The sequence below is a fragment of the Akebia trifoliata genome, chromosome 1, assembly GCF_017979445.1.
Source record: "Akebia trifoliata isolate Shusen 1 chromosome 1, ASM1797944v1, whole genome shotgun sequence".
In the NCBI taxonomy this organism is placed as follows: domain Eukaryota; kingdom Viridiplantae; phylum Streptophyta; class Magnoliopsida; order Ranunculales; family Lardizabalaceae; genus Akebia; species Akebia trifoliata.
The window spans coordinates 12,958,952-13,103,130 of record NC_141375.1 but is presented as its reverse complement, the minus strand read 5'-3'; the positions used below and the strand labels follow the sequence as shown (position 1 = coordinate 13,103,130).

The following is a 144,179-nucleotide window of genomic DNA, read 5'->3' as shown; positions in this document are numbered from 1 at the left end:
ATATCAATATCCCATTCCTAGATGCCATTAAGCAGATACCTTCTTATGCGAAATTCTTAAAGGATTTGACCACAGCTAAAAGGAAAACACCATTTCCTCGGGAAGCTATTATGGCAGCCCAAGCTTCGTCACTCATCCAACAAACGATTGCACCAAAATTTAAGGATCCTGGATGTCCGACAATTTCTATTCATATTGGAAATCAAGTGGTCGAAAAATGTCTCTTAGACTTAGGGGCCAGTGTGAACCTTTTACCCTATTCGGTTTATAAACAATTAGGTTTGGGGGTTTTGAAACCCACAGATATCACGTTGAGTCTAGCCGATAGGTCCATAAAAATTCCAAAGGGTATAGTTGAGGACGTGATAGTTAAAGTCAAAGATTTCTATTTTCCTGTTGACTTTGTTGTCTTAGACACAGAGCCAGTCATCAATTCGAACAGTCATATTCCTATCATCTTAGGACGTCCATTCTTAGCCACGTCTGACGCAGTCATTCGTTGTAGAAACGGAATTATGACTTTAGCATTTGGGGATATGAAAGTGAAACTGAACGTCTTCCACAATTTCCAAGGAATTGATGTAGATGATGGTATGGAGGAAGTGAACATGATAGATACGCTAGTCAATCAAACGTATCAAGAATTAGGGTACTCTGATCCCCTAACGAAATGTTTGGCTCATTTGGCCTTGACTTGGACGTAGAAGAGTCTATAAGCGAAGTCAATGCTTTGCTTGAATCCGTTCCACTCTTAGATTCTGTGCGGTGGCACGCAAAAGCTGAAAGTCTTCCTGTACGCACATCCAATCTTGTTCCTTCTCATGTCGAGCCTCCAAAATTGGAACTCAAGTCTCTTCCAGAGACCTTGAGATATGCATTTCTTGGCAAGAATCAAACCTTGCCTGTGATCATTTCCTCTCACCTCAATGAAGTCCAAGAGGGAAAGTTGTTAGGAGTATTAAGGGAACATCAAGAAGCTATTGGTTGGAGCATAGCTGACATCAAGGGAATTAGTCCATCTGTGGTGATGCACCACATTCGTTTAGAGGATTTTGCTAAACCTTCCTTAGAACCTCAGAGACGACTAAATCCTATCATGAAAGACGTGGTTCGGATGGAAGTGATGAAATTGCTAGATGCGGGTATTATCTATCCTATCTCTGACAGTCGTTGGGTGAGTCCTATACAAGTAGTTCCTAAGAAATCTGGTATCACTGTGGTAGTGAACCAAGACGACGAATTAATCCCCACTCGAGTCCAAAATGGATGGAGAGTGTGTATCGATTATAGGAAACTCAACTCGATGACTCCTAAGGATCATTTCCCCTTACCTTTCATTGATCAAATGTTAGAGCGTCTAGCAGGACATTCTTATTATTGCTTCTTAGATGGTTATTCCGGGTACAACCAGATACCTGTTGCTCCAATCGATCAAGAGAAAACAACATTCACCTGTCCCTTTGGAACTTTCGCGTATCGTCGCATGCCTTTTGGATTATGCAATGCACCCGCTACTTTTCAACGGTGCATGATGAGTATATTTTCCGACATGCTAGAAAGATATCTCGAAGTGTTCATGGATGATTTTTCAATTTTCGGACCAAGTTTTGAGGAATGTCTCCATCACTTGACTTTGGTCCTTGTACGTTGCAAAGAGGTCAATCTAGTCCTCAATTGGGAAAAATGCCATTTCATGGTAACATCGGGGATTGTGCTAGGGCACATTGTTTCTGCTAAGGGGATTGAGGTAGATAAGGCAAAGGTAGGTCTAATTGAAAAATTACCACCTCATAGAACGGTCAAAGAAATTAGGTCATTCCTAGGCCATGCGGGTTTTTATCGTAGATTCATTAAAGATTTTGGGAAAATCTCGAAGCCTTTATGTGAGCTATTGGGAAAGGATGTTCCTTTCGACTTTTCAGAGTCATGTCTCTCTGCGTTCAACAAGCTCAAGTCCGAGTTAACCTCGGCACCCATTATTCAACCTCCAAACTGGAGCATTCCATTCGAAGTTATGTGCGACGCTTCAGATTATGCAATAGGCGCTGTTTTGGGTCAGCGAATTGAAAAACAACCTCATGTTATCCAATATGCTAGTAAAACCCTAAACGATGCTCAGCTTAATTACTCTACAACAGAGAAGGAAATGCTAGCAGTGGTCTATGCCATTGAAAAATTCCGCCCCTACCTCATAGGATCTAAAGTCGTGATCTACACAGACCACGCAGCATTGAAGTACCTTCTATCAAAGAAAGATGCTAAAGCAAGGTTAATCCGTTGGATTTACTTCTACAAGAGTTTGATCTCGAGATCCGAGATAAAAAAAGGGGCAGAAAATGTCGTAGCTGATCACTTGTCTAGGATAGTTAACAAGCCATCCGAGGAATCCTTACCCATCTCTGAATCCTTTCCCGATGAGCAACTTATGCAAATCTCTCAAGCCAATGTTCCATGGTATGCGGACATTGTCAACTACCTAGTTACAGGTCAATTCCCAGTCGAAATGACTAGTCAAGAGAAACTCCGTCTTCTGTCAAAAACAAAATGGTATTTCTGGGATGAGCCATACTTATTTAAGTATTGTCCTGATCAAATCATTAGACGTTGTATTCCAACCTGTGAGCAAGTCAGTATCCTAGAGTTTTGCCATAATCATGCCTGCGGAGGGCACTTCAGTGGTAAGAAGACCGCCATGAAAATCCTACAATGCGGTTTTTTTGGCCTAGTATTTTTCGTGATGCCCACGAGTTTAGCAAATCTTGTGATAGATGTCAAAGATTAGGAAAAATCTCTAAGAGAAATGAAATGCCTCAAAATCCTATACTGATCATCGAAATTTTTGACGTGTGGGGTATAGACTTCATGGGACCTTTTCCTATCTCCCAGGGTTATCAATACATCCTAGTTGCCGTTGACTATGTGTCAAAATGGGTCGAAGCTGTGGCATGTAGAACTAACGATCACAAGGTTGTGATAAAATTCATCAAGGAGACGATTTTTTCAAGATTTGGTACTCCGCGAGCTATCATAAGTGATGGTGGCTCGCATTTTTGCAACAAGATCTTTGCTGCGTTGATGAAGAAATACCTCATAACGCATAAGGTTGCCACACCTTACCACCCACAAACAAGTGGACAAGTGGAGATTTCTAACAGGGAAATAAAGACTATCTTAGAAAAAACAGTCAATCCTTCAAGGAAAGATTGGTCTTTGAGATTGAGTGATTCACTCTGGGCCTATAGGACTGCATTCAAGACACCCATAGGGATGTCTCCCTACCGGTTAGTTTTTGGCAAGGCCTGCCATCTCCCTGTAGAACTAGAACATCGTGCATATTGGGCGATCAAACGCCTCAACTTTGATTTTGATAAAGCCGGTGAGAAGCGAAAGTTACAACTAGACGAGTTAGAAGAGATTAGAAATGACTCGTATGATTGTGCCAAAAGGTACAAAGAGCGTACCAAATTCTTTCACGATAGGCACATTCTTAGGAGGAATTTCATTCCTAATCAAAAAGTTTTGTTGTATGATAATAGACTCCACCTTTTTCCTGGAAAACTTAAGTCTCGATGGACTGGCCCATATATTATCCAAACAGTTTACCCCCATGGTGCTGTTGAAGTCCTTAATCCTAAGGACGGATCCACTTTCAAAGTGAATGGCCAACGTCTCAAACCGTTTCTCGAGTATGTTCCGCAGGAGGAAGTTCTTTTTCTCGATGATCCCGTCTATCAAAATTAACTATGTTTTCGTCTAGCTAAAGACGTTAAACTTAGCGCTTCTGGGAGGCAATCCATGCACTTCAAGGGACATTGTGTTAAATATCAACAGGACTATAAGGTCTTTCTCAGGTGCTATCTAACCCACTTCATTTCATTTTGTCAATTTCAATTTTACCTTTGCATGTATATGTTGAAATATTGAGGACAATATAATGTTTAAGTTTGGGGGTGTATGGGTTGGATTTCCACATATTATTTTCTTCTTTTATACAAAAAAAAAATTGAAAAATATTTGGTTGGCAACTTTGTTGTATTTTTCTCAAAGTCTTAGCTTGTATCTTTTAAGCACTTAGTGAAAATATTTAATCAGTCTTTCATTGGAAGCTATGATCTGGAGTCCCCATTTATGTTTCTCTTAGGCAAAAATTAGAGCAAAGTTATCTTTTGGTTTATAGTCACTTCTAATAAGGTTACCAAGAGTCTAGATTGTATTAAAAGAGCTTGTTACCTTCTTTCTACCTAGAGTTTAAGGAAAAACTAGGTTTGATGAACTTTGACTTCCTTGTTCAATTGGTTGGTTGATTAGAAGAAAAACAGAACTGGATTGTATACACCTTGTACAGCAACCATTGAATTAGACTGGGTACCTTGAAAAGGGCTGCCTACTTTTCTTAGAAAAAGAGTGAAGAAGTAATATAAAAAAAAAAAAAAACCTTTCAAAAAAAAAAAGTCAAACATCAAAAGTTTTAGTAGGGTGAAAGCCATCAAGTGTAAAAATGTGAGTATACTGGAATATCACAGATAAAGTCCCTTAGAGGTATTAAAGTGAATATCCACACTTCTCACTACCCCAGACGGGATGCTAAGTTTAGAATTAAACCCTAAGTTACTCTAGTTATTCTTGAGTAGTTAGAAGGTTGAAACTCATTTTAAGAAATCGAATTTCTTAAATTTTTGAGTTAGAATCACTATCACTCAAAGGTCAATTTAAGTCTAAGTTTTGTCGTAAAGAAATAAGGGTTGGGACTCTATACCAAGCAATACTTCTAATCGATTGACAAAACCAAAACCAAAAAAAAAAAAAGACTTGTGCTTTTCAATATAAGTTTTGATTTTGACTATTTTTACTTCAAAGTTGTTTTCAAATTTTGTGGGTATATTTTCTGCAAACCCTCACGAGTCAAACTCGTCCACTAGGGGTAACCTAACGGTTCAAGGGCTTGCTGCATTCGCTAAATGCAGTCGAGGTGCCTGCGAAAGTGGCAGTTTTATTTTCTAGGGACTAGAAAAAGGTAAGTTTGGGGGTGTGATGAGTGTCTCCAAACACTCAATTATACGCACATTTTCTGGATATTTATCTTGATTTTTGTACCTATTTCTCTATATTAAGATAATAATCATGATAAGCCTCAAACCACCACGTTGCATATTAATTAGGCTTAATTATATATAAATAAATTCATTTACTAGATAAATCTAATTATGTGTGTTTCTTGTGCAGAAAATCAACAATTTGGAATCAAAATCTCAACGCAAAAGCATTTGGGCCCACTTTGGAATGCCCTAATACTTTGGAATGCCCTAATCCTTAACTCATATTCTCCTCTTTTGTCTTTTTGTGCAAAGAAAAGTGGAGGCTACTTTTAGACTCTTCTACACACATTTTTCTCTATAAATAGAGCCTTCATTTCTAAAGAAAGGGTCCCATCTTGGTTCTCTTATCCAAGACTCCTTTAATCTAAGGCTCTTTGCCTATTCTCTTATTTTTTGTATTTTCATTTTCTAGTTATTTTTTTTGGTTAACTAGTCTTGTAAGAAGTAGAAGAAGAAGAAGTTGTAATTTTCTCCATGAAATGAAGAAAAGTTCTTTCATCTCTTGTCTTCCCTCTCTTGCAATGACATTAGGCTAAGTTCCCCTCCATTGGAGAGTGGAAAAGCCTAGAGCAAGTTCTTGTGTTATTTCTAATTTTATGCCTTTCTTTTATTTAAAATGCTTATGAATTCTCTTTAAGTTTCTTGCACATTTTATTCTTAATATAGATACTTTATGCTTAGATTAGATCAAGATAAAGTATGCTTAAATTAGATAATTTGTAGTAAGAAGTTCTCAAGAAATTCTACTTTGTTTTTGTTTTTATTTCATTTTAATTGCAAAACTTTCCGATCTAAGGAGCTAACACCAAGCCCTTATGATTGAGTTATAAAAAGGCTAGAGACTAGAAATTGCTCATTAACATGTTTTAGGTAGATCCACCTCCAATGGTGTTTTAATTCATAAGTTTACTTGCTTTTAATTTCATTTACTTTAGTTTATTTTCTAGCAATTTTACATCTTCTTATAAGTTCAAAAATACAAAGAAAAACAGTTTTAATTCCTTTTAGTTAATTTGAATTTTATCTTCTTAGCTTAGCTCTATTCCTCCTTTCTCTTGGGTTCGATCCCCTACTTGCCCCACAAGTAAGGTAAAACTAAGATTATTATTAACTCCGGTGAGAAGAACAACGATAGTCTCATCAATGCTCGGGGTGAAAGAGTAATGAACTATTTGAGTAAAATCTGAGCAAATTCTGATAAAACCCTCGGCGGTATCTGACTAAGCATAATCCGAGAAAGCCCTCTGTGGTAACTAGCTGAGTATAATCCGAGAAAACCCTCGACGGCATCTAGCTGAGCATAATTCGAGTAAACCCTCAGCGAAAATTGAGCAAAATTCAAGATAACCCTTGGCGGTAACTGAGCAAAATCCAAGTTAACCCTTGGCGGCAACTGAGCAAAATTGGTTGAGGAATGAATGAATTTTGGGAAAACATGAATGAATCTAGAGAAGAATGATTAAAATGAATATTGATGAGATTGAAAATGAATCTGAAGAAGAACGATTGAATCGGGGAACGAATGAATAAATTTAGAAGATAATGAATCTGGAAGAGAATGATCGAATCTAGGAATGAATGGAGCTGGAAATGAAAGAATGCCCTATCTCCTTTTCTAAGTAAATGAGTTATTCTCTGGGCAAAAATCAAAATGAGATCAGGAAAGCTTTTGTTTGAAGCTCAAGGTTTTTTTTTATAAGTTTTATGAATTTAAAACCTGAGTTTTTATTTCTTTTGAACCTCAAGGGTTTTTCAAAAAACTATTATCAAGAGGGTAACCTTAAGTTTGGGGTTCCTCTTATCTTTTACGATTAACATTGCTCAAAAATAAAATGCCCCTAGTTTGACAATAAACATGGCATTGGAGATAATTGAACACAACTCGAAAAATAAATGCCCCTAGTATAAGGGGGGAAATTGTACTCTTTAAAAAAAAAGTGTCCTTATTATGAAAGTTTGAAATTCTTGATTACTGCAAGCGCAATAAAGATTTAACTTTTAATTTTGACTTTTTATATTGAAGATTTTGAGTTAGGTTCAAAGAAATTGGAACAAAATATTTTTTTCTGAAATTCATCATAGAATTTGTTCTTTCTCCCCGTCGGTTCGCTTAGGGACATGAAACTCTTCAGATCAATCATAGACTACATACCTGTGTCCACTGAGTCTATATTTGGTTCAAACTGGGTATTGAAACTTGATCATTCAGACTTCTGATGTTTTGGCTTTGACCGCCTTTTTAGCTTCTCAACTCAACGGAGATTTTTTTTATTTTTGGTTACTCTAAATTTTGCCTAAATTGCCTTTTCAGGTTTTCAATCTAGCGAGCATGCTCTAGCTTTTGCCTAGATCATCTTTTTAGGTTTTCGATCTAGCGAGCATACAATTTTTTCTCTTTTCTATTCTCTGATTGTTGCCAAGGTCGTCCTTTCAGATTTTCAACCTTGCGAGCTTGCCCTAATTTTTGCCTAAGTTGCTCTTTTGGGTTTTTAACCTAGCAGGCTTCATTTTTTTTTTCATTTTAAACTTCTGGACTTACTGTCTGATCATGTTTTGCTATCTTCCTTGACTTATTCGCACAGTACTTAGGAGGACCTTTATGGGTAGGCTTAGGACTAGGTACAAAAAGAAAGGAATTTTGAGGCTCAAAAACCTAAATGCCCCTTGTGTGGCATTTCCTTTTAAATTGTTTTCTTTTTCCTTGAATTTTCTTCCCCATTTTGGATAATATTTCTTTTTCTTTTGAATTTTTTTTCTTTTTAGATTTTTCTTTGTTAGGGAATCTATTTTTTTTTATTGTGATGTGGTCGGGCCTGAAGTAACTTCTCAGGTTACCTACGTACCCCAAACCAAAAACGTAGTTCGAATTTTTCCCTCCCCTGGGTTAGGTGATCAGGCTGAGAAAGAAAAATGTAAATTTTTTATTTATTTTTTTAAATGGTTGCAAAGGGCTAAAAAAAGAGATATTGAACTGGGTAGCAGAAAAATTGATTCGACCAAAGATGACCTCCTTAAATATAGTACTGCTTGATCTGGTCAAGGATGATTGGTTCTAGTAGTTCAATTATATCATGATCTTGAAGTCTAACAGCTTTTCCAAGAATATTTTCTTTAATGATGAACGGACCTTCCCAATTAGGTTTGAACTTCCCTCTAGGGTTAAAGATAAAAGATAGGCGCTCGATTCTCTTTGAGTACCAAATCCCAGACTTGTAAGTAACGAGCCCTAACCTTCTTATCAAACGTGAGAGTGACTCTTCTTTAATAAGTTTGCACGTGGCACAGAACTCTAAGTTATTTTCTTCAATTAAATTTAGTTCTTCGTATCCACGGACCCAATCTACCTCTGACAACTGACTTTCCAACAAGATCTTAAAAGACAGGATTTCCATTTTAACTGACAAGACTACTTCCATATCATATATTAGAGAGTAGAGAATAACTCCAGTGGAAGACTGCATTGATGTATGATGTGCTCCTAGTGTGAATGAAAGCTTCTCTAACCATTTCCGGTGCAATCGACACATTTTCACGATAATTATTTTGAGACTCTTATTAGCTATTTGCTTCAACCAATCCATTAATCTGAGGACGGTAGGGAGATGATGTCGGATCTTGAACTTTGAATACAAAATAATCCTTGACTTTGAAGTGTGACCCGTTATTAGATATCAATCCCAAAGGTACCCTGTATTGACTTATGATAGCTGCAGTGATGACCATATTGAAATATTTTATAACATCTTCTTTGATCTCGTTGGTGTTTTCATTTTATCAAGCGAGTATCTATTCCATGTCAGACAACACCCAAGCTTGCACTTAACATATTATCACCAGACCACGTGAACAAGTCTTTTGAAAATTCTGAGTAAATTCATTATCCCTTCATGTTCTTCTAGGGATAAGATGGTTTCTACTTGAATCTCTTTAGGAATTATTTTATGTTCCAAGGTTAATGACCTTTGCTTTCTTGATTGAAAGTTGTTGAGTCCGACCCTTATTTTCTTGTTCAAAAGAAAAATATATCCTTAAAACCAGATTATTAGTTAATTCGTTAATGCGCTCGAGGTATTCAAAAATTTTCTTTATCTAATCAATTTCAGAAGGGGCGATAGACACCTATATGACTCGACAAACTAACTCGACTCAACAGAAAAAAGAGTGACTCAATCTAAAGAAAACATGACCCTGTTGGATTGATAAAAAAATGGACTCGAACTAATCCAAATGACTCATGAAAACTCAAGACAAGTAACAACAACGGGCTAGATTATGGACTGAGGACTCAAGACATTGCTTACAACAGGCAAGATTGAAACACTATAATCTTCAGGGAATAACTGTGTAATTTTAAAAAATTTGAGATCATTTTTGACTGTTGACTTAATATTGACGTTTGTTCTAACTGACTGGATTTACAATCCTAGCTAGACCATAGACGATTGAGTTTAGGTACAATGATAACCCTGGAATCTAATCGAATGTGGATTTAATCAACTTTAGTGTTACCCCTTTAATAACATTTTAAATGAACCCTAAGGTTTTATCGAATTCTGTGCACCAATCCATTAAATAATTCATTCATGTAATGATTACTCAGAAGGAAAATAATTTTATTGCCCAAATCTGATTATTTTTTGCAATCATTTTTTAGGAAAACATATTTTAGTAATTTTTCAAGGTCCATGCAAAAAAATAGATTTTTTTGTAAATCATTTTTCCCTGAAAAAAATCGATCTTTTGTAAATCATTTTTCCTTCATTTTCTTTTTCTTTTGGAAAATATTCTCTTCTGAAAAATCATTTTTTCTCTGAAAAATCATTTTTTCTCTGAAAAATATTTTTCATTTGGAAAACATTTTTCTTTTTGGAGAACATTTTTTAAAAAATGGATGGAAGCCCGAATTCAACAAAAAGTTTGAATACCATTTTGATTTGAATGGTCCGACTCATCATGATTGTTGGATCGAGATGGACTGGGTCATTATGAATTATTACAAAAAATGGATTCTTTATTGGGTCGGTGCACCCATTTTAATTAGGTAAAAGAAAACTTTAATCATTGAGGACAACAAAATATTTTAATCTCATACGTACATTTTGATCTCATCATTCACATCATCACATACATTCACATACATTTATCAATCACAAGGTCCAATAAACAACCCGGGAACACCCAATAAGTTCGAGTCGTGACCTATAGGGGAGGTTTCTAGACTCTAAGCTTACTACGTGCAATGCATTTTTATCTGGCCACCCTTGCCCAAGCACACATATATATTTCTCAAGCGTACTCAATCAGATGGTACGTGGTGACTTAGTTTGATATACTGTGTAAGTAATAATCTAAAACTTCAACTCACTTCTCTGAAGCCAAAAATAGCCAGTTTGATCCCCAGTTGAGAGGTGGCGCACGATGCTGAGCAAGGGCCCACTTAAATACCTCTCGTCTAGAATAGACGTAGTCTATCCCCCTCGTACAGTAGGGTACATCGAGGCAGGATCTCGCTTAGGTACCGGTTTTGACTAAGAAATGCAATCGATGTACTTGGATTATCTTTTATATACCTACGGGTATGAGTCAAGAGTTGTAACTTTCATAAATGGTTTGGCATCCCACAAGGGGACCGACCAAGTGCTAGTACTACATTGGCAAACGGGACATGTGACTGTGTGGCTCACAATAGGTCAAAAGCTCAGGTCGTTCCAGCCTGGGTGCATCGATATACCTTTCAGAGTCACCTGATCAGACGGTACTGATGCCTTAGTTTGATATACCCTAAGGTACGTGACTGGAGTTGTGGTTTTCATGAATGACGTCGCATCTCCGAAGAGACCAGGCCACCCACTAGTGCCACGTTGGCTATATAGGACATGCAAGTGTGCAAAACAGTAAACGTGCATGTGGTATATCCAAAATAGAGTGGGGTGTGCCCGGGGCCTTTTCCAAACACTAGACCCATGGGCCTGATCATACCATTATAACATTGATACCACATAAACATGAATCAAAATAAACATTTTTTCAATCACATTATTAAAGATACGCACATCAAACCTATCAAGATCATGGCACCGTTAGATAGGCAATTGAGACAACGAATAATAATTAGATCTAATCGTTAGCACAAGTTCATTATTTTTAGTCCAAACCAAGGAGATTCTTTTTATGGTCCAATCAAGGGTGGTTTTGGGTGACCCGAAATAAATCGAGACTTCAATGAATATTAAATTGAAGATAGCATGATAGTTGTTGTGATTTGGAGTGATGAATCCCTTTTTTTTATTTTTTTAAAAAAATTTTAAAAAAAAACTAATTGATTTTAAAGAAAAGAAATTATTTTTTGTTCTTTTTTGTTGCCAACATACAATTTTTTATTGTTGCCAAAACATCCAACATGCCGTCAGCACATACACCACTCATTTTTTCGTATATATTACTGTCTAGCAACACACCACAACAACAACACAACAGCAACACACAACACGCAACAGCAATACCCACCAGCAATAACAACACATAACAGCAACACCCAACAACAACAATAACACAACAGCAACACCCAACAGCAACATCAACACACAACAGCAACACCCAACAGCACCAGCACATTTTTTTTTTTTTGTTATTGTTGCTGCCAACAACACACAACAATACCTTTTTTTTTTTCAAGAAAGGAAAAATAATAATATGTTGTCAAAGGTCAAATTGACACGTACCTAATGAACAACCAATAAAATTTTCTTCTCTTATACATATCATCAAGGAAGAAATCGGCACACACCCAAAACTTTTTTTTTATTTTTAAAAAATGACAGATCTAGATAAAAAAATAAAAAATAAAAATAATAAATAATAAATAATAAAAAAATAAAAATCTGATCTGATAATCATTATTCCACCATCAACAAAATCACCTTTTTGCAATCTTGCATTATTTTGGGTCATCTTAAATGACCCTCAATTGAATCACATAAATAATACTTGATTAAACCAAAATAATATGCTAAAAAAAATGCCGAGAGAATATAATACAAACCTAAAAAATAAACGAGTCAAATACATAAATAAAAAATTTAGGTCTAAATGGCAATGTTCCCATACTTGGGCTTTTCAAGTTTGATCCTCAAAAGTCCCCAGCGGAGTCGTCACTGAAAGCGCCCTCGATCTACGGGGTGTGCGGATCCGCTTTTAACCTTTGAGGTTTGGGAGTTGACACCTAGTTATTACGGTCTAGGAACCGAATATAGACTCTAAACGGATAAATCAACTAATCTACTACAAAAATATGGGTCCGGGGATCACGTTACGGGGTTGGAAGGTGTTAGGCACCAACCCCGCCCGACCAATACCAGTCTCTACTTATCCTAAATAAAACTACATTGCTAACAAAAAGATCTAGATAAAAAAATAAAAGAATTTTACCATCGAACACAACGATTCTAATCCCTCAAATCTGATAAAATCACTCATTGTACAATACTCCTCGCTTTGTTCTGTCTCCGGATATGATTTCTGATTTCCAAGGCAAGGTATCCCTTTCTTAGATCTAGATTTTTTTACAAATTTCTGGGTGTTTTTGAAGGGTTTCTAGGTATTTTTCAAAGTAAAATCGAAGCATGGGTGTTAGGTAAGGAGTTGGGACTTCAAAATTAGGGTTTATGGAAGGCTAAGGAAGCTTTTTGACCTACTTCTCTTAGGTTTTATTATTTGATACGAAAATAGGGTGTGGAGGCTCCTATTTATAAAGTTTTTTAGAAGAATTAAGGTTTCATTAGGGTTTCTTTTAGGATTTTAATTAGGATTTTGACATTAGTCTTATGAGATTGTCTTAGTTTTTAGGGTTTTAATTTAGGATTTTGACTTTAGTCTTATGAGATTGACTTGATTAGTTTAGATTAGGATTTTGACTTTAGTCTTATGAGATTGACTTGATTAGTTTAGATTAGGGTTTTGACTTTAGTCTTATGAGATTGACTTGATTAGTTTATATTAGGGTTTTGACTTTAGTCGTATGAGATTAACTTTAATACTTTGACTTTAGTCTTTCTTGGTTAACTTTTAGTCTTACTTGATTGACTTTAAGATTGAATTTAGTCTTACTTTATTGACTTTAAGATTGAATTTAGTCTTACTTGATTGACTTTAATTTTTGGAGAGCCCCCTTTTATTATATCTTTAATTATTTGGGCCCCCAGATGGAGGGGTCCTTGAATAAATATTCTGGCAACCATCAACAATTTTGCCTGAAAGCCTGATTGATCGATTTTTTTATTTAAATTTTTAAATTAATTTTATTAATGTTTCACTTTACATTATTTAATGTTTCATTTATTAATTTTAAAATTTTTAATTATTAAAATTATAAAATTACTGTTTTGCCCTCGGAGAGGACTTTTTGCGTTTTAAGTCATTTTTCAATGTTCCAAGATGTTTTAGAATCGATTTTTTATAAGGAATTCAATGAAGATATTGATTGTGTCATTGATGAAAATTTTTTGTGGAATGGTCTTGAACTTTATGAGAGGTATTTTTGTAATTTTGTAATTGGCGAAATGATTTATTTAGTTTCGATTTATTATTTTATGTGTTTGAATGAGTTTTCCTAAGTGTAGCATGGGCTCTAAGGATGTTTTAAAATTAGGGGTATTTTAGTAATTTGATCGTTTTTTAGTGATTTTTATCGTGAAACTTCTTTTTGTCTGAAAATGATGATTTCTAAGCTTTTGGGGTTATATTTTCCTAACGTAGTGTGATTTCTACAGTTTTGTCAGTTCGAGATACCTCATCCAAATTTCTGAAACACATTTGGTAACAAAATAAAGCAATGGAATAAACATCCATCATTGGGAATCCTTGCGATCGGGTTGACGAGTTGATTAATCACGCGAATGCAAAAATGGGGTGTCTACAGTTATTTATCTCCGTCAAGCTCAAAGATCTCATGTCCACGTCTCGCTGCATTTTCTTTTAACCTTTTTCCTTTTGCATCATCAAGGGGATTGCCCGTTGATTCTAAAATCTGTTCTAAAACTTTCACTTTGCCTTTTATACTGTTGATATCATTGGCAAATGCTGCCAAAATCTTACGATCTCTGTAAGCTCAGACTCTGAAGTCATTTCTGCCTGTTGACTTGGTATTGACGTTCGCTCTAACCGACTGGACTTACGATTCCAACTAGGAGGTGGACGCTTGAGTTTGGGTGTAATGATAATCCTAGACACCCCATTAAAGATAAATTTAATCAATTTCAGTATTACCCCCTTGATACCATTTTAATGAGTCATTTTATTGAAGTTTGTGTACCGATCTATTAAATAATCCATTCACACAATGATCATTCAAAAGAGAAATAAATATTTATTCAAAAGAAAAATAGCTTTATTAAAAATGATTGACAAAGAAACGTTCTTATTACAATATCTTTCAACAAATCTGACTTAAACTATTTTTTTACATGGACGCTTGGCTTTGTCTTGATGGTCAACAAGATTACTATCAAACTTGATCCTTTTGGCTTTAACGACTAGCTCTTTGAATTTTGCTGGTCCGTCTGGATACCCTAAGGTGCGTTTGCTCCAAGCCTTCTCAATGAGATGTACTAACTTTTCAATCAATGGCTCGGGAGGTAAGAAAGCTTTGTGCTGAAGTAAAGATAACTCTATGGGTACGTCGTACTGTTCTGGGATCAATACAGGTTGGTAGAAAGACGTTTCTTCTAAATCGATCAAACGGACATGGTAGGATCCTTTGGTTCCTAGAACAGGAGGATTCGTCATCCACCAAGGACATCTTAAACTGATATGTCGGGCAAGGCAAGAGTCTAACCATTTGCTCCAAGCCTTGACTGAGTTGTGATGCACTAGCAGGTTTCTTTTGAAAAAGTGTTCAGGCTGAAACTCGAGGTTTGAAGGGACATCTACGATTTTGAGATGATTACACAGCCATACATAGAGTAAGTGGGGGCTTCCTTTGAAGTTTTCCCTCTTATCATTCTTTATGGCATTTAGACTTGAGAAAGTTTCAGCTAGGATAAGAGGTACAGGGTTAACTTTCCTTGAGAGTTGAGAGGCTATCTATGAAGGACTCAGGGATAGTTTGGCCATCACTTTTGGAGGTCAGCATGTACTAGGCTAGGATTCCTAGGCACAATTGATAGTCTCTAGTGGCTCGTTAGGTTTCGGGTTTTACATTGACGGGATGACTACGAGAACGATACGGACCCAGTAAAGGTACTAAGTCCAATCTCCCGTTATGAACTAGGGCCTTGGCTTCTTCTTTTGAAATGTTCAGTCTTGTGGCGAGATCACCAGAATATCTTGTCTTCAATGAGGGCCTGACTAGTGGTCCTGAAGTGGATATCCCCATAATGTCACAATAATCCTCATGAGTGGGGCATAAGTGCATATGTCCAATATGAAATATGTGAAAGTAGGGGTTCCAACGGTTTGCCATAACACGTAAGAGGTTCCAGTCTATTTCAAACTCGTGGAAGTAAAGAGTACTCCTCAATATGAATCTGCCAAAATTGATCTTCTCTATAGGATGCATCCCTATGATGGTTGTTTTAGCTAACTGGTTGATCGGGTTATTGCCTGTGGCTAGCATCCTGGTTTGACACAAAATCGAAGACTCACTTCGAGACCTTCGACTACAGAAACCCAGATGAACCTCACCTCTACAGCTCGTCCTTTTCACATGCTCGTGTTTTAAAAGGCAATGCAGATTTTTCTTTCTTTCTTCTGTGAGAGAACGAAAGCTTATCTCAACTCAAGTGGAAACATGATTATGGGAAAAAACGAGGTTGTAACTCAGTTGTTTTTGAGTTTCAAGATAAGTCGTAGGAGGTGAGGCCGATAGTGGCCGATAATGGTGAGATAGGGCTGTTATTGACGATAATTCCAACATCACACAGTAAAGAAAAATTGCCTTTCTTCTCCTGCCCTGGATTTTCTGATTAAGAAAGGTCGAAATAGAGAGATAGAGAGAGAGAGAGAGAGGGGAGGGAGGGAGGCGTTTCCTCTTGCTGTCATCTTCTTTCTAATTGAAGAAGAAGATAGAAAAAAGAAATATTTAAAAAACTCTAACGGCACCCCACATTAAGAGTTTAAGCATTAAAAACATTTTTTTCTAATAACACACCACCCTTAAAAAAAATTTAAACGATGTTCTACTGCCAACAGAACCTTAAAAAACACCAAACACATTTTTTAATTTATTTATTATTTTGATTACTTTCTTTCTTGCTGTCAATGGGCAGCACTACTTCCTTAATAAAAAAATTATTTTATTTATTAAAAAAAAAACTAATCATACACTTTTTTTTTAATTTTAAAAAACTAAGAAAAGAACATGTTGTCTAAGGATCAATCGCACGGACCCTAAAAAAAAAAAAATTTAAAAGATCTACACGCGTAACAAAAAAATCAAACGTCATGGTCCTACAATCATCATACTATCTTCAATAAAACCAACCATTCTGAAACCCTGAATTATTTAGGATCACCTTAGATGACCCTTGATTAACTCACAAGAATAAATATGCCGAAGCCAAATATTTAAAGTCAAAACACATGCTCGATAATTAAACCAGAAATAATAAAAAAACAAAGATGCAAATATAATAAATAAACAAATAAACAAAATAATAATAATAATAAAATAATAATAAAATATAAAAAATATTCTAGGTCATTTTAGCAGTGCTCCTATACTTGGGATTTTTCAAGTTTGATCCTCAATGTCCCCAGTGGAGTCGCCACTGAAAGCGCCCTCGATCCGCGGAGTGCGCGGATCCGCTTTTGACACTTGAGGTTTGGGAGTCGCCACCTAGTTATTACGGTCTAGGAACCGATCAATGACTCTAAATAGATAAATGACTAAAGGTGACTTTTTCTACCTATCAGGATTTTATTTCTTATTAGTTTAGATTTTGTATTAAGAGAGCGTCTAGAATTTTTTATTTATTTTTCTCTTGGTAAAAAAAAAAAGAAAAAAAGAGTGTGAGTAGTGTGTGCTGTTGTGTGTGGGCAGCATCATACAAACATCAAAAATAAAATAAACAATAGCTGAGTGTTTTGTGGGTGCAGCAGCAACATAAAAAGAGAAAAAATGATTGTGGTGACAGCATCATATTAAAAAGTATACATATATATATATATACGAATTATATATTTAAGTTTTGTGTGTGCTACCAGTTTTTTTTTATATAAAAAAATTGATCTTGTGTAGTGATGATAGCAAATACAATAAAAGAAAAATATTTTATAAAGTTTTTTGTTTTGCAAATCATGAATGGTCCCACCTAATTTTCCTTAGGAAATCAATTTTCCTTTCTTGCCTCCAAAAAAAAATCTAGAGAGTGGGATTGGCCTTACCAACTTAGTTTAAAAAAAAAATTTGTTAAGAGTTGTTGAACTCATTATGTACCACTGGAAATCACGATTCAATATCATAGGCTTACAGGGAACAAAATGCGGTTTTTTAATATTCATAATTCCCTATCTCAATAATTATCATTACGTTCTCAATTTAATATTCTTTGAAGTTCCGAATCATTTTGGGTCATCCAAAGCGACCTTGATTGGACCATAACAAAAAAAAAATCCTTTTGGTTTTTGTGGATGTTTCAATATTAGATCTAATCGATTATTCTATGTTTTATTCATTGATTATACGCTATGATCTTGATTTGAATATACGTTTGATGTGCTTATGTTGATCTTGATATTATGGGTTTGTATTATCTTGATTAATATTTCTATGATACCTATGTTGATGATTGATCTGGCCCACGGGCCCATTTATATGAAAAAGTCCCGGGCACACCCCACCCTGCTTTGCACACACCACATGCACGTTTACTGTTTTACACACTTACACGTCCCATATAGCCAACGTGGCACTAGTGCGTGGCCCGATCTCTTCGGAGATGCGACGTCATTTATGAAAACCACAACTCCAGTCACGTACCTTAGGGTATATCAAACTGGGGCATCAATACCGTCTGATTAGGTGATTCTGAGAGATATATTGATGCACCTAGGCTGGAGCGACCTGAGCCTTTGACCTATTGTGAGCCACACAATCACATGTCCCGATTACCAACGTAGTACTAGTACGTGGTCGGTCCCCTCGTGGGATGCCAAACCATTTATGAAAGCTACAACTCTTGACTCGTACCCGTAGGTATGTAAAAGATAATCTAAGTATATCAATTGCACTTCTTGGTCAAAATCGGTGCCTAAGCGAGATCTTGCCCCGCTGTACCCTACTGTACGAGGGGGATAGACTATGTCTATTCTAGACGAGAGGTATTTAAGTGGGTCATTGCTCAGCATTGTGCGCCACCTCTCAACTGGATATCAAACTAGCTATTTTTGGCTTCAGAGAAGTGAGTTGAGGTTTTAGATTATCACCTATACGGTATATCAAACTAAGTCACCACATATCGAGAGGTATATAGGTGTACTTGGGAAAGGGTGGCCAGATAAAAATGCATTGCACGTAGTAAGCTTAGAGTCTAGAAACCTTTCCTGTAGGTCACGACTCGAATTTATCGTGGGTGTTCCCGGGTTGTTCATTGAATCAGACTTTGTGATTGATGAATGATGTGGATGTTGAGATTAGAATGTTTGGCTGTCGTCAAGGATTAAAAATGTTGTTTTTAGAAATGGAAATGGGTGCACCAACCCAACAAAGAATCTATTCTTTTGCAATAATGACCCAATTCATCTCGATCCAACGATCATGATAGGCCGGGTCATTTAAATCAAAATGGAAATCAAATTATTTACTAAATTCAGGTTTCAACCCATTTTTCAAAGAAGAAAAATGATTTACAAAAGGAAAGTATTTTCCAGAAAAAGTGTTTTCCAAAATAAGTATTCTCTAGAAAAAATGTTTTCCAAGAAAAAATATTTTTCATAAGAACAAGATTTTTCGAAAGAAAAATATTTTCTAAAGGAAAATAAAAAGAATAGTAATTGATATTTTACATGAACCTTGGAAACGTACTAAAATACCTATGGATATAGTTAGTTCGTAGTTAATCGATTAACCTATTTGGAATAAGCTTTTTGATCAACTTTTACATGATCAAATAGATCAATTGATTACAAGCAAAGAAAAGTCTAATTTAGTCCATTCGGTTAGATCGATCTAAATAGAACTAACAACTTTATCGGACGCGTGATTTCATTCATGGAACCAGTCAAATCAACGGGTTCCTATTATTTCATTATGCTTGCATATGATCAAATGAATTAAATTGGTCACATCACTTTGTCCATCGGACTGTAGGTCATTATATTAATTTCTTATTTTGGTAAACCTGGTAATGATAAAGGATGCATCCGGATTTAATAAAAAATGAAATATTTTATTTGTTCAAAATTGCTCTAAGACATTCTACATCATCCTATTTTGTGTCTTTACTCCAGTCATTCTGTCAAGTCATCTAACTTACTACCTAAGCGTAGTCTCTATTGTTTGGTCAAATCCTCTGCCCTTGTTGATCGTGATCTCTAATTTATTTTCGAAGGATTATCAATCTTCAACACGGTTAATCTACGTCAAATCATACAAGATTCTATGAACCAGATGAATCATGATTGCCAATGCCACCCGATGGGGGCATGCCAAGATAACGAAGACAGACATAGAAGGGATTCGACGACTAGAATCAATATTTCAAAAAAAATATGAATTACTAAGCATGCCTAAATACGATGGAACTTCCTGTCCAAGAACTCACATATGCTCATATGTTGGGGACATGCATCTTCGAGGTTTAGGAAATGAACAAATGGCACAATTATTTTGCACTACTCTCAAAGGACCCGCTCTTGAATGGCTTATATTTTAATACAGTCTCGACTTCATACTTGGGAAGAAATCATGGAGGAGTTTATGAAGCATTTTAGTCCGAAGGTCGCTAACTCAAATCCAACACAACCGACAATTAATGTTATTAAACAATCCAATCCTAGAAGAAAGTTTGATAATCTCAGGATGACTTTGAGTATCGCCTTGAGGATGTTAATAAAGAAAGGATTATTACAGCCTAAATTCGTACCCAATGCCTCTCAAAGTAATGATGAAAGTCACCAGTTCTGCGAGTTTCACCAAGTTACAAGTCATTACACCCGACAAATGTATATCTCTCCGCCATGCTATTCAAGACCTGATCGACGCAGGGAAGATAACCTTTAAGTGAAATGTTGAGTCTGCTGGATAAAATACCATTTAGTTTTCCTAGTTTTTCCATTATTTCTTATCTCGTTAATTTCCAAGTAGTGTCAAGTTTCAAAGAATATTTCTTTTAATAAGAGTTATTGTTCTAGGTTAATAATGGAATCCTTCCATTCCAATGAAATAAAAAGATTCTTTCGATTATCATGTGTGCAACAAGTCTTCAAATGTTGAAAATAAATTTGATTAAAAATTGAATCTAAGGATAATTCTTGAGAAGTGCGAATCAAAAATGTCCAATCCCTAGAAGAACATGAGAAAATAATGGACTTACTTAAGGAGTTCAGAGATATTTTCGCATGATCCTATGAGGATACGCCTAATGTGAACATTAATATTTTTCAACAATGAATCTTTAGTCTAATGATATGGGTACGACATATATATCTAGAATCAGAGGTTATTCTGACAGTTCGAAGACACATCACATCGCAAGGGAGTCATGTCAAGAGAGAGAAAATTTGGAGCGTGAATTACACTCAGAAGAATCAAATATCACCAATGAGTTCAAATACTCAAAGTAATCCATCAAATTGGATTAAACACTTCAAGATCACAGCGTTCAGAATTTACCATCCCGGGTGTTAAGGAAATGAACATTATATAATGGATGCCAAAAAGTGGACATCAAGTAAGGGGCAAAAATTTTTCCTTTAGAAAAAATACTATCTCTAAGAGCCAGAATCAACACTATAAGAGAAGACCAGCTCAAGTACTCAATAAAATCACTCGTTCAGAAATTGGAGCCCAACTAGAGCAGATCAGTTATCATCAAAGAGACCGTATAAGGCAAAGCATTAACTAACCTCAATCAAATTATGTGATACCCCATTTAAGGAGGCCTTTCTTTGATCGATGCACTTTTCCCAATCTCACCCATTTTCAAAAAAAAAAAATATATATATATATATATATATATATATACCTTCGCTAGCCCCTCTATCCAATATGAAAAGATAACCTTTTTTTTTTCTATACCACACCAACCAACCAACCTAGGGGAGGGTATTTCGAACTACGTTTAGACCTGATCCCAAACTAAATTGGAGTACGTAGACAACTTGAGAAGTTACTTCAATCCCGGTTCAAAAAAAAAAGATTTCTACTCCTAGAAAAAAAATGAATAAAGAATGGAGTATTTTTCTTTCATCATCCGAAGTATAGAAGAAAGAAAATCAAGAATGCCAAACTAGGGGCATTTTTTTCAAATAAAAAAAATCAAAGAAAAAAAGATACATAGAAATGGAGAGTACATTAGACTAGGGGCATTTTTTTGGGATTTTGAACCATATATCCTTTCTTTCTAAACCCTCCTAAGCCCACCTAAAAAGTCCTCCTGGGTATTACGTAAAATGGTCAAGGGAAGTTCGTGCTATCGCTAATAAGGATCTCTTAATGAAGAAAAGTAAAAGCCAACTAAGTTGAAAATCCGAAAAGGGCGACTTAGGCAAAAACTAAGGCGAGCTCGCAAGGTTGAAAATATGAAAAGACAACTTTGGCAACAATCAGAGCCAAGAAAAAAAAAAGAAGCTCACTAGATCGAAAACCTGAAAAGGCGATCTGGACAAAAACCAGAGCAAGCTCGTTAGATTGAAAATCCGAAAGGACGGTCTAAGCAAAAAGAAAAGCATATAAAAAATAAATTTCCTAACCTATTAGATTGAAAACCCAGAAGGGCAATTCTGACAAAAGTTAAGACACCATCAAAGAAGAATCCGAGAGGAGAATCTACGAAACTTCTTTCAAGGTTCATGTCGCAGTAGAAAGATCAGACGAAGGACAAAAACTTAGAAGACATCAAAATCATCTTTGATTTTTGAAGGACTGTTCATTAGATTAAATGATCTGAAAGGGAGAAAGACAGATTAATTTCAGACTTCGAAAGAAAAATCCAAACTTTCAATGTTTATCTATTCAAAGTTGCACATATGATGCTCTTAAGAGTCTCAGAATTTCAAAGGATGAGGTCACTTGAGTCAAGCATGTTCGTCTATTCTTTGTCATCTTTAAATAAAGGCGTTTTTTTATCTCAGTCGTAGAAGTTCTTGTTGTGTTTCATGTGTTCAAATTGTCTGTTGAGCAATCTTGACCTAATAAAAATTAACCATCTCAATAAATCCAGATATTGTCAAACCAGGTTTGTCAAGAAGAAAGTAATTCTGATTTAAGGATCATTTTGGAACATGTGCCTAAAGAGAATGAGATGCCTAATATGTTTTGAACATAAGTTTTCAAGGTTTTTCTTTTTAAACTTTCTTTCCATTAGTGTTTATTCAATTTTTTTTTTGTTTTTTTTGGGATAAAAGTATCGCAAAACTTGTTGATAACTCAGATCTTTTCCCAGAGATTTTCTCAACCTTTAAGTTTTATTCTACTCAGAATTTATTTTCCAGATTTATTCCCAGATTCATTCATTATTTCCATGATTCTTTCCAAATTCACTAATGATTTATCAGATTTATTCATTTCTAGATTCAATCATTCCTTTCCAAATTCATCATTATTTCCCAGATCTGTTCATTCCCAGATTCAATCTTTCTTTTCCTTACTTTCTCTTTCCCAAGTTATTCATTCTTTCTTAGATTCATCCACTATTTCCTAGATTTATTCATTTTGCTCATATGCCGCCAAGGGTTAACTTGGATTTTGCTCAGTTGTCGCCAAGGGTTAACTTGGATTTTGCTCAGCCAGTTGTCGTCGAGGGTTTGCTCAGATTATGCTCAGCCAGTTGCCGTCGAAGGTTATCTCGGATTTTGCTCAGTTGCTGCCAACGATTTGCTCAGATTATGCTCAACCAGTTGCCGACGAGGGTTTGCTCGGATTATGCTCAGCCAGTTGCCGCCGAGGGTTTGCTCAGATTATGCTCAGCCAGTTGTCGTCGAGGGTTTGCTCGGATTATGCTCAGCCAGTTGCCGTCGAGGGTTTGCTCGAATTATGCTCAGCCAGTCGCCGCCGAGGGTTATCTCGGATTTTGCTCAGTTGCCGCCAAGGGTTATCTTGGATTTTGCTCAACCAGTTGTCACAGAGGGTTATCTCGGATTTTGCTCAGTTGCCGCCAAGGGTTATCTTGGATTTTGCTCAGCCAATTGCCGCCGAATGCTCAGCCAGATGCCACCGAGGGTTTGCTTGGATTATGCTCAGCCAGTTGCCGCCGAGGGTTATCTCGGATTTTTTGCTCAGTTGCCACCAAGGGTTATCTTGGATTTTGCTCAGTTGCCGCCAAGGGTTAACTTTGATTTTGCTCAGTTATCACTGAGGGTTTGCTCAGTCTATGCTCAGTTTATGCTCAAATTATGCTTAGATTTTGCTTAGTTCCAACTTAAACTCTTTGAAATTTATCACAGATTTTAAATCACACACTTGCACAGTTGTTACATCAGTCAAGGTGAATTTTCTAAAATTCAAGGATCTAACACTGTCAGTGAAAGTTTGTGCTCAAGGACCTGACAACCTTTTAATTCGGGGAGAGCTTTACCCTCAAGGATCCGAACACCCTGACGAATTGCTAAATTAGACAGCAAAATGAACTGTCACTAGCTTTGGCATTCGGATATCGCACTATCTACCAAAATAGATTTGCTATCTAGTTTGCTTCTACCTCTGCCAAAGAGGGGCATCTGTAGACACCCCATTTTTGCATCCGCCTGATTAATCAACTCGTCAACCCGATCGCAATGATTCCCAATGATGGATGTTTATTCCAATGCTTTATTTTGTTACCAGATATGTTTCAGAAATCAAGATGAGGTATCTCGAATTGACAAAACCTTAGAAATCACGCTACGCTAGGAAAATACGACTCCAGAAACATAGAAATCATCATCTTACAGACCTAAAAAGAAGCTTCACGATAAAAATCACTAAAAATTAATCAAATTACCAAAATACCCCTAACCTCAAAACAATCCTAGAGCCTACGTTACGCTTAGGAAAACTCTCTCAAATACATAAAACAACAAATCGAAACCAAATAAATCATTTTACCAATTTTAACAGAATTTGACAAAATTACGAAAATGCCCCTCATAAAGTTCATGACCATTTCACACACAAAATTTCATAAATGACACAAACCAATATTTCCATTGAATTCCTTACGAAAAATCGATTCTAAAACATCCTGGAACATAAAAAACTGACTTAAAACGTGAAAAGTCATCTTCGGGGGTAAAATGGTAATTTCATAATTTTCATAATTAAAAATTTTGAAATTAATAAATAAAATATTAAATAATTAAAGTGAAACATTAATGAAATTAATTTTAAAATTTGAACCAAAGAAATCGATCAATCAGGCTTTCAAGTAAAATTGTTGAGGGTTCGTGAGATATTTCTTTAAGGACCCCTCCATTTGGGGGTCCAAAGAATTAAAGATATAATAGAGGGGGGTCCTCCAAAATTTAAAGTCAATCAAGCAAGACTAAGGTCAACGTATTAAAGTCAATCAAGTGAGACTAAAGTCAAAATTAAAGTCAATTAAGCAAGACTAAAGTAAAGATATTAAAAGTCAATCAATTAAGACTAAAGTCAAAATATTAAAAGTCAATCAAATAAGACCAAAAGTCAAAATCATAATAGAGATCTAATTAAATAATAACTTTATTTAATAGAGTTATAACTAAAACACAACTCTACCTGAAAGCGCCCTCGATCCGCGGGGTTCGCGGATCTGCTTTTGACCCTTGAGGTTTGGGAGTCGCCACCTAGTTATTGTGGTCTAGGAACCAAACTGACTATAAAATGGATAAACACTAATCTACTACAGAAAATCTGAATCCGGGGATCATGTTACGGGGTTGGAAGGTGTTAGGCACCAACCCCGCCCGGCCATTGCCGGTCTCTACTTATCCCAAATAAATCTACATCGCTAATGACAAACCTAGATTAAAAAATAATAAAAAAAAAACTTACCTTCGATCTGCAACGGTGCTATTCCCTCAGATCTGGTGAAAACAGCTCCTTGTACCGTATTCCTTACTTCGTTCTATCTCCGGATCTGATTTCTGATCTCCGAGGTAAGGTATCTCCTTCTTGAATCTGGGTGCTTCGAATTTGTTGTGGATTTTTGGGATGTTTTTTAGAGGTTTTTGGGTGTTTTTTAGGCTAAAATCAGAGCAGGGGTGTTAGGTAAGGAGTTGAGGCTCCAAAATTAGGGTTTTGGAGAGCTTGTGGGGGTTTCTTCACCTACTTTTCCTAAGGGTTTTTTTTATACGAAAATAGGGTGTGGAGGCTCCTATTTATAAAGTTTTTAGAAGCATTAGGGTTTGATTAGGGTTTCAATTAGGGTTTTGACTTAGACTTTAGGGTTTTAGGATTTTGACTTTAGTCTTATGAGATTGACTTGATTAGTTTAGATTAGGGTTTTGACCTTAGTCTTATGAGATTGACTTGATTAGTTTAGATTAGGGTTTTGATTTAGCTTTTTGACCTTAGTCTTATGAGATTGACTCGATTAGTTTAGATTAGGGTTTTGATTTAGGATTTTGACTTTAGTCTTATGAGATTGACTTTAATACTTGACTCTAGTCTTACTTAATTGACTTTAATTTTGACTTTAGTCTTATTTGATTGACTTTAATATCTTGACTTTAGTCTTGCTTGATTGACTTTAAATTTTTGGAGAACCCCCCTCTATTATATCTTTGATTCATTGGACCCCCAAATGGATGGGTCCTTAAAGAAATATCTTTCGAACCATCAACAATTTTTCTTGAAAGCCTGATTGATCAATTTTTTGGTTTAAATTTTATAATTAATTTTATTAATGTTTCACTTTACATTATTTAATGATTTATTTATTAATTTCAAAATTTTTAATTATTAAAATTGTGAAATTACCATTTTGCCCTCGGAGAGGATTTTTTACGTTTTAAGTCGTTTTTCAATGTTCCAGGATGTTTTGGAATCAGTTTTTCGTAAGGAATTCAATGTGAATGTTGGTTTTTTGTAATTTATAAAGTTTTTGTATGAAATGGTCGTGAACTTTATGAGGGGTATTTTCGTAATTTTATCAAATTTTGTGAAAATTGGCGAAGTCGTTTACTTGGTTTCGATTTGTTGTTTTATGTGTTTGAGTGGATTTTCCTTAGCGTAATGCAGGCTTTAGGGTTGTTTTGATGTTAGGGGTATTTTGGTAATTTAGTTATTTTTAGTGATTTTTATCGTGAAGCTTCTTTTTGGTTTGCAAGATGATGATTTCTATGTTTCTGGGGTCATCTTTTCCTAGTGTAGCGTGGTTTCTAAGTTTTGTCAATTCGAGATACCTCATCCAAATTTCTGAAACATATTTGGTAATAAAATAAAGCATTAGAATAGACATCCATCATTGGGAACCTTTAGGATCAGGTTGACGACTTGATTAATCAGGCGGATGCAAAAATGGGGTGTCTATAGATGCCTCTCTTTGGCAGAGGGTTGAAGCAAACTAGATAACAAATCTATTTTGGTAGATAGTGCGATATCCGAATGCCAAAGCTAGTGACAGTTCATTTTGCAGCTTGATTTAACAATTCGTCGGGATATTCGGATCATTGAGCGTAAAACTCTCCCCGAACTAGAAAAATGTCAGGTCCTTGAGCGCGAGCTCTCACTGGCAATGTCAGATCCTTGAATTTTAGAAAATTCTCCTTGACTGATGTAACAACTGTGCAAGTGTGTGGGCTCAAAATCTGAGATAGATTTCAAAGAGTTTGAGTTGGAAATGAGTCAAATCTGAGCATGAAGTAAATATAAACTGAGCATAATTCCAAGAAAACCCTTGGCGGCATCTGAGCATAATTTCGAGAAAACCCTCGGCAGTACCTGAGCATAGTTCCGAGAAAACCCTCGGCGGCATCTGAGCATAATTTCAAGAAAACCCTTGGCGGCATCTGAGCATAGTTCCAAGAAAACCCTCGGCGGCATCTGAACATAATTCCGAGAAAAACCTTGGCGGCATCTGAACATAGTTCCAAGAAAACCCTCGGCGGCATCTGAGCATAATTCCAAGAAAACCCTTGGCGGCATCTGAGCATAGTTCCGAGAAAACCCTCGGCGGTATCTGAGCATAATTCCAAGAAAACCCTTAGCGGCATCTGAGCATAGTTCCAAAAAAACCCTTGGCGGCATCTGAGTATAGTTCCGAGAAAACCCTCGGCGGTATCTGACCATAATTCCAAGAAAACCCTTGGCGGCATCTGAGAATAGTTCTAAGAAAACCCTTGGCGGCATCTGAGCATAATTCCGAGAAAACCCTCGGCGGCATCTGAGCATAATTCCAAGAAAACCCTTGGCGGCATCTGAGCATAGTTCCGAGAAAACCCTCGGCGGTATCTGAGCATAGTTCCAAGAAAACCCTTGGCGGCATCTGAGCATAATTCCAAGAAAATCCTTGGCGGCACCTTGGCCGCATTTGAGCATAGTTCCAAGAAAACCCTTGGCGGCATCTGAGCATAGTTCCGAGAAAACCCTCGGCGGTATCTGAGCATAATGCCAAGAAAACCCTTGGCGGCATCTGAGCATAATTCCGAGAAAACCCTCGGCGGCATCTGAGCATAATTCAAAGAAAACCCTTGGCGGCATCTGAGCATAGTTCCGAGAAAACCCTCGGCGGTATCTGAGCATAATTCTAAGAAAACCCTTGGCGGCATCTGAGCATAATTCCGAGAAAACCCTCGGCGGCATCTGAGCATAATTCCAAGAAAACCCTTGTCGGCACCTTGGTGGCATCTGAGCATAGTTCTGAGAAAACCCTCGACGGTATCTGAGCATAGTTCCAAGAAAACCCTTAGCGGCATCTGAGCATAGTTCCGAGAAAACCCTCAGTGGCATCTAAGCATAATTCCGAGAAAATCCTTAGCGGCATCTGAGCATAATTCCAAGAAAACCCTTGGCGGCATCTGAGCATAGTTCTGAGAAAATCCTCGGCGGTATCTGAGCATAATTCCAAGAAAACCCTTGACGGCATCTGAGCATAGTTCCAAGAAAACCCTTGGCGGCATCTGAGCATAGTTGCGAGAAAACCCTCGGCGGTATTTGAGAAAAATTCCAAGAAAACCCTTGGCGGCATCTGAGCATAGTTCTAAGAAAACCCTTGGCGGCATCTGAGCATAATTCCGAGAAAACCCTCGGCGGCATCTGAGAATAATTCCAAGAAAACCCTTGGCGGCATCTGAGCATAGTTCCGAGAAAATCCTCGACGGTATCTGAGCATAGTTCAAAGAAAACCCTTGGCGGCATCTGAGCATAATTCCAAGAAAACCCTTGGCGGCATCTGAGCATAGTTCCAAGAAAACCCTTGGCGGCATCTGAGCATAGTTCCGAGAAAACCCTCGGCGGTATCTGAGCATAATGCCAAGAAAACTCTTGGCGGCATCTGAACATAATTCCGAGAAAACCCTCGGCGGCATCTGAGCATAATTCCAAGAAAACCCTTGGCGGCATCTGAGCATAGTTCCGAGAAAATCCTCGACGGTATCTGAGCATAGTTCAAAGAAAACCCTTGGCGGCATCTGAGCATAATTCCAAGAAAACCCTTGGCGGCATCTGAGCATAGTTCCAAGAAAACCCTTGGCGGCATCTGAGCATAGTTCCGAGAAAACCCTCGGCGGTATCTGAGCATAATGCCAAGAAAACCCTTGGCGGCATCTGAACATAATTCCGAGAAAACCCTCGGCGGCATCTGAGCATAATTCCAAGAAAACCCTTGGCGGCATCTGAGCATAGTTCCGAGAAAATCCTCGACGGTATCTGAGCATAATTCTAAGAAAACCCTTGGCGGCATCTGAGCATAATTCCGAGAAAACCCTCGGCGGCATCTGAGCATAATTCCAAGAAAACCCTTGCTGGCATCTGAGCATAGTTCTGATAAAACCCTCGACGGTATCTAAGCATAGTTCCAAAAAAACCCTTGGCGGCATCTGAGGATAATTCCAAGAAAACCCTTGGCGGCATCTGGTTGAGTAAAACTGAGAATGAAAGAATAAATCTGGGAAAGAATGATTGAAAATGAAATCTGGAAAAGAGGGGTTGAATCCGGGAATGAATAGATCTAGGACAGAATAGATACCCTATCTCCTATGTGAGATCTAAAATGCATGTGTTTGAACTTCAAGGTTTTATCCAAAAGTTTTATAGATTTAAAACCTGAGTTTGATCTCAAGAGTTTTTCAAAAAACTGCTATCAAGAGGGTAACATAAAGTTTGGAGTTCTCATTATCTTTTAGGATTAACATTGCTCAAAAACAAAATGTCCCTAGTTTGACAATAAACATAGCATTGAACACATCATTAAAAAATGCTCCTAGTATAAGGGGGGGAATTACATATTTAGAGGAAAAAGAAAAATGCCCCTTGTATGAAGGTTTTAAATATTTGATTACCACAAGCGCAATAAAGATCCAACTTTTAATTTTGATTAATTTTATTGAAGATTTTGAGTCAGGTTCAAGAAAAAAAAATATTTCCTTTTGAGACTCATCATAGAATTCACCATTCTCTCCATTGGTTCACTTGGGGAAGTAAGAATTTTTAGATCGATCATAGACAAGATACTTGTGGCTTCTGAATCTATGCCTGGTTTAAGCTGAGTATTGAACTTGATGATTCGGACTTCTGATGTTTCAGCTCGGGCCGCTTTCAGCTTGGGATTTTCTTCTGTTTTTCTTTATTGCTCTAACTTTTGCCTAGATCGCCTTTTCAGGTTTTCAATCTAGCGAGCTTGTTCTAGCTTTTGCCTAGATCACCTTTTCAGATTTTCAATCTAGCGAGCTCTTTCTTTTTTCTTTGCTCTGATTGTTTCCAAAGTTGTCCTTTCAGATTTTCAACCTTGCGAGCTTGCCTTAATTTTTTCCTAAGTCGCCCTTTCCGGGTTTTCAACTTAGCAGGCTTCTTCATTTTTTTTTTCAATCTTTTTCTTCTCCTCTGAAGTTCTAGAATTATTGTCTGGTCATGCTTTGCTACCCTCCTTGACTTTTTAACACGGTACTTAGGAGGACTTTTATAGGTAGGCTTGGGACTAGGCATAAAAAGAAAGGAATTTTGAAGCTCAAAAACCCAAATACCACTTGTGTGGCATTTCATTTAAAATTTTTTCTTGAACTTTCTTCCCCATTTTGGATTATATTTCTTTTTCTTTTGAATTTTTTTCTTTTAGATTTTTCCTTTGTCGGGGAATCTATATATATATTTTTATTTTGATGTGGTCGGGCCTGAAGTAACTTCTCAGGTTGCTTACGTACCCCAAATTTTTGGGATCAGACCAAAACGTAGTTCAGATTTTCCCTCCCCTAGGTTAGGTGATCGGGCTGAGAAAGAAAAAGGCATTATTTTTTTTTTTTGAAAAAGCTGCAAAGGGCTGAGAAAGGACATAATGAACTGTGTAGCAGGAAAATTGATTCGGCCAAAGATGGCCTCCTTAAATGTAGTACCATTTGATCCGGTCAAGGTTGGTTGACTCTGGTAGTTCACTTCCATCATGATCTTGAAGTCTGACGACTTTTCCAGACAGTATTTCCTTAATGAATGAATTTCTCCAATTGGGTTCAGACTTTCTCCTATAGTCGAAGAGGAGTGTTCAATTTTCTTTGAAGTCTGATACTTAAATCCTTGACTTGTAAATGATGAGCTTTGACCTTTTTGTCAAATGCACGGGTGACTCTTCTTAAATAAGCTTGCACATGTGAAAGCGCCCTCGATCCGCGAGGTGCGCAGATCCGCTTTTGACCCTTGAGGTTTGGGAGTCGCCACCTAGTTATTATGGTCTAGGAACCAAACTGACTCTAAAACGGATAAACACTAATCTACCACAGAAAATCTGAATCCGGGGATCATGTTACGGGGTTGGAAGGTGTTAGGCATCAACCCCGCCCGGCCAATGCCGGTCTCTACTTATTCCAAATATAACTACATCGCTAATGACAAAACCTAGATTAAAAAATAATGAAAAACCTTACCTTCGATCTGCAAAAGTATTATTCCCTCAGATCTGGTGAAAACAGCTCCTTGTACCGTACTCCTTACTTTGTTCTGTCTCCGGATCTGATTTCTGATCTCCGAGGCAAGGTATCTCCTTCTTGGATCTGGATGTTTTGAATTTGTTGTGGATTTTTGGGGTGTTTTTGAAAGGTTTCTAGGTATTTTTTAGGCTAAAATTGGAGTAGAGGTGTTAGGGAAGGAGTTGGGGTACCAAAATTAGGGTTTTGGGGAGGTTGTGGAGGCTTCTTCACCTACTTTTTCTAAGGTTTTTTCTTTGATACGAAAATAGGGTGTGGAGGCTCTTATTTATAAAGTTTTTTAGAAGCATTAGGGTTTGATTAGGGTTTCTTTAGGGTTTCAATTAGGGTTTTGACTTAGTCTTTAGGGTTTTAATTTAGGGTTTTGACTTTAGTCTTATGAGATTGATTTTATTAGTTTAGATTATGGTTTTGATTTAGGGTTTTGACCTTGGTCTTATGAGATTGACTTTATTAGATTAGGGTTTTGATTTAGGGTTTTGACCTTAGTCTTATGAGATTGACTCGATTAGTTTAGATTAGGGTTTTGATTTAGGGTTTTAACTTTAGTCTTATGAGATTGACTTTAATACTTGACTCTAGTCTTACTTAATTGACTTTAATTTTGACTTTGGTCTTATTTGATTGACTTTAGTATCTTGACTTTAGTCTTGCTTGGTTGACTTTAAATTTTTGGAGAACCCCCCTCTATTATATCTTTGATTTTTTGGACCCCCAAATGGAGGGGTCCTTGCGAACCATCAACAATTTTTCTTGAAAGCCTGATTGATGATTTTTTGATTTCAATTTTATAATTAATTTTATTAATATTTCACTTTACATTATTTAATGATTTATTTATTAATTTCAAAATTTTTAATTACTAAAATTGTGAAATTACCATTTTGCCCTCGGAGAGGATTTTTTACGTTTTAAGTCGTTTTTCAATGTTCAAGGATGTTTTGGAATCAGTTTTTCGTAATGAATTCAATGGGAATGTTGGTTTTTGTCATTTATGAAGTTTTGTTTTGTATGAAATGGTCATGAACTTTATGAGGGGTATTTTTGTAATTTTATCAAATTTTGTGAAAATTGGCGAAGTCGTTTACTTGGTTTCGATTTGTTGTTTTATGTGTTTGAGTGGGTTTTCCTAAGCGTAATGTAGGCTCTAGGGCTGTTTTGATGTTAGGGGTATTTTGGTAATTTAGTTATTTTTAGTGATTTTTATCATGAAACTTCTTTTTGGTTTGCAAGATGATGATTTCTATGTTTCTGGGGTCATATTTACCTAGCGTAGCGTGGTTTCTAAGTTTTGTCAGTTCGAGATACCTCATCCGGATTTCTGAAACATATCTGGTAACAAAATAAAGCATTGGAATAGACATCCATCATTGGGAACCTTTGCGATCGGGTTGACAACTTGATTAATCAGGCGGATGCAAAAATGGGGTGTCTACAGATGCCCCTCTTTGGTAGAGGATTGAATCAAACTAGATAGCAAATCTATTTTGGTAGATAGTGCGATATCCGAATGCCAAAGCTAGTGACAGTTCATTTTGCAGCCTAATTTAACAATTCGTCGGGGCGTTGGGATCCTTGAGCGTAAAACTCTCCCCGAACTAGAAAAATGTCAGGTCCTTGAGCGCGAGCTCTCACTGGCAGTGTCAGATCCTTGAATTTTAGAAAATTCTCCTTGACTGATGTAACAACTGTGCAAGTGTGTGGGCTCAAAATCTGAGATAGATTTCAAAGAGTTTGAATTGGAAATGAGTCAAAAATGAAGTAAATATAAACTGAGCATAAATCCAAGAAAACCCTTGGCGGCATCTGAGCATAATTTCGAGAAAACCCTCGGCGGTAACTGTGCATAGTTCCGAGAAAACCCCCGGCGGCATCTGGACATAATTCCAAGAAAATCCTTGGCGGCATCTGAGCATAGTTCCAAGAAAACCCTTGGCGGCATCTGAGCATAGTTCCGAGAAAACCCTCGACGGCATCTGAGCATAATTCCAAGAAATCCTTGGCGGCATCTGAGCATAGTTCCGAGAAAACAATCGGCGGCATCTGAGCATAGTTTCAAGAAAACCCTTGGCGGCATCTGAGCATAGTTCCGAGAAAACCCTCGGCGGCATCTGAGCATAATTCTAAGAAAACCCTTGGCGGCATCTGAGCATAGTTCCGAGAAAACCCTCGACGGCATCTGAGCATAATTCCAAGAAAACCCTTGGGGGCATCTGAGCATAGTTCCGAGAAAACCCTCGGCGGCATCTGGCTGAGTAAAACTGAGAACAAAGAAATAAATCTGGGAGAGAAACGATTGAAAATGAATCTGGAAAAAAGTGGTAAAATCTGGGAATGAATAGATTTGGGACAGAATAGATGTCCTATCTCCTATGTGAGATTCAGAATGCATTTGTTTGAACCTCAAGGTTTTATCAACAAAGTTTTGTAAATTTAAAACCTGAGTTTGACTCTCAAGAGTTTTTTCGAAAAACTGCTATCAAGAGGGTAACCTTAAATTTGAAGTTCTCATTATTTTTTTTAGGATTAACATTGCTAAAAATAATTGAACACATCATTAAAAATGCCCCTTGTATAAGGGGGAAAATTACATATCTAGAGGAAAAAGAAAAAATGCCCCTTGTATGAAGGTTTGAAATATTTGATTACCACAAGCGCAATAAAGATCCAACTTTTAATTTTGATTAATTTTATTAAAGATTTTGAGTCAGGCTCAAGAGAACAAAATATTTTCTTTTGAGACTCATCATAGAATTCACCATTCTCTCCATTGGTTCACTTGGGGAAGTAAGAATTTTCAGATCGATCGTAGACAAGATACTTGTGACTTCTGAATCTATGCCTGGTTTAAGCTGAGTATTCAACTTGATTATTCAGATTTCTGATGTTTCAGCTCGACTTGCTCTCAGCTTTGGATTTTATTCTGTTTTTTTTTTGTATTGCTCTAAATTTTGCCTAGATCGCCTTTTCAGGTTTTCAATCTATCGAGCTTGCTCTAACTTTTGCCTAGATCGCCTTTTCAGGTTTTCGATTTAGCGAGTTTTTTCTTTTTTCTTTGCTCTGATTGTTGTCAAAGTTGTCCTTTCAGATTTTCAACTTTGCGAGCTTGCCTTAATTTTTGCCTAAGTCGCCCTTTTTGGGTTTTCAACTTAGCAGGCTTCATCATTTTTTTTTTATCTTTTTCTTCTCTTCTGAAGTTCTAGAATTACTGTCTGATCATGCTTTGCTACCCTCCTTGACTTTTTCATACGGTACTTAGAAGGACTTTTATAGGTAGGCTTGGGACTAGGCATAAAAAGAAAGGAATTTTGAGGCTCAAAAACCCAAATGCCTCTTGTGTGGCATTTCATTTAAAATTTTTTTCTTGAACTTTCTTCCCCATTTTGGATGATATTTCTTTTTCTTTTGAATTTTTTTCTTTTTAGATTTTTCCTTTGTCGGGGAATCTATATATATTTTTTTATTTTGATGTGGTCGGGCCTGAAGTAACTTCTCAGGTTGCCTACGTACCCCAAATTTTTGGGATCAGACCAAAACGTAGTTCAGATATTCCCTCCCCTAGGTTAGGTGATCGGGCTAAGAAATAAAAGGCACAATTTTTCTCTTTTTGAACAGGCTGCAAAAGGGGTTGAGAAAGGAGAATAAAGAACTAGGTAATAGAAAAATTGATTCGGCCAAAAATGGCCTCCTTAAATGTAGTGTTGTTTGATTTGGTCAAGGTTAGTTGGTTCTGGTAACTCGATTCCATCATGATCTTGAAGTCTGACAGCTTTTCCTGACAATATTTCCTTAATGAATTAATTTCTCCAATTGGGTTCAGACTTTCTCCTATAGTCGAGGAGGAGTGTTCAATTTTCTTTGAAGTCTAATAGTTAAATCCTTGACTTGTAAAGGATGAGCTTTGACCTTTTTGTCAAATGCACAGGTGACTCTTCTTAGATAAGCTTGCACATGGTACAGGGATTTAACTCGTTTTCTTCGATCAAGTTTAATTCTTCACACTGCTGTCGAACCCAATCTGTTTCTAACAAATGATTTTCCAACAAGACCTTGAGAGACGAAATTTCCATTTCAACTGGCAAGACTACTTCCATGCCATACACTAAGGAGTAGGGAGTAGCTCCAGTAAAGGATCGAATTGAAGTTCGATATGTCCATAGCGTGAATGATAATTTTTCTAACCAATCTCGATGTGATTGACATATTTTACTGTTGATAGTCTTAAGACTCTTAATAACTGCTTCAACCATTCCATTGATCTGAGGATGGTAGGGGGATGATTTGTGCTTCCGGATCTTCAACTTTAAACATAAAGTAATGATTTATGCTTTGAAGTACGACCCATTATCAGAGATCAGTTCAAAAGGTACCCCTATATCGACTGATAATATGTGATTTGAAACTCGAGATGTAGTAAGGATAGTGTTGATACATTTTATAACATCTTCTTTGATTCCATCGATATAGACGAGTATCTATTCCGTGTTGAACAACACCCAAGCTTGTACCTAACATACCCTCATATGATCACACGAACAAGTCTTTTGAAATTTCTGAGTAAATTCATTATCCCCTCGTGTTCCTTTAGGGATAAGATGGTTTCTATTTGAATCTCTTTAGGAATTATTTTTTGTTTCGAGGTCAAAGATCTTCCTTTCTCGATTAAAGGTTGAGCCCGACTCTTATCTTCTTGTTTAGAAACGAAATCTATTAAATTATTAGTTAATTCGTTAATGCGCTCGAGGTATTCAAAAATTTCCTTTATCCGATCAATTTCAGATGGGGCAACAGACACCTATAGACTCAATGAACTAACCTGACTCAATAGGAAAGAGTAGACTCAATCTAAGGAAGACATGACCTTGCTGGAAAAAAAGACTCGAGCTAACCCAATGACTCATGAAAACTCAAGACAAGTATCCACACGAGTTTGATTAGACTGAGGACTAGATATTACTTACAACCGGTAGGATTGAAGCACTATAATCTTCAAAGAATAACTGAACGATGTTGAGAAATTTTGAGGTCATTTCTAACTGTTGACTTGATATTGACGTATACTCTAACTGACCGGATTTACAACCCTAGCTAGACGATAGACGATTGAGCTTAGATACAATGATAATCCTTAAAACCTCTTTGAAGGTGAATTTAACCAATTTCAGTGTCACCCCCTTGATAACATTTTTAATGAACCTTGAGATTTTATAGAATTTTGTACACCAATCCGTTAAACAATTCATCCATTCAATGATTATTCAGAAGAAAAATAATTTTATTGCACTCTTGAAAATAATGTTTTTATTGAATAACAATTTTCACAATACTGATTATTTTTTGCAATCATTTTCTTTTTAGAAAAACATATTTTGATAATTTTATAAGGTTCATGCAAAAAATAGATTTTTGGTAAAAAACATATCTCAAAAAAATTTCATGCAAACATAGATCTTTTGTAAATCATTTTCTTTTCTTTTGGAAAATATTTTCTTCTGAAAAATATTTTTTCTGAAAAATAGTTTTTTATTTGGAAATCATTTTCTCTTGGAAAATCTTGTTCTTATGAAAAATATTTTTTGGAAAACGTTTTTTCTTAGAAAATATTTTTTCTAGAGAATAACATTTTTTTCTGGAAAACACTTCTTTTGGAAAACATTTTTTTTCTTGGAAATATTTTGCCTTTGTAAACTATTTTTCTTCTTTGAAAATTTGATTTCTATTTCGATTTAAATGGCCCGGTCCATCAGGACTGTTGGATCGGGATGGACTGGGTCATTATTATAAAAGAATAGATTCTTTATTGGGTCGGTGCACCCATTTTGATTTTCAAAAACAATATTTTTGATCCTTGAGGACAATCATACACTCTGATCTCACCCTTCACATCACTCACATACATTCATCAATCAACGGATTCCATTCAATAAACAACCCGGGAACATCCACGATAAGTTCGAGTTGTGACCTATTGGGAAGGTTTTTAGACTCTAAGCTTAGTACGTGCAATGCATTTTCATCTAGCCACCCTTGCCCAAGCACACCTATATACCTTTCAATACGTGGTGACTTTGTTTGATATACCTTATAGGTGATAATCTAAAACCTCAATTCACTTCTCTGAAGCCAAAAACAACCAGTTTGATCTCCAGTTGAGAGGTGGCGCACAATGCTGAGCAAGGGCTCACTTAAATACCTCTCGTCTAGAATAGACGTAGTCTATCCCCCTCGTACAGTAGGGTACAGCGGGGCAAGATCTGCTTAGGCACCGGTTTTGACCAAGAAGTGCAATTGATACACTTAGATTATCTTTTATACCTACGGGTACGAATCAAGGGTTGTAGCTTTCATAAATGGTTTGGCATCCCACGAGGGGACCGACCACGTACTAGTACTACGTTGGCAATCGGGATATGTGACTGTGTGGCTCACAATAGGTCAAAGGCTCAGGTCGCTCCAGCCTGGGTGCATCAATATACCTCTCAGAATCACCTGATCAAACGGTATTGATGCCCCCAGTTTGATATACCCTAAGGTACGTGACTGGAGTTGTGGTTTCATGAATGACGTCGCATCTCCGAAGAGACCGGGCCACGCACTAGTGCCACGTTGGCTATATGGGACGTGTAAGTGGGTAAAACAGTAAACGTGCTTGTGGTGTGTGCAAAATAGGGTGGGGTGTGCCCGGGGCCTTTTTCAAACACATGGGCCCATGGGCCAATTATGTCATCACATATGGATATCAAATGAATATTGATCAAGAAAATAATCCAAAACCCATCACATCGAAATTAAGATGAAATCAAACCCATCACAAATATATCTGTCAAGATCATGGCAAATCAATTAATGAGCATGACATATAATAATTGATCAAACAAACATTGCAATAGGCATAATTTTTAAGGTCCAATCAATGATCACTTTTGGGTGATCCAAAATAAATCGAGATTCCAATAGGTATTACATTGATGATAGAATGACAATGGTTGAGATGAGCTCACTCTCAAGAACATTAATTGTGCCAACATTAGATAAATTCAGATTTTCTGTGAATTAGGAAAATACAATCTGAACTTGCATCGATAATATCTAAAGCTCCCGATAACGAAATCGAGTGAACTCAAGTTCTAAATTAATCTACTCGATGAGATCTACATTTTATTAATAGGTGTCCAGACTTAGTTCTCACCATAATGTTCTGTAAAAACGTTTTAACGTTGCTGTCCCAACCTTCATTCAGAAACAATTCCAGATTTACAGATTGAACTTGCATCGATGATATCTAAGGCTTCTGATAACGAAATTGAGTGAACTCAAGCTCTAAATTAATCTACTCGATGAGATCTACGTTTTATTAAGAGGTTCCCAGACTTAATTCTCACTAGAATATTCTCTAAAAATATTTTAACGTTGCTGTCCCAACTTTTATTCAGAAATAATTTCAGATTTACAGATTGAACTTGCATCAATGATATCTAAGGCTTCCGATAACGAAATTGAGTGAACTCAGATTCTAAATTAATCTACTCGACGAGATCTATGTTTTATTAAAAGGCTCCCAGACTTAATTCTCACTAGAATATTCTCTAAAAATGTTTTAATATTTCTGTCCAACCTTCATTATTCCATCATTTTCATAGGTCAATTTGAATCTTTCATTATTTAGGGGTCATCAAAAAGTGATCCTTAATTGGAGAAAAAAAAATGCAATACCCAAAATCATCTACAATCAAGATAAAAAATAAATAAACAGAAAAAATAAATAAAATAAATCCAACTAAATAATATAAAAAAACTAGGTCATCTTGGCAATGCTCCCATACTTGGGATTTTTCAAGTTTGATCCTCAATAGTCCCCAGCAGAGTCGCCACTGAAAGCGCCCTCGATCCGCGGGGTGCGAAGATCCGCTTTTGACCCTTGAGGTTTGAGAGTCGCCACCTAATTATTATGGTCTAGGAACCAAACTGACTCTAAAACGGATAAACACTAATCTACCACAGAAAATCTGAATCTGGGGATCATGTTACGGGGTTGGAAGGTGTTAGGCACTAACCCCGCCCGGCCAATGCCGGTCTCTACTTATTCCAAATATAACTACATCGCTAATGACAAAATCTAGATTAAAAAATAATAAAAAATCTTACCTTCGATCTGCAAAAGTACTATTCCCTTAGATCTGGTGAAAATAGCTCCTTGTACCGTACTCCTTACTTTGTTCTGTCTCCGGATCTGATTTCTGATCTCCGAGGCAAGGTATCTCCTTCTTGGATCTGGATGCTTTGAATTTGTTGTGGATTTTTGGGGTGTTTTTGAAAGGTTTCTAGGTGTTTTTTAGGCTAAAATCGGAGTAGGGGTGTTAGGGAAGGAGTTGGGGCTCCAAAATTAGGGTTTTGGGGAGGTTGTGGAGGCTTCTTCACCTACTTTTTCTAAGGTTTTTTCTTTGATACGAAAATAGGGTGTGGAGGCTCTTATTTATAAAGTTTTTTAGAAGCATTAGGGTTTGATTAGGGTTTCTTTTAGGGTTTCAATTAGGGTTTTGACTTAGTCTTTAGGGTTTTAATTTAGGGTTTTGACTTTAGTCTTATGAGATTGATTTGATTAGTTTAGATTAGGGTTTTGATTTAGGGTTTTGACCTTGGTCTTATGAGATTGACTTGATTAGATTAGGATTTTGATTTAGGGTTTTGACCTTAGTCTTATGAGAGTGACTCGATTAGTTTAGATTAGGGTTTTGATTTAGGGTTTTAACTTTAGTCTTATGAGATTGACTTTAATACTTGACTCTAGTCTTACTTAATTGACTTTAATTTTGACTTTGGTCTTATTTGATTGACTTTAGTATCTTGACTTTAGTCTTGCTTGGTTGACTTTAAATTTTTGGAGAACCCCCCTCTATTATATCTTTAATTCTTTGGACCCCCAAATGGAGGGGTCCTTGCGAACCATCAACAATTTTTCTTGAAAGCCTGATTGATCAATTTTTTGATTTAAATTTTATAATTAATTTTATTAATGTTTCACTTTACATTATTTAATGATTTATTTATTAATTTCAAAATTTTTAATTACTAAAATTGTAAAATTACCATTTTGCCCTCGGAGAGGATTTTTTACGTTTTAAGTCGTTTTTCAATGTTCCAGGATGTTTTGGCATCAGTTTTTCGTAATGAATTCAATGGGAATGTTGGTTTTTGTCATTTATGAAGTTTTGTTTTGTATGAAATGGTCATGAACTTTATGAGGGGTATTTTCGTAATTTTATCAAATTTTGTGAAAATTGGCGAAGTCGTTTACTTGGTTTCGATTTGTTGTTTTATGTGTTTGAGTGGGTTTTCCTAAGCGTAATGTAGGCTCTAGGGCTGTTTTGATGTTAGGGGTATTTTGGTAATTTAGTTATTTTTAGTGATTTTTATCGTGAAACTTCTTTTTGGTTTGCAAGATGATGATTTCTATGTTTCTGGGTCATATTTACCTAGCGTAGCGTGATTTCTAAGTTTTGTCAGTTCGAGATACCTCATCCGGATTTTTGAAACATATCTGGTAACAAAATAAAGCATTGGAATAGACATCCATCATTGGGAACCTTTGCGATCGGGTTGACAACTTGATTAATCAGGCGGATGCAAAAATGGGGTGTCTACAACATTGTATAGGGCTTTAACTCGTTTTCTTCGATCAAGTTTAATTCTTCATACTGCTGACGAACCCAATATGTTTCTAACAAATGATTTTCCAACAAGACCCTGAGAGACGAAATTTCTATTTCAACTGGCAAGACTGTTTCCATGCCATACACAAAGGAATAGGGAGTAGCTCCAGTAGAGGATCGAATTGAAGTTCGATATGTCCATAGCGTGAATGATAATTTTTCTGACCAATCTTGATGTGATTGACACATTTTCCTGATGATAGTCTTGAGACTCTTAATAACTGCTTCAACCGTTCCATTGATCTGAGGACAGTAGGGGGATGATTTGTGCTTCCGGATCTTCAACTTTAAACATAAAGTAATGATTTATGCTTTGAAGTACGACCCATTATCAGAGATCAGTTCAAAAGGTACCCCCATATCGACTGATAATATGTGATTTGAAACTCAAGATGTAGTAAGGATAGTGCTGATACATTTTAAAACATCTTCTTTGATTCCATCGATATAGACGAGTATCTATTCCGTGTTGAACAATGCCCAAGCTTGTACCTAACATACCCTCATATGATCACACGAACAAGTCTTTTGAAATTTCTAAGTAAATTCATTATCCCCTCGTGTTCCTTTAGAGATAAGATGGTTTCTATTTGAATCTCTTTAAGAATTATTTTTTGTTTCAAGGTCAAAGACCTTTCCTTTCTCGATTAAAGGTTGAGCCTGACTCTTATCTTCTTGGTCAGAAATGAAATCTATCAAATTATTAGTTAATTCGTTAATGCGCTCGAGGTATTCAAAAATTTCCTTTATCCGATCAATTTCAGATGGGACAACAGACACCTCTATAGACTCGATGAACTAACTTGACTCAATAGGAAAGAGTAGACTCAATCTAAGGAAGACATGACCTTGTTGGAAAAAGGGACTCGGGCTAACCCAAATGACTCATGAAAACTCAAGATAAGTACTCACACAAGTTTGATTAGGACTGAGGACTGAGATATTGCTTATAACCGGTAGGATTGAAGCACTATGATCTTTAAAGAACAACTGGACGATGTTGAGGTCATTTCTGACTGTTGATTTGATATTGACGTTTACTCTAACTGACCGGATTTACAACCCTAGTTAAACGATGGACGATTGAGCTTAGACACAATGATAACCCTTAAACCTCTTTGAATGTGAATTTAACCAATTTCAGTGTCACCCCTTGATAACATTTTAAATGAACCCTGAGATTTTATTAAATTTGTGCACCAATCCATTAAACAATTCATTAATGTAATGATTATTCACAAAAATAATTTTATTGCACTCTTGAAAAATATTGACAAATAATGCTTTCATTGAATAACAACTTCCTTAAACATATTTCAATAATTTTTTCATGCAAAAATAGATTTTTTGTAAACCATTTTTTTCTGAATTTTATTTTCTTTTGAAAAACATTTTTTCTCTGAAAAATAGTTTTTTATTTGGAAAGCATTTTCTCTTGGAAAATCTTGTTGTTATGGAAAATATTTTTTGGAAAACGTTTTTTCTTAGAAAACATTTTTTATAAAGAATAACACTTTTTCTAGAAAACATTTATTTTGGAAAATACTTTCCTTTGTAAACTATTTTTCTTCTTTGAAAATTTGATTTTTATTTCGATTTAAATGGCCCGGTCCATCAGGATTGTTGGATCGAGTTGGGCTGGGTCATTTGCAAGAGATGGATTTTTTATTGGGTCGGTGCACCCATTTTAATTTTCGAAACAAAATTTTTTATCCTTGAGGACAATCATACATTCCTTATCTCATCATTCACATGCATTCTGATCTCATCATTCACATCATTCACCTACATTCATCAATCAAAATGTTCTATTCAATAAACAACCCGGGAACACCCCCGATAAGTTTGAGTCGTGACCTACAGGGAAGGTTTCTAGACTCTAAGCTTACTACGTGCAATGCATTTTTATCTGACACCCTTGCCCAAGCACAGCTATATACCTTTCGATACGTGGTGACTTGGTTTGATATACCGTATAGGTGATAATCTAAAACCTCAACTCATTTCTCTGAAGTCAAAAACAGCCAGTTCGATCTTCAGTTGAGAGGTGGCGCACAATGCTGAGCAAAGGCTCACTTAAATACCTCTCGTCTAGAATAGACGTAATCTATCCCCCTCGTACAATAGGGTACAGCGGGGCAAGATCTTGCTTAAGCACCGATTTTGACCAAGAAGTGCAATTGATATACTTAGATTATCTTTTACACCTACGGGTACGAGTCAAAAGTTGTAGCTTTCATAAATGGTTTGGCATCCCACGAGGGGACCGACCACGTACTAGTACTACGTTAGCAATCGGGACATGTGACTGTGTGGCTCACAATAGGCCAAAGACTCAGGTCGCTCCAGCCTGGGTGCATCAATATATCTCTCAGAATCACCTGATCAGACGGTATTGATGCCCCAGTTTGATATACCCTAAGGTACGTGACTGGAGTTGTGGTTTTCATGAATGACGTCTCATCTCCGAAAAGACCGGGCCACGCACTAGTGCCACGTTGGCTATAAAATTAAAAAGTAAAATTAAATCGAATTGATCAACCAATCAAAATTAAATTAAAATTGAATCAACCAAATTAAATTTTAAAATCAAATTGAAATACAAAATTAAAATTTAAACATCAAATTTAAATATCAAATTAAAGTATCGAAAAAAATCAATCGAAATTCAATTTAAAATCAAATTGAAAATCAAATTGAAAATCATTCGAATAAATCAAATCGATCAACCAATCAAAATCAAATTAAAATTGAATTAACTATTTTAAAATCAAATTGAAATTCAAAATCAAATTAAAAAAAAAATCATAATTATAATCAAATAAAAGTCAAATTAAAATTCAATTGATTAAGTAAAGTGAAAATTAAAATCCATCAAACTTTTAAATCAAAATCTAATCCATCGATTAACATTGAAATTAAAATCCAATCGACTAATTAAAATCAATCAACCAAATTCAAGACTAAAATCGATCAATTGAATTTAAAATTACATCAATCAACCAAAAAATAAAAAAAATCCACTCGATCAAATTGAAATCCAAATTCGATTGGATTAAAATCGAGTTCCAACCGACCAATCAATTTAATGGTCTATGAGAGATTATTAAGGTGAGTAGCGTAGGATCACCACCCCCCATTCTCTAAAAATAAATAATAATAAAGAAGAGAAAGAAAATACGTGAACACACATTTTCTTCTCCAACTTCTCATAACTATCCATGTCATCCATCTCCCTCTCTCCAATTTCTTATAATTACTCATGTCCTCTACCATCACTTTCATTTCTCCCTCTCTCATGTTTGATGGGAGAACCACCATAAAAGAGGATCAAAAGAACCATTGAAGGGTAGAAAAAATGTTTTTGAGGCCACCCTCTAAAAAAAATAGCAACATTTTTTTCACCATTAAACTTACAACTTTCTTCTTCCTTCTAAAATAAAAAAATAAAAAAAAAGTCACACCTTCTTCTCCATTAACATCCTCAACTCCTCTCTCCCTCTCTTTTTACCATTAAAAAAAAAACAACCATAGCCTCACCTCCGTTAACGTCTTCTTCATTACCCTCAAAGAAAAAAAATTGATTTTGGAGAAAGATTTACACATCAAACTTGTAAGATCACGATACTACTCATAAGTTATTTCGAGTTTTTGTTGAAGGAATCCAAGCATCTGAAATCATTCGGCAAAGATAATTTTTTTTTACTTTATTTATTTCATTTATTTATTCTTGACTTCATAATTTTTTATGTATCCGAATGGATTCGTCGATTTTTTAGGTGTACGTGGCACTAATGGCAATTTTTTTAATTTTCTGAAATAGTGATGGATCAAACAATTGATTATTAATATTATTGGATCGATTTTCTCATTTTGTAATATTAATTGATCAATTTGTTGATTTTGCGAAATGTATAGACAAATTCATTAAGTTTGGCGCACGTGACGATTTTGAAAAATCAAAATTTTCTTAATCAAAATTGTTGAGTTGACTCATTGATTGTCTGTACATTAGAAATTTGAATTGATTTGTTTTCTATAAAAATGGATATGTGAGTTAATTTAATGATTTTGGCGCATGTGGTGATGATGAAAAATCAAAATTGTTGAGTTGACTCATTGATTGTGGGCACATTAGAAATTTGAATCGATTTATTTTTTTTAAAATGGATATGTGAGTTAATTCAATGATTTTATCGCACGTGGCGATTTCGAAAAATCAAAATTTCCTTGATAAAATTATTGAGTCTACTCACGGATTTTGGGCACATTAGATATTTTAATCGATTTATTTTCTATAAAATGGATATGTGAGTTAATTTAATGATTTTGACATACGTGACGATTTTAGAAAATCAAAATTTCTTTGATCAAAATTATTGAGTCTACTTATTGATTTTGGGTACATTAGAAATTTGAATCGATTTTTGTTTTCTATAAAATTGATTTGTGAGTTAATTCAATGATTTTGACGCACGTGACGATTTTGAAAAATCAAAATTTTCTTAATCAAAATTATTGAGTTGACTTACTGATTTTGGTTACATTAGAAATTTGAATCGATTTTTTCTCTATAAAATGGATATGTGAGCTAACTTACTGATTTTGTATATATTGAAAATTTAAAATCGATGTTTTCTATGAAATTGGCGCATGAGTCAACTCACTGATTTTTTTGTGTGCATTGAAAATTCCAAATTGAGATTTTCTACAAAATCAGGCATGCGAGTCAACTCATTGATTTTAACACACGTGGCATTTCAAAAATCGAGTTTTTTTTTTTATTAAAAATTTGTGAGTCGATTCACTGATTTTAATATACATGGCATTTCAAAAAATCAAGATTTCTTTTATTAAAAAACATGTGTAAATTGACTCATTGATTTTAGGATGCACGTGGCGATTCTGAAATCAAATTTCTTTGATAAAATGTCGTCACGTGGCAATTCAAACAATCAAATTTCTTTAATTAAATGTCGTCAATGAGCCAATTCAAAATTTCTTTAATAAAATGTCATCAATGAGACAATTCACTAATGTTGTATACGTGGCATTAAGAATTGATTTCATACTATTCAAAATGTGATCGAATTGATCCATTAATATTTGGTGTCACGTAAGCCTTATTAAATCGTGAGATTCTTTTTATGCTAAATTCGAGAATTTATGTAATTATCTTAACCATAAGATTCGTTTGGCAGACCAGATATAAACTGATGATGATCATTGAACCATGGTATTGACCCTAGTCTTATCCCATTGACCATAGGTTAGTTTTGGATCATAGTAGAGATCAATCATCTCAATCGGACGGGTTCGGTGCCTAACACCTTCCGAAACCTGTAACCTGACCCCTTATCCATCTCTCTGATCCGTGGACCGACCCATATCCATTTGGAGTTAATCTTGGTTCTTAGACCTAAACTAGGTGGCGACTCCCTATTCTTTTAAAATTCCCGAGATACGTAGATCGGACCTCTATCCGTTATTTAGCGGACGGTAGGGTCGAGGCGATTTCAAAAGGCACTCTTAAATCACCTCTTTTTTAGAATAGACGTAGTTTATCCTCCTAGTACCGTAGTACGTTGGAGCAGGATCTCGCTTAGGCACTGGTTTTGACCAAGAAGTGCAATTAATGTACTTATATTATCTTTGATATACCTATGGGTACGAGTCAAGAGTTGTAGCTTTCATAAATGGTTTGGCATCCCACGAGGGGATCGACCACGTACTAGTACTACGTTGGCAAACGGGACATGTGACTGTGCGGCTTACAATAGGTCAAAGGTTAAGGTCGCTCCAACTTAGGTGTATCGATATACCTTTCAGAGTCACCTGATCAGACGGTACTGATGCCTCAGTTTGATATACCCTAAGGTACATGACTGGAGTTGTGGTTTTCATGAATGACGTCGCATCTCCGAAGAGACCAGGCCACGCACTAGTGTCAAAACAGGGTAAACGGGTGGTGTGCCCGGGGGTGTGCCTTTTCAATCCGATCAATTTATGAGTCCATACAAGCAAAGGTATTGAACCATACAAATAAATGCATACAATGAACAAAAAAGATTAAAAAACCATCCATACGGTTCAATTTGAGATCAAAGCCCACATCTACTTACATATGTCAATTTAGAATTATAGCAAATCAATAATGAATATGGCATAGTAATTGATCAGATCTTAATCATCGTTACAAGCACAATTTTTTATTCCAAGCCAAAAGGATTTTTTTTTTTATATTTTTATTATGGTCCAATCAGGTCCCTTTTGGGTGACCCAAAATAATTCGAGATTTCGATAAATGTTAAATTGATAATAGACTGACAGTTGTAGGATCAAGAAGCAAAACCCTTTATGATACCCCAATCTTTTTTTGAAAATTAAATAATCCTTCACATATGGGTTGGTGTGTCGCAAGTGACCATTGATGTGTTAATAACAACTTTCAAAAAAACCCCAAAATCAATCTCTCCTTTATTTTAAACAAATCAATTTTTAAAACAAAATGGAAATTAAAAAAAAAAAAAAAAAACAAAACAAAATGCTGCCCAAAAAATTATTGTCATACCAATTTTTGCACGTTCTCAATCAAAGAAAGTATTAACCAAATTCTGGTATAATGTGCTATATGTAAAAATTGGCGTGACAATAAAAAAGAAACAATCTCCTTAACCTCATTGCAGAAAGACCATAAAACTCACATCACTCCAAAATCAAAACATCTCTCTCAATACCCCTTTCTTCAGATATTTCAGTAATAAAACATTGACCTTAGTAAGCAACGTTAAATAATTCTCAAATCCAAAAAAGAAAGGAAAAAAAATCAAATTGGAGAATACTGTTTCAAACCAGATACCAGTAAGATCAATAAAAAAAAAACTCCTCTGAAACTCTAAAGAAAAAACTTTGGGATGAATTGAAAGGGATCGACGATTAAGAAGTGAAATTTACTCGGAATTCTGTTATAAATCATGTGGGCACATAAATCCATCTGCCCGAGAGACCACACAAACAGAGTTGAGCTTGCAAATAGCTTTCAAAGCCATTAACAAAGAATATATAAATAAAACGCAGAGAGAGAGAAAGAGGAGCAAGAAGGGAAAACTTCATGGATATTCAAAGTTAAACTCCTTTCACAATTATAAAGGTAGGCCATTTCAAACGATTTTGGCTTAACTCAATCGCTTACACGGTCGAGTTTGCCTCACTCTTCATTAAGATAAACTTGATTCAAGTTCTTCGAAAGTCCTATTCGTTTTTTTTTATTGGAGATCGACCCGGACTCCTAATTACTGAATCGGGTTACGATTTAATTCCACTGTGAGATACAGGAATTTCAATCGATAAAACAGAAATATGAGTCTCTCTCTCTCTCAATTGTCTCATCTCAGAAAAGCCGTCTAGGTATGAGCGAACCCATCAAATTAGAATGGCCAAACATTAGGACATAAATCGTTTATTGAACTCCAGCGTAATAGGATCCCTAGAGATCGATTTATGGAGAAGCAAGAGTGGATTTAAGTTGGAAAATTTGTCTCCATGAACTTGAATCAATTTAGATCTTTCTTTGATAAATCCAATGATTTTAGTCGACCAATCAAAACCTTAAACCTCTGATTGTTCAATAGAAAAATTCAAAATTTTCAAGAGAGAATGAGAGGAAGGAAGAACAAGAGAGATCAGAAGGAGAGAAAGAGAGAGACGTCTCTCTGCTGCGGTACTCTTCTTTCTCCTTTGAGAAGGAGATAGAAAGTAGAAAACATATTCTTCTGTTAACGGCACACCACTCACCTCATTAAAAGCATTAAGAGTTTAACAATTAAAATCTAATTTTTTTACTAGGGGCACACCATCCCTAAAAACCATAAACACATTGGTGCTTGCTAACAGAACCTAAAAAAAAAATTTATATTTATTTTTTTTAGTTTTCCTTCTTGCTTTCAATGGGCAGCACACCTAGCATAAAAAATTATTTTTTTCTTTAAAAAAAAAAGAAAAATTAACCAACAGATTAAACACTCACTAAAAAATTTAAAAACTGAAAAAAAAAACACTATTCACGGATCAATCACACACACCTAAAAAATATCCCTTTTTAAAAATAAAAAAAAATCTACACACGTTTTTAAAAAAGAAAATTCAATAAAAAGAACATAAAAATAAAAAAAAAATTCGTTGTCCAACCATCATCAATTTATCTTCACTAAAACGCTCTACTTGGGATTTTTCAAATAAACAAACATAAATAAAATAAATCGAACTTAAAAAAAAAACTAGGTCATCTTAGCAATGCTCCCATACTTGGGATTTTTCAAGTTTGATCCTCAATGGTCCCCAGAGGAGTCGCCACTGAAAGTGCCCTCGATCTACTGGGAGCACAGATCCGCTTTTGACCTTTGAGGTTTGGAAGTCGCCACTTAGTTATTATGGTCTAGGAACCGAACATCGACTTGAAACGGATAAAAAAAACAACTAATCTATTAAAAAAATACTGAGTCCGGGGATCACATTATGGGGTTGGAAGGTGTTAGGCACCAACCCCGCCCGGTAAACGTTGGTCTCTACTAATTCCCAAAAACGATTACATTGCGAAAAAGACCTAAATAATAAAAATAAAAAAATAAAAATATTTACCTTTGCAATGCAACGGTTTTGTTCCCTCGGATCTGATAGAACAGCTCCTCGTATGGTACTCCTCGCTTCGTTCTGTCACCGGATTCGCTTCAGACCTCCAAGATGAAATACCTCCTTCTTAGATCTAAATATTTCTGATTTATTTATGGATTTTTAGGTGTTTTTGAAGGATTTCTAGATTTTTTTGAGCTAAAGTTGGGGTATGGATGTTAAGTAAGGAGTTGGGACTTCAAAATTAGGATTTATGGGAGACTAGTGAAGCTTTTTAGTCTATTTTTTCTAGGATTTATTTTTTCATACGAAAATAGGTTGTAGGGACCCCTATTTATAGATTTTTTTGAATGCTTGTTTTGATAGAGTTAGTATTTAATTAGAATTGTTTTAGGTAGAGTTAGTATTTAATTAAAATTATTTTAGGTAGAGTTATATTTTAATTAGAATTGTTTTAAATAGAATTATTGTTTAATTAGAATTCTATTAGAGTTTTGAATTTTAGTCTTACTTGATTGACTTTAAAATTTTGACTTTAGTCTTACTTGATTGACTTTAAGATTTTAGTCATACTTGATTGACTTTAAGATTTTGACTTTAGTCTTACTTGATTGACTTTCATTTTACATTAATTAATGTTTTAATTATTAATTTTGAAAATTTTAATTATTAAAATTGTAAAATTACCGTTTTACCATCGGAGAGGACTTTTTGCGTTTTAAGTTGTTTTTCAATGTTTCAGAATGTTTTGGAATTGATTTTTCGTAAGAAATTCAATGAGAATATTGGTTTATGTCATTATGAAATTTTTTGTGCGACATGATCGTGAATTTTATGAGGGACATTTTCGTAATTTAGTCAAATTTTGTGAAAATTGGTAAAATGGTGTATTTGGTTTCGATTTGTTGTTTTATATGTTTGAAAGGATTTTTCTAAGTATAATGTGGGCTCTAGGGATGTTTTGAGGTTAAGGGTATTTTGGTAATTTGATCATTTTTTAGTAATTTTTATCGTGAAACTTCTTTTTCTCGACAATATGATGATTTCTACGTTTTTGGGGTTATATTTTCTAGCGTAGCGTGATTTCTAAGATTTTATCAGTTCGAGATACCTCATCTGAATTTTTGAAACATATCAGTAACAAGTAAAGCATTGGAATAAACATCCATTATTGGGAATCGTTGCAATCGGGTTGACGAGTTGATTAATCAGGCGAACGCAAAAATGAGGTGTCTACACCTATCATTTCACCTTTATACATGTCACTCCTCTACTCACTCTCCTAAAAATATTTTTCATTTTCTCACCTCTATTTACCAAAAAATCAAAGATCAAAAAATGTTTTTATGGTTTCTTCACAAATGTCACATTTACCTTCATACAAATAAAAAATCCAAAAAAAAAATAACATATACTTCATGTCCATTCTCTTTATTGTTAAGGTTGGATCACTTTATCCTTAAATTTTTTTAAAAAACTCTATAAATACCCTTATTTTCAATGAACAAGGCATGCTCTCAAACCCTTATCTCTCAACCTAAAGCTCTATCAAAATTCCTACTCATTCTCTTATCTCTAATTTTCAACTCAACAATTCTCATTTCCTACCCTCAACTAAATCATCTAACCTTTAAGTTCATCTCTCAAGGCTCAAGCTCATTCAAAACTATCAAGGGACAATGTGGATTAGGATATAGTTTCTTTTTAAGTTTGCATTTTCTTCTCCTATCATTTTCTTTTCTTTTCTTTTTAAAAGATTTTAGGATGTAATAGAGAACACTCTTTCATCCCGAGTAAATTGAAAATCAACCTTGGGCATGAAATACTTAAGGCAGTTTGATCGAAAGGATAGAGGTTAAAGTCCTTTTTACCCATTTCCTTTCATGCAACATATGTTTACTATGCACACATATCACACATGCTTGGCCATGATAAGAAATGCATAACTCTCTCAATATGGTTGAAACATTAAGTTTTTAGTCAAATATGCATGCATTACGGTTATGAATCTAAGAGAATTCCATCCATGAAATTTTTCTAAAATTTTAAATCAACATTTCAATGTAAAATGTGATGACACCATGGGATATCCTCTTCTACAGAAGATTTCTCAAGTCAACACTAACATTAAAACTTCTTTCAAGAATGTACATACTCACCATATACACACACCCACTTCATGCATCTTATGCATTTTTGTTGTTATGTTAATCTTTTAAAAAAATAGTCAAATTTACAAGGTAACCACCTTAGGTGGAGAAAATGAGTGTTTAACACCTTCCCCATTCTCTAACTGAATCACCTTACCTTGATCTTAGGTAGATCACACATTTTCCATGATTAAGAGTTACTAAAATGTCATGAAAAATGACTTTTCTTAAAAATTAATTCGAGTGCCCATTCACACTCATTTTCAAAAAAGAATGATGGCGATTCCAAATACCGTAGCATTAATGTTCAAAGATGAATATTCTCATGTCTACAAATTGGGTACCCAATGACACCCTTGGACTATTTTCTTTATAATACATTATTGAGTCATGTTGGAGTGAAATCAAGGTTGGACCTCACATCACACTAGAGGTGTCAATGGGTTGGTTTTGATTCGATTCCTGTGATATTTGGATCATAACTTTTATATTTTATTGGTTTCGATTCTTGTCGGTTCAATTCCATTTTTAAAATAAGTGGAATCGGAATCGGAACCATGAAAAATCACAAGTACCTATCGGTTCCAATTCTCAAGAATCGAATGAGAAAAATTATTTCAAAATCATTATAATAAAAATTTCCTTACAAAAAATAACATATTATTTGTAAAGTTTCAACTTAATAAGTTTCACTAAAATGATGATTTAATGATTTTTATTTTCAAATATTAAAATGTATTTCCTTTACAAGTAATAAATTTAAAAAGAAATGACTCATCTTAAGTTCAAATATTTAGTTTATATAAAATTTAAAGAATTTTATATCATATATGTTAATTTTAAAATATAGGATTACCTTGAATCATGTTTAATGTAAAAATAAGTGACAAAATAAATCGATTCCGGATATTTGCAGGTATGCATCAGATATAATCTAATGATTTCGGATTCTATTGGTTCGATTCCATATTAGACCCGACTCTAATCGACTCCAATAAAAAGAGAATTGAAACTGGTGTTTTCGATTTTGATTTTGATTCTGGTTCGGCTCCGGGTAAATGGGTACACATTGACACCCCTACATCGCACACTCAATCCTGAGGTCACATCAGCATTATTCTCACATACAACCACGTCAGCAACGTGAGAATCCATATCAATTTTGAAGCACCAGGTCCATCACTTTGCATATTTAGATGCTTCGAATATTTAAATGCTAGCTTCCACTTCTACAAAAATAAAATAAATGCAAGAATCAACTTGACTTGATCGTTTTTCTTTCATCATTCATTTGGTTAACGTAGTCATGGCAGACACCCACGAGGAAGAACTCCTTGACGTTCTAACAGAAACAGGTCAGAAAACTGGCATCTCCAAACCCAGGTGATTTCTCTATCCTTTTCCATCACTTAGCACTCTAATTGTTTCTGCTCCAATTCCTCCAAATATCTACTTCAAACCGATCTCTGCAAGGTTTCTCATTGATTTTTTGTTGAAATTTCAACCCTACATAAATTTCCTTATTATAGGATTGGTTGAGCTAGGGTTAGTTGTTAATATTAAGATTATGAATTATGAATTTGAAATTGAATTTTGTTCTTTTAATTTTAAATTAAAATTGAATTTTGTTGCTTTAGGATTTGTTCTCTAAATAAGCAATGTCTTTTCATTGAAGACCAATCGGAAAAATTAATAGAATATTTTGGATTTAGGAGATTAACCATCATGAATTGGTCTCGGTGATTTGTAGGAATGTTACAGCTCAATTCTTAATATCATAGTTTTAAATCCTGTTTTTGCCGAGTCATCTCCGTTTTGGACGATTTTTAATCCCACTCAGACCTGGGAACTAGAAAAAAGAAAAAAAAAAGGGATGCAGAAGTTAAATCCTGGTTTTGGCGTCTTTCACGAATGATACTGAGATGACTTGGGTGAGTCATCGTGGTATTGAACAATTTTTAAAATCTTGCTTTATATGCCATTTGTGTTAGATAAGATAAGGTTCAGAGTTGGTAGAATACTTTTGTGCGTTGATTAGTTAAAAAGTGAGCCATATTTAGGTATGTGATAACTATTTTGTGTATGAGTGTTCAACATCACTTATGCTTCAAGAAATTCCATGGACATATCATCTTCCATAAAAGCTAACCTGAATTTGCTACTCTTCTTGTTGCTATTGTTATGCTTTTTTCTAGACATAAAACATTTTTGCTACTTATGTAGAGATCATGTACATAGAGATGGAGATTATCATCGAGCTGTTCATGTATGGATATTTGCCGAGAGTACCCAAGAGTTGCTTTTGCAGCGACGTGCTGACTGCAAGGATTCATGGGCAGGCTTATGGGATATCTCCAGTGCTGGTCATATATCTGCTGGTGATTCGTCCCTTGTAACGGCTAGGTATAGCTAAATCCATCCACTATATGCTTAGAGATGATATTTTCTTTGTGGAGATGAACTGGCACTTGGGGAAGGAGTCTTTTAGGAGTTTCTTTTTTGTATATATAACAAAAGGGAAATGTTCAGCACCTTACATTTTGCTCTACGTGTTTTGCCTTAGAGGGGTTAGAGGTTTTGGAATGGGCTGATTTCTGAAACTTCTAACCCCATCAAAAGTGGTTTACAAATTATTGACGGTCCCACGATTCTTTAACTTGTAAACTGAGGTTATAAGTTTAAGAATGGGCTGATTTTTGTAAGGATAATCTTCTCACCATAGAGATCATCCTCACAAAAAATCAACCCATTTTGAAACTTCTAACCCGTATGTTGAACTCGAACTCCAAACTGTTGCTTGTTGTGCTACCGAAATGGTGAGACTGCAGAAAACCTTCTCTTGCATTGTGCTATGGTGTGTCATGGTTGGTATCATTTCCTTGACCTTTTTGGTATAGTGGGCTGTTTGCCAAGGACCACAAGGAGAGCTATTTAGTTCTTGGATGAATTGGGGTTTCTCCTTAAGAAGAACTTTGAAGTGGATCTTGTGGAGCCTCCTTCCCTTTGCTATCTCTTGGGGGTGGTGGAAGGAGAGGAATACACACACTTTCGAAGGAAAATAGCTGCAGTTAGAGGATCTCATTTTGTCTATTTTGGGCTTGCTAGTTTTTTGGGGAAAGGTTTTCAAGGAATTTAAGGGTATCTTTTTTGAGGACTTCATTGTAAGATGGGAGTACAATTGTAATTTGGAGGCAGTTTAGAGGTTTTTTTTTTCTTTTCTTTCTCCTCTTTTGATAAGTTCTTGTATTTAGGAGCCTTCTCGTCCCCGTCTTTTCTTTCAATGAAATTTTAACTTATCAAAAAATAAAATGCTGTACACTTCATGGTGGCCAAGTCAACCTACCAAAGGTACTTTTTTTTTTTTTTCCGATAACCAAATAATTTTATTAACGGGAGGACATGGAGTCCTCTAAAAAAGAGACAAACACAAAGATACCTACTAAAGATACATAACTGCGAAGAACTTTGTAGCCTCCCCTGTTTACAATTATGTCCACTCTTACAAAGAATCCTAATTTAGCAATTTATAAAATGGGCACTTTAAATTTGTGCCAGTGACACTTGTCCATGAGGCAAGATTTCAAGTGATAATCATCCATAATTATTTCTTTAGCAACGTCTTATTTTAAGTCGTCTTCTCAACCCAGACCCACATACTTAGGCCTATACGTTAACTTCGTTTTTGTGATGAGATTTCTTCTTTACTCCTCGCCCATTTCACAAGAAGTTTCTTTGAATTTTTTACAATTGAAGCACGCATCTTAAAAACAGACATGAAATAAATTGGCTTACTAGGAAGATTGCCTTTTAATCAATTTCGTTCTACCCTCAAGTGAGGTAACTCTTCTTCCAATAAAATAGCCTCCATAGCAAGCTAGCTTGTTAAATTTATTTACTCACTTTGTCTAGATATATTATTTGTTTCAATGATAGTCAGCTCATCACAGCCTTACTGAGAACAAAAACCCACTTCACCTGTTTTCCTGCCCAAGAAAATACTCCATTGTGGCAGCATAATTTCTACTAATGGATGTTTTCACAAAGAAGCTAATTCTGTTGTCAGAATACAGATATGGGAGCTCTTTCGATTTATATTTGATTGTTTCTTCTACAAACATAATATAAAAGGAAAAAAGAAGAGTTATTCCATTTTAACTGTATTTAATATTTCAAAAAAAAAAAAAAAAAATCAACATATTTTCTGCAGATTTAATTAAATCATGTTCTGTTTTGGGCAACTATGCCAATTTACTTAAAGAGTGGATGCAACAAAGAAAATTATAAAATTACTTAAAGTATTAACTTATTTCCACTTTCTTTCATTTCCATATTAGTAATTGATGGGTTCTTCTAGTTTGCAATACGTTGTTTTACTTAAAAGAGGTTTTATACTTGAACAATATTAATATTGTTTTAATATGTCCAGTTTTAAAGTTTCATTTCTGTATTGTAGATTTTTAATTAAAATTTTGCATGTTTCCAGGAGGGAGCTTGACGAAGAGCTAGGGGTAACTCTTCCGAAGGATGCATTTGAATTGATATTCATTTTCCTTCAAGAGTGGTTGGTAGACCCACTATTATATGTTGATGTTTAATATTTCTTTATGCAACATGGTTTTATACTATTATATGGTTAAATAAATTTCACATTATGCCCTTAATATCCATTCATATAGTTCCGTTCTTTTGTTTTGAACGGTATATTCTTGGGAAGAGTTTTGTTCATTTTATTAAATTTTGGAAGCATAATTTTAAGTAGTTTAAAGTTTCGTACCATCTTTGAATGTTTTAACGTAGACATTGGTTTCGGTCAAGACACAAATGGTGTGTGCCTAGGTGCACACGTCCGAGTTAAATTTCATAAATCTCAAAATGTCTCGGTTTTCCTCCAGACCGAGGCATTGCTTTGAGACAAGATTTTAAACATTGCTTCATATAATGTTAGTGATAATTTCACAATGTGCAATGATTTTTTTTAAGCATGAGTTTATTAGTATGCATTATTCTGTTTCTTGCATGATTTTTGAAAGTAGAGTCTTTGCAATTATGGTTCAAAGTTTCGTTCTTTTTTCGAAGGTTTTTACCAAAACATTTTGGTTCTTTGATGTGCTAGGATGAAACATTGCAACATTACTTACTGTTTCTCTACTGTCCCGTTTCATCATCTATAACTAACAGTTGGCCACCATTTTTAGTGAAATGTTGCACATGCTTCCTCTAAGTAGGGGTTCAACATTGTTCAGTTTGGGGCCAAATTAGAACCAAACCGACATAGGTCGGTTCTATTCAATAAGAACTAGAATTGAACCAAATTTCCCATAGAATCGAATTGAACCAAACCGAACCGAATCATATTAAGAGCATCTCTAGCAGACTCTTTAAAGTCTATTTGCTCTTTACTTTAAAAAGTGAAAGTTGAAAAACGGTCTCCAAGAGACTCTTTAAAAGCAAATTTTAAAATAAAGAGGGGGACTTCCACTCTCTGCATGTAGAGAACCTCCAAGACTAGCTATTTTAATGTTAAAAAATGAAAAAACATTTTCCTGAAATCTTACTAAGTGTCATTGGGCCCACATGGATTACCACATTGGCAATCCTACACAAATTCCTTTTAGATTTCATGGAAATTTTTTTATGAATTAAAAAAAAAAAAAATGAATATTGAGCTTGATCCAAAGTGTTGAAAATAGAGGGTTACCAAATTCCCAAAACTTAAAATTAAAATTTAACGGTGAAAGATAATATTTTTTTTCAAATTCTTAGAATTTTATTCTCTACAAGCCTGTGGTATCAGATCATGTTTTTGGATGCCAAGATGTGAGTTCATGACTCTTAATAGGATTTAAGTAGGTTTTAACAAATATTTATTTGAAAAGTACAATAATATTAAATGTAAGAATAAAGAAAGAATTGTTGAGTCTGTTGGAGTTGGGATCAAATTTTACACTAGTTAAAATAACTTTTGTTACGTTTTTTTTAAAAAAAAAAATACAAAAAATGCTCTTTATTTAAAAGAACATTGTTGGAGATGCTCTAAGATCGGTTTGGTTTGGTTCGGTTTTGTGGGTTGTCAATATCCTATAAACCTACTTGGAAGCAACATATGTTTAATGAAAAAAAAATTAATAAATAATGAACATGAATTTTCATATAATAAGTCATTAATCTATCCAAAAAAAGAGTCATAAATCGATCTATATAAAAGAGAATTAATCATCTATGTCCTAACTCCTAAACAGTGGTAAGGTTCTATACATGTCTTGAACCTAGAACCAAACCAAATTGATTGGTTCTCCATTTTCTCAACCCAAAACCGAAGCACAACTTGTTTCAAACCGAACCAAACCAGTCCAAAGCTATCAGTTTGGTTTGGCTTGGTTCTCGGTTTGAACCGTACCAAGTTGCGCCCCTACATCTAAGTATATGCTTTGCACAGACCTTAACTACTTTCAATCATGAACTCTGCCAAACAGTTAATGAGCACTTGAATACTATGTAAATGTTTACAGTTTCTTGTTTCAAATTGTTAATGCAGTGTTATAAATGATGGAAAATTTATCAACAATGAGTTCAATGACGTATATCTTGTAACAACTTTGGCTCCAATTCCTCTGGAGGCTTTTACTCTTCAGGTGAGAATATCATATTGATTATCAACAAAAGTGCTTTCTGACCTGCCTCTACAATGCAGTTGGTTAGTTCTAGAATCTGTAAGATTTATCGGTTACACTTCTTAATTCAAAGTAATAAACACTTTACCAAATTATTTCTCTATCTTATTGACAAGGTATTTAATTTTAATTCTCATATGTTGGTAGTTCGGTAGTTCACATTCACAATTGCTTATCAGGGCTTTCACTGAATTAGTTAGTCTATGAATTTTGCAACTATTTTTTGGTATTTTGATGCATTAAGCTATGTTCGTTAGTCATTAAATTCCGAGGATCTCCTGTGCTTGGAGGCATAGTGACAAAGTAGGGGTTACAAGGGAAAGCTTCAGAAAAAGTCGGCAAAACATCAGATTTTTTTATATTAATTATGGCAATAGTATTACCATCGGGCTACTTTTTCCTTTTTCGCTTTTGTTCTTTTGATGTCAAATAAACGATTTATGTTTTTTTATTTAAAATTTTTTTTTTCAATGGGTAAGCTGGACTTGAACCCACGACCTCGAAGTTGCTTTGCAATGCGTAAAACCAACTGAGCTATGGGTCAAATAAATGATTTTATGTTGGTGGATTTCTAGAAATTTCCCTTCAAGTCTTAGAGGTGCTTATATTTGTTTTAACTTCCAACTTAAAATTGCTCATTTTTTTCATCATGATTATAGGAACATGTGATTGTTTTCATGTAGTAAATTCTTTTTTAATTAACTATAAAATAAAACTAGATATTGTCGTCTTTTTTATTTGGTAGGAAACAGAAGTTTCTGCTGTTAAATATATCTCTTGGGAGGAATATCAAAACCTACTTGCAAAAGAAGACCCCGAATATGTCCCTTATGATGTTAGGGGACAATATGGTCAACTATTTGACGTACTTTCAAAAAGGTAGACCACTGACATCCATCATAGAGAACTTCATTTTCTTTGGTTGCATTTAATGTTGTAATTTTGTAAATAATTTTAGTAATCTCTCTTATCTGTGACCACCCTCTTTTGTAATTCTTTCCTTTTATGTAAATTCATGGCCATGCTGGATTTTGTATTTTGAAGTTTTCTAAATGTGGTACAGAAAACAAGGATCTTCTTGTGTGGTATGCTAGAGACTAAGTTTAACACATCTATGTACCAACAATCAGTTAACACCAATTGCACTCCAACCTAAATGTGTTTAAAAAAAAAAAAAGAAAATTACATCATATCCCTACTTGTTACACCCAACGAAAGAATTTTATACCAATACTAAAGTTTAAGAACCCATCATTCGAGGAAGCTTTGAAAACACTCTTTTTGACTATTGCCTTTATTGGTCTTCTTGGATATGGTCAAAAGATTATCCTTTGTTATGATCGCATGAATTGACTTTTCAAAATACATATTAGAAGAATAGCGTTAAGTAAAAAATGGATGAGACAGTTCGGATTTGTGTTTCGATAGCATTTTTTTCACCCTTGAGAATGGTACTTCAACTAACTATTTGGAAGCTATAGAAGACAAAGGAGATTGTCTTTTTCTCCCTTCCTTTTCATCATATTAGTGGAGGAAAACAGTTTATGTGGAGATCCATTGTAGCTTCAAGGACAGACATGTTACTGGGACAACAATTCCCTTAACCCATATTGATTGGCTAAATCCTTGATGCCAAACTTTTTTCATGGGAATAAGGAAGGAGTTGTTAAGAGTTTTATTCGGGACGGGTTGAACTTTTTAGGTGGGGGATGAGAATAATCAGGTATATCTATAAGGATGAAAGAAATCTATATGGAAGATAAGTGTGGGTTATGGCGTGATGATTTCTCCGCAAACCTAGTACGATTAACATCGAGTCTGCAATTTTTTATGTGCTTGTTTTCCTTGGGGTATCTCGACCTCCTTCTAATAGAAACTTTACCCATAAAAAGTACATTGAGGCCGCAATAAAAGAGATGGCTACCGACTACCAACCCCATGGAGAAGATCAAGCTCATACCATTCAACAAAGAGTTGTTTTCTTCACAAATAACGTATCACACTTTCTTTACTTCTACGAAATAGGTTTAAATCGGGTTGGGGACAATGTTGCTTTGCTTCAATGGTGGCTGAACGCATACACTTTCTCGAAATTTATTTTGCTAGGCAATGATAAAAAGGGTGAAGTTCCCCTCTTGAGTTTAAAAAAAAAATTAAAGTCTCCTTATGTTTCAAACTGGTGACGCACTCCCTTGACTTTGGTCTTCTATGAGAGACTAACAAGAGATGCCCTTATCTTAAACTTCTTGTCCAAAAGCCTTATCCCCCCTCCCCCCTCCCCAACAACAAAAACATCGCTTCCAACTTTTAGGGTAGATATTTTTTTCCTTGTCTTCAATTTCAAGATTCTATCTCTTTAAACCTTCAAACATTAAGAAAGGAATATGGGCTTTTTGGGGAGGTTAAAGATGGGCTTTTGGGAAGAACAATAAATTGTTTTTGTCCAAAGATTGAAGACAATGGGTTAAAAAGGTTTTAAAAATAATGCTCTAGAGGTTGATGAGTGTTCATCGTTTGAATGGAAAGTGGATAAGGTCTTGTATACATGGATAAATTAGCGGGGTGACTAGGATCCGAAGTTCACTCAGATTAGCAGTGTAATCGTATGGTTATCATTTGGTTGAGGAAGAGACAAGGTAGGACTGATGGAACTTGAACCAAGAGGGATGTGAGAGACTAGGTGGTGGAGAGTGAGATTGAGAGGGAGAAAGAGAGTTGGTGCTTTTGAGGGTCTAATGATAGATGTCCGATTTGAGGGACCACTTCGGTTTATATAAATGAGATTTTTCTCTCACTGTTTGAGCCAAAGGGTGGTAATCGAGATGACAAATGGGTAGGCAAGACAAGTCATTGTCCTAGTCAAAATTCCAAGTCAAAATTCCATCTATTCCTTCTTGTATTAGCAAGAAGGTTAATCTATGAAAGCCAAGTCAATCTGGGGAGGCTGCAAAGGGTGCTATAAGTAGCGTTGAAACTTTTGTTTTGCAAAGTAGAAACTCCCGTTTTGCAAAGTAGAAACTCCCTAGGCTTTATATGTCTGTCCATCTGTCAACCTCGATCTCTTACTTAAGGCCCATCGAACCCTGTTCTCGTAATATTCCCCATTAGCTGGTTAGTTTTGGACTTTTGGTCATGCACGCCAACCATCTATTACATGAGAGTCACTTGATGTGAGTACTCTGTTAGCGTGCTACTATGGTTGAGGCGTGGTGCTGATGTGGCAAATAATTGTGTCTTTAGCAGACCTAGTTGTTGTATGGTCATGGTAGTGCGGCCTCGTGCTGATGTGCATAACTTGCTGGCCTCTGTACGTCCTGGTTGGCATCCTCGAGATTCATGTCAATCTAGATTCAAAGACACCTATCAACATTAAAAGGTTTAGGACTGACCAGCCAGGAGGTAGTAGATGTATAAAGTGAAAGATTCGAGGTTGACAGATGTATAAAGTATGGGAGGTTTTTGTTTTCCATGACAGAGGTGTCAATGGCTCAGCACTGTTGACAACATCCTTAATAGCCTCTCGAGATTGACTTTGTTGTCCTAGGTTGACTTTCCTATTGACACAAGTAGGGATAGAAGGGAAGTCAGATTGGGATAGTTACTTGTCCTACCTACCCATCTGTCACCTCGATTGACACCCTTTGTCTAAGATAAGGAGAGAGAGATCCTCTTTTTATAAATCCAAGTGTTCCCTTAGATGTGACATTTATCATTAAACCCTCAAGAATACCAATTCGCTACACATTTTCTTGGTCCCCACAACTCTCTCTTTTCCCCTCTCATTTTCTCTGTCTACCACCTGGTCTCTCATACCCCTTTTGGTTTAGGTCCTATCAATTCTACCTTACTTCTTTCTCATCCAAATGGTGATCATATGACCACACCATTGGTCTGAGTGGACATCAGATCCTAGTCACTCCACGAATCTATCCATATGTGTCAGGCCTTATCCACATTTTGTTCTAACGGTGAACAACGAGGTTGGGTACAATGGAATTTTTTTTTTTTGGAAGAAAATTAAGCCTTTTTGGCAAGAGGTTGAAGATGAGGGCATTTTGGTATATTGTACTTTATTGGTAGCAATTTGGTGAGTTGGCATAGTAAAAAGCAAAATGAGGTTGCACGTTCCAGTGTTAAGGTAGAGTACAAAGGCTATGGCTCACACAACATGTGAGATGTTTTGGGTTCAGTCTCTATTCAAGGAGATGAGAGTTTAGGTTCCTTCCCCTATTTCTATGCATTGTAATATTTGGCGGCCAACTATATCGCTAGCAACCCAATTTTCATGAGAGGACAAAACATATTGAGGTGGATTGACATTTTATTTGTGATATGATGTTGACCAAGTAGATTATTACTCCGTACATCAAGTCAAAAAATAAGTTGGGGGATGTCCTCACAAAAGCATTGCTTAGGAGTTTATCTTCTATATTATGTACCAAGTTGGGCATGTTTGGTTTGTATGCTCCAGCTTGAGGGGGAGTGTTAGAGGTCTAGATTTATTTTATTTTTATTATCTTTATTTTTATGAGATATTTAGTATTGGGTCCATAAGCCCATAACTTATTGATGTAAGTGCCCCCCACCCACCCCCCACCACACACAACTCTTCAACTTCACACACTTCAATAGCTCAACCACTGATGTGGACAATAAGCCAATTGCTGTAAGTAGTATATGATTTCTTTTCTCATTTGGATGAAATTGTGCAATACTTCTCCAGGGATTTAGATGCCTTCCCAATCATGCTTTGCACAGTCATTGTATTGGCTACTTGGGCTTATCTTGCTTTTTATTAACTTCATTGATCGAGTCAATCATATTCCTATAGTTTAACAAGATTCCTCCTTCCTCTCGTAATTCAGCATGAAGTACCTTCCTCAATAGAGCCCCCATTGTAATACGGTGTTGAGGAGGTGGATAAGGTCTTCTCTCACTTGGAATGAGGATTCATCAATGATGACTCCAATTTCCACCTAAATCAAGTCTATGGTCATTTGGCCCTTGTTACACCAAAATATCAAGAATAACGAAATTAGAAAAAGGTTTAGTGGTTAGAGAAAAAGATGTAATTGATCAAAGAAGGAGAGAGAGAGAAGCAATCCCTTTGAAGGAAGAAGGTTGGATTGCCTATTTTGCGAAGGGGTTAGGTATATCTAGGAAGGTGGAAATCTCCCCTCTTTTTTCTTGTGTCTGTATGTCTCAAACTAGATAGGCATTGTACCATCACCTAGGTTAGGTACGTAGTGTCGCAATCATTTGATAGTTCAACAAGGAAATTTATGCTATGCACGACTTGCACTAAGTTGTAAGACATTCCAGAGTTTGTCAGTGCTGCTTACCGATTAGGCAAACGTTAGGGATACTTTGTAACACCCCATCCAAAAGTGTCAGCCACTATATTTGCCCCTTGGTGCCAGTGAGGCAGTGACGTACCTTGGGTAACCTATTTTCTTCTTTGACACCCCTATGAACCTTCCAGGTGGAAGCGGTCTTTCTTGGCAGAGCCTTCTTTTTCCCAACAAACCTTTACCTTATTTAGCTTCCTTGATTTGGCGGAGTTCCCAATGGCTAGGTCAATGATGACACCTTCCTGGTATTAATGTCATCAAGCATTAGTCAATACCATTGAGAATGGTATCTACAAGCATCCTCATCCACACCTTACCCAAATATTGGGATCAACAACAGGAATCATTTTTCTTCCTTCAACTCTTTCTAGAACTATATCTTCTGTCTTGGCATGCTTATGTAGATCTTCTCTTCTTATCCATGTAATTATTGACCTTATTGCTGTTTTAGAGCGTTCTACTTGTGTTAAAGTGCTCCTTGTCAATAGTGTTATCATTGGTCTTTAATGTATTTGCCCAAACCATCTCAATTGATTTCTTGTATTTTGTCCTTTCTTGGTGCTCTTTATTTAATCTCCTATGAAGGCTATTCCCATATTCCTTGAATGTACTCGCTTCTAATTATATTTGCTAGAAATACCACTCATCCATCTCAACATCAACATCTCCGTTGCTTTCATTCTACGAACAAGTTCCTCAAACATTAAGCTCCAAAAGCATGGTTGCTTTTCTTATTACTGCCATATAGAATTTTCCTTTTAGTTTTATTTGTGCTGTATAGAAAGCTAGTCTCCACTTAATACTAATTCTATGGTCATATCTTTACCAATATCCCTATCTATATGGATGGTTGAACCTAAATATTAGTAGTCCCTTTGGGCCACTTCTTGCAGATCAATTTAACATGCTTTCCACTTCTCTTCACTATGGGTGTGCTTGGTAATGTTGCACTGCATGTATTTTTCTCTTTTTCCTACAGCAACAAAGGCTTATCCCAAAGATTTGTGGTTGGCTAAGCGGATCCTGTTGCACTGCATGTTTTTTGTCCTGTTTGAACTTATCCTGAAACTCTCAGTTTCTAAGGCATCTATCCATAAAGATAGTTCCTATTTAGCAGGGCTTTTCTAGCTTTGTTCATTTTTAACATTTAAATCAAAACTTAATCATCATTACCCCCCCCACCCCAAAACAAAAATCTGACATTATACATCTTGTGAACATGAACAAATCACTTGCATACACTACCCATGCACCCACTTCTCTTCCAACATTCAGTTATATTTTATGCAAATGATGTAGCTCTTACCAGTAAATGTTTTTGAGGATCCGCATTTTTTTTCTTGGTAAGTAATGTGTTCCAAGGAAAGGCTTTATTCTTAATAATGTAATCTGTTATTTTCACTTCACCAAATGCATTGCTAAATTTTCATTTAGAATTATATTGTTTATGTGAAATGATCTTTTGTTCAAAATTGTTCAAGGTATAAAGAGAACATGGGGGCACGCCATCTGGCTATTCAAAAACAACTTGATTGTTATGCTCCTATCCGTTTTGACATAGAGGTGAATAGCTTTTTCTCTTGCTTTCTATGTTGACTTTTTCACCTTATAATCTCAAGTTGATATAAGACTGAAGTCATTTATTGAACTAGGCTGTTTTGTCGTTATTATTTAATTTCCTAAAAAGATGTTAATGTTGTCTAGCTTATTGTGCCCTTGTAAGATATTTTGTCTGGTTTTATAGCACACGATGAGCACATAATACCCTAGAAGTGCTTGTACTACAAAAACGACACAAGACTGTTGTAGAATAGTTCACAAACACAAGAACATGTGTAAAGAGATCTGAAGTTTCTCCCCCAAGATCCAAACTAGGTCTCTAAAGTGAATTGCTTCAATTCTAAAAACATGAATGACATGCCTACTTTATTATGAAATACACTGAGGCTACAAGACCCTAATACCCCTCATTTGTAGTATGTAGATTAAGAGTTTGAGAAGGAGAATAGAAGAAGAGATTAGAGAAACGTGGGAGCAAGTTGAAATCGACTCCAACCCTAGCCGCACAACTATTATATATCACAACGAAATAACAAAAGAAAGAAAAAGATAATACTACCCTTACTAATAATAACTTATTAATCCTAATACTCCTCCTCAAGCTGGAGAATATATATCATATAATCCCAACTTGTTACAAATATAGTCAACCCTACCAACCCAATGACTTAGTAAAAAAATCCACAACTTGATCTTCAGACTTCACATAAAGAGTAGCAATTTCACCATTTAGGTGTTTGTCACGAGCAAAGTGACAATCTTCAACATGCTTCGTTCTCTCATGAAACACATGATTAGAAGCTATGTGTATGGTTGCCTAGTTACCACAAAATAGACTTACAGGCAATTCTACTTTATAGCCCATTTCCTGAATGGGTGCACTAACGGGTTCCACGACCTCCCCGGGAATCTATACCACCACTTTTACCACCTTTACCACAACCCCTTCGACCACCACGAGAACACAATTGCCACTACTTAATAAAGTTGATCGATCACCACTAACATTGCCACTACTTAATAATGTGACTCTCTTGAGTCGAGAGAAAACATCTGTAAGAGATGGAAGATCCTGACTACCCAGGATTTGAGATCTAACTGCCTCATACTTTGGTCAAAGAGAAGAGTGGAATCGAATGACATCCATATCTTTCCTCTGTTTCTGAATCATGCGAATATCACTAGTAATAGGTTGGTACTGATTAAGTTTTTCATGCATTCACATGATATAGGCAAAAAGTTACTTTATGGTCTTGTCATTTTGTTGCAAAGAAAAGTACTCTTGTGTGAGCTCATAAATCCAGGTGATATTATTTGATCCATAATACATGTGTTTCACCTGTTCCCATACATCCTTTGAGATGTCAAGGAATGTAAAGTTTGCATTGATCTGTGGTTCCATATTGTTCCACAACAATGCCACAATCTGAGTATCTCTTTGCTCCCATACATCTATCACATTTGGATCTTTAGAAGTAGGCTTATCTGTCAGCAAGTGACTGTGTTTTTCCTTTGCCTTCAAAAACACCTTTATTGCTTTAGACCACTAAATGTAATTGCTTCCATTAAGTTTGATGGAAGTTATCTGAAACTTTACAAGGTCTCGAGAAATCCCCATATTCGTTTTCTGCTCCGTAAATCAACCATGAGAACACAATAAAATTGGATTCGAAGGTTTTCAGATATTTCTGTGAATGATTTTCTACTAGCTGAAAATATCCTCGGTACTAATTCCTTATAGCCAAGATCTATGAAATACCTCTAAAAAACAAAGAGAGATCTCTCTTAGTGAAATCGCACCACCCAAAAATTTGCAGAAAACATATTGGAAATATGTAGTTTCTTTTTATATTTATTTTTATTTTTCTATTATTAGTTTTCTATGTAAGGGCATTTATGTCTATTCTCACTTTAGTTAATATATATATATATTTGTCAAGCTCTCATTATGAGACTTGATAATTCTCTTCTACAATTCTTCTTGGTATCAAATCCCCTAGAGAATCCAATGTCCTCCTTCTTGGGTTCCTCTCCTCGTTTGTTTTTCTTTTGAAGTTCTTTGTCTCTTCTCTTTCCTTCTCCTCTCCTTTCTTCCCTCCCCTATTCTCAAATTTTTTGAGACCTATTGACTTAGAACAACTTCGTTGGAAGGTCTCTCATTTAGGGGCTTCTTTTATTTATGTTCTCTTAATCGCATGTTGCGATATGATTTTTTATCAAGGTTTCACATGTTGCGATTGATTTTCTGCGCTGTGTTGTTTGCCCTACGATAGGGTTTCTACCTTGTGATAGGTCTTTTGGTTTGTCTTCCACCCTACGTTGGGGTTTGTGTTTGAGATAAAGTGATTGGTGGACTGCCTTGCGATAGCAAAAGGGTGCTGTTGAGAGCTTTTTTCTATGCAAGTTGGAAGCTATTCTGCTCTACAACAATAACTTTGGGAGACTTTTTGCTTTGCGACAACAAGTAAACCCTTTTGTGATAGCAAGTAGACCCTTTTTTGCCTAGTTGGAGACCACGATTGGTCTTTGACCTTGTTACTACCTTACAAAAGCCTTTTGAGGCCTTACGACAACAACCTTGGGAGATTTACTACAACAGCAAGTGGAGACCACGATTGGTCTCTGATCTTGCTGCTGCCCTACGGAAGCCTTTTGAGGCCTTGCGATAACAACCTTGGGAGATTTATTACCTTACGACAGCACGTGAGGAACTGTTTCTACCTTATGACATCAACAAAGGTTTTTTTTGGAGGTTCTCTACCTTGCGACAGCAAGTGGGGAGGCTATTTCTGCCCTGCGACAATTTTTGTTGGACTGCTATTTCTGCGACTTCTGATTTCTGATTTGGATTGCTGCTTGGGTTGTTTGCTGCCTTGCGAGAAGGTTGAGGTGTTGATTATCTTGGTTTTGGATTGGTTTTACACGTGATCTCCCTTCAATCCAAATATTCTTTAAATTCTTGTTTATTGTAAGCGATGACATCTGCTCAAGAGATCAATGATTCCAACACTGCTCTTGGGACAAATTCTTCCGTTCAACGTATTACCAACGTCCTATTAGATGGTCGTAATTTTCAATCATGGTCTTGATCTGTGAGACTTTATTTGGGTTGTAGAGTTAAATCTGGTTGCCTGTTGGGCCCTATTCATAAGCCACTCCTCACTGATCCCAAATTTGAACAATGGGAAATCAACAACTACATTATTTTTGAGTGGTTATTTAATTTCATGGAGTAATGCAGCTATACCATGTTTATGGACCATGAGATTATCTCTTCTTTGTGGTTAGCTCTCACTCAGACATATGCGAATGTTAAGAATGACTCACAAATTTATGAGTTATATTGAGACATTGCCTAGGCTACCAAAGGTCCTTGGAGTGTAGTTGATTATTTTTGGTTTTTTTAGTCCTATTGGGATTAGCTCTTCCATTATGAGTCTATGACTGAGTTGTCTGCAAAGGCAGTAGAGTATGTAATAAAGAGGATTACTCGACACCAGACATACTAGTTTTTCATGGGTTTACGTCTTGAGTTTTAAGCACTTCGGACTCAGATTCTCAACACCACTCCTTTACCTTATTTGAGATATTTGCGACCATTGATAATGATGAGCGTCGTCATATAGTAGTTCCTTCTCAGGTTTAGGCCCCTGGTATTCTTTTTGTTTTAGCTACAGATCAGATGGCTCTAGTAGCCAATTCGAGTTTTTCTGACTCTTGTGCCTCTGGATCTGGGAATTGTGGTCGTTGAGGTCGTAGTAGTGGTAGTGGTCGTGGTTGTGGTAAAAAGAGTGGTTTTATTTGCAGCCATTGTAGGAAGACTAGCCATGAGAAGGCCAGGTGTTTTCAACTCCATCCCCATCTATTGCGATCTCCAACCACTCCTTTTTTGGGACATTTTGCTTCTCGTGCCGCCACTGTTGAGTCATCTTCAGTCCCTCCCACTGATCCTTCTGCTTCTCTTAGTACTATTGACTTGCAACAGCTCCAGACTCAAATTGTTAATATTGTACAGGATCAGATTCATGCTCATATCCACTCCTCTTCGACTGTGGCCTCAGTTACCATACCTCCAGGTACATTATTTGCATTTCATGTCACTCAGTTTGGCTCTGCTCCTCTGACATGGGTAATTGATTCTGGTGCCTTTGATCACATGACTGGTAAGTCTAGCTATTTTACCTCCATTATATTTCCTTCTACTCATAAGGAGGTTTGCCTTGCTGATGGATCCCTTACACCAATCCACAACAAGGGTACCATCCTTTTATCCTCTGGCCTTTCACTTGATTCTATGCTTCATGTTCTTCACCTATCTCTTAACCTTTTGTTTGTGAGTAGTATTACCAAATCTTTAAAATCAGTAACATTTTTTCCTACTCACTACATTTTTCAGGACTTGATTTCGAGGAGGATTTTTGGCAAGGGGTATAAGAGGGATGGGTTATACATGTTTGGATCTCAGCCTACTGCTATATCGGCTGCTGTACTTCCATCCTCTAGGAGCTATACTTTTTCTTCTCAGTCTTTAGATTTATGGCATGCTTGCTTAGGACATGCCAATTTTTAGCACTTATGTTCTTTATTTCCTGCTTTAAAAACCTCTTGCAATGAATACAAGTTTCAGTACTCTGTGTGTGAGCTTTTTAAACACACATGTCCTTTTTATATTCCTCGTATGCATCGGTTTAATGCAATATTTTATTTAGTTTATTCTGATGTATGGGGACCTTCTCCTGTTACTTTTTTTACTGGTTATAGATATTATGTTACATTTATTAATAATGACTATTCTCATTGCACTTGGGTTTATTTGACGTGTTCTTATTCTATGGTGCTTCCTATTTTTGTTAATTTTCTTAAAATGATTCAAAATCAATACAATATCACTATTAAATCTCTTAGGTCTAATAATGGGGAGGAATATATTTTTGATGGGATTCGGTCCACCTTCATGAGTATAGTATGCTTTACCAGTTGACTTGTCCCTACCTTCTTATCAAGCTTACCTTGCTGCCACTGATTCTATTCGAGTTCCTCGATCTGTATCAAAGGCTTTGTGTGATCCTCAGTGGACGGGAGTCATGACTGCTGAGATGGATGTTCTGTAGAAAAAATCACACTTGGGAGTTTGTTCATCTTCTGTCTGGGGAACGGACTGTTGGTTGGAAATGGGGTTTCACTGTTAAGTACCTTGCGGATGGCACTGTTGATTGATATAAGACACGTCTTGTTGCTAAGGATTTACGCAGACTCCTGGAAAGGATTTTCGTGCTACATTTTCTTCTGTAACTAAACTTTCCATTGTTTGCCTTATTATTTCTTTAGCTGCATGTCACTCATGGCCTCTTTCACCAATTTGATGTGAAAAATGCCTTTCTGAGTGGTGATCTAATTGAGGTTATTTATATGGACCCCTTCTTAGATTTCGTCTTCAGGAGAAGTATTCTGGGAAGGTATGTCATCTTCGCAATTTCTGTGTGGCCTGAAACAGTTTATACGAGTTTGGTTTCAACGCTTTTTTGAGGTCATTTTATCTATAGAGTTTTCTAGATGCCAATCAGATCATACTTGCTTTATACGTCGAGGATTAGATGACTGTTGTGCCATTGTTCTGGTTTATGTGGATGATATTATCCTGACTGGAGATGATACCCAGTGGATTGACAAGGTAAAAATGCTATTGGGTCGTGCCTTTGAAGTTAAGGATCCTCAAGTACTTCTTGGGGATAGAAGTGGTCCGTTCTTGTCGTGGTATTTCACTATCTTAGCACAAATACACATTGGAAATTCTTCAAGACACTGGTATGCTTAGTTGTCGTCCTATTTCCTCTCTTATGGATCAGAATCATCGTTTTCAAGTCAAATCTGGTGATTTATTATCTGATTCTTCTTGTTATGAAAGACTAGTGGGCCGTCTGATTTATCTGACTAACACTAGAATGGATTTGACTTATGTGGTTAGTGTAGTCATTCAGTTCATGCATGCTCTGCGCACTTCTCATCTTGACGTTGTTTATTGTATTCTTCGTTACTTGAAGTCGCGTCATGCTCTTAGAATTTTCTACTCGTCCCTTGCTCAGGCTCATCTATCCTGTTTCACTGATGCTGATTATGTTGATTCTATTACAGACAGGAGATCTATTTCTGGTTTTTGCACTTTCCATGGTGGTAACTTGATTTTGAGGAAAAATAAGTAAAAAAGTATGGCTTCTCGTTCTTCTGCTGAAGCTGAGTATCGAGTTATGGCCTTTGGCACATGTGAGCTTATTTGGCTTTGGTCTTTGTTGACGGAGCTGGGATTTCTTGTCTCTAGTTCTTCCACATTGTTTTGTGACAACAATTCTGTTATCCTGCTTGTTTTTTTTTTACTTTGTTTTTCATGAGAGAACTAAGTATATAGAGGTTGATGTCCACTTTCTCAGGGAGCATTCTGATCTGGTGCTCTTCAGACAATATTTGTGTTTTCTTTAGATTAGCTTGTCGACATGCTTACGAAGTCTGTTGGTCCCTCTATCACTAACTCTCACCTTGTCGAGCTGGGTTTGGTTGATATATTTGCTTCAGTTTGAGGGGGAGTATTGGAAATATGTAGTTTCTTTTTATATTTATTTATATTTTTCTATTGTTAGTTTTCTATGTAAGGGTATTTATGTCCATTCTTACTTTAGTTAATATATATATCTGTCAAGCTCTCATTATGAGACTTGATAATTCTCTTTTATAATTCTTCTAAACTCTCTTGGTGAAATCTTATAGGCCAAAAGGGGTTTAAGAACTGATTTTAGGGCTCAAATGAACTCAAACACTGCTACGAATACCTTTCACCACACTGGAAACCACAAAATTTACCCGAAAATAGTACCAACCATTAAAAAAACTTCTTAGATCTGCTTATATAAGGATCTATACACAACTACAATCACAACCGTACCTCCACATGGAGGATTAAATACGAACTCTTCGTTAATCTTCAATCAGATAAAAAAATGATTTTCTTACGAATCAACTGAGAAATAGTAAAAAATAATAAAATAAAATAAAACTTTTATGGTGTGCTCTGATACCATGTAGATTAAGAGTTTGAGAAGGAGAATACAAGAAGGGATTGGAGAAACGTGGGAGGAGTCGAAATTGATTGCAACCCTAGCCACACAACTATTATATATCACAATCTAATAACAAAAGAAAGAAAAAGACAATGCTACCCTTACTAATAATAGCTTATTGCTTCTAAAAATGTCAATTTCAGTTAAAAATATAGAAAAATTGTGGACTGAACAAGAATAAATTGAAAAACTGCAAATAGAAAAACAATTGTGCAACAACACTATCAATTTTTAGACTTTTCGTTCTTTTTTGTATCTTTCTTAGCGTTTGGATCCTCTCGATAAAACCTTGGCCATGGAGGAATCTAAATATCTAATGGTGGAAAATCAACAGTCCCCAGGATTTACTCCTCGTCATTCTCCCTCAGTTGAGAAGAACTTGAGTTATAAATATCTTCTCCACCAAGATCTAGCCCAAGATACTAGAACAAATCAGCAACATAGATTTCTTTTTCTAGTCTCCATATGTGATGGTAATTCAACCTTATATATATATATATATATATTGTTTCCCATCTTAATCAAGATTTTGAATGATCCTATCTTCTATTATTCAACTTATTATATTTTTCTACCGGATTCCTCTTCTTTCTTGGGTAAACCATTGTAAAGTCTCCTACATTGAAATCGTTGAGCTGACGAGGCTTACCCATTGCTTCCTCTAGATCTTGGTTGTATTGACTTCTTAGTAATCTCACACTTGTTCATGTATCTCTTTCGTCTACTTAACACTTCTTGGCATTAGTATGATCTCTCTTGTAGTTGGAAAAGGAACCAAGTCTAATGAATGGGTAGGGTTCTGCCCATCAACCACTTCAATGGACTCTTCCCAATTGATCTGCTACGAGCATTGTTATATGCAAATTTTTCTTGTTGCAATATTGCCTCTAGAATACCATTCACACTTCATTCTGCTAATCTGAATATGGGTGGTAGGCAATACTGAATTGTGGTTGAGTACTCACTCTCTTCTAATTATCATATCCTCCATGGTTCTAGTTTTGAAATTTACCCCCTCTTCAGTTTGTCAACCAACAATATATCATCTGAAAATAGTATACACTAAGGGACCATTTGAATGCCCATAGTTAATTGATTCACAATAAATGAATCAAGGCACTAAGTAGGGTTAATTCATTTACTATCCGGGTACTAATTAGTGTAACAATTGATTCTTAGTGCACACATTAACTATCCAGGGACTACCATATACTTTTTCTAAGTCAATATAAGATCGTAGATTCTTGCTATTTTCTCCAAGGTTTTCAGTAATTGTCTTAGCAAGAAATCAACTTCGATTTTTGACTCACCTGGTGTGAAATGATATTTTTGTTTCTTGTCTCAATCACTCTTTATCCTTAAATTCTCAGTGTGACTCATAAATTTAATGTGATATTGTTTAAATTTCTATGGTTCTAATCTTCAAATATCTTTGTTGATTCTTTCTTTCTTTTTGGATACAGTTGACTGGGCTCGCGGAGGCAGACATGGAAGCTCTTATCTTACTTATTAAATGTGCAATGGTTATTGATGAAGTTTTTTATTTGCAGGTTGTTACATCTCTCTCTCTCTCTCTCCCTGTGTGTGTGTGTGTGCATGTGTGTGCATACTTGCGTGTGTGTAGTCCGATTCTTTCTTAGATATATTTTCATCTCAATGCATATTGATCTAAATACATGCACATTAAATATTAAATGCTATTGGGCTTAGACCCATTTCTCAGTTGGTTTAAAATATTGCAAAGCAACTTTGAGGTTGTAGGTTTAAGTCCAGCTTTCCCATCAATATGTACATATATATTAAATGCTGTCAGATGACTGTTATTGATACTTTTTTTTCTAGGTATGGTACAGCAATCCACCATTGAGAGATTGGTTGAAGGAGCACGCTGATTTATCTAACTTGGATAAGCTAAAATGGATGTATTATTTGATCAACAAGAGTCCCTGGTATGTCATATATATATGTATATATTTTCTTTTTTATTGATGTTTTAGGAAGATCAAAACATGTTGACAATAGGATTAGGCCTCCTCATGTTGCTGGTTATTAGCTGTCACCAGGCCAGGGGCTGCCCTGAAGTCCATCCCATTTGGTTTGGGGTGGGCAACAAAAGTAAAGCTGAATAGATTTCAGGCCGGGTTAGGCGTGGTTATTGAGAGAACAGGGCTTGGGCTAGGGGGTGCCCGCCCATTGGGCCAATATAAAAGGAGGACTAATGGGACAAACTCTGAATCCTGCCCTGCCTGGCCCATTTATATGCTAAATGGGTTACCATACTCCGCCAGGGTTTATATTTGAGATGCCTCCTTGCCTTATCAAACTGTTGGCATAGTACCCCCTTTTGGCTATCAGTCTTTTACAAGTATAACATTTTTTCAAATGACTGAAGCTGAGAAATTCAGCAGTGATGATACAAGTGGGGTGGGGTGGGGGGGAGGTGTGGAGGAGTTGGGTTGGGGTGAATTGAGTCCCTGCATGGGTTTTCGATGAAATGTTTTAGCACTCCCAAGTTAATGTGGAAGGATTTTAATTTTTAACCTATAAACTAACATTAATTAAGCATGTTAGGAGGTGTCCTCTCAACTCTTTGTAGCATGGTCACCTTTGAATATATATGAAAAAAAGATAAGATCCGTCCCCCTGGTTCTGGATCTGTTCTGAAAACACATCATCCCATGGCTTGTTTACTTAATCCGAATAAACTGATTTTTTAATCCATTCCTTCCTTTACTGGAAAGATATGGATTCGACATCTGAAACTTACACTCATAGCTACATAAACTGGTTTAGAGTGGGATTCCTGCATGTCACCCAACATCCATTCCAACTAAAAGGTTTTCTTTCGAACATAATCTCAAGCAAATAATGTATACAGTGAAATTTTAATATTTTTTTAGAACTACTTTGCTTGAAATTCTTTAAAAAAATAAAGAAGTGATAACTTCAGAAATTTGGAAGAGAATTGGTATTTTGGGAAGAGAAACTTTTAGTTTACACTTATGAAAATTTAATACATTTTGCATGTGCCTTTAATTCTTTTTTGGCCTTCCTCCCTCTTTTTGGGGGGAGATAATTTATTTCTACGAAAAGATCATTCACTTCAAAGTTTAGCTAAGAGCCAGAGAATAATTATGGCTTTATAAACACTGTCCCGAAAAGTTCTCATTTTCTTCATGTAACAGGTCATGCCTTGATGAGAATCGGGCATTTTTGACAACTGCAGATTCTGCTGTCAAGTTGCTTGTGGAATCTACAAGACCTATACCAGGGTGGAAGGGTCTTGAATACAGAGCTGCATTCCCAATGCTAAAACCCCCTGGTGCAAATTTCTATCCTCCAGATATGGACAAAAAGGTAATTGCACATGTGATGGCACTTGGGGAAGTTATTTGCTGACTGTTATATGTTAGCCATAAATATGTAGAACTAATACTCTTCCCTTGATTTAATGGAATTTCTTCTGAATTTTCCATGGTGGATTATCTGAAAACAGAAATAAAAGTTTGGAAAATTTATGTTCTTGTTTTATTGAAACAATTTGTCCAATTATATACAGCTTTTAAGAATCAATCTAGGAGCTATTATAGAAAACTGAATCAATCTAGGAGCTATTATAGGAAACTAACCCACTAAATTAGCCTAAACTAAATAGGAAACTAAATCATAGCCTAAGCAAGGAAATAAATAACACAAAATCAGGAAAGGTTCTGACTTGGATTCCTTGGTAATCCTCATCAGCCCCTTCTAACACTCCCCCTCAAGCTGGTGAATGTATATCAATCATTCCCAGCTTGGATACATTTTTCTCAAACCCGACCCTAAGTGAAGGTTTTGTGAGGATATCTACTTCCTGTGATTCAGGTGGCACATAGGACAGACTGATTTTTCCACTATCAATCTCGGATTTGATGAAATTTCTGTCAATGCGAACATGTTTCATCCGATCATGTTGAATAGGGTTATGAACAATTGCTATTGCTGACTTACTGTCAATTTATAGTTTTATTGGACCATCAATTTTAACATTTAAGTCTGACAATAGTCATTCAAGCTAAATTAACTCATAAATCCCTTGTGCAATTGCCTTGTATTCTGCTTCTACACTACTCCTTGACACAACAGTTTGCTTCTTACTTCGCCATGTAACAACATTCCCCCAAAGCTTTGTACAGTATCTAGTGGTTGACTTACTGTCCTCAATTGAACCAGCCCAATCAGCATCTGCAAATCCTTCAACCGACCAATTATCACTCTTTTGAGTAATTCCTTTCAAATATCTAAGAATTTGATCAACAACACTATGATGTCTCTCGTTAGGAGCATGCATAAACTGACTAACTATGCTAACACTATAGGTAATGTCAAGCCTAGTAAGTGATAGATAGATTAGTTTTCCCACGAGACGTTGATATCTCTCTTTGTTAGCTGGAGGATCATTCTTAGAAATCTTATGCTTCCAATTCTTCTCCAGAGGAGTGCTAGCTCGATGACAACCAAGCTTCCCGATTTCCTTCAATAGATCTAGGATGTATTTCTTTTGAGAAATGAAAATACCAGTTTTGCTTCTGGCAATCCCCATTCCTAGGAAATATTGAAGTTTTCCAAGATCCTTAACCTTGAACTCAGTTTGTAATTGACCCTTAAGGTTTTCAATCTCGTCATTGTCATCTCCTGTGATCACCATATCATCAACATACACAATCAGGATTGATTTTCTTCCATCCTTTGACTGTTTTATGAATAGGGTGTGGTCTGCCTGCCCTTGTGTGTACCCAAAACTTTTCATAATTGTGCTGAATCGAGTGAACCATGCCCTAGGGGATTGTTTTAAATCATACAGAGACTTCTTCAGTTTACACACTGATCCCAATTTTTCTTTGTCTTCGAAGCCAGGAGGCAACTTCATGTAGACTTCTTCTTCAAGAGTTCCATTTAGGAAAGCATTTGAGACGTCCATTTGGTGCAATTCCTAATTTAAGTTGGCTGCCATGGACAAGAGAACCCGTATAGAGTTCAATTTTGCAACTAGTGCAAAAGTTTTTTCGTAATCAAGCCCATATGTTTGCATGTACCCTTGAGCAACCAAACGCGCCTTGTATCTCTCTATCTTCCCTTCCAAGCCAACCTTCACAGTAAAAATCCACTTACAATCCACTAACTTCTTCCTTTCAAGCATATTTACAACTTCCCACGTATCATTGTCATGTAGTGCCTTCATTTCTTCCAAAACTGCCGCTTTCCATTTTAAATCTCTCAAGGCATCATATATATTTGTTGGAATTGTTACATTATCAAGTTGAGATACGAATGCCTTGTGAGTGTTAGATAAACGACAATATGACAAATGATTTGAAATTGGGTGTTGAGTACAAGATCTTACCCCTTTTCTGATAGCAATGGGAACATCCAGATCTATTGTAACAGCTCCTTTCTGTGAATCTTGTGGTGGATCCGCCAAAGGTTCTGATGACTGAGTTTGCTGAGTAACACGGGGCCTCCTTGAGTAAACAAGTGGTTCACCTTGTTGTTGGAATGATTTTTCCCCTTGACCAATACCTGAGGTTATATCTTGTGAGGGTAATGAAGGAGACTCAGAGGATGATAACGTTGGCAATGATGGAAAATGGGACAAAGACACAGGAAGTGAGATCAAAGGATCCCAATGATTGTCTTCATTTAAGTTCTCCCCCTGAGGACAATCGTGGGAATAGAATGATTGATCTTCTAGGAATGTGATGTCATAGGACACAGAATCTTTTTGTGACAGGATTGTAACATTTATACCCTTTTTTAGTAGGAGAATATCCTACGAATATACATTTGATGGCCTTTGGATCAAGTTTTCCTCATGTAGGACTGGTGTTATGAACAAACACAGAACACCCAAATATTTTTGGTGGGAGCGAGTTGATTAAACAGATATGAGGGAATTCTTTTTGGAGACAACTAACTGGTGTACGGAATTTTAGGGGTTTTGATGGAAGTCTATTGATCAGATATGCAGCAGTTAATATAGAGTCACCCCAAAAATGATATGGAACTGCACTAGAAAACATGAGTGATCGTGCTACTTCCAACATATGGCGATTTTTTCTCTTGCAACCCCGTTCTGTTGCGGGGTTGATGTACATGAGCCTTGATGAAATATGCCATTCTCAAGTAGGTAGTCTCCTAGAATCTGGGAGAAATACTCTCCTCCATTGTCTATGTGCGGAGTATGTGAATGTTGCATTGAAACACATTCTTTATCATTTTATGGAACTGTTGAAACACATGCCCGGCATCAGATTTGTTTTTCAAAAGGAAGACCCAACACACACGAGTATGGTCATCTATGAAGGTGACAAACCATCTCTTGCCTGTTAAATCTACAATCTGTGCTGCTCCCCAGATATCACTATGAACTATATGGAATGGTTTTGAAGATTTGTAATTGTGAACAGGATAATTTTTCCGGGACTGTTTCGCAAGAATACATGACTCACAATGGAAAGTAGAGATCTTTATTAAGAAATAGTTTTGGATACAGATGTTTCATATATGGAAAACTAGGATGTCCTAAGCGTTTATGCCATAAAATTACATTTGAATTTAACGTAGTAGATGCAGAAAGAGACATATGTGGGTTTAACCTTGGAAAAGAATAAAAAAGATAGTAGAGACCACGTCGTTCTCCAGCATTGCCAATCATCTTCCCCGAAGACGGGTCCTGAAAAACACAACGATCATAGAGAAAGGTTACTTTACAATTTTGATCTTTAGTTAACTTACTAACAGAAAGGAGATTGTATCTTAAACTTGGAACATAAATGACAGATTTCAAATAAAGTCCTTGACAGAAACATCTCCAACTCCAGCCACAAGTACTGTATTCCCATTTGCCACCGAGACTTTTATCTCACCATCACATTTTTTATAATTCAAGAAGGTTGTATGAAGTCCCGTCATATGATCTGATGCACCAGTGTCAACAATCCAGTCATTGAGATCATCTTTCTGTGATAACAGAAATGAGGAGATATTATCTCGTTGTGCAATTGCTGCTTTAGATGTAGAGCTTGATACCTCAGAAATCTGTTGCTGGTGAAGAAGGGACCTCAAAATCTTCATTTTTTCTAGAGTAAAAGCTACAGTGCTAGGGTTTTTTGTCCCAGCAGATTCAGCTACACAGGCTGGAAGGTTGTCTTTCCTCTGATTTCGTGGCTTCCAAGCCCGAGGTTTTCCATGAATGTCCTGGCACGTCTCCTTCGTGTGATATGGCTTTTTGCAGTACTCACACCATAAAGGGTGTTCTTTTTGCTCTTGAGGCTGAGACTGAGTAGATGCAAGTGCAGATCCTTGAGATTGTTCCTCTGGGATTCCAAGGGAGGAGTTTAGCATTACTTTTCTCCTGCTTTCTTCTCGTCAGACCTCAGAGAACACCTCACGGAGAGAAGGAAGGGGTTTCATTCCAAGAATACGACCTTGTACTTCATCCAAGTCTTTATTGAGTCTTTGGAGAAAATCAAATACTCGATCTTTCTCAAGGACCTGATTATACAGTATTCCATCATCAACACACTTCCATGGAATTGTGTAAAACAAATCCATTTCTTGCTAGAGATCAATCAGCCGATTGTAGTACTTTGTTACCGACATTGATCCCTGCCTTATGTTTCGCAAAAGAGAACGAATTTCAAAGCATTGAGACGTGTTTTCAAGATTTGAGTACATCTCCTGAACAGCCTTCAATATTTCGTGTGCAGTCTTGTAAAACAGCTAGGTGCGTCCTATGCGAGGTTCCATGGAATTTATTAACCATGCCATGACAATGGAATTTTCAGCGTCCCATGTCTTGTAACTTGCATCACTGCTTGTCGGAGGAGGAATTTCACCAGTTAGGTAGCCCACTTTTCCTTTCCCTCGGATTACTAACAACACAGATTGAAACCATTCACAGAAGTTTGACCCGTTTAATTTGTGTTGAGTAATCTGTAGAGAATGGCTAACATCTGGAGAGGCATTAGAATACTTCTTTGTTGCTGTTTGTGGACAATTGCCTGACATGTTTGATGACGATGATCGATTTTTTGCTTCGATCGGAAAAAAACTGGAATTTTAGCCGGCAGGAACGCACAACTCTGATACCATGAAAACAGAAATAAAAGTTTGGAAAATTTATGTTCTTGTTTTATTGAAACAATCTGTACAATTATATACAGCTTCTGAGAATCAATTTAGGAGCTATTATAGAAAACTGAATCAATCTAGGAGCTATTCTAGGAAACTAACCCACTAAATTAGCCTAAACAAAATAGGAAACTAAATCATGGCCAAAGCTAGGAAATAAATAACACAAAATCAGGAAAGGTTCTGACTTGGATTCCTTGGTAATCCTCATCAGCCCCTTCTAACATTATCATCCACATTTATTTCTTTTATTCAACTTGAAGACCCATGGATTTCTGTCTTTTTCATAGGAGTTTGAGTTATGGAAGAGTAGTCTACGGGATGAACAACAAGAAGCTGCAACTGGGTTTTTTAATGTTATTAGAAGGCATAGTGAATCTACTTTGGATGCTCCTGAAGTCAGTAGTACATTTAGTGGTGATGACCAGGTTTTGGGGTCTATTCATGATCTTTATATTGTTCCATACTCTCATGAGTATAAGCCTCTCCTTATGAAAGCAGCTGAGCTGCTTCACAAAGCTGGGGACTTGACCAACTCTCCTAGGTAGGCTGTTTACTGAATTTCTAAAGCTAAGGGTTCATTAATAAGATATCTTACTTCCATAACCAAATTTAGATTTTTAAAGTTCCACACTATTTTCCATGTGTAGTTTAAAGAGGTTGCTGAAAACCAAAGCCAATGCTTTTCTTTCAAATGACTATCATGACTCGGACATAGCTTGGATGGAGTTGGTTAGTATATTTTTTATGCTTATGAATTTGTTCAGCATTTGCTATCAGTTTTAGATCATTCAGCAGGGTTTACTTCATATCCATCTTTTTATTTATAGCATTTTCTTTACTATCTTATTAGTAATCACTTGATATAACAGGGTGGATCCTTCTATTTGCACGTGACATACATTTTAATTGTTATTTGCACGTGTGCGTACATGTCGTTGAAAGGTTGGGTAAAGTGGCTTCAATTTTTTCCTAAACCAAGTCAATATCCATTTGGCATTTGGTCTCTTTTACGTCAATCAGGGATGTATAGAGAAAGTGGTATAGGGGAGAGGGAGAGGGTTTGAGGAGAGGAGCATAGCTTGAAAGAAGACTTTTAGAGTGATGTAGTTCTCAATTAGTCATGTTCAGTTGTGAACCCCTTACTTAGTAACCCTTAGTAACCCCATGTTCAGTTCTGATTTGTGCTCGGGACCCTACTTGTAATATGGAATTGTGTGAAAGGATAATGACTCTCAACTCAGTTTTGCAAGCCTTATTAGCATTGACATATACAAGGCTTGGTGACACGTAGTGAATGTGTCAGCCTAGTTACCCAAAGCTTGTATGTTATCAGCTTCTTTCCCACAAGTGACTTTGCATGGATATTTTTGTGGTAACATACCTCCATGGGTCTCTCTCAACCACCAGACTTTACTCTGAATCTTGTCCCATGTATTATCATGTAAGCATTTTTTTGTAACATTTCTACCCTTAAAAAGCACCTTTCACATTGTGCCATTTGCCTTGATTTGATTGATCGGCATGGCGTCCTAAGTTATAGTTGGTAGCCTGGTAGGACTTACATGTGGAAATTTGCACCACATGATCTGGGATTCCAAACTATATCGTCTTCATTTAGTCTCTTACATGGTGGGGAAATCAATCTAATTTCTCTGGCAGCGAGTTAGGTGTTTATAATTTGCTGGGTTTGATACGCATGTTGATACAAGTACGATGGGCATATTGAAGTAAAAAATCCTTTACAGGTTGAGTGCATTTTCTTATTTCCTTTTACTATCCATCATGATAGTATTTTTCTTTTTAATTGTGACAAGATTTATAGTATTCTATATTAATCAAAATGTTATAGTCCCAAGCTGACCAAATTGTTCACTGAAATCTTTGTGTGTGTGTGTTACTGTAAGCAAAGTTTAAAAGCTTTCATATGGAGAAATCTGTCCTTGCTTTCTTTGATGAGCTTTTGCTTTTCATGAATATCAATCAGACTGTTTTATGTTCTATGTTTTGTAAGAATATTAGATATAAGAACCTTTTTGGTCCTGATTTTTATGTAACTGTAGCCAACTCACTTACTAGTTTTTTCTTAATAAATTGCAGGACTCTAAGTTGGATGTTACTATAGGCCCATACGAGACATACGAGGATACACTTTTTGGATATAAGGTATATCTGATCTGGCCATCTCCTTTGTTCCCATTTATATCTTTTATGTATGAAGGCAACTACCCATCCTTGCCTTATATTAAGTTTAGCATTTCACTTAGATGTGGAACCTTCTTTATCTGCAGTTATTTTTCTTTTATATTACTGGTCCAGATATAGCCAGAAGCTTCCCAAATATTGGAGTTATCTTCTATGGTTTGTGTGACTATAATGAGTCATGACTGGATGAAAATGGAAGGCATTGTAGTGAACTCTATTTGCACTATAGACTAATTAACTGAAAAAAAAAAAAAAATTCGAGAAAATAAATACAGATAAATTTATGATATGGAGGTCTCAATTATTAGTTTTTTTGCTTTGGAATCATGGTTTAATAAACACAGGCCTGCAAAACTCACAGCAGATGCTACTCTTTCTGGGCTCCTATTTTGCCTTCAGCACTTAGGAAAATCTGTCACTTAGCTTTCTCAAACAGAAATTGACCTGGCCTGGGTTGTCACGTTTTTTACCATAAGTGCATAATCACACTCCAACTTGATGGACAAATAAGAAATAAATCACTTAAAGGTTTATGGTCATTTGTATATGATGCTTTTTTTTTTATAAGCAAAAAATTTCATTAATAATAAAGCAAGGTCGGCTGAGTGGCCAGCCAAGCGGACAGAAAATACATAGTAGTTAATCTCTCGCAATACCATACACCTGATCCCATCTCCCTACAAAATCCTCAAAGAAAACCCTTCTAAGCTCTTTACAAGCTTTAGATCACATAAACAAGATGCCTTAGACTGACAAAATAAGATCGGGTGGATCGACTGACAAAATTACTATATGCTGCTTTCTTGAGGTTCAATGATGTACTTAATTTTTTGATTTTTCACTCTTGTTCACTTTAGATTTGTTTTGTAAAATACATGGGAGGGATTGGGGACAAAGAATAGAAGAATTTGAGAATAATTGTGTCAAACCTCTTTTTGAGAGCTTGACAGAAATTTGTGTTGATTAAAAAGGTTAAATTACAGAAAAGCCCTTAAGAATAATAATTAAATAAAAGACTATCACTATTAAGAAATTACGACTAAAATAACAAATAACCAAATTATTTTCAACACTCCCCCTCAAGCTGGAGAGAATATATCAACTAAACCCAGCATGATAAGATGAGAATTAGTGATAGACGGACCAATAGACTTTGTAAGCATATCGGCAAGCTGATCTGAAAAAGGAACGAAGACTGTCTGAAGGTCACCAGATCAAACTTTCTCCCTGAGAAAGTGAATATCCACCTCAATGTGCTTTGTTCTTTCATGAAGAGCGGAATCAGAAGCAAGCATAATAGCTGATTTGTTATCACAAAACAGAGTAGAAGAACCAGAGACAGGAAAACCCAACTCTGTCAGCAAAGAACGAAGCCAAATTAGTTCACATGTACCAAGAGTCATAGCGCGATACTCAGCTTCAGCAGACGAACGAGATACCACATTCTGTTTCTTAGTTTTCCACGAGATAAGATTATTACCATAAAAGGTACAAAAATCAGAGGTAGATCTCCTATCTGTAAGAGAGCCAGCATAATCAGCATCTGTAAAACAATACAAATGTGGTTGAGTAGTGGAAGAGTAGAAAAGCTCAAGACTAGGACGTGACTTCAAGTAGCGAAGAATACGATAAACTACATCAAGATGAGATGTACGTGGAGTATGCATGAACTGGCTGACCACACTGACCGCAAATGACAAGTCCGGTCTAGTGTTAGTTAGGTAAATCAGACGGCCTACAAGTCTCTGATGAGAAGAGGGATCTGATAAAAGATCGCTAGAATCAGCTTGGAGACGATGATTCTGATCCATAAGAGAGGAAGCAAGACGACAACCAAGCATCCCGGTATCCCGAAGATGATCTAATGTGTATTTACCCTGAGATAGTGATATACCACGACGAGAGCGGTCACTTCTATCCCCAAGAAATACTTGAGTGGACCTAAGTCCTTAACCTCAAAGACACGACCCAATAACATCTTAACCTTGTCAATCCACTGAGGATCATCTCCAGTCACAATGATGTCATCCACATAGACCAAAACAATGGTATAATAGCCATCCACTCCTCGACGAACAAAGCAAGTATGGTCTGAATGACATCTAGAAAACTCCATAGAAATAATAACTTCAGAAAATCGTCGAAACAAGGTTCGCGGGGACTGTTTCAAGCCATACAAAGACTTAAGAAGGCGGCATACCTTTCCAGAATACTCCCTCTGAATACGAAACCCTGGAGGAGGGTCCATATAAATAACTTTAGTCAAATCACTATTCAGAAATGCATTCTTCACATCAAGTTGGTGAAGTGGCCAGGAGTTACACACAGCTAGGGAGATAAGAAGACGAATAGTAGAGAGTTTAGCATCTGGAGCGAACGTAGCACCAAAATCTTTCCCGGGAGTCTGTTTAAAACCCTTAGCAACTAGGCGTGCCTTATACTGATCAACAGTACCATCTGCAAGATATTTCACGGTGAAAACCCATTTACAACCAACAGTCCGTTCCCCAGATGGAAGTGGCACAAGTTCCCAGGTATTATTGGTGTGCAATGCATCCATTTCAACAGTCATAGCCTTTGTCCACTTAGGGTCTCGCAAAGCCTCTGATACAGACCGAGGGACTTGAATGGAATTAATGGCAGCACGGTAGGCCTAATAAGAGGAAGAAAGACCTTGATAGGAAACAAACTGGGCAATAGGGTGATCAGTAACACACCCTCGCTTACCTTTGCGAAGGGCAATAGGTAAGTGAGAGTCAGAAATAGACAGAATAAGAGCAGGTATATGTGTGGAGGTAGAGGAGGGTATACCTGAATCTAAGGAGGAGGTTGGCAAGGGTGTAGAAGGGTGAGTGCGATGAGTGTAGACCTGAAGCGGCGGCGAAGACGGAGGAAAAACTGGATAAGGGAACACGATAGGAGACGAGTCCTGCAAAGTAGGAGAGTTCTGCAAAGTAGAGGTAGCATGATAGTATGGAACATTTTCAAAGAAGGTAACATCAAGAGTGTGAATGACACGGTGAGAAATTGGATTATAACACCGATACCCTTTGGACATAGAGGAGTAACCCAAAAAAATGCATCGAATGGCTTTATCATCCAATTTCGTACGATTGGGGGTCTTGTCCTGAACAAAACACGTGCACCCAAAGACACGAGGTGTAATAAGGAAGAGAGTACTATCAGGTTGAAGGACATGAAGGGGCACCTGCCCCTCTAAGGCGCGACTTGGAACTTGATTAAGAAGAAAAGCCGTAGTAAGGATTGCCATATTCCAAAATGCTTTTGGAACATGTATTCCCCGAAGAAGACATCGGACAATGTTCATGAGGTGGCGGTTCTTGCGTTCCGCCACCCCATTTTGCTTAGGAGTATAAGGGCAAGTCAACTGGTGAAGCATACCATTCTCATGAAGATGGGAGCGAATCCCGTCAGATATATATTCCCCCCCATTATCAGATCTGAGGGATTTAACAGTGATATTGTATTTAGTCTGAATCATCTTAAGAAAATTAACAAAAATTGGGAGCACCTCAGAACGTGAACGCATCAGATAAACTCAAGTGCAACGAGAGTAATCATCAATAAATGTAACATAATAGCGATGACCATTAAAGGCAGTAACAGGGGAAGGCTCCCACACATCAGAATGAACTAAATTAAATATTGCATTAAATCGATGCATACGAGGAATATAAGAAGTACGTGTGTGTTTAGAAAGTTCACACACAGAGCATTGAAATTTATGTCCACTACAAGCCGTTTTTAAAGTAGGAAATAAAGAACACAAGTGTTGAAAATTGGCATGTCCTAAGCGAGCATGCCATAAGTCTAGAGTTTGTGATATAAAAATATGACTGCCAGATGATGGAAGCACGGAAGCCGGAGCAGCAGTAGGCTGAGATCCAAACAAGTACAACCCATCTCTCTCATATCCCTTGCCAAAAATCCTTTTCGAAGTCAGGTCCTAAAAAATGCAGTGAGTAGGAAAAAAGGTAATTGAGCAATTATGAGATTTAGTAATTGTAGAAAAATTGAATTTATTGAGAATTCTTGGATGATCATTACAAATGCCCCAATAGTGGTATTTATAGACCAACTATCCTATTACAAGAATAATCTAGAACTTCAAGAATAATCTAGAATAATAAATCAACTATCCTATTGTAGAAGATTACAGGAATATTCTAGAAAGTTAAGAGTAATCAAGAATAATCAAGAAGAATATCCTATTTTCTTGATTCTATGAGATTAGATTTCCGGATTCTTCTACACTCCCCCTCAAGTTGGTGCATAGATGTCAATCATGCCCAACTTGCTTATCAGATGTTCAAAGTTAGGTCTAGCAAGCCCCTTAGTCAAGATGTCGGCTGTTTGCTGACTAGAAGGCACAAACGGCAAGCAAATAGTTCCAGTTTCAATTTTTTCCTTAATGAAATGTCGATCAATCTCAATGTGCTTCGTCCTATCATGCTGGACAGGATTGTGAGCAATACTTATTACAGCCTTGCTGTCGCAGTACAGCTTCAGAGGAAGTTCCACAGTCATTTTGAGTTCTTCGAGGATTCTGTATATCCACAATACCTCACAGATCCCTTGAGCCATTGCTCTAAACTCAGCCTCTGCGCTACTTCTGGCAACAATATTTTGCTTCTTGCTTCGCCAGCTAACCAAGTTTCCCCACACAAAGGTGCAATACCCTGAAGTAGATCTCCTGTCATTCACCGAACCTGCCCAATCTGCATCAGTAAATACCTCAACACTCCTTTGATTTGTCTTTTTGAAAAACAGACCTTTTCCAGGAGTAGACTTTAAATATCTCAAAATTCGGTAGACCGCCTCGAGGTGTTCTTCATAAGGTGCGTGCATAAATTGACTAACAACACTGACAAAGAAGGCAATATCCGGTCGAGTATGAGATAAATATATTAGTTTTCCAACCAATCTCTGGTATCTACCAGTATCAACAGGAACACTTCCTTCTTCCCAAAGCTTTACATTGGGATCCATGGGAGTCTCAGCCGGTCTGCAACCACTTAACCCGGTTTCCTTTGAAAGATCAAGAATATACTTTCGTTGAGAGACAACGATTCCTTTCCTTGAACGAGCAACTTCCATGCCAAGGAAATATCTTAGCGCTCCCAAATCCTTGATCTCGAATTCTAAAGCAAGGCTTTTCTTCAGTCTCTCCATCTCGATCACATCATCATCTGTGAGAATAATATCATCAACATAAACTATTAGCACAGCAACCTTTCCTTCATGAGAGAACTTGAGAAACAAGGTATGATCAGCTTGTCCTTGAGAGTATCCTTGTTTTCTGACAGACTGTGTGAACTTCTCAAACCAAGCCTTTGGAGACTGTTTGAGACCATACAGGGACTTTTTTAGTTTGCATATTCTTGAGCCAAACTTCTCCTCAAAGCCCGGCGGACTATCCATGTACACTTCTTCCTCCAAGTCACCATTGAGGAAGGCATTCTTCACATCTAGTTGTTGCAAGGGCCAGTCCAAATTAGCAGCAATAGATAAAAGTACTCTCATTGTGTTTAATTTTGCAACAGGAGCAAAAGTCTCAGAATAATCAATGCCATATGTCTGGGTGAATCCCTTTGCCACCAACCTAGCCTTGTATCTTTTCACTGAACCATCAGAGTTGTACTTCACAGTGAAGACTCATTTACAACCCACAGTGGTCTTCCCAGCTGGCAATGCCTCAACACTCCAAGTATTGTTCTTCTCAAGAGCTCTCATCTCTTCAAGTACTGCTTCTTTCCACTTTGGAACCTTTAGAGCCTCCTGTACACTGTTAGGAATTTCTACACTGGACAATTGAGAGGTAAAAGCAGCAAGAGATGAAGACAATTTCGAGTATGATACAAATTTAGACAGTGGATGACTAGTATAAGATCTAACCCCTTTACGAAGAGCTATAGGAATGTCTAAATCAGAAGGCTTAGACTGACTGTTGGGAAGAGAAAGAGAATTACCTGTAACAGACTCAGATTGTTGATTCGTCCTTGGTTCAGAATCATGGCTGTGCTGTAGAGTCAATTCGTCTTTCCTTTTTTTATGATTCTTCTTCAAGTAAACAATTCCTTTCCAAGTTCGGTCACCATCCTTGAATCTATTATCATGTTGTGACATTATAGTAGGTTGTTCCTTATCTTCGGTTTCCAAAAATTGTTGTTCAGAATTCTGATTTTTAGATTGTTTTTCAAATGTAGGCCTAGGCTCAGGGGAAACATCACTCATAATAGGAGGAGTTTCAATGAATAAATCTTGGCCATTTACTGTAGGTGCAGAATACTAGACTCAGACTCTTGCGAGAAAAACACATCATCTGAGAGAAAAACATTGCCCGAGTTAAATGAATCTTCCTTAAAAATCTCCCCCTGAAGATGAATATCCTTAAAATATGGTTGTTTTTCAAAAAATGTAACATCCATTGTGATAAAACATTTTTTCGATATCGGGTCAAAACATTTATAGCCTTTCTGAGTTGGGGAGTAACCAATGAAGACACATTTTATAGCTCTGGGCTCAAGTTTTCCAATTTTTCGATGTTCATGAACAAAAACCGTACAACCAAATATTTTAGAGGTAGATCAGCAGAAAGTCTAGCAGTTGGAAAACAATTTGTAAAACTTGGAAAGGAGTTCGAAATTGTAAAACTTTAGAGGGCATTCTGTTTATTAAGTACGCAGCAGTTAAAACAACCTCTCCCCATAGATACTTGGGAACTTTAGTTGCAAAAAGTAACGCACGAGCCACCTCCAACAGATGTTTATTTTTTCTTTCTGCAACACCATTCTGTTGAGATGTATCGATGCAAGAACTGTGATGAATTATTCCTTTTTCAAGAAAAAAATTTTCCGAGGTCATGTTAAAATACTCTTTCCCATTATCACTCCTGAAAACTTGTATGTTAGTTTGAAATTGAGTCTGCACCATATTGTAAAAATTTTAAAAAACGCGTTTGGCCTCTGATTTTTCTTTCAATAAATACACCCAGCAGAGTCGAGTATGATCATACGTAAATGTGATGAACCATCTTTTGTTAGAAGGTGTACTTATCTTATTAGGACCCCAAACATCACTGTCAATAATAGTGAAAGGTTTTGATGGTTTATATGGTTGTGAAGGAAAAGATGTACGGTGGTGTTTTGCAAATTCACATATTTCACAATGAAACATAGATGGATCTTTATTGCCAAACAACTTAGGAAATTGTAGGAAACTGAATTTATTGAGAATTCTTTTATATCCATTACAAATGCCCTAATAGGGTATTTATAGACCAACTATCCTATTACAAGAAGATTCTAGAAAATTATCTATTGTAGAGGATTACAAGAATATTCTAGAAAACTATACCAACTATCCTATTACAAGAATATTCTAGAATATCCTATTATAGAGGATTACAAGAATATTCTAGAAAACTATACCAACTATCCTATTACAAGAATAATCTAGAAAACTATCCTATTGTAGAGGATTACAAGAATGTTCTAGAAAGTAAAAAAATGATCAAGAATAATCAAGAAGAATATCCTATTTTTCTAAAATAAGCCTTGTAGATTTTTCAGCACTCCCCCTCAAGCTGGTGAATATATGTTTTCCATTCCCAGCTTGCCAATGACCTTTTGAAATGTGGTTCCAGGTAATCCTTTCGTTAGAACGTCTGCCAGTTGCCCTTCTGTTGAAACGTATGGGGTGCAAATTAAACCACTGTCTAGTTTTTCCTTTATGAAATGTCGATCCACTTCCACATGTTTTGTACGATCATGTTGCACTGGATTATGAGCAATATTGATGGCTGACTTGTTATCACAATACAACCTCATTGGACTATCCCAAGTGATTTTAAGATCTTCTAGAATTATTTTGATCCACAGAAGTTCACAAATTCCTTGTGCCATTGCCCGAAACTCTGCCTCTGCACTTGATCTTGCTATAACCGGTTGTTTTTTATTTCTCCATGTAACTAGATTTCCTCCTAGAAATGTACAATAACCAGATGTCGATTTTCTATCCACCACGGACCCTGCATAATCTGAGTCTGTGTATGCTTCCAAACGCAAGTTTGCTCCCTTTTTAAATAAAATTCCCTTACCTGGACTACCTTTTAAGTATTGGAGGATGCGGTATACGGCTTGCAGGTGTATACTTTTAGGATTGTGCATGAATTGGCTAACCACACTAACAGAATATGCTATGTCAGGCCTAGTATGAGAGAGGTAAATCAGTCTTCCAACCAAACGTTGATACATCCCTTTGTCTACAATCTCATCTTCTGGAGCTTCACTTAGCCTATGATTTGCTTCTATTGGTGTTTCCATGGGCCTGCAACTTATTTTTCCAGTTTCCTTGAGAAGATCTAGCACATACTTCTGTTGTGAGACAAATATTCCTTCCTTTGAACGAGCAACCTCTATACCTAGGAAATACTTCAACTTGCCTAGGTCCTTTATTTCAAACTCTTCTGCAAGACGTTTCTTGAGTGCTCCTTCTTCCTTCGCATCATTACCAGTGACAATAATATCGTCCACATATACCAGTAGTGCAGTTACTCCCCCAAAGGCTGAGTGTTTTATGAATAAAGTGTGATCACCTTGACTTTGTTTGTAGCCCATTCCTAACATTGTCTTTGTAAACCTTCCAAACCATGCTCGTGGAGATTGTTTTAACTCATACAATGCTTTCTTCAGCCTGCATACCTTCTTATCTCCTGAATTGTCATCAAATCCTGGAGGCCTCACCATATAAATTTCTTCCTCTAGGTCTCCGTGAAGAAAGGCGTTTTTCACGTCGAATTGGTGTAAACTCCAATCTAAGTTGGCTTCCAATGACAACAAAATCCTTACTGTGTTCATCTTAGCCACCGGTGCAAATGTTTCTTCATAGTCCACTCCATAGGTCTGTGTATAACCTTTTGCAACTAACCTGGCTTTGTATCGTTCAAGTAATCCATCAGCTTTATACTTCAGAGAAAACACCCATTTGCATCCAACAGGTTTCTTTCCTTTGGGCAGCTCCACCAACTCCTAGGTTTTGTTCTTTGTGAGTGCATCCATTTCCACTTTCATAGCATGTCTCCATTCTTCTTTGCTTAGGGCCTCAGATAGTATTTGTGGTATGGTTGTGGAGTTTAGATGGGTGAGAAAGCTTTTGTGTGATGGTGACACTTTTTCGAATGACACAAAATGAGACAATGGATATTTTGTACAATTTCGGGTACCTTTTTTAACTGCAATGGGTAAGTCAAGATCATTATTTTCAAAAACTTCAGAAGACAAGTTGATGACAGGGATATCAATATTTACCTCATTTCCGAGAGTTGGTTCGGACGCTTGAGTTTGCTTCGGCTTAGCGGTGGAACCTCTCTTCCTTGAGTAAACTTGCAATGGTTTCGTGATAACTGATTCAATACAAGTATGTCCTGGGGTTATAGGTTCAACCTGTTCAGCTTCGGGTTGTTTTGATGGCTCAACTTCTTCTTGTTCAAGTTGTTTTGGTGGTTCAGTTTCAAACAAGGGAAATGGTGGAGTGTTTTGGGTTGGTGGTTGGCTAGCTTGAGCAGGAAAGTCCATTAGAAAGCCATGATTCCCTTGGTCCTTATCTTCACTAGTAAGTGTCTCCCCCTGAAGAGAAGGTTGGAAAAAACTTTCACTTTCAACAAAAGTTACATCGGCAGACACAAAGATTTTGCGAGATGGTGGATGATAACATTTATAACCCTTTTGAGTTGAGGCATACCCCACAAAGACACACCTAAGAGCTCGAGGATCAAGTTTACTACGACCATGAGAATGAATATGAACAAACGAAACACATCCAAAAACTCGAGGTGACAATTGATTGTGAGATGCAAAATCAGGAAAAAATTTGGAAAAGACCTCCCAGGGACTTTTAAAATCAAGAACTCGAGATGGAGTACGGTTTATTAAGTGGGCTGATGTGAAAACTGCTTCACCCCATAAATATTTGGGGACATTCCGTTGGAATAACAATGCACGAGTTGTTGACAAGAGATGGCCATTCTTCCTTTCTGCCACTCCATTCTGTTGGGGTGTATCTATGCAAGAGGATTCATGTATTAGCCCCTCTTTTTGAAAATATGGAGATAATACTTGATTAAAATATTCTCTTGCATTGTCAGATCTTACTTTTTTTTATTTTAACCCCAAACTGATTTTTGACCATGTCATGAAAGATAGGGAGAATCGTGCAAACATCAGATTTTTGTTTTAGCAAAAAAACCCATGTGACACGAGTACAGTCGTCAATAAACGTGACAAACCATTTAGCCCCTGAAATATTTGAAATTCTTGACGGTCCCCAAATGTCACTATGGATTAATTGAAAAGGAAATGAGAATTTTTTATTACTCGAAGGAAAAGAAACTCGTTTGTGTTTGGCAAACTCACAAATGTTACAATGAAATTCACGAATATCAATATTCTTTAATAAGGAAGGAAACATGACACTCAAAGTCCTAAAGGAAGGATGTCCAAACTGAAGGTGATAAAGCCAAATCTGGTCTTTTATTGGAGATCTTGTATCTGACAACAAGGAAGATGGATTGTCAATCCTACAACTCTTATTTTTATTCTGCACATCAAGGTAATAGAGGCCACTGCTTTCCTTAGCATGCCCAATCGTCATCCCCGTATCTTGGTCTTGAAAAATACAAGAAGTGGATGAAAAGGTCAAGCTACAATTCAAATCCTTTGTAAGATTTTGGACAGAGATTAGATTTATTCTAAGTTTTGGAACGTGCAAAATATTTTTCAGAATTAATGAAGGACTTATGTGAATATCTCCTTGACCTGTTACAGTAGCAAGTGACCCATCGGCCAATGTAATTTTTCTGTTACTAGAACATGGACTATATGTGGAGAATATAAAGGAGCAATGAGTCATATGGTCAGTTGCTCCTGAATCAATGATCCAAGAGTCGAAATAATTACTATCCGAGACACTAAAGGCATGAGAAGAAGAAACTATACCTGAATGTGCAAATGACCACATACCCGATGGTTTCTCCAAGGAGTTGAGAAGTGATCTTAGCCATTCAATGTCTTCTTTGTTGATCTCCTTGCTATTAGAATTCTCTTGAGCACCCAAGCCATCACTGCCGGTTTGTGCCAGATTAGCATGTAACTTTTGTTGCCAATTCTGTTGTCAGTTTCTTGATCCTCCCCCATTTCTACTAGAAAAGTTTTGTGGTTTCCCATGAAGTGTCACCATCACAGACTGATTGGTGGCTCCTGACTCTTCTGACATCGTGAATTTAGCAAAGATCACAAGGGAAAAATAAAGGGAGGGTAAAAACAGATGAACAACGAACAAGTTGGCAAAAAAAAAAAAAAAAAAAATCGATTCCTAGGATATGAACCTAAGGCTCTGATACCATGTAGGAAACTGAATTTATTGAGAATTCTTTTATATCCATTACAAATGCCCTAATATGGTATTTATAGACCAACTATCCTATTACAAGAAGATTCTAGAAAACTATCTATTGTAGAGGATTACAAGAATATTCTAGAAAACTATACCAACTATCCTATTACAAGAATATTCTAGAAAACTATCCTATTGTAGAGGATTACAAGAATATTCTAGAAAGTAAAAAAATGATCAAGAATAATCAAGAAGAATATCCTATTTTTCTAAAATAAGCCTTGTAGATTTTTCAGCAGAAATAAATGTTTTAAATATTTGAAACTTGGATGACCTAATCTTAAATGCCATAACATAATATTATTATTGGAAACAGAAATAGATTCAAAGTAGGAACTTATTTGTTGAGATTGTCGTCTCGATTCTGATCCATCATCAAGGAAGTAGAGTCCTCCACTCTGTTTAGCACTGCCAATCATCCTCCCCGAGGTCAAATCCTGGAACACACAATGAGTTGGGAAAAAATTAGTTTGACAATTTTGATCATGGGCTAGCTTACTGACAGACAAAAGATTACAGGAAAGTTTGGGAACGTGAAGAACATTGTGAAGAGTGAGTGATGGAGATACTATAATAAAACCTTTTCCTGCAATGGCTGAAAGAGAGCTATCTGCAATCTTAATTTTCTGATTACCTGCACAAGGATTATACGAAGAAAAAAGATTTGACAACCCTGTCATATGATCGGTTGCACCTGAATCGATGATCCAGGTGCGATCAGGGTTGACACCAATGAGAGTTGTTTGCAGGTAATTACCTTTTTGAGCCAAAGAACAAGAAGGATTTTTCTGAGACTCGAGAAACTTGTACAGTTGGTCTATCTGTTCCTTGGTGAAAGGAAACGAACTTGAAGAAGACTGCTGCTCTTGATCCGAGACACTAGCCTGAAGTGCACGCCCCTCTCCACGTGACTTCTTCTTCCAGTTTTGAGGCTTGCCATGAATTTTCCAACAGGTTTCCCGTGTGTGCCACGGACGTTTGCAGTGATCGCACCACGGCCGTTCAGAACGCTTACCATCCTTCTTCACCTCCTCCTGAAAATCCCGAGTTACAAGGGCAGAACTTTCTACTTCCGAGTTAGTAGTACTAGGAACCGATTTGTTGTTAAGCATCACACTTTGCTGTGCTTCTTATCTCCGAACATCTGAGAAGGCCTCACGAATTGTTGGCAGAGGAGTTTTCCCTAAAATTCGGCCCCGCACCTCGTCTAATTCTTTGTTAAGTCCTGCCAAGAACATAAATACACGATCATTCTCCTGCCGTTTTATGAATGGACACTGTCATTCGCACACTCCCAGACATCATCATAACAGAGGTCTAACTCCTGTCACAATGTCATCAACTCGTTGTAGTAGGAGGTTACATCTCGGTCACCCTGTTTCACGTGCCAAAGTTTGGATTTTAAACCAAAAATCTGCGAAGAATTTTCTAGATCGGAATACGTATCCCTGACTGCTTCCCAAACATCTTTGGCCGTCGGCAGGAACATAAAGGGCTTGCTAATTGCGGGTTCCATTGAGTTCACCAACCACGCAATAATCAAAGAATTTTCTGATTTCCAGGCCTTGAGAGTCGAATTTACATCGGCAGGTTTTGTCACTTCTCCTGTCAGATATCCAAGCTTCCCCTTGCCTTCCAAAATCAAACGAACGATTTGCGACCATTCCGTGTAGTTTTTTCCATTTAGACGGTGGATATTTAATTGAAACGAATTCGTGGACCCTTCCGAACCACTGAATGAGATGGAGGAGTTCAGGTTTGAACTTGCGGTGCTTTCCCCTGACGCCGCTGCGTCCTTGTGGGTTGCACCGGCTAAAGCCGTCTTCCACGGATTTTGGCCCGTCATAGGTAATCCCTAGATCAGAACCTAGTACTCTGATACCATGTAGAAAAATTGAATTTATTGAGAATTCTTGGATGATCATTACAAATGCCCCAATAGTGGTATTTATAGACCAACTATCCTATTACAAGAATAATCTAGAACTTCAAGAGTAATCTAGAATAATAAACCAACTATCCTATTGTAGAAGATTACAGGAATATTCTATAAAGTTAAGAGTAATCAAGAATAATCAAGAAGAATATCCTATTTTCTTGATTCTATGAGATTAGATTTTCGGATTCTTCTACAGTAATACTGCTAACAGACAAAAGATTAAGAGATAGGTGAGGGACATGAAGCACAGAATCTAGAGAAAGCTCAGAGGATAAAGGGATGACACCCTTGCTGTGGATAAGTGTAAGAGATCTATCAGCAAGGCGAACCTCCCTATGGGTGGTGGAAAAAATAGAGGAAGTAAAGTGGCTAGACTCACCGGTCATGTGATCAGAAGCACCAGAATCAATAACCTATTTCAGAGGAGCAGAGCTAGACTGAGTGACATTGAATGCAGTTGATGTATCTGGAGTCGTAATACTTGAGGCTGCAGTCGAAGAGGTTTTAGTATGAGCTTGGATCTGATCTCGAACAATATTGGCAATTTGAGTCTGTAGCTGTTGCAAGTCAATAGTGCCAAGTGAAGGAGGATCAGTGAAATGAACATATGAGGACTCAACTGTAGCAGCACGAGGAATAGTCTATCCCAAAGATGAAGTGGAGGAAGATCGTGGTACCAGATGAGGATAGAGCTGAAAGCAATGAGTCTTCTCATGACCAGTCTTCCCACAATGACTACAAGTAAAACCACTTCCTTTACCACGACCACGACTACCACGACCACGATTCCCTGAGCCAGGGGTACGGGGGTCGGAGAAACTCGAGTTGGCAGCTAATGCCATCTGATCTATAACTGGAGCAGAAAGAATGCCAGGAACCTGAGTCTGAGGAGAAGCAATATGGCGACGACGCTCATCACTGTCAATGGTCGCAAATATCTCAAATAAAGAAGGTAAAGGAGTGGTGTTGAGGATCTGTGTTCGAAGTGCCTTGAATTCTGGACGCAAATCCATAAGAAACTGGTAGGTTTGATGTCGAGCAATCCGCTTGACAACATAATCAGTTGCTTCTGAAGACAATTCAGCTATAGACTCATTGAAGATATCCGAAATAATCGGCGACACTCTGAGTCCTTTGGGTAGTTTGGGCAATGTCTCGATAAAGTTCATAAATCCTCGAGTCATTCCTGGCATGTGCGTATGTCCGAGTAAGCGCCGACCATAAAGATGAAATTGTCTCATGGTACATGAACATGGTATAAATATGTTGTTCCATGGAGTTAAACAACCATCCAAGGATAGTACAGTTGTCGATCTCCCATGATTCAAATTTAGGATCAGTTAGAGGTGGTTTAGTAATAGTCCCAGAGAGCCACCCAGATTTCCTTTTGCTCCCTGGAAAGAGACGCACAGATTTGGACCATGACTGAAAGTTTCGACCATCGAGAAGAGCAGTGGTAATACGTTGAGCTGAAGAGTTAGACTTAAGGACTGTAGTGGAAGTTGGAATACCCTGTACCGAAGACATTGATTTGGTTTGAAGGGAGATCTAAAGAAGGAATAACAGCCCAAATAACAGAACAATGTCCAAACTGCTGTCGAACTCTGTCAACAGCCTGGTGCTGCAATAGTAAGTCCCAAAAAAAAATTCTACTAATGTTGTACTCTTCCACAAGGTCAACCAGACCTGTTGCTGGACCAAAACCAGAGTAAAAAAACCAGAGAAAACACTGCCGCAAGACCAAGTCGAACCAAAAATTAAAAAAATATTGCAGGGTCCACCAGGCCTGTCGTAGGACCAAATCAAACCAAAAAATAAAAAAAGAACTATCGCAGGATCTACTAGATCTGTCGTTGGACCAAAAATGAATCCAAAAAGAGAGAAAACCAGAAAATCACTGTCGCCTGGTTGCTGTGACGTCAAAAACACTATCGTCTGGTTACTGCGAAGTCGCAAGAGCAAAAAATGAAGCCAAAAACCAGAAAAATTCCTGCCGCCTGACTACAGTGACTATCGCCTGGTTGTTGTGAAGTCGTAAGAACAAAAACAAAGCCAAAAAACAGATGAACTACTGTCGCCTGACTGCAGTGAGGTCACAGGGACCTATTGCAAGTTCAATCAAAGGCTCTATGATAGTCGCAGGGTCACAACAAGACCCAAACTCCTGTCGTTGGGTGAATCTGAAACTCTTAGGGCTGTCATCTGGGTGCAGGTTCTAATAACAATGTTTATAGAACAAAAACAAAAAACCAATTGGTTGTTACGAAGAAATAAACCCTAGGATAGGGTATAAACACAGCGCATTATTGCAGCATGTGATAAAACAAGAAAAAAATATATAGAAAATACCCCCAAAGGGGAGAAGATCGAATGAGATTCATTCTAGATTAGGATTTAGGAGTGAAGAGAAGAAAAAAAGAAAGGAGAAATTTCCTTGGCTCTGATACCAAGAAGAATTTGAGAATAATTGTGTCAAACCTCTTTTTGAGAGCTTGACAGAAATTTATATTGATTAAAAAGGTCAAATTACAGAAAAGCCTTTAAGAATAATAATTAAATAAAATACTATCACTACTAAGAAATTAAGACTAAAATAGCAAATAACTAAATTATTTTCAACAAGAATAAGAGAAATTCCTTTTCCCATCTGTCCAAGACAAATGACTCTAGTCAACAAGACAAACTCACGTTATAAGATTAGGGTTTCAGAGGTTAAAGAAGATTTGGCTAAGGTGAAGATAGGAAAGACCTTAGGTACATGAAGCAAGTGCTTGCGTGAGGGGAGGGGACTTGTGGGTACTTGAGCTGGGAATGGCTATTGTGGATAAATTTTAATTTTTTTTTATTTCACTACGTTGGAGCGGAATTCTAAAGCATGAAAGGGTATGGAAACACATAAAGGGTAGAAGGTTCTTAGAACCGAGGTTTATAATCTCTTCTGATCGCAATGTCTTGATCAAGAGAAAAACCAAGATGGTCTCGTCTAAAACATTCTGAGACATTTTGTGATACTTTGAAACATTCCCAAATCATTCAATGTTTTATGTTCCACTTTGAGTTGAAATCGGATTTTCCACCGAAATATTTCAAAATAGAACGAAACTTTGAACCATGCCTACAACTGTAGGAAAGAATTCACGTCCAGTTGATATTCCAATGGAGGTTTGAAAGTGCATGAAATAAATAGGATTAGGATTGTTAACTAAGTTGTTTAATATGCTTTTGTAGTCTAAGGAGATGTCTGGTAAATGGAGAACTTCTAGAGCTCCTATTTATTAGAACAAGGGTGTTGGGAAAACTTTCACAAATTTTTGTGGGATAAAACCTATGAGTCACGCTACAAATTATGGGAGCATAGTGATGGTGAAAAAGTAAAGACAAAAAACAGTTGTATCATAACCAGTTTGGATTTATGTCAAGAACGTTTACTTTTGAGGCTACCTCCTTATTACATAGAAAAATGGAGAAGTTTCGAGAAAAGATAACATATTAGACACGGGTTTACTAACTTAGTAATACATTACTTGAAAGTTAATTTTGTTGGTATTACGAAAAAGTGGAGTAAAACAAGTCATCAGCATCATCAAGAAAGCCTTATCTCAAAAAATTTAGTGACATAGTGATGGGGACATCTAAGTTCGTGGGCCTAACCTATTTGGGTAATGTTTTAGTTTTAGTATTTTATTTTATTTTAATTATTGTACTTTACTTATTGTATTTAGTTTATTTTGGTGTTGTTTAAAAGGTTGTTCAGATACCTATCCAATGAGCTCAAGATTTTGGAATTCCGATTAGTTTTGAGAAAGTTATAGTCAAAATACTGGTTGGGTATCAATTTTACACGAGATTTGCATCTTCAGATCAGAAGTGTCAATTTTTTTTTTATAATTTTAGAATTAGGGTTTTCAGTCTAACCTATATATATGACTATTATAATTGATTTCAAATATAGTTGATGAATGAATAAAAAAACAGAATTGTTTTCTTGTTTTGAATATTGGGGCATTCAATATGGTTGATGCCATAGAAATCATTGGGGGAGTCCAAGGTTAATATATCGTTTTCTTTAATCTTTTTATTATCTTCTATCTTCTTCCTCAATCCATTTTTTCTATAATTTTTTTTGTTTATTTGTAGGAGATCAAGATACCATCAAGAAACCTTTAATCCTTTTAAGAAACCAATCCATAAATTATGTTTTCTTGATTTTTCAAGATATCTTGAATTTTTGATTCTTGATTTCTTGAATTTTGATTCTTGAATTCTTTGACTTTGATTCTTGAATCTTGATTTTCTTGAAAACTCTTTTCTTCAACCCTTAACCCTTTATCCATTTTCTTAACCTTTAATCCTTATCCTATAAACCCTTTTCCTTTAACCCTTATCCAACCCCAACAAAATTATCGTAATTTACAAAACTTTGGCATTTGACATTTCAACAGCCAATTGGGATTTTGGAAACCCTTTTCCTATTGTTGCCCAAATCCTTAATCCTTACCCAAATCCCCAACCACATCCCCTAAGCACCCTTTTTTCCTTTTCTTCCTTCACTGTCCTGCATGACATTGTTAAGCATATTTTTGTTGGGGTTGTTATAGTGTTAGAACAATTGGTGGTAAGATAAATAAGTTTCCAGTTATAGTAGAGTTACACTAACGATCAACCTAAGTCCACATCTTTTTGCACAAGTGATTGATGGAATAATTGATCCTATGGTGCATAGTATTTATTGATTTTTTAGTCTTGGTTGGTTGAACTACAACAGAAGTAAATGCGTCGTCCATGCAGAGATGCATTTAGAAATTGATGGTTTTAAGATAATTAGGACCAAGACTAAATCTATGCAGTATGACTTTAGCAGACAAACACCTCGTGGCATGATTATACATTGCAAATTGTAATACAAAACAAAACAAGTTAACCTATCCTCTGTCCATGCTTTCAAGGTCTATTCACACCTCCACAATGATGCTTCAATGTTAGTATTGTAGGAAGGGATCTTTGGCCAAGTCCCTCTTGTAATGCAGTCAAAGCTTGAAATTCAGCTTTAATTTGGACTTTTTTCAAGTTTGGTTTGGAAAGAATTCGGTTTCCTTCAGATGATGAGGAGATCAAAGACATGTAAATTTAGGAAGGATGTACTATTTGTGGAATTTTGGTTAAATTCTGCTTTACATGGTAGATATGTAAATCCTCTACATGTTGCAGCCAGCCAAAATGGGGGTTGAAATGGGGCCACTATTTTAAGGGACACCTCATCAAAGGAATCTTAGCAAGAAAACACCTTATCCTCTACTTCTAAAATTGTATTACAGCTCATGCTCGAATTGTTTGTGAAGGAATATCATAAGTATATATTTTCAATCAACGCTGGCTGGTCATCTCGATTAGATGAATTTAGTGATGACATTTATTCGTCCATCAAAAAGTTAATTGGGTGGTTTGGAGCTTCTTTCTTTCTCTATTTATATGTAGTTTGGTTATCCCAAGATGTGCAGATGTGTTCCTTTGCTTATATACATTTGAAGCAGTTCGTCTTTCACTTGTTTCACTTAGTTTTCTGTACAGATATTTCATATCATTCATTTCCTATTAGGTTTCATTGTGTCACTTATTGGTTGCGTTACATATTTTCTAGGCTACATTTGAAGCATTCATTGGAATACGAGATGATGAAGCAACATCTCAAGTTAAACTCTTTGGAGATCATTTGCAGGTAAATTTAAAGGCATCATCGACCCACTTCCCTTGGCTTTGTTATTATATATTTATTTAGTTTAACAATAACAATATTTGACTAGATTTTGGAACAAAGTCTACCATTGGATGATCGCTACAAATCAAAAGAGGTGGTTGCTGCTCCCATTCGTGTGATTCAACTTGTTTACAATGCTGGGGTGAGTTCTTAGTTCTTTAGGGTTATTTTCTATTGATGAATACTTTTATCCAAACAAGAAGAATCCTCCTTAACTAAGCATGCATGCCACACAATGCAAGGGTATTAAATTCAGTTGTTTCGAACGGTGCTGCTTCTGCTTTGGAATTTTGCTTACAAAACTTCACAGCCCCTAGTTATCACTTCCAAGATTTTTATAGTTCATTTTTAGAGCCATGAGTTTTTTATTTTTATTTTTTTTAAATTATTTATGCTTCTTTATCTTTTATTCTAATTATTGTTAGATGTTTAGATTTTTCATATACAATGAGTAGGCTAAACTTCGATGTTGCACAACCTATTTTAAAGTTCTAATATCACGTATAATGTTTCCTGCTCCAATTAATTAACCTTTCAAGGACAAGAGTTTTTTTTATCCGTTCTCGTGCTCATGCAACTGAGGCCATACACGAGATTTATAGGTACAATTTTACCAGAAGGAATTATCTTAGCCATACTATGTCTGTAACTCTTACATAATTAATTTCCATATTCTTTCTACATCTAAAACGAGTGGATAAATGACAGGGTTGGAACAAATGATTATTTGATAATGATTTTTGTGAGTTGTCTTTGGTAGTTGCATTTTGATAGAATGTGTTTATTATTGTTAGTAGGGTGATTACATTGACCCAAATTGATTGTTCTATGTAGAACACTACAAAAGTCTGAATATGGAAAAGCAAATAATCATAATTTTCTAATCCTAATTATTACCAATCTATTTTTTTCAATGAGATCAGTTGCTTGGTGTTGGTGGAATTGAACCCAAGTCTATGGTATCATTACCCAAAGACTTTACCAACGAAGCTAGCTTGCACTTGCTAATTATCACCAATCTTGATTGTCTAATATTGTGATTGTGATACAATGATACAACAGTAACGATACATTGTATCACAAGTGCACCTTGTTAATAGTTGACATATTTGATACAATGTTCTAGGGCTTGGGTACATTTATAGGTATCAGTTACAAATATAGGTCCAACTATTAATGTGTTGGACCTCTTTAATTACTGGAAGATGAATATGTAATTTATTTTTGGTATATTTTAATGTAGTATTATTTGTTATTATAAAGCTTAAAAATATTCTATGTTTTCTTAAATATTATTTTGTACAACTGAACCATATTATACATGGATCCCAATACATGCTCATTTTGTGACGTAGTTGGACATTGCTACCATAGGGCTTTTTTGTTTCTTCATTTGTTTTTGATAGTCTATAATTGATTAAAGTTTGGGGTAACTTAGATTTGATAGATGATGATATCATAGCTTCTGTGTTATCGAAATTCAATTTGGATTGGATGTTGAATATAAGGTATTAAAAGTTTTTGGTAACTTGGTGAAAATATTGTGAAATATTTTCTGTTCCACAAGGACTAGTGTCAAAAGGTTCTTGCATTTCATTTTGTCCAAAATTCAGTCATAATTGTAGAAGTAGCTAAGTTATTTAATATGATCATGTTAGAGGAGGTCTAACACAATAATTAGTAGAATGGGGAGTATATTGCAATTATGGAAACGTTTTATAAAAATACTGAGAGAATGGTTGATTAAACCCTAATCTCATATTATTTCTCCCTAATCTTTTCTCTCTTCTATCTCTATTTTTTCTTTTCCATTCTTCTTCAGATCTGTTCTACAACTTGGTATCAGAGAGTTGATCTCAGCAAGAGGAGCAATTTTTTTTCTTCCAATCCATCACAAGCTACGAGGGCTGATGTCAGCCATATGAATGCTGACATCATCATCTGCTGATGTTAGCAGATTTCGGGTGAAGCACACATAGATTGTGCATTCCCATATCAAAGAAATTGGAAACATCGGAAACAGAACTATGAGAAAATTATTCATGAACTCTAATTTATTTTTCCTATTTTGTTGCAGATATAAAGAATAGGAAGACGGATATTGTTGTGATTCACATGGTTGAAACAATGTTACTTAATATACCTTATATCTTGATTTATAAATAATAATAATAATGTTGATTCAAATCCCATTGTTCTTAGTTGATAGTTGGTATTCCTTTTCATAGATATATTCTTGTTATTTTAATTATGATTTATTATTCCCTTTTCCTACATGACTTCATGTTCTCTTTGCTCTGATAAAATAAAATTGGCATTGTAATATATTGACAAAGGTTGATAAGTTTTATCATCTTGTCAGGATGTGAAGGGTCCTCAAACTGTTGCCTTCAATTTGCCAAATGATGAGCGTATAGTAAAGGAGCGTGGAACATCAATGGTCATGCTCAAGAATGTCTCAGAGGCCAAGTGAATTTCTTCTTAATTAGTTCTTTTTTATTTATTTATTTATTTATTGAAGAAAAGGTACATTTTAAACTACATTCCTGGACAGTTCTTGCCATTTTCACTCGATACTGTGATCAGTTGGACCTGAAATCTAAACTTCATGATTTACCCTAATCCTAACCAGGTTCAAGCATATTCTTCAACCTATAGCGGGAATATGTATTACAGAGGAGCAGAGGAAACACATTGATTTCAACTCTTTCTTCACGCATACAATTTGCCATGAGTGCTGCCATGGGATTGGACCTCATGCCATAACACTTCCAAATGGTCAAAAGTCCACAGTGAGATTGGTGAGATATATTAATTTTTCTGTAATTTTTATTTGTATATTGAAATTTCTTTGCACTACCTACTCCTTGTCAAATTACACTTGCTACGAGTTTTTCTTGTTCATCTATTGAATCATTCTAATATTGAGAGTCTCCAACATGCTTAGTAGAGCACTTCCAGCTTATCGTTGGGCTAAAAATAGGCACTTCTAGATACAGGTTGGTGTTGGAAGGGTGTCCTCTTTGTTTTTTGAGAAATCTGTGTCCAATATAGGGTAGGACGTGGTTTTAGAGTTAGATATTTGTATGGGGATTATAAGTCATGTGCTGCCTTTCTAGAAATGTCCATCTTTAGCCTCAATGAAGATGTGTTGGGTCCAGAATGATTTGAAACATCAAGGGATAGGGTGTTTGACTTGCAATGCATGGAAGCTTAGTTAGAGCACACCAGCTCTACACTTACAATACAAACACCAACACTCCCCCTCAAGTTGGAGTATGCATGTCAAACATGCCCAGCTTGATAGAAACATCATGAAAAGTAGTCGGCCCAATTGCTTTGATGAAGATATCCTCAAGTTGTTGAGAAGAGAAGACATGTTGAAGGATTTGGATTTATTAGAAACTCTCTCTAATAAAGTGCTGTTCTCCTTCAATATGCTTAGTCATCTCATGAATGACTAAATAGGATGCAATTTTTTGAGTTGCTTCATTATCACGGTGAAGATGCAAGGAACCGCCAATGGGAAATCCCAACTCAAAAATGAAGGAATGAAGCCATAATATCTTTCAAGCTCCAGTCCAGAAATTATGGTTCGGTACTCGGCCTCAATACTTAAGTGAGTATCAACATGTTGCTTCTTACTTTTTCATGAAGCCAGGTTTCCTCCAAGAAATGCATAGTATCCAGAAGTAGAACGACGATCTGTGGTTGCTCCTGCCCAATCAACATCATTATATCTAGACATATCTAGAAGGCCATGAGAATGGTACATAAATCCACGACTGAGACTAGACTTGATGGATTGCGATGGACAACAACAAGGTGAGATAAATGAGATAAATGAGATGCTCCACAAGTAGCTGGTATGCTTGAGGATCAGAAAGAAGATCACCATCACTCTCTTGAAGTGAATGCTTAGAATTCATAGGTGATGAAGAGGGTTTGCACCCTAGAATACCAGTATCACTAAGGAGATCAATGACATATTCTTTGTGAAGGAAATATTCATTTTCTTAAGCGAACCACCTTAAGACCAAGAGAGTACTTCAAACTACCCAAATCTTTGACCTCAAACATGCAACAAAGCTCATCCTTCACATGAGAGACAAAGGAAGAGTCATTCCCAATAAGAATGATCTCATCTACATAAACCAACAAAATAGTGTCCAATCTCACTGGAATGGGTGAAAACGATATGGTTGGAGTGGGATATATGAAAATCCCATATCAATTACTATTGCACTCAAGTCATGGAACCAAGCACAAGGCAAGTGTTTCAAACCATGTATAGATTTTTGAAGACGATGAACCTTCACATGAAACTCCCCCTGAAGCAAAATGTTGGAGAAGGGTTCATATAGACCTCTTTTTCAAGATGCTTATGAAGAAATACATTCTTCACATATAATTGATACATAGACCCTGATTAACAACAAGGGAAATAAGAACACGAACAAATGTCAATTTGTCCACATGAGAAAATGTGACATCTTTGTTCTGATAGTAGGATTGAGTAAAACCACGAGCAACTAGACAAGCCTTGTACCGAGCAACGTTGCTATCCAAGTTGTGATTCATGGCAAAAACCCAATGATAGCTAATGATGTGCTTCCCTGAAGGAAGAGATATTATGTCTTATGTATGATTACGCTGCAGAGCATTCATTTCTTCATTCATCTTAGCTTTCCACTTAGGATGAATAAAAACATGGATAGTACAAGGATAGACATAGTATCAACAACAACAAGAAAACTCTGTAAGAGGGAGATATAGGTTGATAAAGAAGAATTGAGAAGAATAATTGTCAAATCTCTTTCTGAGAGTTTGACAGGTATTTATATTAATAAAAGAGTGAATAGACAAAAATGTCCTTACACACGAGAAATCGAAAAATAAAAGCTATTACTAAAAACAACTAGGACTAAAATAACTAGATTATTTCCAATACTCCTCAAGCTGCGGCAAATATATCAACTACCCAGCTTGACAAGATGAGAATTAGTGATAGAAGGACCATCAGACTTCGTAAGCATGTTGGCAAGCTAATCTAAAGAAGGTATGAAGACTGTCTAAAGATCACCAGATCGAATTTTCTCCTAAGAAAGTGAACATCTAGTTCTTTCGTGAAGAATTGAATTAGGAGTAAGCATGATGGCAGGCATGTTATCACAAAACAGAGTGGAAGAGCCAGAGACTGGAAAATCTTGCTTCATTAACAAAGATATAAGTCAAATAAGCTCACAAGTGCCAAGGGCCATAACACGATATTCAGCTTTAGTAGAAAAACGTGAAACCACACTCTGTTTCTTACTTTTTCACGAAATTAGGTTATCACCATGAAAAATACAAAAATCAGAGGTAGATCTCCTATCTATAAGAGAACCAACGTAATCAACAACAGTAAAATAGGACAAATGTGATTGGGCAGTAGAAGAATAGAAAAACCCAAGACTAGGATGAGATTTCAAATAGCGAAGGATACGATAAATAATATCAACATGAGAGGTGTGCGGGGCATTCATGAACTGATTGACCACACTAACCGCAAAGGTCAAATTTGGTCTCGTCTTAGTCAGATAAATCAAGCGGCCTACGAGTCTCTGATATGAAGAAGGGACAGATAATAGATCATCAACTTCTGCATGAAGGTGATGATTCTGATCCATAGGAGAGGAGGTAGGACGACAACCAAACATACTAGTGTCTTGAAAAAGATGTAATGTGTATTTGCGCTGTGATAGTGAAATACCACGGCGATAGCAAGCCACTTCTATCCCTAAGAACTATTTGAGGGGATCCAAGTCCTTAACTTCAAAAGCACAACCCGAAAACATCTTAACCCTGTCAATCCACTGTACATCATCTTCAATCACTATCATAAATCAAAACAATGGTGCAACAGCCATCCACTCCTCGACGAACAAAACAAGTATGATCTGAGTGGCATCTTGAAAACTCCATAGATAAAAAGACCTTAGAAAATCGTTGAAATCAGGCTTGAGGAGATTGCTTTGGGCCATACAGAGATTTGAGAAGATGACATACTTTCCTAGAATACTCCTCCTGAAGACAAAACCCAGGAGGGTGTTCCATATATATAACCTCAATTAGATTTTCATTCAGATAGGCATTCTTCACATCAAACTGGTGAAGAGGCCATGAATGACATACAATTAAAGAGATAAGGAGGTGGCCAATAGAAAGTTTAGCTATAGGGGCAAATGTAACACCAAAATCCTTTCCTGCAGTTTGCGTATATCCCTTAACAAGTAGGCGGGCCTTATATCGATCGACGGTGCCATCTGTGAGATATTTAACAGTAGAAACTCATTTACAACTAACAGTCCCCTCCCCAAAGGGAAGGGGAACAAGCTTCTAAGTATGATTCTTCTGCAAAGCATCGATCTTAGCAGTCATGGCTCCAATCTATTTAGGATCTTCCAAAGCCTCTGATACAGACCAAAGAACTCGAATAGAATCAGTGGTAGCAAGGTAGGCTTGATAAGGAGTGAGTCCATGATAGGAAACAAACTGGATAATAGGATGATCAGTAATATACCCCCACTTACCTTTGCGAAGTGCAATAGGTAAGTAAGAATTAGAAATAAATGGAGTAGGAAGTATAGAAGGGGTTAAACCTAAGTCCAGGGAGGAAGTTGGCAAAGTTGGAAAGGCAAGGGTGACTAGAGTAGACCTTCATGGGTGGCAAAGATGAAGATGGAGAGAAAAACAAAGAGGGTAGCATTGTAGGGGATGAATCCTGCAAAGATGAAGAGACTTGCAAAGAAGATGTAATACAAAAAAAAGGTACATTTTCAAAAAAAGTGATATCCAAAGAATGAATTACACAATGGGAAAGGGGATCATAGCAGCGATATCCCTTTGATGTAGAAGAATAACCCAAGAAAATATAACAAATGATTTTATCATCTAATTTCGTGCAATGAGGAGTCCTATCTTGAACAAAACAGGTACGCCCAAAGATTCTAGGTGTAATGGGAAGAGAGTGCTATCAGGTCGAAGAACATGAAGAGGTACCTGTCCTCTTAAAGTGTGACTCGGAATGAGGTTAAGGAGAAAAGCCACAATGAGGACTGTCATATTCCAATATAACTTTAGAACATGCATCCCTCGAAGAAAACAACGTACAATATTCATAAGATGGCGATTCTTGCATTCCCCACCCTGTTCTGTTCAGGGGTATATGGACAAGTCAACTGGTGAAACATACCATGCTCATGAAGGTGAGATTGAATCTCATCAGAAATATATTCCCCACCATTGTCAGATCTAAGAGATTTAACAGTGATGTTGTATTGGGTCAGGAAATTAACAAAAATATGGAGCACCTTAGAACGAGAATGCATCAAATAAATCCAAGTATAACGAGAGTAGTCATCAATAAATGTAACATAATAATATCTATGACCATTAAAAGCAGTAACGGGGGAGGGCGCCCACACACCAGAATGAACTAAATCAAATATTATATTAAATCGATGCATGCGAGGAATATAAGAACTACGTGTGTTTAGAAAGCTCACACATAGAGCATTGAAACTTGTGTACACTACAAGAAGTTTTTGAAGCAGGTAATAAAGAACATAAGTGCTGAAAATTAACATGTCCTAAGCGATCTTATTATAAATCTAAAGTCTGAGAAAAAAACGTATGGCTCCCAAAAAGAGGAAGTATAGAAGTCGGAACAACAATAGGTTGAGGTCCAAACAGGTACAACCCATCCCTCTCATACCCTTTGCTAAAAATCTTCTTCAAAGTCAGGTCTTGAAAAATATAGTGAGTAGGAAAAAAAGTTACGGAGCAATTTAAAGATTTAATAATACTACTCACAGACAAAATGTTAAGAGATAGGTGAAGAACATGAAACACATAATCAATGGAAACACTAGAGGATAAAGAGATGATACCCTTGTTATGGATAGGTGTAAGGGATCCATCAGCAAGGTGAACCTCCCTATGAATAGTAGGTACAATGGAATAAGTAAAATGACTAGATTCACCGGTCATGTGATCAAACGCATCAGAATCAATTACTCAAGTCATTGGAGCAGAGCTAGATTGAGAGATATGAAATGCAGTGGATGTACCTGGAGGTGTGGTAACTGAGGGCATAATAGAAGATAAGTGAGGATGAGCCTAGATCTGATCTCGTACAATAGTGGCAATCTGGGTTTAGAGTAGTTGCAGATCAATAATGCCAAGAAAAGCAGAGGAATCAGTAGGAGGCACTAGTGATGATTCCACAGTAACAGCACGAGGAGCAAAATGCCTCAAAGATGGAGTGGTAGAAGATCTCAACAAATGAGGATAGAGTTGAAAATAACGGGCCTTTTCATGGCTAATCTTTCCACAATGGCTGCAAGTAAGACCACTTCCTTTACCACGACCACAGCCTCCTAGGCCACGACTCCCAGATCCCTGGGAATGAGAGTCCGAATAACCCGAATTTGTTGCTAGAGCCATCTGATTTGTAGCCAATGTAAAGAGAATACTAGGGGTTTGAGAGGAAACTACACAACGGTGTCAATCACACTATCAATAGTCACAAATGTCTCAAGCAGAGAGGGCAAAGGGCTGGTGTTAAGAATCTGCGTCTGAAGTGCCTCAAACTCAGGACGTAAACCCATGAGAAACTAATATATCTGATGTCGAGAAATCCTCTTAACCACATACCCAGCTGCCTCTGCAGACAACTCAGTCACAAACTCATAATGAAAGAGTTCTTCCCACTGAGATCGAAGAAAATCAAAGTAATTATCTACATTCCGAGTCCCTTGGGTAGCCTGAGCTATGTGTCTATAAAGTTCATAAATCCTTGAGTCATTCCTGGTATGCGCACAAGTCTGAGTGAGTTGACCACAAAGATGAGACAGACTCATGATACATAAACATAGTATAAATGTGCTGCTCCATGGAATTAAATAAGCACCTAAGAATAATGCAGTTGTCGATTTCCCATTGTTCAATTTTGGGATCAGTGAGGGATGGTTTAGTAATGGTGCCTAAAAGCTATTCGGTTTTCCTTCTACCCAAATAAAGATGCACAGACCGAGACCATGATTGAAAATTCTGACCATCTAATAAGGCAGTGGTGATACGTTGGGCTGAGAAAGAAGAATTCTTAGGCTTTGGATTCTTAGGATATGTCGGTTAGAATTCTTAGGCTTTGGATTTGTTGTCATTGCTCGCTAGGAAAGAAGAAACGGGAGATCTACCTGTAGTATTAACCCAAGGTGGAAGAAGTTATAGGTAGAAAGGGAGAAGCAACATTGTCGCAGGTCTCTTAACAGCCCAAACAACAATCCTATTCTGTCGCAAATCTCCAATGGGTCCAACAAATTTGTCGCAACACATAGACAACAGTCCTACTTCTGTCGGCAACCCACACAACAGTTAGAAACAGCCCAAACAGCAGGTCAGCAGTCCTACTGTTGTCGTATTCCTTCACAGGGTCTTATAGAGCAATCGCAAACCTTCTCAAGCAGTTCTACTGCTGTTGTGATTCTTCTCAAGGTACAACAGACCTGTCGAACTCTTCACAAGGTCCAACAGACTTGTCGCAAGTCTTCAAAAATAGTCTTACTGCTGTTGTAACACTTTAAACAGCCTACTAGTGCAATCACAAGACTTCAAACAGCCTACCACTGCTGTTACGAGTCACCAAGCAGCCTCCTACTGCTGTTGCAACTCTTCACATAGTCTGCTACTATTGTTGCAGGTATCCCCAGCCCACAAAAACTAATCACAAGCAGCAGGTACAAACCCTAATGTAGGTAAAAATCAACTCAATCGACCTATGAAAGATAGAAACCCTATCGTAGGGTAGAAGCATAGCGCAAAAGATATTTTCGCAGCATGTGAAAAATTTGATAAAATCCCTATTGCACATGCGATCAAGGGAAGATGAGAAAAGAAGAAAAAAAAACCCCGAAGGGGAGACCTTCTAACAAAGTTCCTGCTAGGTTATTAGGTCTCAAAAATCTAGGGTTATTGATGGAGGGAGGAAGAAGATGAAAAAAAGAAAGAGGAGACTTCATGATCCCACAAACCATGGAAGGGAACCCAAAGGGGGTCGACCAATCCTCTTGGCTCTTATACCAAGTAGAATTGAGAAGAATAATTGTCAAGTCTCTTTCTGAGAGCTTGGCAGGTAGTTATATTAATAAAAGAGTGAATAGACAAAAATGTCCTTACACATAAGAAATAGAAAAATAAAAGCTATTACTAAAAACAACTAGGACTAAAATAACTAGATTATTTCCAATAGATAACACATATACTGAGCACTAAGGTAAGTAGTGGAAACAGACTTACGAACTCTTTTTTGGAAAACAATAAGCAAATCTAGGTTAGAAGAATCGATAGAGGAAACATTAATATGAGATAAATCAGGAGACATGGCTAAAAGATTAAGATTACCAGTTGATGCTATCGGCGAAAAGGATGGAGGCTATAGTAGGATATAGGGGGGAAAATAAGATTGTCAATAAATATACGTGAGATGTTAATGTTGCTACAAAGAAGAGTCAGGAAAATTACTAGAATAGGTAAAGGAGTGGGAGATAAGGAAACCAATGCCGAATTGTCAAAAGAAAAATAGGGAAGTTGTTTAAAAAATGTAACGTCCATCAAAGTGAAGAAACTTTTGGAATAAGGATTAAAGCATGTATATCCCTTGTACACCCTATAAAGGCCAACAAAAAATACAACGGATAGCAATATCCAATTTTCATCGACTAAGTTGATCTTGAACAATGCAGGTACAACCAAAAACTCGAGGTTCAATGGAAAAAAAATAGATCCTGAGGACAGAGAGAGTGAAAAGGAGTATGACCCTTTAAGATCCTAGGAGTGTGTTTAATTAAGAAGTAGGCAGTAAGTAATGCCATTAACCAATATAATTTCTGTATGTTCATACCTTGTAATAAAGAACGGGTCACACCAAGAAGATGCCTATTCTTATGCTTGGCAATACCATTTTCTTGTGGGGTGTATGGACATTAAAATTGATGTACCATACCATGTTGTTCAAGGTACTGAAAAAATGAGTGGGAAACGTATCCACCACCATTATCAGAACAAAGAGATTTAATAAGAACATACTAGGTATGCACATAGCATGAAATTCTTGAAATTTTGAAAGAACATCATTTTTAGACTCCACGAGATAAATCTATTTAGTTTGAGTACAATCATTGTTAAAAGATACAAAGTATCAAAATCCATAAATAAAGTAGCCAAAGAAGGACCCCATACGTCAGAATGAATTAATTCAAAAAGAAAATGACATCGATGCATGCAAAATAGATAAACATGCCTAGAATGCTTAGAAAGTTCACATATGACATTGAAATTTAATAGATTTGCAAAATTGTCTAATGGATGGAATCATTCAATATAATGTTTGAAAGCACACATGCCCAAGGTTGGCATGCCACAAAAACAAGGTTTGATGAGTAGCTAAGATAGGAAATGAAAATGTAGAGCCAAACATAGTAGTAGATCCAACAAAAACAATAGTAGCCATGACTTTAGTATCACCATGAAGCACTGATGGAGCATCCAAGTAGTACAGCCCCCCTTGCTCAACCCCTCTACCACCAATTATCCTCATATTGACCTCCTGAAAAATGCAATGAGAGTGGTAGAAGATAACTACACAATTTAATTTGTTTGCTATGTTACCTACTAACAAAAGATGGGAGGAAGGATACATATAACGCGTGAAAAAGAAAGAGATGAAGATACTTGAATGGTTCCTACCCCCCTAATAGGAGTAAAGAAACCATCAGCTAAGTTGTGAAATGACAAGAAATCATAGAGAACCCGTGAGACTCACCCGTCATATGGTCAATGACACTTGAATCAATGACCCATCAAAGGGAAGATGATGAAGTAGAGGCAACAAATGCAGAGCTAGTTGTTATACATCTCTTTGGGCCCACAACACATTTTCAAAAAATCAGGACATGAGCAAGTATCAAGTATGGAGAATCCAAGGAATAACATAATATATTGCATGCCTAAAGACCAAGGGGATTTTATATATTGCGAATTCTAATTCACTATATGTAAAAGTCATCCTTCTTTGCTTCCCTTCTTTTGCTTTCATTATTTGTAAAGGCCACCCCTATACCTTTATAAATAGGGGAGGATCTACTTCAAAAAAGAGGAGAGAGCTTCCAAAGGAGAGGAACTCTGTCGAATTTGTAACTTGAAGATTCTAAAGGAAAATTGGGAATTTTTCAAAGATTTGCGTTGTGTCTACTTTTCTTTTCTATCGAATTTCGAGGTAAGATTAGAAATCCTAATATTAATTACTGAATTCAGTTCAAAATACAGAATTATGAAAGATCAGCTAAAAATTTGGAGCCTAATTTTATTATTTTGTACCAAATGTAAATGATCGAATCCAAATTGGATCCAACCAATTTATTACTTGTGAGATCAGATCCTCGATCTCTTCTCCTTGTAGCGGGGACAGGATAAAGAACTCAAGTCCAATGTCTCCCTCCATGGTTGTCCCGATAGTAAAATGTTGCCTTGAATGTCTTGAATTGAAAGTTGGATAGAAAATCCTTCAAGCCAAAAGAAGGGGGAACATAAATGGTATACAAACAATTATGGAAGTTCAATCACGTTCATGTCTCAAGTCTTATGTTCCATCGCCTTTGATTCTTTCAAAAAATTCATTCATTGAGTGGAAAATAGATGGGATAAAACATTGGTTGAGTTAGAAATTAGGGTTTACGGATTCTAAGGTAGTAGAGGAGGAAAAAGAGAAAATGAAAAGAGAGCATGAGAGAATCGATTGAGAGAGAGAATTGTTGGGTACAAATTTATATAGTTCGGGAGGAGAATAGCTAGTACATGTAGGGGAAGGAAATGACCAGACTATATATCATAACCTGGCCATGGTCTCTATTGAGAGCTTGCCCACAACTCCTAAATGTATAATGACGCAACTGTGATGACTCCATAGTGGGGGACTCAGTGTAGGGTGGGAAAAAAAAGATCGACTAAAGGCGGAAGCTCAACTCAACCTATTTTTTTTCATTGCTTTCCCCAGCTTCTGCCCCGTTCTTATCATAAATACCACTATGTAAGAAAGGACATGTAATTCCACTTAGTTACTCAAGTGTGACATCTACTTAAGTAAGCAAATGTAGTGGGGTGTAGGGGGGGAAACGAAAGATTGATTGAAGGCAGAAGCTCAACTCATCCTATTTTTTTCATTGCCTCCCCTTTCCTTCTCCCCCATTCTTGTCATAAATGCCATTATGTAAGAATGGACATGTAATCCCACTTAATTATGTTAGCATGGCACCCACTTGAGTGAGCAAATGTAAATTCCTAGCATACCCTTATTTAACGACATAATGATGGGGTAATTGATGAAGATCTACTTATAGGGTATAGATTGTTGAGCTTTCTCCCCCTTTTTATCATAAATGCTGTTACATAAGAAAAGGGCATGTAATTCTCCTTAATTACATAAGTATGTCACCCACTTAAGTGAAAAAATGTAAATTCTGAAACTACCCTTATTAACGAACATGATGATGGGGATATTATGTAGATCTCGCCCATAGAATCAGAAGTAGATGGTTAAAGTGTAGATGTGCTATGTGACCGATGCATGACCATCAAATTAATTTTTTTTTTATTAGATGGTAGTAAGACTAGCTATACTATATGTTGGGCGATCAAGAAGCATCTGAGAAAATGTAGGAGTGGCTCCAATAGGCCATAAACTAATACAATGTTGATTGAGATGGCTGGGCATGTTACACAAATGTCTATTACAGCCCAAGTTAGAATGAACATACAAATCAAAGGTGCTAATAGGACGAAAGGAAGACCCAAAAGAGTGTGGATTGAGATAGTGAAAGTGGATATGAAAACACTCTCCATTATAGATGACATGATTTTGGGTACATTTGAATGGAGGAACAAGATTCATTTAGCTGACCCTAAATCTTTGGTATAAGGTTTTGAAGATGTTGATGACAAATGACTAAATATTCTAACTAAACCAAGCATGACATTTTGACACTCCCCCCCCATGTTGGAGTATACACATCATCCATGCTCAACTTGAATCAAATTGTCTGGGGTATTGTCATTTTGGGCCTTGGTGAAGAGATACGCAAATTGTTTCTATGATGACAATTAACTTCTCTGATTGCTAGAGTTTTTTTTTTTTTTTCCTAATGAAATGATAGTTAACTTCTCTGTGCAATGTTTTCTCGTGATCGATTGAGTTACTAGCAATGTACATGGCTACCCAATTGTCACAATCATAATCGCAAAAGTTGCATTTAATATGTGCTTTTTTAAACATCATTTTTAATGGGTTATGTGAAATTTACTAGGCATGAAATTTTCCTATTACTAAGAAATTTTTAGTTGGATATTTGAATTTCGGGATGACATTAACACTTGTCAATAGTTGAAAATTTTGTTGAAATATCAACATGACAGAGAAGCCATTATCTATAGCAAACACTGTTTTAACTGACATGCTTTCCTTTGTTGGTATGAAAAAGGAACTTCAAGAACTCCACTCGGCTTTGGAGGAAGCAAAAGCAGATATCGTTGGCCTTTGGGCACTTAAATTTCTCATCAACCAGGTCAGAGACTTTGATTGAGTTATGTTTTAACCTTTCAAAAAAAAAAAAAATCTAGTTATGCTTTTAATTCATATTGTTTGATCTTGATAACAATGGACCATATGTAGGACGGGTAGATTTTTTTTAATGACCAATCGTAGGTTAATATAGAGGGAAATTTTCCAAAAATGACAATGCATCAAGGTTATATATGTATGCATCAAAACATATCATACCTTATATGGAATTAAGTACTAGAATTGAATTCTGTTTTTTGGGGCAAGTCACAAAAATGTTACTTATCAATTCTGGATTAAGTTTGGCAATGTGAAAAGAATTTCGATTTTTGTACAAACCCGAAATATGGGTCACAAATGGTTGAGATCCTATAATTTTACCTTGATCTCCATGCTGATATGGCACAGCTGTAGTGCCCCTAAATTCTAATCCCCATGACTCCATGCTAGAATCCAAGGCACTAAAACCACACTTTCAAAGCTGGTAATAAAGTAAATAAGCAATACGATGAAACAATATAATATCACAGCAGTACACCTTTAGTTATTTCACCTATTATTTTGACGTGTCTATCAATGCTTCTTCGAACATTGTCCTATCCTCATCTATGGGAAATACTTGACCCATCTTCAGGTTGGGCCTTAGGATTTTCTGATCTCAAGGTGATATTTTTTTTATTCTAAGGAAAAAATAGTTTTTTTGCCCCCACAACTCTTCCTCCTTTTGGGATACTAATGAAATTACCGGCTTCGACCGTGTCTAGTCCTAGAGGGGGTGAATAGGAAAATTTTATATTATTTTCAATTTAAACTAAGGAAACAGTGAGTTTGACTAAATGCTTTCCTAAATTGATTCACCGGGTCCCAAGATCACTCTATGTCTTGATGTCAATTGTTGAATTTAATACTAAGATTCATCATATCTAATTCATGTCATTCATGGTATTGCCATGCATAGCATAATATTCATTCATGGCATTCATTCATTTAAGTGTAAGTTCATAGAGGTACTTGCACAAATGACTCATATGCGCCTACAGAAGGGAAAAAATAGTCTAAAAAAGGTACCTATAAGAAAAACGATGACTGCTAGACCCAGGACCAAAAAAGAACATAATTGACTATCCTAGACTGCATTCGAGGCACCAAAATGATCTGGGCTGTCGTCTGAAGGTGGATCCCCTCCTGGAATACAAGCACAGACGAGGCTCTTGAGATACCGCTGGATCTTCTTGAGCTAAGAGTCCACACGGTACTGGTGCTAGAGAAACTCGAGTTGACATTGCGCAATGGTTGTCAACCAAGACTCATGTTAGTCTCCGGGTTAGCAAGCAAAAAAGGGTCATCAACTGGATCGGCCAATCGTGGGTCGAAATGAGCGGGGATATCCTCTGCGTGCTGTGCAGGAGTTGGTATGTTCTCTGGCTGCAGGGCAGGTGGGGGCTCAGGAACGACTCCAGGAGGCAATTTAATGCCCATATTCTTAATGTTAGAGGCCCCAAAAGCCTTAACGGGGATTAGTTTTTTTTTTTTTTTTTTTTTTTTTTTTGGGGGGGGGGGCGCCAAGGAGCCAAGCCACACTCTAGTGCCAATCTCGAAACTAAATGACCAAATCCGAGACTGTCAGAGGTGCCCTTCGATTGTGCAACCGAACTAAGATATTCCAATATGAGCGTCGTGAGGCATAGAGGATGCTCCGTGGTGACACATTACATAATATCGCACTTGAACAATGTGAGTTTCATGGCGTTGCGAGCCCATGGATACAAATTAGAGATGAAAATCTGGTGCAATATTCGAAGATGCGTAGGCATGTCTGTGGCATGGAGAACACATCCTTTAATCCATGTAGGCTTCTCGATATCAATAGTAAGCTTTTGCAAGCACGACAACGAGCGCCTAAGTCACCGATAGGGTTAGGAATACGTTCACGTGTACACGCAATTCCAAGCAGATTCGCAATGAATTCAGGCCGGATCAACGTGACTTGGGGGACATGCTCCTTGAAGGTGGTGACTTCAATACATGGAGGATTTAGTTAGAAATGTGAAATACTTGCATAAAACCACCGGACTCGTTCCGGGAACACACATCACCACTTATGTCGAGGACCTCTCAACCGATGAAGAATGGCCTCGATGCCAAAGGGATGAATCGCCAAACATTCGATTTTTTGTTCAAAAATGATCGGACGGTGTTTGAAAGTAGTCAAACGCAACGGATATGTGTAGACACCCCATTTTTGCATCCGCCTGATTAATCAAGTCGTCAACCCGATCGCAAAAGTTCCCAATGATGGATGTTTATTCCAGTGCTTTATTTTGTCACCAGATGTGTTTTCAGAAATCCGGATGAGGTATCTCGAACTGACAAAACCTTAGAAACCACGCTACGCTAGGAAAATACGATCCCAGAAACGTAGAAATCATCATATTGCAGACCAAAAAGAAGCTTCACGATAAAAATTACTAAAAAAGACTAAATTACCAAAATACCCCTAACATCAAAACAACCTTAGAGCTTACATTACGCTTAGGAAAACCCGTTCAAACACATAAAACGACAAATCGAAACCAAATAAATCATTTCGCCAATTTTCACAAAATTTGACAAAATTACGAAAATACCCCTCATAAAATTCACAACCATTTCACACAAAAAATTTCATAAATGACAAAAACCAACATTCCCATTGAATTCCTTACGAAAAACTGATTCCAAAACATCCTGGAACATGGAAAAACGACTTAAAACGTAAAAAATCCTCTCCGAGGGCAAAATGGTAATTTCACAATTTTAATAATTAAAAATTTCGAAATTAATAAATAAATCATTAAATAATGTAAAGTGAAACATTAATAAAATTACTTTTAAAATGTGAACAAAAAAATCGATCAATGAGGCTTTCAGGCAAAATTGTTGAGGGTTCGCAAGATATTTCTTTAAGGACCCCTCCATTTGGGGGTCCAAAGAATTAAAGATATAATAGAGAGGGGTTCTCTAAAAATTTAAAGTCAATCAAGCAAGACTAAAGTCAGGATATTAAAGTCAATCAAATAAGACTAAAGTCAAAATTAAAGTCAATTAAATAAGACTAAAGTCAAGTATTAAAGTCAATCTCATAAGACTAAAGTCAAAACCCTAAATCAAAACCCTAATCTAAATTAGTCAAGTCAATCTCATAAGACTAAAGTCAAAACCCTAAATCAAAATCCTAATCTAAACTAATCAAGTCAATCTCATAAGACTAAAGTCAAAACCCTAAGTCAAAGCCCTAAAGACATCTCATGAGACCAAAGTCAAAACCCTAATTAAAACTCTAAAAGAAACTCTAATCAAACCCTAATGCTTCTAAAAACTTTATAAATAGGAGCCTCCACACCCTATTTTCGTATTAGAGAGAAAACCCTAGGAAAAGTAGGTGAAGAAGCCTCCACAACCTCTCCAAAACCCTAATTTTGGAGCCTCAACTCCTTACCTAACACCCCTGCTTCGATTTTAGCCTAAAAAACACCCAAAAACCTCTCAAAAACATCCCAAAAATCCACAACAAATTCGAAGCACCCAGATCCAAGAAGGAGATACCTTACCTCGGAGATCAGAAATCAGATCCGGAGATAGAACGAAGTAAGGAATACGGTACAAGGAGCCGTTTTCACCAGATCTGAGGGAATAACACTTTTGCAGATCGAAGGTAAGCTTTTTTTCATTATTTTTTTAATCTAGGTTTGTCATTAGCGATGTAGATTTATTTGGGATAAGTAGAGACCGGTAATGGCCGGGCGGGGTTGGTGCCTAACACCTTCCAACCCCGTAACATGATCCCCGGATTCAGATTTTCTGTAGTAGATTAGTTCATTATCCGTTTTAGAGTCAGTTTGGTTCCTAGACCATAATAACTAGGTGGCGACCCCAAACCTCAAGGGTCAAAAGCGGATCCGCGCACCCCGCAGATCGAGGGCGCTTTCAATATGCCAATTCATCATCATCCAAGTCTTTATCCGGAGGAGGACTTGTGCGAGACCCCCATGGAGTAGGTCACCCAAAATGAGGGCAAGAACCGATTAGAGGAGAATGATCAACATGATGCGACAAGCGACGACCGAAATAAGAGATGAAGAAGAGAGATCTCAAAACAATGGAGTTTTAAGAAGAACCCTAGGTTTAGAGAGCAAGAGAAGAGAGAAAAATGAAGGTAGGAAAAATCAATCAAAAAACAAACTTAAAATATGGTTCTCTCAGTCACTTTTCGGTGGCGTCGACGCATTTTTTCGGTGGCACCAAATCCCACCGAACCCAATTTTTCGGTAGCACCGAAATTTCAAGAGCCAAAATTTTCAAATGAAAAATTGACTCAGAAAGAGGCTAAAAACCTTGGATTTACCAATAAAAACAAACTCAAGAGACTAGAATGTGTATATTTTAGAACAAATATAGGTCTACGAACCCAAATTTACCAATAAGGACTTGTTCGGACAAAAAGGATACAATTTCGGAGGAATAGGTCAAACTGCTCAAAAAAGGACGTGAAAATGGTTGTACGAGCAATTTCCACAGGAAATGAGGTCACCACCTCGGATATAACTATAAAGAACAAAAGAAGGTCCAAACAAGAAAGATATACTAAGTTGGACCAAAACTGGGAGTCTTCGTACTTCTTGAGTGCTCTCGAGCACTCAACTGGTATCTCGATTAATGGGTGCTCAGAAGGAGCAAACTCCAATGGATTTGCGAAAATGAGCAAACCGCATCGAATCCAATGGCTTAGTGAGAATATCAGCAAGTTGACTCTCAATTGGCACATATTTCAGCATAATGATGTGCTCCTCAATGAGCTCACGAATGAAATGGTGCTGGATATCAATGTGCTTAGTTTGAGAGTGCTAGACTGGGTTCTTAGAGATGTCGATGGCACTAGTATTGTTACAGAATAGGCTTATCGTATCTTGAGAGATCCCATAGTTCAAAAGCATTTGCTTTATTCATTTAAGTGTAAGTTCATAGAGGCACTTGCAAAAACACAAGACACGCAATTTTATAGTGGTTCGGAAACTAGCCTACATCCATTCCCAAAATTCTTCTCTTCGAACTTGGTGATCACTGTCAAAAAATGTTCGTGGTTCACCTTTAACCGTTTACACAGAATATTTGTACTTAGGCTAAATTCTAAAACCTTAAGACCGAGAGAATCGCATTTTCTCGAAATGGTGAATTTTGTCTCTTGGAAATTCATGAACCTCTACTCTTGTTAAGAGTCATAGATTCTAATAAGAGCTTGGTTTTTAGGGTTGAACCAAGTAACCTCTTACAGTGATTTTGAAATGAAAAACAAAATAACAAAGACTCACTCAAATGCTAGACATATGCCGATCACATTTTTGAGGTCTTCGAATCCTTGAGTATATGAGAGCTTTTTCGTTGGTCCGATGTTCCAATCATGTCATCAAGTTCTTCAGCTTTTCGTGTTTCACTCCTTTAACTTCTGCTCCTTGTTCTAATAGATGAGCCAATGTGATCCAAGGGTTGAGGTAATGTGAAGAAGGATCTAGGTGAGAGGCATAGAGGAGGTTGAAGATGGTCTCAACTAAATCTAGGTTCTCAAGGGTGTTGAGGATGCTCCAAAGTTTATAGGGGAGCTGGGAGCTCAAATCCTCAAGAATGATCAAGCCCAAGTGAAGCCAATGCTTCTCAATATAAAGAAACAAAGTTGGCAACAACTCTATGATCGGTGGCACTGAAAATCAGTTCGGTGGTACCGAAAATTGCAATGATTATATTTTTAACCGTTGCGTACTTTCAGTGTAACCGAATAGACACCCATTCTGTTAATCGAAAAGAGCTGATTTTTGGTGGCAAGGGGAGATTTTCGGTGGCACCGAAATTACTATTCTTAGAACTATAAAATACCATTTTTCAGACATTTTATGTTTTCTGAAATTCCGATGATCAATCAAGTTGGAAAACTACACATTTTTACTAATAATAATTGACCTAAAGATCATCTTGGTGAAGGGGCATGGTTTCGGTGGTCTTATTACCTTTTTTGGTCTTGAGCACACATGAAACGTTTCGTTGAAGTGTTTGACCTTGCGTGTTGTTGTCGATGTCTTCACATGCTTTCCAATAGGAGCAAAATTGACATACACCAAAATCTCAGGATTGACAAAAACACAGTATTAACAACCAATGCCATGCCCTTGGGTCTTTAGATTTCTTCTCGCACATCACTCATTAGGCATTAATATTCTGCCAATTCTTTCAAGGTATCGTATTTGGTAAAAGTAATTGTGCTTGCCCTTTTTCGATCTTTAAGGCACCTTTTGGTCTTTTCTCGGGATCATTATTGTGCCTACTCAGTTTTGCATAAGATGTAAATGTCAGAGATGTTACATTTTGCTTATTAATTATTCCTAGCCTTTATAAATTGGGTGAGTTTGGACTTGATACTTCTTACTTTCCATCTTCATCCTCAAGTGTTGGAATGATTTTCCTATGTGGAGCTGTAAAAGCTTTCCTATTCTCCTATCCCAGAATTAAGTAAAAACACTTTGCTTGACCTTCTTTCTTTTTTTTATTTTTCCATGACTTCATTGATGGTTGAAGATTCTTTTCGTTAGAACCTTTTAGATCCAAATATAGCATACTTTTATGTCAAAAATAAAAAATAAAAAATAAAAAATAGCGTACTTAATATATCTTCCTCTGTTGGATAGAGTGTCATGATCGAGTGGAGACTCAGGTAAGACTTATTTCTACATGGATTAGCTTCAATTGAAACTTCCATTTTCCTCTGTATTTAAGGATCTCCTCATTTTTTTGAGCATTTCCCGAGGAATGAACTACAACTTTGACCTTGTTGCATATGGCATCATACATTTGAAAGAGGAAGACACATGATCCTTTCTTCATCATGAATGATATTGATATTTAATGAATGTGTGTGTGTGTGTGTGCACGTGCTAAGCAAGCAAATGAAATTAAATAAATAATAATAAATGATTTCAGATCATTTAGGGGCTTACACCTATAATACCAAGTGGACTCCAAAAAGAAGACAACAAAAGTAGCAAAAAGAAAAGAAAAGAAAAAAATGTGGGGAAAGATTCCATCCCCATTGCTTAGTGGTTATTGAAAATCCAAATCCTTGAGTATGACCAATATTGAGCCCATGGTGAAGCCTGTATTGTGACAGTTTGAATCCCCAATAGAGGTCACCAATGATTGACTAAGTGGATATCCTCTTTTGGGACAATGTCCCAGTAATACTCGATCTTCACTTCTATGCTTCTATCTGAGAAGTTCTTCATTGGCAAGGGGCATTTGGTTGGTAAGTTATGACAGGGAAACTTTGGAGACTAGGTAATTTTTTTTGCAGATAGTGGGATGGTTAGTTGATGAGACTAGATATGGAGTAACACAAACATACAATTTCAGAGAGGTCTTTTGGAGCCCCAAAGGATTTAGAATAAATAGGACCAAGACGGAGTATATAGTGTGTAACTTAAGTGATAATGCATAGAGAAAGGAATGGGAAGTTTAACCTGATAGCTATTAAACATCCCAAAATGATTGAGAGAACTCAATATTCATTTAATTACTAAGCCCTAATTAGGCTTTAAAGGTGATTACATATTCTCATAAGTGGAAAAGACTAAAAAGGACGACAAAAATAAGAACATTAATAAATAAAGTTATTCAACACTCTCTCTCAAGTTGGTGCATGAATATCGGTAACGCCCAACTTGGATAAGACATCTTCAAAGGCAGTTTTGCTAATACCTTTAATAAGAATATCGGCAAGTTGTTGAGATGTAGGAACAAAGGGAGTACAAATCTGCCAAAAAATAATTTTCTCTCTAATAAAATGTCCATCAACTTCGATATGCTTCGTTCTGTCATGCTGAACTGGATTTGTTGTTATGTTAATAGTTGATTTATTACAATATAGTGAAAATGAGGCTATCACAGGAAGACACAAATCAGCTAGTAAGGTCTTGAGGTACAACAACTCACACACTCCAAGTGCCATAGCACTATATTCTAACTCAACATTGAACCGAGAAATCACATCCTGCTTCTTACTACACCAAGTTACTAAGTTGCCACCAACTTTAGTACAGTACCTAGAAGTGGACCGTCTATTAGTCATTGAACCAACATAATTTGCCTTAGTTCATGCCTCAACATGAAAATGACCATGATTACTGAACAAAATACCATGACCAGGATATCCCTTAAGATATTTAAGAATACGATAAACAACAGTAAGATGAGATGTGCGAGAAGAGTGCATAAATTGACTTACAATACTAACATCATAGGTAATATCGGGACAAATCATAGACAAGTAGATCAATTTTCCCACAAGAAGCTGATACTGGCCAATATCCGACAAACACTCGCCCTTAGAATCAGTAAACCTATAATTCTACTCAATAGGAGTATCGGCGGGACGAGAATTAAGCTGACTGGAGTCATTGAGTAAATCAAGGACATATTTCCGCTGAGAGATAAAGATACCAGAGTAGGACCGTGCAATCTCAATGCCTAAAAAATAGTTAAGATGCTCAAGGTCGTTAATCTCAAATTGACGACCTAAGTAAGATTTTACCGCTGTAATGCCGTTACAATCATCTCCAATAAGCACAATATCATCCACAAACAATCACACGGACAATTTTTCCCTAGGAGTGACACAAGACAAGGGTATAATCAACAAAACTCTGATAGAAATCAAACTGATGCATTACCTTAGTAAAGTGCTTAGACCATGCACGAGGAGCCTGCTTCAGTCCATAGAGAGAACGACAAAGACAACAGACATATTCAGAGGAAGTAGCTGGAAGAAAATCGGGAGGTTAGACCATATAGACTCTTCCTGAAGATCACCATTAAGAAATGCATTCTTGATATCTAACTGAAAGAGGGGCCACCCTCTGATAACAGCAATAGAAAAAAGAACTCGAATGGTGGTCATCTTGGCAACAAGAACAAATGCCTCCTGATTATGAATTCCATAAGTCTGGGTGTGGAGGTCATTTTTGTGATTGACCTCGAGATCTCATTTTTAACAAGATTATTCACCAATAAATCATAGAAATCATGAAAAAATAACGAAAAAGAAAAAGAACACAAGAAGGTTTTTTACGTGGTTTGGCAAACGTGCCTCCGTCCATGGGCTCGGGGAGTCGTTTCACTATAGATCTATCTTTCTTCCTCCCCCCCCTTTTACGATAGCCTCAAGGTTTTTATAAAGAGAAACCCTAATTAGAGTTTTAACCCTAATTAATTACAATTGACCACATTGTTCCTTATCCAAAATAACAATTGCATAAAAAAAAGGGGAAGAATCCTTTTAAATTAGCATTCTTCCTTCATAAACTAGAATACTCTTCAAATAATGCCATGTGTCTGCCTCGGGATGTGTGTTTATAGTGTAGATGAACAATCCAGATGAAAAACGATTTTATCCCTCCACACAACCCCCTCTCAAAGGTAGAGATTGATACATCAAGATCTGCCTTCGAGAAATACTTCTGACTTGATTGAGTACCATCGAACTAGTATGATTCTTGATCTCCGAAGCTTATTTTTTGCGAACTTGATATTCAACTCAATTGAGCTCCCATAATAAATAGATGTTCCAATAATAGACTTGACTGTGAGCTAGATTTGATTTTCTTAATGAGCCAAAATTCCGATAAATGCTAGAAGAACCGACCGAAATCCCAGATCAGGCTTGGATCCCAGAATGATCCAAGACTTTGATAAATAATAAAAGAATTGACCGAAATCCTAGATCGGGCTTGGATCCCAAAATGATCCAAGACTTTGATAAATAACCACAGAACCGACCGAAATCCCAGATCGGGCTTGGATCCCAAAACAATCCAAAACTTTGATAATAGAAGAACCGACCGAAGTCCCAGATCAGGCTTGGATCCCAAAATGATCCAAGACTTAGATAATAGAAGAACCGGCCGAAGTTCCAGATCAAGTTTGGATCCCAAAATGATCCAAGATTTTGATAATCAGAAGAATAACCAACTGTATTGGATTTCACATCACTCATCTCATAGAGTGATGTTCGGGTCCGGGAGAGACCGACCTTATTAGAGTTTCATGCCACTCACCTCATTGAGTGACACATGGGTCCATAGAGGGAACTGACCTTATTAGAGTTTCGTGCCACTTATCTCATGGAGTGACACACGGGTCCGCAGAGGGAACCGACCTTATTAGAGTTTCGTGCAACTCACCTCATAGAGTGACACACGGGTCCACAGAGGGAACCGACCTTATTAGAATTTCGTGCTACTCACCTCATAAAGTGACACACGGGTCTGTAGAGGGAATCGACCTTATTAGGATCCGACCTTCTCGCCTTATAAATATTTGTTGAATTAACCTGAAAAACTTGAACCAACAAAGATCACAACGTTCGTAGAATATAATCATTTTATCTTGGTGGATTAGAATTATGGGTTAGAGTGACATGTCATTGTAGTATAGTGGTGAGTATTCCCGCCTGTCACGCGGGTGACCTGGGTTTGATCCCTGGCAGCCGAGCCATGTGTGGAGGGATAAAATCGTTTTTCATCTGGATTGTTCATCTACACTATAAACACACATTCCGAGGTAGACACGTGGCATTATTTGAAGAGTATTCTAGTTTATGAAGGAAGAATCCTAATTTAAAAGGATTCTTCCCCTTTTTTTTTATGTAATTGTTATTTTGGATAAAGGATAATGTGGTCAATTGTAATTAATTAGGGTTAAGACTCTAATTAGGGTTTCTCTATTTAAAGACCTTGAGGCTATTGTAAAAAGGGGGAGGAGGAAAGATGGAGATGGGGAGAGGAGACTATGTAAATCTTAGATTTATAATGAAATGGCTCCCCGAGCCCGTGGACGTAGGCACGTTTGCCGAACCACGTAAAAAATCTTTTTGTGTTCTTTTTCTTTTTCGTTATTTTTTCATGATTTCTATGATTTATTGGTAAATGATCTTGTTAAAAATGGGATCCCGAGGTCAATCACAAAAATGATCTCCACAATTGGCGCCGTCCGTGGGAAACGAAGGAGGAACACTCACGAAAATCACGTTGGTGAAATCAAATTAAAGAAGCCATGTTTAGTTATGAGGTCTCTATCAGAAATTTGGGGCTATCACCTAGAGGAACCCTTCGATGATTGAGGGTTTTTTATTTTAATTTGGCCGAGGAAGAAAGGGAGAGGATTTTGAGAAGGTTGATGTAAAACCGTGTGGGAGGTGCCGATTGGCAGTAGATTACACTGAGGATTAATGGTGGCAACCATGGTTCAAATCGTGCCCGTTGTCTAAGGGTACACACGGATTCTTAATAAAAAACTCAGGTTTGAGGGCTCTAGCAGCGAGAATAAAAAGGGGTTGTAAAAAGAAAAAAAAAAAGAGAGATGAAGGAAGAAGGGGCAGACCATTGGGTTTCTTGATGGGGCTACCTCTTGTTTTCACCTCACTAATTTTATCTTTGGTGGGTGATGTTGTATAGGTTCTGGTAAGCCATGGAAATTCTTGGCAAGATATCGAGGAAGAGACTAAAGGCTTTGGGCATTTTGGAAGGGAAAGCATGGAAGGGATTAAAGGCTTAATTGTTAGAGGAAGGGTTCCTAGGTTGGCTAGATATGGTTCTATGGCTATTGATCCTTATTCTGAAGGCAAGATTGATGATGCCAACCGGGTGTTCGATGAAATGCGGAGGAGACTAAGAATGAAAGAAACAGAAGATAAAAAGTTTGGGTTAAGTTGTGAAGGTGTTGATATTGCCAGGACCAACATGATATTTCCAAACTTATTTAATGGGTTCATGACCCTAATTGTTTATTGTAGCCATGGGTTGTCACCAGCAGCTACAATGCTTGAAGGTGTTGATATCACCAGGACCAACATGATATTTCCAAACTTATTTAATGGGTTCATGACCCATATTGATTTATGTAGCCATGGGTTGTCACCAACAGCTTCAATGCTTGCTCAGGGGCTCGTGCACTCTCACAACGAACGTACTCCGCAGGAAGGATACCTATAAGTAAAACACCGATTCTATCAGGTATTATTTATTATTTACATTAAAAAGGTAAATATAGAAAATTTAATTTCATTGCTTGGCTTGTCCAATAAAATAAATAGCAATAGTAATAAAAGGTACACACATTAGTATTTGTTGTATATTGGATCCACATTCTTGTATAAGGAAACAAAAAGTTAAGAAATGTGCATTGGACCGATTTGATTTATTAGGGACCCCCAATTCCCACCAAATCGCACCGGGTTAACAAAGTCGCTCGGGGGCTTAGGTCACGCGCATAATAAAGTGCTATGTGACCCTATATATTACGCGAGTTAACTCATCATTAAATTAACATGGGGGCTAATGCTTGGGGGCCTAGTTTGGTCCCAATTATTTGTTTGGTTGGCTCGACAAAAAGAAAATTTTGGGGGATAGTTCCATGTCCAACTCGATCGAGTCTACAGACTCCAGTGAGTTAAGTAGCTTAATTTATAATTCAATTTATTGTTGTATGATTGGGGGCTTAGTTCGAGCTCGTAATAAGGGTCCCATGTGACCTAATTTGTTACTTGAGGAGGCTCGATTTAAAGTAGTATGGGGGCTAACGTCGTACCCAACTTGATTGAGTTTAAGGACTCCGTTGATGTGGGAGGTTCAGCCCATAATTCTAACCCACCAAGATAAAATGATTATATTTTATGAACGTTGTGATCTCTATTGGTTCAAGTTTTTCAAGTCGGTTCAGCAAATTTTTATAAGGTGAAAAGGTTGGTTCCCTTTACGGACCCGTGTGTCACTCTATGAGGTGAGTTGCATGAAATTCTAATAAGGTCAGTTCCCTCTACGGACCCGTGTGTCACTCTATGAGGTGAGTGGCACAAAACTCTAATAAGGTCGATTCCCTCTGTGGACCCGTGTGTCACTCTATGAGGTGAGTGGCACGAAACTCTAATAAGGTTGATTCCTCCCAGAACCGAGCATCACTCTATGAGGTGAGTGATGTGAAATCCAATACGGTTGGTTATTCTATTGATTATCTAAGTCTTGGATCATTTTGGGATCTAAGCCTGATTTGAGACTTCGGTCGGTTCTTCTATTATCCAAGTCTTGGATCATTTTGGGATCCAAGTCCAATCTGGGACTTCGGTCGGTTCTTCTATTACCAAAGTCTTGGATTGTTTTGGGATCCAAGCTCGATCTAAGATTTTGGTTGGTTCTTTTATTATTTATCAAAGTTTTGGATCATTCTGCGATCCAAGCCCGATCTGGGATTTCGGTCGGTTTTTCTAGCATTTATCAGAATTTTGGCTCATAAAGGAAATCAAGTACAGTTCATAGTTAAGTCTATTATTGGAACATCTATTTATTATGGAGGCTCAATTGAGTTGAATATCAAATTTGCAAAAAATAAGCCCAGGGGATCAAGAATCATACTAGTTCGATGGTGCTTAATTAAGTCAAAAGTATTTCTGGAAGGTGGATCTTGATGTATCAATCTTCACCTTCGAGAGGGGGTTGTGTGGAGGGATAAAATCGTTTTTCATCTGGATTGTTCATTTACACTATAAACACACATCCCGAGGCAGACACGTGGCATTATTTGAAGAGTATTCTAGTTTATGAAGGAAGAATCCTAATTTAAAAGGATTTTTTTTTTTTATGTAGTTATTTTTTATAAGGGACAATGTGGTCAATTGTAATTAATTAGGTTTAAGACTCTAATTAGGGTTTCTCTATTTAAAGACCTTGAGGATATTGTAAAAGGGGGGGAGGAGGAAAGATAGAGAGAGAGAGAGAGGAGACTATGTAAATCTGAGATTTATAATGAAACGGCTCCTTGAGCTCGTGGAAGTAGGCACGTTTGCCAAACCACATAAAAAATCTTTTTGTGTTCTTTTTCGTTATTTTTCATGATTTCTATGATTTATTAGTAAATGATCTTGTTAAAAATGAGATCTCAAGGTCAATCACAAAAATGACCTCTACACTGAGCATGACCTTTAGCTACCAGACGGGCCTTATAACGAATAATAGAACCATCAGGATTATGCTTAATGGTGAACACCCAGTGGCATCTCACAAACTTACTCCCAGGCGGAAGAGGAACTAGTTCCTAATTCTGAGTTTCTTTAAGAGCATTCAATTCATCAATCACAGTTGCTCGCCACTTAAGATGGACAATAGCCTCTGCAAAAACATTAGGAAGAGAAACAACGGAAACAAAAGCAAGAAAACTCCAATAGGAGGGTGAGAGAGCATAATCAGAAATGGGATAAGTACAAGTGTGCTTACCCTTGTAAGTAGCGATAAGATGATCATCACAAGGGATAGTAGGAGGCAGAGCTGGAGACAAGGAAGTGAGCTGGTCTAGCTTAGAAGTGATAGTAGTATTGCGGGGCTGCCAAGAGTAAATCTGCATTGGAGGAGGTGACGGACTGACAGGAAATGCAGACGGAGGAACAAGAATGGGAAGAGGAAAACAAGGTAAAGATGTCATCATCAGGGGAATCTAGAGGAAATCACTCAGATTGAATATCAATTGACTCAATGTAATATGGGGTATGTTCAAAGAAAAAAACATCCCGAGAAATGAAACGCCTTCGAGAGGGAGGATGATAACAGTGGTATCCTTATTGGGTAGAGGAATAATCTAAAAAAATACATTTTATGGCTTAGGGTCAAGTTTAGTACGAGTTTGGTTAAGAATTTGAACAAAGCAGACGCACCCAAACACATGCGAAAGAAGTGGAAAAAATGAATGATCCGGATGGAGCTGAAGGAAGGGAGTAGCAAACTAAAGAACCCGGGAGGGGGTCCAGTTAATAAGGTAAACAACAGTAAGAACTGCATCGGCCCAATAGGATTGTGGCACGTTCATGCCAATAGAGAGGGCACGGGTTATTTCCAAAATATGGCGATTTTTCCTTTCTGGTCAACTAGTCTTAACGTTGGATATTTGATGCTCAATGCCAGACTCTAAACAAAACTTCAATACCTCATTATAGGTATATTTCGTACCATAATTTGAACGAAAAGTCTTGATGGTACGACCAAACTGGGTATGAACCATAACAAGAAATTGCTTGAAAATCCATATACTTCACTCTTGTGTTTCATACGATAGACCCAAGTGGTACGGCTGTGGTCATTGATGAACAAGACAAAATATCGAAAATCAATAGTGGATGCGACGGGGGAAGGACCCCATACATTAGGCTGTATTAGGTCAAATAGAGCAAGTGCAGTAGTATTCATATTAATAGGACAATGAGAATGAACATGTTTAGCTAATTGACAAGTTTCATAAGAAATATTAAGCAAATTGGCATTATTAAATAAAAGAGGGAACATGTGTTTCAAATATCCAAAGGAAATATGGTCTAAGTGTAAGTGCCAATGCATTGCCTTATTAGTCTGACTGCGACTACTAAGTTGAGAAACAGAATTGAGTGCTAGGTAAAATTAGTGGGTCCAAGAGATACAAGCCATTCATTTCACATCTAGTGCCAATCGTCCTCTTCGACTCCAGATCTTGAAAGACACAATGAGAGGGATAAAAGATTACACTACAATTCAAATGTTTGGTAATGTTACTAACAGAGATAAGATAATAGTAAGTTGAGAAACATGCAGTGAATTAGTTAAGGATAAAGAAGGTGTAATAGAAAAATGACTTTGACCAGTGATAATAGATAAAGAACCATCATCAAGGGGAACCTTGCGATGACTAGAACAAACACTATAGGTGTTGAATAGGGAGGACGTACCGATCATGTTATTTGAGCACCAGAATAAATGATCCATGGTGAGGAAGTGGTGGAAATACTGTGTGTAAATGCAAAGGTACCTGAGTGAGCGAAAGTAGATACCAGCTGAGATGAAGTTTCCATTTGATTGAAAAATTGCCTGAACTTGTCAATCTCAGCCTGGGACATAGATACCGAACTTGTCAATCGTTGAGACAGTTGACATTGTTAATTAGGATGACCATGAAGCGCATAGCAACAGACCTTCACGTGACCCAACTTTCCACAATGATCACACTTATATTGTTGATGTTAGGCAGAGATCGACTGGGAGGCTGTGGAGAAGGTATAAGAACAAGCATTGTAGAGTGGTCTCCAGAAGAGTGGGGTAGGACTGTCGTATGACGACTCTCATCAGTTAAGACATAAGAATACGTAATTTGTAGGGACAGAAAGGGATCTATATCCAATAAATGAACTCTTGTATACTCAAACTCATCCCGAAGATCGGTTAAAAACTAAAAGACTCGATTCTTATCCATAATCGACGCATATAATACCTCATCAAGAGTGTCTTTTCAAGCATAGGACGAGAAATAAAAGGTCAACTCTTCCCATTGAGCACGAAGTTGTGATATATAGGTGGTGATTGAAGAGTCACCTTGTAAAAGGCGGGAAATCTCACGCTCTAAATTAAAGATCTGGACATTGTTTTGACGTTGCGAGTAAATACTCTTTGTGGACTCCCATATCTGGCTTGCGGTCTTGGAGAACATAAAATCAACAGTAATGTGTGGTTGCATAGATGTAACCAGTCAAGAACGGACCATAGAGTTATTAGCAAACCATTGGGGGTAAGTAGTGTTAGCTGGCGTAGGTTAGGGCTGTCAACGGATAGTACTATATCCGAATTCGAATCCGAAAAAAAATGATGATATCCGAATTCGAATCCGAATCCGATCCGATATCACTAACAAACATTCGAATTTGAATTCGAAAAGTGTATCGGATATTCGATAATATTCGATTCGAAAAAAAAAATGTTATAAAATACCATCATTCTCAATCGGTAAAAAAAACAAATCGATTTTCATTTTGTTTTTTAATCTTCTAACTATTTCAGTCTTTAAATCGGATAAAATAGGGTTTTATTGTGTGTGTAAGAGAGAGAGAGAGAGTGTGTATCTTTGGAAGCTTGTCGGTCACGATGGTTATGGTCCGTCGGTCGGATTTTACCGAGAGGCGAGAGAAAGGAAGAGAGAGAGAGAGAGAGGAAGAGAAAATGTGTACCTAGATGTCGCCGGCCGGAGAAGACGATGGGTATGGAACTCACAGTCGAAAAACCCCTCACCGATCGTTAATGGCTACTGGATCTTGTGCGGTGAGACGTGAGAGAAGATAAAGTTAAAAAGTTTTGTTTTGTTGTATAACATGCATACACGACACTTATATATACATATATAAAAGTTTTGTTGTAAAACATGAATACATAATATGTATATTATATCGGACCGGATATTATCGAATCGGATTTTGCAATATCCGAATTCGTATCCGAAACTCATTCGAATTATAAAATAACATCCGAATCCGAATCCGATATCCGAAAATTTCTGATAATATCCGGATTTTCGAATTCGAATTCGAAGTCGAAGTCGGATTTCGGCTATCCATTGACACCCCTAGTGTAGGTTGTTTGTCTGCCCCTGTGAGGTAACTGATTTTTCCTTTTCCACCAATAAACATTTCAACCGATCGTGCCCAAAGAAGATAATTAGGACCATCTAATTTCAAGGTGGTAATTTGGATGCCTGGAAAGTCGGTCGAATGAGAGGGAAGACCACCCGATCCATCACTATTACTAGTGATCGAGGAAAAAGATGTCTCGGAGGCCATCAAAAAGTCAATGTGCTTTGGTTTGAAGAGAGTTCAAATAAGAAATTGATCGCAGCACCCTAAAGGTGGCAATACACAATCGTAAGACGTGGAAGGTGATCAAATACTGTTGTAGGTGACCAGAATAGTAATTAACTCAATCGTAGGGCACCAAGGGGCAGTTTTGGTGCTGCCGTAAGCTTCAAACAACAAGTTGTTGTTGTTACCTTCAAACAACCACACTGATGTGAGCATAACCCCGAAACAGCCTTGCTGCTGTGATCGGAAACCAAAGGCACCCCAAGTGCTATCATAAGCCTCAACAGGTTATGCAGTTGTTGTCGCAGGTCTTCAAAGGCACCCCAGGTGCTATCGCAAGTCTCCACAGACTAATCAGTTGCTATCGCAGGTCATCAAAGGCATCCACAGACTATGATACTGTCACAACTATTGTCGCAAGGTTCTGTGGATGATCCAAGGGCCATCGTTTTGGCCTAACAACAACTCTGTTGTTGCTGTAGGGCTTTAATGTATTCTAACAACTCTATCGCATGGTACGATAAAACCCCTTTAGGAGTGATGTTCTAATCGAAGACGAGAAGTGTCTTTCAAGATCTATTAAATATGGATTTAAGAGAGGAAGGGGTTTGTAGCAAGGAGGGGTGGGGGCGATGAGGTAGGCTTTGATACCAAGTTGAATTGAGAGAACTCAATAATCATTTAATTACTAAGCCCTAATTAGGCTTTAAAGGTGATTACATATTCTCATAAGTTGAAAAGACTAAAAAGGACAACAAAAATAAAAACACTAATAAATAGAGTTATTCAACAGATGGAGAGAAATTGAGATAGATAGTTTCCTTAGAATTAAAGCTATATGGGTAATGGGGAGGTGCGATTCTGAAGTGCTCTTTCTGATGTAGCTTAATCAATTTGAAAGGAAAATTTTATAGGAACCTAGTAAGACTTGACTATGTGTTATGGAGTGAAATGTTGTAGGATCAAGAAAAATGTTTATAGATTGGCACAACTTGGATGAGGATGCTAAGATGGATGAGTGGATAGACAGAAAAGATTAAATTAGAAATAAACTCGTTTATGAAAATGTAGGAGTAGCCTTAATAGGTGATAAACGAAGGGAAAGTCGATTGAGATGGTTTGATCATTTGCAACTCAGACTGACAACCTTCTTTTTTAGAAGGAACACATGCAAGTTGAAGCTTCTAGAGGACATTGGATTGATGGAGTGGATATGGAAATACTTGAATTAATAGAAAACATGGATTGGAGAGAAATGAATGAAGCAATGTGAATTGTTCCACCTTATTACAAGTTTTTGGGATAAGGCTTTGATGATGAACATAATGATGATCACCAGGCAATTTTTCATCGACAAAATTCTTCGAAGGCGGCCATCTTCTTGGTGTGTGAATGTTGACAAACTCATAGTGCTCAAAGATACACATTCATTTGATGGAGACGAGTAAGAATTGCAATTCAGTGCATGAGATACACCACATCATTAACAATGCCACTTCAATCTACAACGTGAATAACGAGCCCGGTTGATTAATTATAACCACACATTTATCGTTCAAATAATCAATAGATTGGATGGTTACAATTTGTTGATTAGATTGCAATTCATAGTAGTAAGCTTATTTCATGGGGGTTTAGCCATTGGTACTTTATATTCCCTCTGAAATAAAATGCTCACAATTTCCAAATCGAGTCATTCTACTAAGGCTGAAGGTAATAAACTTGTTTGTTTCTTCTCTAATGTTGAAAGTTATTTCTCCAATAAATAACTTAAAATTTTTGTTCTCTTTGATAGTCTTCTAATTTTAAGGCCTAAAATGTTTATTGGGATCTATTTGATGAATTTTCTCTCTCCTTGCTGCAGGGATTGCTTCCGAAAACCTTGGTAAAGTCTATGTATGTTTCTTTCCTTGCGGGATGCTTCCGATCAATACGTTTTGGGTTAGACGAAGCACATGGGTAGTTACTGATCGTTTTATCTTACTTAATGGCCCGTTAAGTGTTTACTGCTACTGCATTCAATTTTTGACTGATTTGTTACTAAATGAACCAGAAAAGGACAAGCTTTGCAGTTTAATTGGTTATTCGAGAAAGGAGCTTTTATTTTACACTCAGATGGGACATTTTCTGTCAATTTTGCCGAGGTACCATTCCATAGTTTCTGAGTTTTACAATTTAGAGTTCTCAAGGAACAAATTTCCAAGGCATAAAATTTGTTGTGCTATTGAAAGGTTGAAGGAGCTGTTGAGGGCTTAAGCAGGGAGATACTAACAATACAGGCAAAAGGTGACAAAGCTGCTGCAAAGGCACTCCTTCAGGAATACTGCGAAATGACGCAACCATTGCGAGTTGCACTTGATAGACTGGAAAAAATTAAGGTATGGTGCTCTTTTCTTAAATGCAAATCAATAAGGGTTTTTTTATTTATTTATTATTATTATTATTATTGTTAAAAAGGATATTTTTTGTAGTTTTGAAAACTAACAACCTTGATTATCGGGATTATGGAGTCATGGGTTGCAATTTTATTTGTTTTTGACCAAAATGACCTGATTATATTAAGTTTAAATGCAAAGTGGGGAGCATTTATGAGATCCAAATTTTGGTCTCTTGTGCAAATCGTTTTCCTAGGGGGGAGCAGTGAGAAAAGATTTTCCACTTGAAGAAGCAAATCCTTATCCCCACTTTTAAAATTTACTTTGCTGTCAAACACGGTGAAATACGAGTTTCCACAGTAAATGATTTGCCAGTGTTTTGCCTTGCAATCAAAATTGCGTTTATTTGTAACGACCACAAGAGATAAGTGCTTAATCTAAATTCTAGTATTATAAATGAGAAATGGCCATATATAAACACAGTGCCAAAGATACTAGGTGTGTTCAATGTTTTTAACTTAGAGATTCGTTTATAAATGATCAATGATGCCACGAAGCATCACTTTAATAATCATCATCATCATCATCAAACACGTTTTTTTTAGCCCCTTATTTTCATAATATTAACGAAACTGAAATTTGGTCATGTTAATCATCTGCCATTGATTTCAGGTACCAGTGGATATCGTTCCCATATTTAGTGCTGCTGACAAAATATTGCAGAAAAATCTTTAGAAGACATGCCTTGTCTCCCTCCCTTCTTTCAAGCTGAAGGGGGTGCCCCGTTGACTTATTTGATCAATAATGATTTTATTCCTATTGTTGACTTTATCTATTATTAATGTCACTTCCATACTTTCAAGCTAGAAATACCCTTTCATCTTTATCCATGACTCATAGTTTGTAATGATCGCCCATTGGTAACTGTGGGGAGTTCGGTTGGGTAGGGTGGAGGGATTCAGAATAATTCGGCAATAGAAAGCTTTGGAAAAAGTCGATAAAGTTGGGAAAATATCGGATAAATTAAAAAATAAAAAATGATTTTTTGAGTTTAAAAAAAATAAAATATATATATATAGATATATGGGTCCCGTTCAGCAACAAACATTTTGACAAACATTTTTCAAAACATGGGTTAGAGGTTTTGGATTGGGCTGATTTTTGGTGAGGATGATCTCTATAGTGAGGAGATCACTCTCACCAAAAATCAGCCCATTTCAAAACTTCTAGCCGCAGTTTACAAGTTGAAAAATTGTGGACCGTTCATTTTTTGTAAATCATTTTTGATGGGGTTAGAAGTTTTGAAATGGGCTGATTTTTGGTGATGATGATCACCTCACCGTAGAGATCATTCTCACCAAAAATCAGCCCATTCCAAAACCTCTAACCCATGTTTTGAAAAATGTTTTGCCAAAATGTTTGTTGCTGAACATTTCCCTATGTATATATATATATATTTAAAGTGTATGGTAAAGCTTAGGGTGTTGAACATTTCCCATATATATATATATATATATATATATATATATGGGAAATGTTCAACACCAAACATTTTGGCAAAACATGGGTTAGAAGTTTTGGAATGGGCAGATTTTTGGTGAGGATGATCTCTACGGTGAGGAGATCATCCTCACCAAAAATCAGCCCATTCCAAAACTTCTAACCCATGTAGGACAAAAATGATTGGCTAAAATGTTGGCCAAAATGTTTGGTGTTGAACGGGACCCTATATATATATATGGGAAGCGTTCAATGGCTAACTTTTTGACAAAACATTTTTCAAAACATGAGTTAGAAGTTTTGGAATGGGCTGATTTTTGGTGAGGATGATCTCTACGGTGAGGAGATCATCCTCGCCAAAAATCAGCCCATTCCAAAACTTCTAACCTGTGTTTACAAGTTGAAAAATCGTGGACCGTCCATTTTTTGTAAACTATTTTAGATGGGGTTAGAAGTTTTGGAATGGGCTGATTTTTGGTGATGATGATCTCCTCACCGTAGAGATCATCCTCACCAAAAATCAGCCCATTCCAAAACTTTTAACTCATGTTTTGAAAAATTGTCTTATATGGGTTAAAATTTTGTAGAATGGGTTGATTTTTTGTGGGGATGATCTCTATAGTCAGTAGATCATTCTCACAAAAAATCAGTTAATTCTGAGACTTCTTACCCCACAAAAAATGATTACAAATTAATGGTACAAATTGACGGTTCACGATTCTTTATCTTATAAACTAGGGTTAGAAATTTTAGAATTGGTTGATTTTTTGTAAAGATGATTTTCTCATCATAGAAATCATCCTCAGAAATTCAGAATTGACTGATTTTTTGTGAGGATGATTTTCTCACCATAGAAATCATCCTCACAAAAAATCAGTCCATTCTGAAATTTTTAACCCATATAAGACAATGGTTTATTTAGAATGTTGTTCAGGATTTTGTCAAAAGAACACCTTATATATACTAACCTTAGTTTATAAGATGAAGAATCATGAATCGTCAATTTTTACCGTTAGCTTAACCACTTTTCATGGGGTTAGAAGTTTCAAAATTGGTTGATTTTTTGTATGGATGATCGACTGATTATAGAGATCATCATCATAAAAATTTAGTCCATTTCGAAACTTTTTAACCATGTAAGATAAAACTTTGTCTGGAATGTTGTATAGGATTTTGTCAAAAGAACACTACCCATGTATATAGTACATTTGGTTGCGAAAATGGGAGTTAAAGTTTTGTCCATTCCAAAACTTCTAGCCCCATCGAAGGTGGTTTACAAATTAACGGTAAAAATTGACGATCAATGATTCTTCAACTTATAAATTAGGGTAAGAAGTTTTAGAATGGGATAATTTTTTTGTGGTCTAAAAATAAAAAATAATCTGTAATTTAAAAAAAAAAAAAAAATTCATTGATTAGATCACGATTAATTGTGATTTTTTGAATAATATAGTACTTTTTCAAAATAATTGCTACTTTTTGAAAAAATCATGATTTAATGGATAATTTTTAAAATTGTGATTTAATAGCTTTAAAAAAAAAAAAAACAGATATTTGTCTCTATGGGTGGAGGTGGCTGTTGGTTCCTCTAGATTCTGTCCAACAGACACTATGTTGATGGGGTCGTTGTCCAAACCGACAAAATGTTCTTGGACCCTCTTGGCCTGGTTTTTCCTCCAAGAGGGCCTTTTAAACAGAAAACCAATAAGCTACAAAAGTCGATACTGACCCTTTTCAGTCAAGGAGTTGGATCCTTATCAAAATATTTTTGTAAGTTTTTATAGGATTGATTTTCTTGATGCCCTTCCTAATTTAGAAAAACTAGAATTATTGCGTAGTTAACTATATCATATGGGCATTTAGGAGGAAGTGCATACCTCGACTTCGATTTACATGTTGGAAGATTTTGGCATATACCATCGGCATTGGGGTTTTTGTGTTGAGTGAATTTAAGCTTTTTAACTTATCGTTAGATATGCACAATCCTTTCTCTCTTTTCTGCTCTTAAAGCACTGAATGTCTGACTTATATATATATCAGTAAATGCCCGTGCCTACGACATAAGTCATTCACTCGTGCATGTGTTCCTTATGCATATATATATGTTTTTAACCATTATGCATCTAAGATGCCAAACACAATTATAAACAATGAAGATCATAATGCAATTAATCCCCGCATCAATTGCTAAAAAAACAAAAACCATCATAGATAAACACATGCATTCGGAGAGAGAGAGAGAGAAAGAGAGAGAGAGAGGGCAGTTTGGTGTGGTTTCAGGTTGTTAAGTTTATGTTAGTAAGGAATGTTCCTAAGCTCCGAAGGCCAGTTGAGAAAGGACACCTTGGGAATCAGTACAAACGCAACACCCTTATCCCTGAAAAGCCAGCTCTCACTTTGTTTACCGGCTTAAGGAGAAGGTCATTTCTGAGCTGCATGATGATGGTCTGGGTAGACATTTGGTGCGCACACTCCTTTAAATGAAATTTCGTTCGGCCAGGCTTGACTTCAATCAGCTCCGAGTGGACAAATTAACTAGATTAATGATGTGTGCAATACAATCTTACTAAAGAAAATGATATTTGATTATTCTTGGATTATTGCAATTTACAATGAGCCCTCGCAGGATTTAAATAGAAACATTAAAGGATAAAAATGGATCATTCCAAATTTAAAATGTAATCTATCCTAATCATCATCATTATCTAAATCAATCTTTTAGTTATAAATCTAATCCTAAATGATAGAGTGTAGCACAATAGACCTTATTACATTGCATCATATGTAATAGTACTCTGCCACTTACACCCAAAATATCTTTATGGGTGGATAAAACCTTATAATATATATGATACCTCTATAATACTGTTCTTTAAGAGGTCGGGCACAATGTAATTGTGGCATAAAGACACTGAATTCATCTGTACAATCGCCATCTAGATTTTCTTACCTTTTTATACTCATCAGCAATATCTCTTAGTTAAAATTTGTTGGTCTTCGTTACTAATCTCCGTCCAATGCTTTTCTTCTGTTGAATGAAGGTTCTGTGGGAATTCATGGGAATTAGATTTATAGTTGTGTAGAACCGACCTTGGGACTCATGTTAGGCCATCCCATGTCGGGGTATGCATAATCCTTTTCATGATTCTTAGGTTCTTATGTGCACATCTTGATTAAATACATAATTTTATGTTCATTAATCAAAAACATTTTCTAATCTAGTTATCATTGCCATTGCTGTTAGCTTCCAATTCCAATGTTCTCATCCAAGGCATGGAAAACTTGCCTTCGTAGCCATAACTAATGAGTAATGACATGCATGTCTTATTTTAGAAGAGATGCAAGCCTAAGAAAACTTGTGATGGCGGGTGTGGAGGGTATTTTTCGTACGACGTCAAATAACGACACGTGGCAAGCAGGAGAAGTGCTCATCGAGCTCCAATCTTTGAGAGATGAAGAGAATCTAACCTATCGATATTCATCTTTAGATAGGGTCGGAATTAGGAAAAATTGACACATAGGGAAATTAGTCTCGAAATAAGATTCCGAGGAATGGAAGAATAAGCCAGTCACATCGAATCCCTGAGAATCAGGAATTCGATCATGTTTGCAAGGATCAAGGGAAGTGCCTAATAAGGGGGAACCTCTCAAGCAGAAGGGCTAAATTTAAGGAGAAAATCGGAGAGGATCAAATGAGAGAAATATCTATGAATACAAGGGGGTAGGGGTATGAAAATTTACGCAATTCTTTTTGCATTAACCCCTGAATACATTTTGTATTAAGATTCTAACTTGAGTGTCAGAGAGGTCGTTGCAGGCACACCTAAGAGTACTAGAGGTAGAAGTCAACCATCCAATGGGAATCTTGAGGTAGTGCAAGATTTTTTGCATCTACAACTTGGCGTCGTCTGTGGAAAATCGTTACAAAGATAAGCACCCAACATGGTGAGAACAAGGCATGTGTAGGCACTGCATGTTTGCACCCGCCTAATTCGACAATTTGTCACCCAGTTGTGATAGATTCCTAATGATGAGTGCAAAGAACTCGAAAGCTTGAGAGTACCTCCTCCAATTTTTCTATTGTTTGCATTTTCCACATAACGTAGAAAATCACGCACGCTTGGGATCGCTACACCTTACAACTAATTTAGCAAGCACACACGCTTAGGGTTGCTATACATTTCGATAATCTAAAGATCTCGTGAAGCTAGAAAAATGTGACCTTGAAACTTATAAATAATCACGTTAAGACCGAAAAAAATCTCATGCAAAAATTAATTTTTTTTTTACAAAATGACTAAAATACCCCTTGGGGCTCCACATCTCAAAAATGTCATGAAAATCTCTTCATTGGTCTCAAAATATGATTTCGAGTCTAAAGAGACTAAAATTAATGGAAGCGGAGAATTTTTACAAAGAATTGCAAAAATTAACCAAAATGATGTTTAAATTAGAAACCTCGATTCCTAGGAAAACATGATTAAAAAAATAGATTTTCAATAACATTCTCACACATCAAGAAAATTTAGGAATCTCAAACTTAGAAAAATTAAAAAATTTCAGGACGAAAAAATTCAAAAATTTTAAGATTCGATCAACCAACGAAATTGAAATTAAAAGTAAAATTCAGTCAACCAATCAAATTGAAATTAAAACTCGATCAATCAAATTAAAATTAATATTCAAGCAACCAATTGAATTAAAGTTAGTAGGAAGAGTAGTAGTCCTTAATCGATTCATCTCCAGATCTTCAGATAAGTGCAGGCCACTGTACCAGTTGTTGTGAAAGAATATCAAGTTCAAGTAGATAGAGGAGTGTGAGAAATCATTCACAGAGCTGAAAAAATATTTGGACAAACCGCCTATACTCTCCAAACTAGAAGTAGGGGAGGAACTAGGACTGTACCTAGTTATTTCAGAATACGCACTCAGTTCAGTATTGGTCAGGGCTGGAACAACAACATAGCATCCTATTTACATCTTAAGCAAGACCTTCACCGATGTTGAGACATGCTATTCCAAACTCAAGAAAATGGGATTAACTCTAGTCTACACAGCATTGGGCCTAAGACTGTACTTCCAAGCGGACCGAGTACATGCCATTATAGAGTACCCTTTGAAGTTTGTTTTAGGAAAGACAAAGGGATCGGGCAAAGTGGCAAAATGGGTTGTATGACTAGCATAGTTCAGGCTAAAGTATAAGCCAAGGGTTTCGCTAAAAGGCCAAGCGGTGACAGATTTTCTGGTGGATGAGAAAACAGATTTGTTGGTAAAAGAGCTAGAACATGGTGAAAAAAGACAAAAAGTGAATAGCCATCCATTGTGGAAAGCCTACGTGGATGAATATTCAAATATGGAAGGTTAGGAATAGGAGTGGTACTGATCACTCCCGATGATTCCAAGATAGAGAAAATGGTTAAACTGGGATTTAGAGCACTAATAATGAAATAGAATATGAGGCAATACTCGACTTCAGTTCATTAGCAAGACTGGGGGTAACTGAAGCAACATTTTACAATGACTCGCAACTAGTAGTAAATCACGTCAATGGGATGTTCGAAGCATGAGATCCCAAAATGCAATTCTATCTAAATAAATTAGATTTTTCATATTTCGAGTTGGAGAAATCAAAGTAGAGTACATACCGTGGACAAAAAACAGGCATGCAGATGCCCTAACCTTCATAGCCTCAATGTTAATAGGACAAGACAAGAGAGAACTACCATTGGACTACTAGAAAAGTCTTGTGATAGACGAACTGAAGTTGGTTAATGTGGTAGCTGTAGTAGGAGATCAAGCGTGGATGAGCCCAATCCTAACCTTCTTGCAACATGGAGAATTGTCCAACGATCCTAAAGAGGCAAGACACGTAAAAA

At 36.7% G+C, this 144,179-nt stretch overlaps 1 protein-coding gene across 3 annotated transcripts; it reads left to right on the top strand.

The window, feature by feature from the left end:
• The first annotated feature begins 52,852 nt into the window (after positions 1 to 52,852).
• LOC147410738 (nudix hydrolase 3-like) lies at positions 52,853 to 137,693 on the top strand. Of its 3 annotated transcripts, XM_086439592.1 has the most exons (22): positions 52,853 to 53,005; positions 53,136 to 53,214; positions 54,055 to 54,234; positions 56,315 to 56,392; positions 58,367 to 58,463; positions 59,248 to 59,381; positions 65,335 to 65,416; positions 73,986 to 74,072; positions 74,365 to 74,471; positions 75,708 to 75,879; positions 80,985 to 81,238; positions 81,345 to 81,426; positions 82,795 to 82,860; positions 101,949 to 102,026; positions 102,112 to 102,207; positions 104,428 to 104,534; positions 104,698 to 104,866; positions 116,639 to 116,722; positions 136,293 to 136,387; positions 136,482 to 136,572; positions 136,660 to 136,806; positions 137,476 to 137,693. In XM_086439592.1, the coding sequence occupies exons 2-22, from the start codon at positions 53,138 to 53,140 to the stop codon at positions 137,536 to 137,538; spliced, it is 2,346 nt and encodes a 781-aa protein (XP_086295718.1). In that variant the 5' UTR covers positions 52,853 to 53,005; positions 53,136 to 53,137; the 3' UTR covers positions 137,539 to 137,693. The 3 variants fall into 3 exon arrangements, with proteins under 3 accessions (XP_086295718.1, XP_086295726.1, XP_086295710.1); XM_086439584.1 differs by lacking the exon at positions 52,853 to 53,005 and having other exon boundaries at positions 53,017 to 53,214; XM_086439600.1 differs by lacking the exons at positions 52,853 to 53,005; positions 80,985 to 81,238; positions 81,345 to 81,426 and having other exon boundaries at positions 53,016 to 53,214.
• Positions 137,694 to 144,179: the final 6,486 nt, after the last annotated feature.

Coding starts and splice junctions, on each gene's coding strand:
- LOC147410738 (XM_086439592.1), top strand. CDS start 53,138: ATGGCAGACACCCACGAGGAAGAACTCCTTGACGTTCTAACAGAAACA. Junction 74,472..75,707: donor TTGATCAACAAGAGTCCCTG/GTATGTCATATA, acceptor TTCATGTAACAG/GTCATGCCTTGATGAGAATC. Junction 116,723..136,292: donor TTAAATTTCTCATCAACCAG/GTCAGAGACTTT, acceptor TCCTTGCTGCAG/GGATTGCTTCCGAAAACCTT.